Source organism: Schistocerca cancellata, chromosome 3, assembly GCF_023864275.1.
Source record: "Schistocerca cancellata isolate TAMUIC-IGC-003103 chromosome 3, iqSchCanc2.1, whole genome shotgun sequence".
Lineage (NCBI taxonomy): Eukaryota > Metazoa > Arthropoda > Insecta > Orthoptera > Acrididae > Schistocerca > Schistocerca cancellata.
In genome coordinates this window covers 731,685,066-731,829,244 of record NC_064628.1, presented here as the reverse complement: position 1 = coordinate 731,829,244, position 144,179 = coordinate 731,685,066, and the positions used below count along the sequence as shown (strand labels likewise).

General features: G+C 42.9%; 1 protein-coding gene across 1 annotated transcript; it reads left to right on the top strand.

Annotated features, from left to right (window-relative positions):
- The first annotated feature begins 41,735 nt into the window (after window positions 1-41,735).
- LOC126176543 (solute carrier family 22 member 7-like) lies at window positions 41,736-117,974 on the top strand. Its single transcript, XM_049923700.1, has 7 exons — window positions 41,736-41,809; window positions 63,481-63,740; window positions 79,292-79,531; window positions 86,919-87,076; window positions 103,951-104,119; window positions 113,054-113,275; window positions 117,740-117,974. Exons 1-7 carry the CDS (start codon window positions 41,750-41,752, stop codon window positions 117,972-117,974), a joined length of 1,344 nt encoding a protein of 447 aa, XP_049779657.1. The 5' UTR covers window positions 41,736-41,749.
- The last annotated feature ends 26,205 nt before the right edge of the window (window positions 117,975-144,179 follow it).

Below are 144,179 nucleotides of genomic sequence, written 5' to 3'. Positions count from 1 at the left end.
AAACTGAATGCAATTCAGTGACACTGCAAGTAACTGTGTATGAAATCTTATGGGACTTAACTGCTAAGGTCACCAGTCCCTAAGCTTACACACTACTTAACCTAAATTATCCAAGGTGAAACACACACACCCATGGCCTAGGGAGGACTCAAACCTCCGCCCGGATCAGCCACACAGTCCATGACTGCAGCACCCGAGACCGGTCGGTTAATCCCGCGCGGCCTGCAAGGAACTGGCAGATCCCATAGGGCTAGGCAATGTGACTGAAAAGGCTGTACGCCTTGACTCTTAGTGACATGACCAAGATACTTTAATTCAGGATTTTAAAAAATCACACTTGTTTGGTCTACACTTTACACCTGCATCAGATAACACACGAAACGTAGCACGCAAATTGGCACGTGTTCTTCCAGTGTACGACCAGGTACGACAGTATCGTCAAATAGTTTTAACAGTTTGGTACTGGAGCACACAGATGTTCCAAATACCATTTTAAAATGATGGGTGTGGAAGCACTACCAAAAGGCAAACCTAAATTTAAACATGCATAAATGAGTGTTCACTACACACACGTTGTGAGTTTCTTCATCTAGTGGTATTTGAAGGTATCCATCACAGAAATCAGTTTTTGAAAAGCAGCTGCCAGCGCCTGATCAGTCCATGAGATCCATTGTGCGTGGCAGTGGGTAACTATCAAATACGGTTTGTGGTTTGACTGTAGACTTAAAGCCAACACAGAAGCAAATGCGACCTGAATGCATGGGAAGCATAACCAATGGACTAGCTCATAGAATAGCTTCTATGGGCGCAATAGCTACGCTATCTTGCAATAATTTAGGTTCAGCAGTAATTCTGTACTGTAATGCAAGGGAAGAGTTCTGGCCTGTCAAAATTTCGGCTGAGTATTGTGTTTCAGAGTAATATCTGCAAGAAAGTTGTTAGCCTTGCCTCAACCTTCAAAAAAAGAGTTCAGGGAATTCTTTCAGCAAGCTCGTTACACAGTCTTTTGCATTGAATGCAGACACTCACAACACATTGTCCTGAATTTTAAAGCAAGACAAGAATCAAGTGCAAATATGTTCTCAAGTCGCATGATGGTAGCACAGTGGAAGTTACAGTTCACATACGCAAGCAACACATGGCAGACAAGGACATTTTCTGAGGACGGGAATGTCTTGTCCATTATAACCCATCAGGTGGATGCTAGTTTTAGAGAGGCGTGAAGAGCCTAACAGTTCATATGTGTTATGATTCAGCAATGAAACAGAGGCATCCATGTCCAACTGAAATTTCATGCGTTTTCCATAAAGAAGCAAATGAACAATAGCTTGTTGGAATGGTGTAGCACCGAAGATCTGTCTGGTTGCTAGTTTTGCTAATGCTTGTAGCAGGCTTTGAATACAACGCATTAATTACATGGGCCTTGTGACTAGATTTTTGTGAGTGGACAGAATTCGTACACTTGTTCCGAAGCAGAGTAAATTTTGTGTATATGCGAGTGATGGAGATACGTGTAAACGGCGTACAGCTGGTGAGTGGGCTATTTCGGAGTTTATTCGGCCACGTCTCGCAGGTCTCAATCAAGGCCTCATTGTGTGGTGGGGGATGACTTCATTTACAGTTCGCGAACACGTTTGATATTTCTGCAGGGTAAAGTTACCAGTACCAGCAACATTGGACTGGTTCTTATCCCCATTCTACTGCCTGTTCTTTGACGGGAAAGTGATGTGCTTCTTCAGTAGGACAAAGCGCATAAACATACGGATGCCCCACGCATCATATTCTGCGCGATATACAACTGCCCTGGCTAGAAAGAGCACCAGGCCTCGCCGAGAGAATACGTGTGGGCCGTGGTGAACTGGAGCCTGATAGAAAAATGGTTCAAATGGCTCTGAGCACTATGGGACTTAACTTCTGAGGTCATCAGTCGCCTAGAACTTAGAACTAATTAAACCTAACTAACCTAAGGACATTGCACACATCCATGCCCGAGGCAGGATTCGAACCTGCGACCGGAGCGGTCGCGCGGTTCCAGACTGTAGCGCCTAGAACCGCTCGGCAGAGCCGGATAGAACCACTGCCTAATAGCAACAAAGGATACAAGCTGCTTGGGTCAATCTAGTGCATCATTCTGCATCTTTATTACCTTTTGCATTCAAAAATACTCACCTGTGTTTCCACCAGAGGCACTGCTACTGGTGGAAATAATTGCGTTTCAATAGGTTTCAATTTGTTATCGTATATTCCTACAATAGTGACCTACCAGCCAAATCACTTTTCCTTAAACTGACTTTCTTCATGTGATTGCTTAGGAGAAGAAGCTCATGTAATAATAAAAGGACCTTTAATATAGACAATAGGTTCCGGTAAAACTAAGTCACCATCTTTAGATCTTTATAAATATGATAAACGTACCAGCTACGCACAAAATTCTTCCACTGAATCTCCAAGTACATTAAACATGAAATGAGCGATCCGTTGGCACGTCAGAATTACAATTACTATGTTCATCACAATTCGCCAAAACGTCGTTCCCATAACATCACACACAATGTCTACCAGGGCGCCATGTGGGTGTCTCATTTTCTCCAGCAGTGTATAAACGTCTCGAGGACTACCTTACCACTACACTTAACCACCTGATTACCTTTCAGCTGCTCCAAAAACAAACAAAAATGACAGGATAAAAGTCCTATTTGAAGAATTAGCTCCATTTAACTTACATCCTCACTAACTATACCAAAATTCGTGACACCTACGTGCTCAGCAAGAAACTTTTACTATCGTAGTCTATGACAAACGTCTTCAGTTTACTCACATAGTCACGAAAAAAGAAGGTGAAAGTGCTACACTTGTGACATTCTTATTTTACCGGTTGTATACGATATTAGGGTTGTGGGGCGCTTAACTGCGCGGTCATCAGCACCCATGGATTGTATGCGAGTGTTTCCCATCAATTCTAATAGTGATCTGAGACAAACTAATAGCACTGTTATACGCTGGTGTCCCAAATTAAAGCAAAAAACGTCAATTTTGCAAGGTTGTGTTTGTTTCGCTACAAAACTCTGTAAACAAGTGATACGAGGGTTTCCAAAATGGCTCTGAGCAGTATGGGACTTAACATCTGAGGTCATCAGTGCCCTAGAACTTAGAACTACTTAAGCCAATCTAACCTAAGGACATCTCACACATCCATGCCAGAGGCAGGATTCGAACCTGCGACCGTAGCGGTCGCGCAGTTCCAGACTGAAGCGCCTAGAACCGCTCGGCCACAACGGCCGGCTCGAACGTTTCCTACAAAGTAATGCACCGCACTTTTTTTCAGGCGAAAACAATGCTACGAATGCGAAACGATACGTAAGTATTGTTTGAAGTCTCCTGAGTGGGGGTACCATGTTTCTGTCTCGTCCGACAGGTAGCTTATCTGCAGAACAGTTTCAGAATGGCGACGGTAGTTGATGCACGTTCCGAGCAACGTGCCGTCATTGAATTTCCCACTGTGGAGAAACAAACTGTGGGGAATATTCACAAGCGCTTGTGCAAAGTCTGTGGAGCCTCTGCTGTCGACACAAGTACAGTTACTCGCTGGGCACGGAGGGTGAGGTCATCAGAAAGCGGTTCGGCGGAGCTCCACGATTTGCAGCGGTCAGGGAGACCATCACACGTGACATGGTTCAGGGAGGTGATGTTTGTCCCATTTAAGGATGCCATTCGTGGAAGTCATTTTGAGGACAATGAGGAGATGATTCACCTGGCTCCGGCACCAGGACAAAGATTACTATCGACAGGGCATATAAGCCCTACTTTCGCGCTGGAGCCATAGAATGGGATGGAGACTGGGTGGGAAAATAGGGTGTGTAGATAAGACACCATTCTTTCTTGCGTGTAATTCTCATTATGTTCAATAAAGAATCGTTGAAGAGAAAAAATGCGGTGCATTACTTTCTGCACAACCCCCGTAGTGAACTAAAAGCAATGTAAAAAATACAGAACGTAAACGACTGCAACATGCATAACGGAAGACAGATGTTCTTCGCTTTTTCCAACTTAACGGATTTGCACACGGTTAATGTGCTCAATTTGGGTCTGACCACCTCTGGCAGGAATATAGGCCTGACACTGATAGGGCATACTTTCAATGGTGCCATAACTCTCATGTTGAGGCAATAAGGCCTATTGTTCCCGTAGAGTTGGTCGCAAGTCTTAGAGAGTGGTTGGTGAACGGTGACGTGGTACAACCCATCTCGCAAATGAACCCCAGATGTCCTCTATGGGATTAAAATTGGGGAAGCGAGAACGTCATGCCATGCGTGCAATATCTTTCGTTTCCAAGAAAATGTCAACCACACGTGCTCTGTGAGGTCAAGCATTATTGTCCATTAATGCGAAGTCTGGGCCCACGGCACCTCTCAGTAACCGCACATGAGGTCCCAAGATCTCGTCACGACACCTGACGGCAATTAAACCTTTCCGATTCGCCCGTACAATTTCGTGACGATATGTTCGAGTAGTCAGCGTAATCCTTGCTTACACTATTAGCGATCTTCCTCAATATCTGTCTTTTTACACATTGTTTGTGTTCCGAAATCTTGTTCCATGTTCCCTCCAGACACCAATTCTTCGTGAATCACTCTCCAGACCATATAGGGACTCATCTGTTAAGAGAACATCGGCCCTATGTCCGACCATCCACGTGACAAGTGAACGACTCAACACTACAAGTTCCCTTCTCTGAGAACGTCTCAGAGTAACACATAGAGATCGTCTTTCACAATGAACGCCACTCTGACGAAGCCTTATGCACACCATTTACCTCCATACAATACGTCCACCGGATGCTGGGAGTTCAGATGCCAGCTCCCGTGGAGCACCGTCGTGCTCTCACTGCCAAATAATGGTACTTTCTTTCTGATGTCATACGTGGTCGGGCGTGCCCTGGTCTTTGGAATAAAGTTTCGGTCTCTATAACGTATAACCACATCCGAGAAAGGGCAGAACGATTCAAATAAAGCCATTGGCGAACTTTGCGACTGTCCTGCTTCTATTCTTCCTGTGGAAATCCATCGCAGTGAGCCTGGTAGGCATCCTCTTTGTACCATACTGCACCGTCTATGACTGTGTACGCAGAGACCGTTAATGTAGGGCTACAAGGCAAACACTACATCATTTGATAGGTGCCCTAACATCATCGTTGGAGGGGTTGTTCGTTGGCCGGAATGCCGTTTCCCTTGCAGAACGCGATGATACGGACATCTGTTGACAGTCTGTATGATTATATCGTGAATTAGACACAGGATGGGGAAGTAACTGTTTGTTGCTTTAATTATGGACACCAGTGTAGTTAATACGATGTTACGACATTGCAGTACCAGGTTATTCCGAATTACTATGCAAAGTTCTTAGGGAGATGCATGCATATTTGACGACATATGTAAATCTGTGTCCGATCCTGCTTCGTGAGCGGATGGCCAAATGGGAAGACTACCGCTCGCAATAAGCGGGAAAACCGGGTTCGTGTCAAAGTCTAGCAAAAACTTTCAATCATTCGATTATACAGCTGATGGTAGCCCATATTCACAACTGCGAATTCATTTCACGTGTTATAGTTAATAGTAAGAGGAGGTCTTGTCTGTGATTTCCTGACTATTCTTTGCACCACTGTGATGATTCTCTGGCAACAGATTTGATGGTCTAGGAATCGGACATCGCTCTCTCTGCACCAACCAAGAGTGCCTGGTTACAGGTCATGTATCTATGACACACATTAAAAATAAATTCATAACGCATGTGTCTCAAAATTGTTTCCTGTTGGTGCTGCTAAAGCCCACATCGTATACTCTACTGTGCGTATCATATTTTAATCGGACTCAGACAAGCACTCGATAATAAATCTTTATAGGGGACTCGGGGCAGAACGGGATAGCGGGGCACAATTGGAAATTGCTCTTTTCTAGACTTGGCAGTGTTGCAACCTGTTGTATGGGCATGAACCTATTTCTCCGAATGGAAGGGAAGTGATGGCAGCCATTCTGATTTAGTTTGAAGTGCGAGATCTAAGTGAACTGCTGTCCGTCACGTTACCGCTTGCGTTGTTCTAACGTTTGGTGAATTTCAGCGCTAGGTAAGCTGTTAATTGTTAATTATATACTCTAAAATGCCACATTTCCTTAAAGTGCATAGCATTTGTTATACTTTAGTTACTTAACGCGTTTAAATACGTCAGTTACAATTTCGTGTTCGTGAGCATACTAAATTTTGTGTTAGACCATACGTAATTCCGGCGCATTATAGGGATCGTGTTAGAACAGAAATACAATCCATGCTTGTCGAGGGCATTATTGAGCCTGCAGTAAGCTCATACAACAACCCATTACATGTTGTTGAGAAGAAGAATGGATCGATCAGGCTTGTTTTAGATTCGAGACAAATCAATACTATCATCATTCCTGAAACAGACAGGCCGCAGACGATGGAAGAACTTCTTCAAAATTTTAATGGTGTAAAAGTGTTGTCTTCCATTGATCTCAGATCCAGCTTTTATCAGATCGAACTTCATCCAGAATGCAGAAAATACACAGCTTTCCTTTGTTTCGGCGTTTGTTATCAGTTTCGGAAACTTCCTTTTGGTTTGAACATTTCTTCGGCAGCATTCATTCGTGGGTTAAATTCCATATTACCTGAGTTCTTAAAACGTCACATCACTTTATATGTGGACGATATTCTAATAGCAGAAGCTTCATGGGAACAACATAACCGCATTCTCAACAGTTTGTTACGTATTTTTGCAGAATCTGAAATTACAGTTAACTTGGAAAAGTCAGAATTCGGTAGGTCAAAGGTGAAGTTTTTGGGACATATTATTTCTTCTGAAGGCATTCAGCCGGATCCAGAAAAGTTAGAAGCAATCAGAGCCATTCCAGTTCCATCCACAAAAAGACAAGTCCGCAGTTTTCTAGGTCTTGTAAATTTTTACCGTCGTTTTCTGAATATGCAAATTCTAGTTACACCAAAACTTTGTTCTCTCACTGGAAAAAATAGTATTTGGAACTGGGACGAGCAAGCACAGTTGGAATTCAGTTCTTTGAAAGAAGCGTTACTTCACGCGCCAATACTAGCTCATCCAGATCTGTCACAAGATTTCTGCCTTAGCACGGATTCTTCTAAAGTCGGTCTTGGTGCCCACTTATTTCAAGAAGCCATAGAAGATGACATTACTGTTCAGAAAACCATTGCTTTTGCTAGCCGAGTGCTAACAAAATCTGAAAAAAATTATTCCGTTACTGAATTAGAAGCTTTAGCTATCGTTTGGGCATTTAACAAATTCCGTTTCTTTCTTTCTGGTAAGCACGTAAAAGTATACAGTGATCATCGTGCATTACAATTTCTTATGTCTTCAAAATTAAATCATGATAGGTTAAAACGTTGGGCATTGTTTCTGCAAGAATTCCGCTTCACAATAGTCTACATTCCCGGCAAGGAGAACATTGTTGCGGACGCGCTGTCACGCGCACCGGCTGGGCTTGAGAAAAGTAACACAGAAGGCAACCTCGAGAAAAATTTCAGTATTCTTTACATTCAGAAAGTCGCCTTTGAAAACTTCATCACCACATCTTTAAAGGACATTGCTCATGAACAAGATAAAGATCCGATTTGGAAAGATATCAAAAGTAAATGGCATGAAAAGACACAGACTCAGATTCGGCATTATTACCTGGTTAGAAACAACATACTCTTCAAACGCTGCACTGTTGATGACAAGCTATGGGTACTTTGCATTCCAGACGATTTTGTTAATAAGCTCATTTGGTACATTCATTTCAGCTACGCACATTTTGGCCCACGAAAATGTTATCATATTCTTCGAACGACTTGTTATTTTAACAATATGGAAAAGCGAATTCGAAGAGTCTTGTCTATTTGTAAACTTTGTCAAAAGGCGAAACCATCTACTATCTCACATCGTGCTCCGTTGTTTCCTATTATTCCTTCTAAATTAAAAGAATTTGCTGCTGTTGATCTCTTGGGACCCCTTGTCAGAACATCGAATGGATTTTCGTACGTTCTAGTCGCTGTTGAACTTACTTCAAAATTTGTTTCTTTCACTCCGTTACGTAAAGCCACTGGACGGTCAGTATCCAACGCCTTTGTTAAAAATTTCTTACGTGAAGTTGGACACGTTAGTAAAGTCATTTCAGATAACGGACCGCAATTCAGATCTGCTGTTTGGTCACGCATGCTTTGGAATCATAAAATCAAACCTGTTTTTATTTCATTGTATTCACCACACTGTAACCCGTCTGAACGGATTATGAAAGAAATCAATAAGCTTTGCAGACTTTATTGTCACAGAAAGCATCAGCATTGGGACAGATATTTACACTTATTTCAAAATGTGCTGAATGAAATGCCTCATGATTCCACTGCTTTACCACCTACTCTTGTACTGAAGAATGAAGAACCTCCGAACAGAATCAGAGAGCTTGTACCTTTCCCGAATACACGTAAACTTCGACACAAAGACATAATTGATTTGGCTCTAAAAAATATAAAATCTGCAGCAGACAAAAGGAGAAAACTACACGGTAAAGCAAATGCAAAGAAATTATATATTGGTCAGAAAGTTCTCATTAAAGCTCATTCATTGTCACATAAGAAGAAACACTTGAGTCACAAATTCTTTCTAGTTTACAATGGACCTTACAGAATCCGACGTATGCCACATGATAATTGCGTTGAAGTTGAAACTCTGCGTACTAGGAAGAGTAAAGGTTTACACCACATTTCTCATGTAAAACCATTTATTGACAGATAATCTGCTTTTTAACTTAGTCTTTGCAATTTTCACTTCACGCTACTTGTACAATTTGTCACACTGAGAAACTGTTAACACGCAACATTTTGGTTTGCTTACGAGTGGATTCTGGATTTGAGGTGCTTTATGTGAAATGCCAGATGACACAGTGGTTAGTTTATGTGACAGCTACACGATTATATCACGATGTTACTAATGAGTGACAATTTACAATGTCGCTTTTGCGGTGTATCTGTTTTATATCTGCACAGTTTTTTCTGAATTCTTCTATAAAGTGAGACATGTTTTAGTGGTGACTTTTGTGCTATTGCTACAAGGAGACAGCCTTTTCCGTAGGACAACAATACGTTACAGCACAGTACTTTCCTCATCACGGCAATAAGCGTAATAACTAAGAAATCTATACGCAAAGCATTTCACTTTTGTGCATCATGAGGTAAGTACATTGACTTCTGCAGAACTTAGCTTTCGGAGGACAATAACTACGACACTTCCCAGAGATTATCTTACAGCAAGACGCATATTTAGCGCTACAGGACACGTATTTGAGTGATTAATTTTGTACTTAAAACATTTATTTTTAAAGAGTTTTGAATTACAAAGAAAGTTTTTCGTGATACATTTCATTCCATTGCTGTAATCTGTAACACCTGAGGGTATAATTACAATAAACCTCAGGGGGGTACACGCCTACTTTGTGTACCATGTGTTTGGCAAGCACAAGGAGCCCTAGCTAATATGGTATTTGCTTATACAATTTAACACATCGGTACCATATTTCTCTAACACATAAATTACACAGCTATCTGATCATTTAACAGAGAAACAAACATCCTTTTACTACGTCAGTGACACATGTTTACGCAATTACAGAGTTGGATTACTTCACACTTAAGAAATTGTACTTTGTCTGTACTTTGTGAACTGTTCATATTTTTTTGGTACCATTGTGATACTATGAGAGCTTTGAATGATGTATTTGGTATGAGATCATGATTTTTAAAGTACGTTTGAGGTAGATGACACTACTGAAATGAGCATAGAATTTTCTTTAGGTTTTGAAATCATTGGAGGAAGCTACGACGTTTTTGACATTTGACTGAGGTGTTATGATGTTATTTTTACGACGACGATGTGTATTATGCTGTTGAGGTATGTTTATGTCAATAAAATTCTTGACCTGTGAAATGTTTTTACATGAGACTGTCACTGTAGCGGAAACTACTGTCGTAAATATTTCCGTAAGAAAGTTAAGTGACCACCTGCACATAATGTGACGTGGGCACCCAGGTGTGTCAGACACCTGGAGAACAAGCCTTTTCAGACGCTCAGGTAGAAAAGAAAGCCATTAGGGTGTGCCAGAGGCACAGGTGGAAGAGAAGGACAAAGAGAGGCCTATATATCTGTTAATGACATTCCTTTGTAGAGGGCATCGCTAATGCGACACCCTCGTCACTTAAAAACATATGATTTTTGTAATGCGTTGTGGGCACACAGCTGTGTCAAACACCTGGAGAATAAGCCATTAGGATGTGCCTTTCATCGCTAATGCGACACCCTCGTTACTTAAAAACATATGATTACTCGCACTTTGTGCTAATTATTGAAATGCTTATGAATTGGTGGGAAATATTCGTACATCTGCACACCTGATTATGACAAGTGTCTTTCTCCAAGAGTTGAGTGCTACTGACTTACGAAATGCCACATGACTATTGAATGATATTTTTATGCTTTGGTTTGCGTAATTGCTTATTTCATTTGATATCTGGTTTCCAGCTGTGTTGCAGCATTGCTTTTATAAAATGAGATGCGTTTGCTAATGTGAACTCTTTCTGTCAACAGATCTATTAAATGATAATTTTGTAATCCACATTCTTTAAAAAAGGAGCACTTGGAAAGGAAAGAACAATAAGAAGTAACTAATAACAGTAACACTTAATTTTCTTTTCAGGTACATGGTAATATTTTTTTACAATCAGTTGTTATGGTGCACCACTTTAATTACATAGACATTAAGATGTGAATATGCATTTCCCTTGTCTGCATTGTTGTTTTTCCTGTAATATTTTTTCTGCTTGAGCTATGTCATGTTTAGGTATAAGTTGCTGCTGTTTGTCAGGCATAGTGTTACTAAATTTGACTTTGTGTTACTCTTCTAAGCTAGTTTTTCTTGTTTCCTGCATTGCCTTATATTAGTTGTAATATTGCACTTGCTTTGCTAATTTATGCTGCTTGCTTTGCCATTTCTATTTTTTGTCATTGATGTTTGTGTTAATTTTTTTTTTTTGCTGCATTGCCACGTCCCTTGGTATATATATCTGAGCTCAGTAGATTTAAGTTAGCTTAAGAGGGGGTAGACTATATAAGAAACTGACTATGGAGAATAGGTAAAGAATGCATTGCGAAGAAAGATTTGGGCCCCAATGAGTATTGTACAATCAGAAATAATTATTTTGAAAGAAATATGAATAGAATACAGGAACGAGGTATAGGTAGGATTTTCTTGGAAATAAATGATGAGGTAAGCAATGTGTGAACATATAAATACAGAAAGCATGCTTAGATAGGATTTTTTTGGTGGAAGCAAAGGTTGAAATAAGACGAACGATCTATGGAATGAAGGGAGATCTCCAAGCAAAATACTGCAGTAAAACAAACCCTGTCCTTTCCTCTTTGCTGTTTTTTCCCAATATGTAATTGTGTGTTGTCCTTTCCTTTTGGTGTTATCCCACTATGTGTTTGGGTACCCGTGTGTATTTGTGTTTTTCCTGTCTTTATGTGTTTAGCTGATGAGAGCTATGTTGTAGAATTTTTCTAATACTCTGTTATTTTCTTTGTAAAGATGCTTAGACTTTATTTATTCTGCTTTGTTTTAATGCTCATGTGTGAAGTTGAATTTTTAAAAGTGATTCTGATCTTTTATTTTTGTACTCATGTCATAATTCTTGTAACACTGATGTATATGTTTATTTCTATTGTTTTGTAAAGCCTGTACTACAAATGTTATCTGTCTTGTTATGTTTTTAATGATCTATTTTGTACCATTGTAATTGTATTCTTACGTCATAAAATTGTAATTGACACCAGTTCATCATATTATTAACTTGTAAGCATTCATTTCACTGCACACATTCTGTTGGTCATAGTATATGGACAATATGTGAGAAGTAGGGACTGTTAGTGTTTGCACGTGTGTTACTAATTCAGCAAGGGACTGGATAACAGCATTGCTGGTTCTAAGGACAATTCCCAAAAACTTTGTGCGTGCACAAGTGGTGGTTTATGGACTTGCTATCTTCTCTGCAAGACTCTTCGATGGTGATTGTGCACCTGCACAGTCGCAGCAGATGGCTGCTGGCCATCTCTACAAGGACTACAGTGGGTCTACACCTTTGCTGACTCACCAGTACCACAGTTTCTACAAGGACTACAGTGGGTCTACACCTTTGCTGACTCACCAGTACCACAGTTTCTACAAGGACTACAGTGGGTCTACACCTTTGCTGACTCACCAGTACCACAGTTTCTACAAGGACTGCAGTGGGTCTGCACCTCTGGTGGCCCACCAATACCATACTCTCTACCAGGACTGCAGTTGGTCTGCTCTGTGATGACCTATCTACCAATATTCGTCAGAACTTCGAATGACTCTGCTGTGGGTTTGCTCCATTGTGGCCCATTACCTGTCAGCATTTCAAGAGTCAGCACTGTCTTTCCGTTGGAAGGACAACACTACTTCTTCAATACTACATGGAAATCCACTACTTCTGTGTGCAATTTCTTTTACTAATGAGAAACTGTAATTACTATTATGATGAACAATCTGGACTGTCTTTATGGACTGTGAGAAAATTTTAGCTGTTGACCAACATTGTATTAATAAGTGTGTGCATTTGATATCTTTGTGATTGTAATTATGAAAAATTTTTTCAAATCTGTATTGGCCAGTGCCCAACACCATTTGTAAAAATTTTTTGTGGGGAGCATGGGGGCTATGTAAGTTTGCTGTTTATGTTTTTATGTAAGTAGGCTGTTTATGTTTTCTTTATGTAAGTTTGCTGTTTATGTTTTTTTATTGGCAACGTTACGTAGCACTCTCTATATGAAAAGTTTGAATTGTTGTCTGCCATTGTTGTCATGAACTGCTATAGCTGGATGCGAACAGCGCGTAGCGCTGGGCAGTTGGAGGTGAGCCGCCAGCAGTGGTGGACGTGGGGAGAGAGATGGCCGAGTTTTGATAATCTGTAAGACTGGATGTCAATTATGAATATTAAGGTAAATACATTGTTTGTTCTCTAATAATATCTTTCATTTGCTAACTATCCCTATCAGTAGTTAGTGCCTCCAGTAGTTTGAATCTTTTATTTAGCTGGCAGTAGTGGCACTCGCTGTATTGCAGTAGTTCGAGCAGCGAAGATTTTTGTGAGGTAAGTGATTTGTAAAAGGTATAGGTTAAAGTTAGTCAGGGCCATTGTTTTGTAGGGGTTATTGAAAGTCAGATTGCGTTGCGCTAAAAATTATTGTGTGCCAGGTTAAGCACAGTCTTGTATAATTGTTCTAAGTGGACGTTTCACATGTACAATTGTTCTAAGGGGACGTTTCAACCTCAAAAGTGCTCTTGGAGCGGAACGGGACGGGGCAGAACGGGACAGTGTCCCGTTCTGGCCCGTTTATTTTGATGCAAGTAGAAAGCAAACCCAGCCTGGATGTTCATGGATGCCAAGGTCTCCCAACCAGCTATGTTCGCCGAACAACTCAGCTTTCCAGATATCGCCCGAGGCTGTCATTCCAATCCCTCTAATCTGTCAAAATACTCGGCGGACTACAAGACGAATAGGAAAAACCGTCATATTACCAGATTCTCCTTATAAGAAGGAACTGCAGAATGCTGTCGCACGTAATCTAGGCCTACAGAAAGGAGGAGGGTGCACAAATATAAACAATGTCAGGACAGAGACGTCAGGTGCAATGCCACTTAAGGCAAAAATATCAAACTGTACATCCAGAAAAACCAAAACAGAGGACATCAAAAATAAAAGGAAGAAGGAGAAGAGAGAATCAGAGAGAGAGGATGCTGAGTGTCTCTACTGTGGGGCCGTTTCTAATGAGGGCTGGGTCGCATGCCAGAGGTGTTTCAAGTGGGCACACAATTCTTGTGCTGGCATAGACAGTGAAGATGACGAGGGAATACTGATTTGTGACTATTGTCGAAAGGACTGGTAGTTAGTGGTTTGGTGGTTATTAAGCATTGTACATTTTTCAGAATGACATTAAAATATTTTCTTATTTTGAGGAATGACTTTTTAATTGTTTAAATTACACATTCCTTAGCCTGATTTGCCTGTTATACAACGTTTTGTCATAGTTTAATACGATAGTCGTAATTCAAATTCAACGTTTATGCAATAATTTAACAAAAAACACCATTATCCCATTCTGCCCCGTGGTTGGGGCTGAACGGGAAATATGCATCGGTTTCTTTGAAAAATTGTAATAAATGCAAAATGTATTATTTTAAGTGATTTTAAAATAAGGTACATTAGGTTACACTACAAGGTGTTTTTTTATCACTTTAAGAAGTGTTTCCTTGTGTTCCCTTATTTTATAGAAATTGTTAAACATTAAGTATCCCGTTGTGTCCCGAGTTCGCTACTCTTTCTTCACAGCCGGAATCACATTTCACCCTCTCTCTTCCCTTCGTCCTTAAGAATACCAACACAACGCTACATCTTACAAGAAATCTCTACTAGCATCTTCACGACATAGATGCACACTTGGCAATTCGTAGGAGTTTGAAGGAAGGCAGTGGCCTCACACATCCCCTATGTCTTTACTCAGGACAGCGATGCGAGTTGTCTGATATGCTCGTGACAATCATTTCATGAGTAGGTTACTGACTCATATTAGTTCCTTAACTTTCTGCATGTGGATAGTGAACTATCGCTACATCACAACAAAGTATTACATTGCGTGGAGAATATGAGAATACAAACGCCTTGTTTCGCACTTCTGGTGTTTAGTAACATCTATGCAAACATGAGATACAGATTCTTCCGATATCTAAATACGTAATAGTGCACAGTAGGAAAAATCTTATTTCTTTCCTGTTTCATTTAAGAATATAGTAAACGCTCTCATTTAATCAGTTGCTAAGGGCTCTTCCTTTTTTGTTGGCCGTCGATTGTAAAGAACGAGGGGCGATCAATAAGTAGCGCAACACACTTTTTACTAGGCCAATTACTGTTGTAAAAAAGGCGGAATTTGTTGTGGAATAACGTAGAATCTTCATTCAGCACCTACAATATAATGGAGTTCTGATCAGCGATATATGCAGACGCGTTCCCAGCAGAAAGTTGTCCTTGAGTTTCTTTTGGTGGAAATCCAGAACATCGGAGATCTTTATAGGCGCTTGAAGAAATTCTACGGAGACCTGAAAGTGAACGAAAGCACGGCGAGTCATTGAGCGAAATGTCTGTCATCATCACAGCAAGAACGTGCTAACCTGTCCAATCTTCCACATGACGGATGGCCGCACACAGCTTTTACTTATCCAATGCTGGAACGTGCGGATACTCTCATTCAAGGTGATCGACGCATCACAATCAAACACCTCGCCGCTCAACTACACGCCTCTGTTGATAATGCTGACACACTCTTCAACCAGTTTGGGAACTCAAAGGTTCGCTGGGTTTCTCGCCGACTAGCAGAAGACTATAAAGAGCAACGAAGGACCATCTCTACGGAACTGCCATGCGCTATGAGGCTGATCGTGACATTATTTGTCGAACATCGTCATAGGTGATGAAACACTGGGGAAAACTGTAGCGAAACGTCATTCTATAGAGTGGCCCTACAAGACCTCATCTACGATGACGAAGTCCAAAACCGCACCCTCAGCCAATGAAGTCATGGTGACGGCGTTTAGGGACTCTGAAGTTCTGTTTGATGCCCTCCCTCATATCATGGTGCAAGGATCAACTTTTTACCGTATTGTGCTACCCTCCGGTAGAAACGACTTAACAGGTTCGTTGAAACAAAAATGTAGACGAACCTCTGCTTTCACATAGTAAAGTAAGGCCTCACAAAACTTCACTGGAACGCTCTTCTCATCCACACTACAGCCCGAATCCCGCACCTTCTGGTACCCATCTATTTGGCCCAACGAAGCATGCACTCCGAGGGAAGCAGTATAGGGATGATGGTTACTGATACAGCACTATCTTAGGCACAACGTCGACCATTAGAGTGGTACTATGCGGGCGTACAGGGCATCCCAGTTAAGTGACGTAAGGCCGTCACGCTGAACGGAGACGGTAATGAAAAATAGGGTTTTGTAAAAAAAAGAAAAAAGAAAAGAATGTGGTATAGTATGGAGTACTGGACTCCTGAATGAAACCGACCCGCTTCAATCAAAATGATATGTTACATTCCCCATTTTACGTTGCCGCGATCTGTCGTAGCATTACATTGGATCCAGTACGTGCACGCTTGTATCCCATGGGTAAGGCCTCGAGCTACGCGCGTTTGAACTCGGATGGCGAGGAGAACAATTCAGAGCAGCCCACATGCTGGTCGTAATACGCAAGCTTTTACTGTCGAAATTTAAATCGCGCGGCACCGTATATTACGTATGGAAATAATATGAACGCGTTATTCTCTGATACAGCCACGGAAATGTTTCTCTTCACATAAAACTAACACCCAACGACCGCCGTTTATAGGAGACCCTTATAGCAACGGTATTACTCACGCTTGTTTAATAACTTACTTCGATGCCATGACTACTGGTTATGAATCGTACCGAATACCATGCTGAATACAGCGTCATTTTCCTGTCTTTGGTGCAATAATATCAATAACATTTTTGAAATACAGAAAAACAGACACAAGAATACAATCACAAGATCATTCCTTCTGTTTTCTGAAGTGGATCTGTTCCCGTATGTGCCTTTGTTCAACATTGGCCTGCATCTTTAGCGACTTGTCGTGATATTTTAATTCGGGTCCAAATTGGAAACTCCCGTGTCGCCGCGCTGGTATTATCTGGTCAATAGGTCAGAAATGTTAGCTGACTTGTCGGAATTTTAAAGTCTGTGTTAGTCCGGAATGGAAGACAGACAATTCAACATTGTAAAATTCATATCACACTTGTGGTGTCACCGCCAGACACCACACTTGATGGTGGTAGCCTTTAAATCTGCCGCAGTCCGTTAGTATACGTCGGACCCGCGTGTCGCCACTATCAGTGATTGCAGACTGAGCGCCGCCACACGGCAGGTCTAGAGAGACTTCCTAGCCCTCGCCCCAGTTGTACAGCCTACTTTGCTAGCGATGGTTCACTGACCAATTACGCTCATTTGCCGAGACGACAGTTAGCATAGCCTTTAGCTACGTCATTTGCTACGACCTAGAAAGACGCCATTATCAGTGACTACTGATGCTATAAAACATGTACCGTCAAGAGCGATGTTCACCAATTATGGATTAAATTTAAGTATTCCAGAAGCTACGAACGTTTTTTACTAGTCTCCTACCGTGTCCTGTTCCAGACCTCACGCCAGCCTGCGTGAGCTTAAACGCATGCCTTTCGGCTTCCTCCTAGTGGATTGGCTGTCTTGCCAGTCCACAGCAGTTGGCGACGAGGCTAATTCGCGTTCGTAACTATACTGCCCTTATTAACTTGTGTAATGGCTTCGCCACAATCTCCAGATGTACTGTCCGAATTTTATCGCTTACAGAATCAGCAGACGCAGGTCTTACTTGATGCCCTTGGACAGCTCGTCTAGGGTCAACGTACGATGCAAAACGATGCGGCGGCCGCCACCCCACCGCTCCCGCAGCCACAACACGCAGTTGCACCAACTTTTTGTCCTTTTGATGCTGCACTGGAAAGCTGGACGGTGTGGTCACGCTAATTTGGATTCCATCTCGCCGCCTACAAAATTCAAGCTAATGCGTCGGAGTGACCACGTACCGTGTGATAGTCAAATTATTTCCCCGACGCGACGTAGCAACTCTGTCCTACGACGAAATTTTGTCTGCATTAGATGCATATTTCTAAGAATCAGTCAATGTCGTTGCGAAAAGATATACCTACTTTCGTACAAAACGTACGGCACGTCAGACTAATCGGGAGTGGGTTGCAACCTTGCAAGGCCTCACTAGGGATTGTGCTTTTGAGTGTCAATGTGGACTCCCTTATTCAGATACTATGGTGCGTGATGCAATTGTACAGGACGTTTCTGATGTTCGTATAAGGGAACAGAGTTTGAAACTAGTCAATCCCTCCCTTCAACAATTGATGGACATATTGGATCGGCAGGACACATTTGAATTTGCTCAGGAATCATTTGAAACTTCGCCACCCGTGTGTCAGGTTAACCGGCCCGCCGGGCGAGCTGCACGGAACAGTAAACAGTCCTTGCGCCCGGCTGCGCCAAAGCCACCTGGCTCTCAGCCACGTGTACCGCGCCAGCAAGCAAATGCAGTGAAGTCATGCCCGTGGTGTGCTACTAGACATTCGAGTGAGAATGCCTGTCACGCCAGGCTATTTGCTTTTTCTGTAATAAAAAAGGACATGTTCAAAGTGTTTGCCAGAAAAAGCTCAGATCGGACGCTCAAAACCATTGCAGGCCCTTTGTTTCGCGCCGGAATCGGAATCGAACCAAGGATACTCAGACTCGTGACACTTCGCCCATGGAAATTCATATAGTTCATGCCACTCCTCCCAGCGCCACTCTCTCTAACAGTGACTGTGTTCGTCCCACAAATAGTGTGCGTCGACATCGCCGGAAATCCCGTCAAGTCGCAAGTGATTCTGTACCAGTGTCACTTCATGTTACACGAGACAGTCGCTCTTGTCGTCAGCAGGACAATAAACTTTTTGTGGACTTGGACATTAATGGCAAAGTGATACCATTCCAACTCGCTACCGGAGCTGCAGTTTCACTGATCAATCTCGACACGTACAAACAGCTGGGCACACCTCCGTTGCATGCCGCAAATGTTAAGTAGTTATTCAGGACAAGCGATCCCTGTGTTAGGACAGTGCAGCATTCTTGCAACATACAAGGGACAAACAAAACTTGTGTCATTTTACGTACTTCGTTCTGCTGCAGTGAACTTGTTTGGTTTCGATTTATTTCAGTTGTTTAACTTGTCTATCGTAAATCAGGTCCTATCAGTGAACCAGACTGTGCCTTCAGCCAGTGTTTCTAGTCTATGTGAAGAATTTGCAGACATTTTTGCTCCGGGCCTCGGTTGCGCTAAGAGCTATAAAGCACATTTGGAACTGAAAGTAAACGCGCAACCGAAATTTTTCAGAGCGCGCAATGTTCCCCACGCATTGCATGACGAGGTCGCAAAAACATTACACGATTTGGAATCACAAGGTGTAATTGAACGTGTGCAGGCTTCTCTCTGGGCATCACCCTTAGTAATTTTGCAAAAATCTTCCGGAAAATTGAGACTTGGTGTGGACTTCAAGGCAACAGTGAATCCACAACTAGTGACTGCAACTTTTCCTTTACCTCGCCCGGAAGATCTTTTGACAAACTGTGCCCGGGTAAATATTTTTCGAAGTTGGACCTAGCAGATGCGTACTTGCAAATACCGGTGGACGAAGAATCCCAGCGCGTTTTGGTGGTTAACACGCATCTTGGTTTGTATCGATTCAAACGACTGCCATTCGGGTGTATATCCGCCCCTGCATTGTTTCAGCAATATCTTCAAACTGTTTGTGCGTCGGTCCCTACTGCAGCAAACTATCTGGACGCTATTGTGATCTCCGGAAAGACGGAAGAAGAACATTTAGCCAATCTCAGAACATTATTTCAGGTCTTGCGACAAAATTGTCTTCGCTTGCGGAAGGACAAATGTGTGTTTTTTGCTCGTGATTTACCCTACCTGGGACATGTACTCAATGCCCAAGGCATACATCCCAGTCCAGAGCACCTCCGTGCAATAGAAGACTTGCCTTCGCCGCAGATTTTGAAGCAGCTACAGAGTGTGCTGGGAAAAATTAATTATTACCATCGCTATGTTCCCCACGCCTCTTCCATTTCAGCTCCGCTTCATCGCTTCCGTCGTAAAGGTGTTCCGTTCGTCTGGACGAGGGAATGCGAACGGGCCTTTTGCCAGTTGCAATCGGCTTTGCTTTCCAAAACTTGCCTTACGCCATTCGATTCCGAGAAACCCCTTTTGTTGATGGTGGATGCATCGGATTTCAGGATCGGTGCTGTGCTTGCGCACAAAGATGGTTCCCACGATCGCGCTATTGCCTTTGCGTCCAAATTGCTCTCGTCTGCGCAAAGACATTATTCACAGATCGAGAAAGAAGCATTGGCTCTCGTATTTGGTGTTACAAAGTTTCATGATTTCTTGTATGGTCGTCACTTTACCATCATCACAGACCACAAACCTTTGACATCGCTTTTTCATCCGACCAAGCCTGTACCTCCACGTACAGCGCAGAAATTCATTCACTGCTCTATTTTCCTCTCGCAGTACCGCTACGATATCTTGTATCGGTCCACTGCTAAGCACAGAAACGCCGAAGCGTTGTCCCGTTTGCCCGTTGCTGAGGATAGAGCATTTGATTCCTCCGAACTTGCTTCCATGTTCATTGATTCGGAAACCGATGACGTGGTCGAATCGTTTCCGATTGATTTTCGTCGGGTAGCTACGGCCACAGCTGCCGATCCTGTCCTTGCTACCGTTCTGCGTTTTGTTGCTACGAAATGGCCCTTGTCAAAATCACGGATCGGGGATCCTTTGGTTCGCCGATTTTGCTCATAAGGAGAGACTTTTTGTACGACGTGGTGTTTTGCTGTTGCGTTCTGATAATGATCAGTCCAGGGTCGTGGTCCCACGTTCGTTACAGTCCTCTGTCTTACGGCTTCTCCACCAAGGACATTGTGGTATAGTGCGAACGAAACAACTTGCTCGTCAGCACTGTACTTGGTTCGGAATCGATGCCGCAATTACGAATATGTGCTCTTCTTGCATGTTGTGTGCCGAACAACAATCAGCACCACCGCGGAAATTCTTTGCATGGCCTACAGCCACTTCCCTTTGGCAACGTTTACACATCGATTTTGCTGGTCCATTCTGGAATGCTCGATGGTTGGTTGTGGTCGATTCCTTCAGTAATTTTCCTTTTGTTGTCCGGATGTCTTCCACGACGTCCTCTGCCACCATCTAAGCGTTATCCGCTATCTTTTGCATTGAAGGTCTTCCACAGACTATTGTTTCCGACAATGGCCCACAATTCATGTCCGCAGAATTTCAGTCATTCTGCAAGGCCAATGGTATTCAACATCTGACGTCCGCGCCGTTTTCGCCACAGTCAAATGGTGCCGCTGAACGTTTGGTCAGGACTTTCAAGTCACATATGTTGAATTTGAAAGAGTCTCAGTCTCGGGAGAACGCTTTATTGCTCTTTTTGTCCTCGTATCGCTCTCAGCCCCGAGATGGTCGCTCGCCGGCTGAGTTGCTCCACGGTCGCCCTCATCGAACCTTGATGTCTTTGCTACATCCGCAGCATCAGGTTCCTGTGCAGCGGCTGCCACCTGCTTTTGCTTCGCCGCCGCCTGTTCTCCCGCCGGCGACGCCCGCAGTGGACGCGTCGCTGCAACCGCCGGGCTCCTCCCTGGGTCACGCGCCGCCAATCGCTTCCCGTGACCAGTTGTCCTCTGTCATGTAACTCTTGCCCGCTCAGGACCACATGTCGTCTTCGCCCGTCGGGTGCCCCGGCCCGATGGAGGTCGACCCTTCGGCCCCTCCTGTCTCTCTACGGGCGCATACACAGCATGTTGGCGTGCACCCTGAAGCAGGTTTTCCGGCGTTTCCTAGCTTCCCTCGGTCCGAATGGCAGGGTGCAGGTGGCACAGCCTCGCCTGTTGTTAGGCTCCCCACCTCGTCGCATACGCCAACATGGGGTCCACTTCACGGCGGGCGGAAGCCTTATGCCACAACCGTCCGCCGATTTGCGGGGGAGGAATGTGGTGTCACCGCCAGACACCACACTTGCTAGGTGGTAGCCTTTAAATCAGCCGCGGTCCGTTAGTATACGTCGGACCCGCGTGTCGCCACTATCAGTGATTGCAGACCGTATGCCGCCACACGGCGGGTCTAGAGTGACGTCCTAGCACTCGCCCCAGTTGTACAGCCGACTTTGCTAGCGATGGTTCACTGACAAATTACGCTCTCATTTGCCGAGACGAGAGTTAGCATAGCCTTTAGCTACGTCATTTGCTACGACCTAGCAAGGCGCCATTACCAGTTACTATTGATGCTGTAAAACATGTACCGTCAAGAGAGATGATGACCAATTATGGATTAAAGTTAAGTATTCCAGAAGCTACGTACGTTTTTTGCTAGTCTCTTTTCCTTGTCCTGTTCCAGACCTCTCGCCAGCCTGCGTGAGCTTAAACGCGTGCCCTTCGGCTTTCTCATAGTGGGTTGGCTGTCTTGCCAATCCACAACAACACTACATACACTTTTCTTTCCATAGTCGAAGAGGATGTGCTATGTGATGTGCCCGCAGTTCTCTACGTGAGGGACATCCGCTGTTTTTGGCTCGTGTGCAAGGCCTTATTTCCCATAACAACAAATTTTATTCTGGACACCGTAAGCAATACTTTCCTCTCGTGCAACTATGTTTCTCGCTTCCAACACAAAGAAAGAGGAACAACATATGAGCACTCACTAGAATCACCAAACGGCAGTTCCATTCGACAGTACAGATTTGGAGCATCCAGAGGCTAAGCACAGTCGTACATCCAATCTAGGGGGAGCTGGAGATTAGCGTCTAATGTACCGTCGACATCGAGGTCATTAGAGACGGAGCAGAAGCTCGGATTAGGGAGGTATGTAGAATGAAGCAGCCGACCCATTTCGAGGGAACCATCCCGGCATTTGCCTCAAGCGATTTAGGGAAATTACGGAAAGCCTAAACGTGGATGGCCGGACGCGGGTGCGAACCGTCTTCCTCCCGAAAACGAGAACATTGTGCCAACCACTGCGCGACCCCGCTCGGTCCACATTGCAAAGCCCATAATTCTTTGTCTCATGAAAGTGGCAGCGAGTATTAGTAGCGTTATTCAGACTGAATAATATTAATGCAGTCTGGCATCTAGCGATCGACAAACGATACCAATGACAACAATATCAGAAGAAAGGCTCATACCCCTCAGATTACATGCTGCTAGGTTTCATTCATTGAATTAGAGCTGTCACTATTGTAAATAGACAGACAGAAGGTGTGCTAAAGTGCCTGCGTAACCACGTGCATTTTTGACCGGAACGGGAATAAAATAGGACGCCAGAGAGTCACTTTCCTATTTGATTATCAGCTGGAGCGACTGTTGGGACACGTGCGAGGGAGCCTCCAACGCACCACACGTCCTGGAGAGATTTCAACGGTCATTCTTAAGAGTGGGAATTTAGCCCGCCCGAATAATCTCGAGTTCGCAAATACTCAAGTTGAATCCACAGCGAACGACCTGACAATAATTGACAGCACAGAAAGCTAAATACAAGTGACTAATTCAAATTAACAGAAAGTATGGTATAAGCGATAAAGGTTTGACATATGGAAGGGGAGTTGGTGGTCGCCTATTGGCTGACTTCAGAGTCTAGCGGTTAAAGGCAATAGGACTGCCAGCCTACTCGAAAACCGTTATATAGTATTTCACTGCGACCGGGGCCTTGAGGCAAAGAGACATATCTCAGGGAGGTGTAACTGCTATGAAGACAGGAGTATATCTTCCTTCGAAGTGCGGAGAAGCGTTGGCCACACTGATAGGCTTAACTTTGTGTATAATTACTACACATTGTGCTACCTGTTGGGCTATACAGCAGCTATAATTGAATTTACTGTCTTATTACTATAACATACATATACAAGCGAAGTCTTTCGATCTATCTTTCACCATTTTCTAGGTGACTGAGCTTAATGGCGATCCTTTGGTCCAATGCGCAATCTGCATGAAGAATTACCTTGATGAGTTTGGAAATTCCTGAAGAGGTTTTTCCGTGTTCGCTATTTATTTTGGGTTACTTAAAATCCGCCTTATGGAAAATTTAATTTATTCCTTTTCTTTTGAACCAAGCACGTTTCGAACGATGTGTGTAATCTTCTGTCTGTCAAAATAGTTCCCATGTAAAGTTAAACAAATCTCTTGAAGATGAGCGGCTCTGTACGAGGAAAATACCAGTAACCGCACACTGTGATTATACCCCTCTCACCCATTTCACAACTGCGTTTAAGTATGTTAGATGGTGTGACGGTTTTATACCTCTTTTTCTGAGATATTCTATTCCATTCATATTACCATTTTTTTATCGTTTACCTTTTTTCGATCTCTCCTATATTTTTAGTCCGTATCCAGTGTTGTAAGAATTACATGTTTTCCTATGTTTTAATACTCTCGTAAATTTTCACTTGTAGCACACCACCTTACTTCTGCCGGTAATCCGGCTGCGCGATCTTCTTGCAGCATCTCAGTATATATCTTAAAATTCTTTGAGAAATGAACACCGTGATCTAAAACTCTTCTTGCAGCATCTCAGTATATATCTTAAAATTCTTTCAGAAATGAACACCGTGATCTAAAACTCTTCTTGCAGCATCTCAGTATATATATTTTAAAATTCTTTCAGAAATGAACACCGTGATCTAAAACTCTGTTAACGTTCGAAAATTCACATCATCACGCATTAATGTACGTATAGAGGTAAAAATAAAGACACGTTCTTGAAACGACACAGGAATTAGTGAAAACAAAAGAAGTACACAAAAATAACAAATGGGGCTTCATATAAGGCAACGCACTGATTGGCTTTACAGTTGATTTTTAGCGCAGACGATGTTCTTTACAACGAATGCTCATTACGACGGTCGTCATTTGTAAATAAGACCTGTAGTCGGAGGACAATGTTGTGAACAGCACTGTACAGTGTATCAGGAGGTATGGTGAGAACTGCCATCGGATGTTGTCTTTTAATATCCCTAATGAGGTCGGACGATAATGGTAGACTTGCGATTTTAGGTAGCCCCACAATCAATAATCATACGGATAGAGGTCAGAGGACTCGGGAGGCCAAACATGACGGAAGTGTCGGTTCTGTACGCTTTTATGAGCAAACGATGTACACAAGAAATGTTTCACTCGTGTAGCAATATGAGCTGGAACACCGTCCTGCATAAAAGTTGTACCTACCAGCAGGTGTTTATCAGCTAGGCTAGGGACGATAAGAGTCTGTAACATATCAACGTACGTCACATCCGTGACGATAATAGTTAGAAAAGCAGCATCCCACATTTCCTCAAAGAAAAAAAGTTAGATCACTATTTGTGTGTTATATTCACACTTTACCGTGAGTTTGTTGTCATTCAATCGGTTTTCCACGTCAGTTCTAGGATTTTCGGTAGCCCAAATTTAGCAGTTGTGGGTGTTCACAGAGCCTGTTGTTCTTGTGGTCTTCAGTCAAGTGAGGGAGTGAGACTTAATATCTAATCTTTCCCCCAGAACTATTGGTATTAAAATATACTGCACATCCGATGTCAGCCATATTTTAATCTGTTATATTCTGTACTAATTCTGTCTGATAACTTCCAGTATCTCCAGGACTCTTCTTATGTATACAACTTTCTTTCATGATTCTTGGACCAACTGTTCTATGATGAAGTTGCGCTCTGTGCAAAATTATACCACGCGGCTTCCTCAGGCTTCCTCATTCTTTTCATACACCATTCCATATTCACCTTCTTTCCTTCTCTTCCTTTTCTTACTATCGAATCCCAGTCACCCATGACTATTAAATTTTGGTCTCCATTCACTGCCAGAATAATATTTTTTTTAGCTCATCATACATTTCACAATCTTTTTGTCATCTACGGAGCTAGCTGGCATATAAACTTGTACTACTGTAGTAGGCGTGGGCTTCGCGTCTATCTTGGCCACAATAATGCGTTCACTATGCTGTTTGTAGTAGCTTACCCGCACTTCTATTTTTTATTCATTATTAAACCTACTCATGCATTACCCCTATTTGATTTTGTATTTATAATCCTATATTCACCTGACCAGAAGTCTTGTTCCTCCTGCCACCCAACTTCACTAATTCCCACTATAACTAACTTTAACCTATCCATTTCCCTTTTTAAATTTTCTAACCTACCTGCCCGATTAAGGGATCTGACATTCCACGCTCCGATCCATAGAAGCCCTGTATTCTGCTGTAGTTTCCCCTTGCTTTCAGCCGTTCTCAGTACCAGCAAGGCCGTTTTGGTTAATGTTACAAGGCCAGATCAGTCAATCATCCAGACTGTTGCCCCTGCAACTACTGAAAAGGCTGCTGCCCCTCTTCAGGAACCACACGATTGTCTGTCCTCTCAACAGATACCCCTCCGTTGTGGTAGCACCTACGGTATGGCTATCTGTATCTCTGTGGCACGCAAGCCTCCACACCAACGGCAAAGTTCATGGTGAAACGTCCCCTTAAAGAAATTTGTGAATTTACTGTGTTGGTAAATCCCTTACGTTATTTGATTTTCGAACAGCTGAGCAGAACTGAACGCACTCAGACATTTCGCTCTTTACCTACTCCGATCAACACTAAACTGACAGCCAATATTTTTAGCGCAACGCAATCTGAGTTTCAAAAATCCCTCCGAAAGAATGGCCCTGTCTAACATTAACCTGTACCTTTCACAAATCACTTACCTCACAAAAATCTTCGTTACTCGAACTACTGCAATACAGCGAGCGCCACTACTGCCAGCTAAATAAAAGATTCAAACTAATGAAGGCACTAACTACTGATAAGCATAGTTAGCAAATGAAAGATTTTGATAGAGAACAAACAATGTATTTACCTCAATAGTGTTGAAAAATCATAATGTACATAGCAGTTCATGACATCCAGTCTTACAAATATCAAAACTCCGCCATTTCTCTCCCCTTATCCACCACTGCTGGCGGCTCACCTCCAACTGCGCAACGCTACGCGCAGTTCACATCCAGCTGCCCAACACTACAATGGCAGACAGCAATGCAAACTACCCACAGACTGCGCACAGCACAACCAGTGATTTCTCATACAGAGCACTACGTGGCGTTACCAATAAGAAAACCTAAAAGCCTACTTACACAGCCCCCTTGCTCCCCACAAAAAATTTTACAAACTCTTTTGGGCAGTGGCCAATAATAATTTGATAAAATTTTTCTTAATTACAATAACAAAGATATCAAATGCACACACTTATTGATACAATGTTGGTCAAAAGCTAAAATTTACTCACAGTCCCATAAAGACAGTTCTGATAATTCATCACTGTAACGTTACAGTGATTTTTTTCTCGAAGTCTGAGTAGTAAAAGAGAATGCACACGGAAGTAGTGGATTTCCATGCCATCTTGAAGAAGTAGTGTTGTCCTTCCAACGCAAAGACAGTGCTGACTCTTGACATGCATATAGGTAATGGGCCACAACAGAGCAAACCCACAGCGGAGGCAGTCAAAGTTTTGAAGAATATTGGTAGGTAGGTTATCACAGAGCCGACCCACTGTAGTCCTGGTAGAGATTACGGTATTGGTGGGCCACCAGAGGTGCAGACCCACTGGAGTCCTTGTAGAGATAATGGTATTGGTGGGCCATCAAACGTGCAGATCCACTGTACTCCTTGTAGAAATAATGGCTGGCAGGGTCGCCATATGAAACGTCCCCTTAGAAAAATTAGTGAATTACTGTGGTGATAAATCAATTACGTTGTTTGATTTTCAAACAGCTGAGCAGAACTGAACGCACTCAGACATTTCGCTCTTTACCTATTCTGATTAACACTAAACTGACAGCCAATATTTTTAGCGCAACGCAATCTGAGTTTCAAAAATCCCTACAAAAGAATGGCCCTCTCTAACATTAACCTATACCTTTCACAAATCACTTACCTCACAAAAATCTTCCTTACTCGAACTACTGCAATACAGCGAGCGCCACTACTGCCAGCTAAATAAAAGATTCAAACTAATGAAGGCACTAACTACTGATAGGCATAGTTAGCAAATGAAAGATTTTGGTAGAGAACAAACAATGTATTTACCTCAATAGTGTTGAAAAATCATAAAATAAATAGCAGTTCATGACATCCAGTCTTACAAATTTCAAAACTCCGCCATTTCTCTCCCCACATCCACCACTGCTGGTGGCTCACCTCCCACTGCGCAACGCTACGCACTGTTCACATCCAGCTGCCCAACACTACAATGGCAGACAACAATGCAAACTACCCACAGACTGCGCACAGCACAGCCAGTGATTTTTCATACAGAGCGCTACGTGGCGTTACCAATAAGAAAACCGAAAAGCCTACTTACCATGGTTCATGGAGGGAGGGATGTGGGGTCACAGAGACTATGAGAGCGAAATGGGCTCTGTCAATCCAACATAATCTGTTGGACGGATTTTTCACTAGTTTTTAGCTTCAGTGAAGTCCTGTGTCATATCTGACATATGTGTCAAGTTTTGCCTCTTTAGCTATATTATTCTGTGACACTGCAGTATCAAATGCAAACGGGATTTTGGACTATCCTGTCGATTCGTTCCGATGGCTTGTGTATGTGATGATAGAATCATTGTTTCCTATTTTTGGGACGAATATGTAAAGGTAAATTTGATTTTTGAAGTGTTCATTTTGCCACTGCTGTTGCAAAACATTCTCAATAATGTTCTACAGTTCCAGCTGTCCATTACATTTTTCACACCTGCTTTTTGGTATTGATTCTTCCTATGTTGCACATTCAGCAGCTTTAAAGATTCGACATCGATCTGAGGAGCTTCCTTTATCATGGGGAGTGCTAGTGCATGGTTTACTTCTTCCACTTGCCCAACATGCGGAAGCCTTCTGTGAACTTATTTTCTGGGTTAAGCACTACCTCTCCACATCACTGTGAGAATTTAATGTGACTTGAATGATTATAAGTTTCGTACTCCTCGTATCAAGATCATTCCGCTCTACCTGGGTCTAGTTCGCAATGCCACTAGCTTAAGATGACAGCAGTGGCCCAGGTATTTATTAACTTTACTAAACTACTCCCTCTAATAAAGTGAATTACATGATAAAATGATGTTGGAAATGTTCGACGCTTTGGAAGCACAAGAGGGGAAACACGTGGATCAAAACAGCCAACTCCGGAAGAGGAGATCTTATCTTTCTTTCAGAACACTTAGTATTAAAATATATTGCTCGTCCGATGTCAGCCCTGTTTTAATCTTTTATATTCTGTACTAATTCACACTCCAGTGTGCGTGTCAATACAGTATGAAGTAAACTTCTACGGGCATTCGACTTAGATTTTTTCTTGTGTAAGTTTTCTAGCACAGGCCCTAATGGTGCTTTCCATGTTTATCCCAGTACTGATTTCATCGTTGACCTATCTCGCAGCGAGTCATTCTCATGAGGATCGTCATTCAGTACATTTCGTGTTCCTTTGGTCCTGCTTCCGCACATTTCGCTCTTGTATAACTGCAATACATCCCTAATTGAACGCCTGGTAGGTGCTGCCGAGTAACCTCTTACGGCAGCCAAGGGCATTAATCTACACAACTGGCCATTAAAATTGCTACACCAAGAAGAAATGCAGATGATGAACGGGTATTCATTGGACAAGCCTATTACACTAGAACTGACATGTGATTACTTTTCCCGCATTTTCGGTGCAGAGGTCCTAAGAAATCAGTACCCAGAACAACCACCTCTGGCCGTAATAACGACCTTGATACGCCTGGGCATTGAGTCAAACAGAGCTTGGATGGCGTGTACAGGTACAGCTGCCCATGCAGCTTCAACACGATATCACAGATCATCAAGAGTAGTGACTGGCGTATTGTGACGAGCCAGTTGCTCGGCCACCATTGACCAGACGTTTTCAATTGGTGAGAGATCTGGAGAATTTGCTGGCGAGGACACCAGTCGAACATTTTCTCTATCCAGAAAGACCCGTACAGGACCTGGAACATGCGGTTCTGCATTATCCTGCTGAAATGTAGGTTCTCGCAGGGATCGAATGTAAGGTAGAGCTACGGGTCGTACTACATCTGAAATGTAACGGCTACCGTTAAAAGTGCCGTCAATGCGAACAAGAGGTGACCGAGACGTGTAACCAATGGCAAACCATACCATCACTCCGGGTATGGCGATGACGAATACACGCTTCCAACGTGCGTTCACCGCGATGTCGCCAAACTCGGATGCGACCATCTTGATGCTGTAAACAGAACGAACCTGGATTCATCCAAAAAAATGACTTTTTACCATTCGTGCAGCCAGGTTCGTCGTTGAGTACACCATCGCAGGCGCTCCTGTCTTTGATTCAGCGTCAAGGGTAACCGCAGCCATTGTCTCGAGCTGATAGTCCATGCTGCTGCAAACGTCGTCAAACTGTTTGTGTGGATGGTTGTTGTCTTGCAAACGTCCCATCTGTTGACTCAGGGATCGAGACGTGGCTGCACGATCCGTTACAGCCATGAGGATAAGATGCCTGTCATCTCGACTGCTGGTGATAAAGGACGTTGGGATCCAGCACGGCGTTCCGTGCTACCCTCCTGAATCCACCGATTCCATATTCTGCTAACAGTTATTGAATATCGACCACCGAGAGCAGCAATGTCGCGATACGATAATTCGCAATCGCGATAGGTTACAATCCGTCCTTTATTAAAGTTGGAAACGTGATGGTACGCATTTGTGCTCGTTACACGAGGCATCATAACCACGTTTCACCATGCAACGCCAGTCAACCGCTGTTAGTGTATGAGAAATCAATTGGAAACTTTTCTCATGTCAGCATGTTGTAGGTGTCGCCACCTGCACCAACCTTGTGTGAATGTTCTGAAAAGCTAATCATTTGCCTATCACAGCATCTTCTTCCTGACGGTTAAATTTCGCGTCATCTTCGTGGTGTAGCAATTTTAATGGCCATTATTGTCCTATAAGGACCCAACCGTTCATCCGCTGAACTCTGGCATTCTCCACTCCCCCGAACATTTACTCAGGTAGGCCAGAGACTGGAGCTCACCATCCACGCCACAGAACATCATAGCCCTTGAGATGTTCCAAATACCTTTCATTTTATAGAGGCCTTTAGGTTCTGTATGGGTTCGTTATTAGTTGTCAATAAAATAATTACCCCGTGTATACTTCTCTGAGCATACAACTATATACACAACACTGAGTGAGTCGAGCTCGTCCTTCACATCCAGTTTAAATGCTTCCCTAAAGTTTATTTTATGTCTTAGGGTTATGCTGCACCTAAGATGGTCGTATTACGGTATATACGAAGATTAATTTGTTGTGGCTGTGGGTGAAGCCATAAAAAAAACGTCAAAAACTGTTATCATCTACGTTATCAAAAATGGTTCAAATGGCTCTGAGCACTATGGGACTCAACTGCTGTGGTCATAAGTCCCCTAGAACTTAGAACTACTTAAACCTAACTAACCTAAGGACAGCACACAACACCCAGCCATCACGAGGCAGAGAAATCTACGTTATCAAATGATGGGCTCTTGCTTAGTGATGGTAACGAAACAAAATTATACAGGGTGATTCAAAAAGAATACCACAAATCTAAAAATGTGTATTTAATGAAAGAAACATAATATAACCTTCTGTTATACATCATTACAAAGAGTATTTAAAATGATTTTTTTTCACTCAAAAACAAGTTCAGAGTTGTTCAATATGGCCCCCTCCAGATACTCGAGCAATATCAACCCGATACTCCAACTGGTTCCACACTCTCCGTAGCATATCAGGCGTAACACTTTGGATAGCTGCTGTTATTTCTCGTTTCTAATCATCAATGGTGGCTGGGAGAGGTGGCCGAAACACCATATCCTTAACATACCCCCATAAGAAAAAATCGCAGGGGGTAAGATCAGGGCTTCTTGGAGGCCACTGATGAAGTGCTCTGTCACGGGCTGCCTGGCCGTCCAGAACTTTTCCCTTTGCACAAACACCCATTCTCTGTAAACTGTTTATACCAACGTTTAATACACCACCTATCAGGAGGTTTAACACCATACTTCGTTCGAAATGCACGCTGAACAACTGTCGTCGATTCACTTCTGCCGTACTCAATAACACAAAAAACTTTCTGTTGAGCGGTCGCCATCTTAGCATCAACTGACGCTGACGCCTAGTCAGCAGCGCCTCAAGCGAACAAATGTACAACTAAATGAAACTTTATAGCTCCCTTAATTCGCCAACAGATAGTGCTTAGCTCTGCCTTTTGTCGTTGCAGAGTTTTAAATTCCTAAAGTTGTGGTATTCTTTTTGAATCACCCTGTATATCTTATTTCTCTCTCTCTCTCTCTCTCTCTCTCTCTCTCTCTCTCTCTATCTTTCTCTCTGTGTCTCTCTGTATCTCCCTCTCTCTTTCTCTCTCTCTACATATGTTATTGGAGAGGAAGAGAGCGAATACTGGCTCGTTACATTAATTCAGTTAGGGTCGCTCTGAACAAGGTAGCGCACACATTTAAGTAACGTATTGCTTTGGATCACGTACCTTACCTCGAAACACTTTTTTCATCATTATTTCATCTGAACTCAGTAGGTTAAGGTTGTTCGACAAAACTAAGTAAATATATAATCAAACATTTCAATTAGTGACTGTTAAAATTACTTGTGGGAACCTATACTTAATGCTGTAGTTTCTTGGATTTCTTAGATGTAAAAAATCAAAGGGAGCTCTGTCAATAAAGAATGCTGTAATTCTTTTCAAATCAGTATGTAGCTCTTATTTTTATTTGTTTTCGGTAACAAAATTTAAGCCATAATGTATTACTGCTCATTGCCCTTCGTTTTTGAACAATTCTTTACCAACGTGCTCTAATATCCGGCTGTTCTCAATTACCGTTTACCTGCTAGAAAAAAATGAATTATACTGCATTGATTATCTGCATTCCCAGTAATTACCCAAAGAAAGGCTTATTATAACTAATACATTCGTTTCAATAGCCCTGTACCTTCCGAAGTAAAGAGTGTATAGATAATATTAATGTATCGTTAGGAACGTAAACTTACTGAGCTGTACCAACCAGTTGGTGTTGCGAGCCCAGTGCCTCGACATAATTGCAACAGTGCCAGATAAGACTTTTGGTGTGTTGGAATTTCCCATTTGCATACCTCTTACAACAACGGAGCGTGCATTCAGAAGGAATTATAAAAAAGAAAAGCCATGTAAGCAGAGCACTGTACGTTCGTATCGACAACTTCGGAAGACTGGTCGTATTTGTAAAGAGAAATGTATCGATTGACCAAGTGTGCCAGATGCAACCCCCGAGAGGTTGGCAAATTATCCCACGCAGTTCAAAACAACCCCGATCAAATAACAATATTAGGTCACCAAACCAAACTGTGTGGAATATTTTGCGACGGTGTTTACACTTCAGGCCGTACCTTCTACAGCTCATGGAACATTTACAAGCCGAAGATTGTGGCCGGCGCTTTCGATTTTGCATTACAATGCTCCCAAAAGCTGATGTTCGGCGACGAAGAAACCTTCCATTTATCTGGAAAGCTTCGGCACATCAGTGAGAGCGCTTGGAGCGTTGAACACCCTCACGAAATTGTGGCACATTAAAGATATTCGCCGAAGAGTAATGTTCCCTTTGCTATGTCACAGCCAATGCTGTATGACTGTTGCAGCTATGGCTGTTTCCACAACAGTCTTCTGATGCCGATAATTCCTTCTTCGAACAAGACGTGGCACCCCCTCATTGGGGCATCGATACTGGTGGCCACTGAAACGAATTTCTGAATCGCTTATTGCTCAACGTGGTGTACATTAGAGCAGATCAGAGAACTTCAGGGCTGCTTTGATGATCATTAACAGGGAGTGTTGCTTCACAAGGTATGGAACGAACCGGACTACCGTGTGTGGATGTGTGTAGTCCACGCGGACATGGTATATTACCGTTCAATTCACGCTACAGTCCTCTTTGTATATGAAATAGATCGAAAAAAGAGAGCATTAAAAACGAATAAATCATTTATAGAAAAACTGTAAATAACACTTCAGTGCTCAGCAAACGAAATTTCTGTTTTTAAACGACAGGAGCTCGTAATAAAGTGATCCTGAATTTTCTGATGCTTCAGGTATTACATATGTAACAGTGCAAACTGACACTAAAAGGGTGTCAGTATGTCAGTTAGCGTACCTTTTATCGGATTCTGATAAATTGTGTTTATAAGGGTATCGACCAGTTACGTATGCCCTGTTAAAGACGAGGATGTAACTCATGTCAGACGTGCCTCTTTGAAATTTTACACCGCTGTTCAACACGAGAACTTATAAACAGCCGAAATTTGAAGATCACCTTCTTACAATTTCTTGAGATTTTACGCAGAATGTCTTGCTACCAAAAATGCCTGTACAAGATGAATTTTTCCTAAGGCAAGTTACTGACAACATGATTTGCAAACCAAATATAAAGTCTAACACGAACACGAAATATCTCAACCATTATGTTGAAGGAAAGAAAACACCAGATGAACGATGCTAGTTTGTAAATATTTATTTGAATGATATAGCACACTTAAAACCGAACTTAGTTTGTTCTCAAGTAACTACTCAGCTCAGAGTATGAATAACACTCTCCCCAGATTTCTATTGCACCCAACAGATTCGGTAAGATTCAAACAAATTAAACATTAATGTACAGTGAGGGGAGACAGTTTGAGGCCCCGCAAAAGATATTTTGACATACTAAAGTCGGAAAAAGGAGCTATGGAAAGAGGATCGACTATCCACTGTGTGTGAGATCACAGGAACGATTCTTACGAGTTCGAAACCAGCTAAATGCCGGCTGGTGTGGCCAAGCGGTTCTAGCCACTACAGTCTGGAACCGCGAGACCGCTACGGTCGCAGGTTCGAATCCTGCCTCGGGCATGGATGTGTGTGATGTCCTTAGGTTAGTTAGGTTTAAGTAGTTCTAAATCCTAGGGGACTGGTGACCTCAGCAGTTAAGTCCCATAGTGCTCAGAGCCATTTGAACAATTTTGAGCCGGCCGGTGTGGCCGAGCGGTTATTGGCGCTTCAGTCTGGAACCGCGCTACCGCTACGGTCGCAGGTTCGAATCCTGCCTTGGGCATGGATGTGTGTGATGTCCTTAGGTTAGTTAGGTTTAAGTAGTTCTGAGTCCTAGGGGACTGATGACCTCAGCAGTTAAGTCCCATAGTGCTCAGAGCCATTTGAACAATTTTGAACCAGCTACATTTCTTGTTAAAATTGTTGCTGCTTCTGAAAGTCGAGACTTTAAATTGTAGTGGCAGACGTAATAAAAGAACAGAAAATTTTATGAAGAAGTTCGAAGTAATAGAACACAAAGGAAGGTAGGTTCTCCTTCAGCATGTTTTCACATTTTGTTTTTCGTAACACAAGAAATGTTGCATTAGTCTATAAGAATCAATGAGCTGTTGAGTCACACTTTTAATTTGTTCGTCCAGCACGATTCATAAATGCTCCAATAAAGCTAGCTTATCCACCAGGAAACATTACAATTACGTACATTACAATGAAGGAATTCGAAAAAATCGAACTTTTTCCATCTGATGAAGAAGAATTTAGGAGTGGGTGGTAAGGAATGACAGAAGACTAGAGTGAATGAAGTGGCAAACACTAATTTTTGTTATAAAAATTTGTATGAATGTTATGAAATGTAGAAGTTTATGTGTTGAATTGCATTCAATAAAGGTAGCGTAAATATGAACATAAAATGTGTATGATTGCATTATCTTTCATACGTATCCTTTTAAAACTACATTATCAGATTACTATAATTTCAGTCTGTTGCTTGACAGTCACACTTGTGTCGTCCAACGAAACACCTTCAATAAAAATGACATGTAAAGTTATTGTACTGTTTATTGACTTTCAGTGTTTCCTACAAACATGTGTCGGTTGATCGGTTTCCTTAAGCCCCCTTAAGAGTATGCTATTCAATTAGTGTCTTGATGTACAAAAAATTCTTTCACTGAACTCACACGAGAATTAGAGAGAAGGGTCAGAGCTATAAATTTACAAATGTACATTACCAGAGCATATTGTCAGCTCGGAATCAGCTCCAAGACGGAGCTGAGACAGCGTAATTGCACTTTTGAGACCACTGCAAATGTCAGTTGCTGTCGGCGAACTATGTCGGGGTGGCAGGATGCATATTCTTCGGAATTTTTCTGTTCTCTTTCATAGATTTCCTATCCATTTCTTCGTTCTAGCAGCTGGACGTAGCTGACGCTGTGCAGTGCCTCCAGGTTCAGACATCATGAATCCATCAACACATTTATTTGAACTTTAAAATATAATTATAATCGTGATTACCGGTTGGCGATGCACAAACACTACATCCAATTTTCCACTGTTCATGACATTCTGTCCTTGAGCTCGAAGATCTGCTCTCAGACTAAAATTTTATTCTTAAACCATACAGGTGCCACTCCCAATCACTCGCTGTCGACGAAGCATACAAGAGGAGGATGAGATGAAACACTCAAGCTACAGCAGCTCATGAAACAGCCTATAGATTGTGAAATCGCAACCACTTAGTCTGTCACCCCAGTCAAATCGCAGTAAGATAAGACACACATTCTATTTTTTTTCTTTTTTCCTGATGATAATAAGGAATTAACGTTCAATATTGCTATATCTTTCAAACTGTGTTATTAAAATATCTTACCTACATCCAGTATTTCTGTTGTGATTTCTGTGAAGTGGTGACTTTCGGCCTGATTAATGACGGTTGAACGTAGCGCCTAGGAAAAAGGAAAATTACTACTTCTTGTTTATGCTGCATATCTCAGTGCTGTTTCTATTCACCAGCTTTCTGACGGCATGGTAGGGCTGTAGTAACATGCCAAACCGCAAATTATTTTGTCAAATCATTTTTAAAAACGATTTTAAAATTATAAATCACATCATGCGAAAAATAATCCTTGCGTTCCTCCTTCCATCAGCTTCATCTCTGTAGATTAGTTTCTAGTTCTCAATATAGTCTCACATCCTCTCCATCAAAATTTAGTAATTGTGACTTATTCAAATATTGTGAAGAGGGCAGTCAAAAATTGTGCAGTAAATGCGATGACATAAAGGAGGTACATTGCCTTAAGCATTTCTTCCTCTTCGAGAAAAACTCCATCGAAATTTTCTCTTGGCAGTGTTTTACCAGTTGTAAGAGGAAGCTCTTCAGCTGTAGGGGACACGTCGCACAAAGACCCGGTCCGCTTCCCTAATGGAATAGCTCGCAGAGAAAAACGTTGTGTAACATAATCTGCTTTCCTCTCCACAACGTCTGCTTACAATAGCGTTTGGTTTCTGGCGATAAAAGATTATCGAGGAGGAACGAATTCAGATTACATTCCATTAGATATTCTCATTCACAGAAAACTGTTTCCGTTTAAGGGAGAGAATAAACCTTTTGCAGTACACAGTTGTTTAGTTTACAACGTATTATCATTACATGGAATAGAAACACCTATCGAAGCTACATTAAGCCTTAATATAACTGTGTCTTCTCTGCCTAGTATATAATTCAGTTGACCCAGTTGTAACATTTGAGTTACTCATATTCAAATTGTAAAATACTGAGATTATTCTAAACAGATAATTCAGTACGTACAACACGACAAATGTGTTTCGAAGCCGGTGCGTAGTGTCACATTACAGAAGATATGATCTATTTTAATCACTAAGGTTTAGATGACGTCAGTATTCTGAGTAAAGCGTTAATAGCAGAAGCATTAAATATATTTTACTCTGACTTCAGTTTTTTTTTTTTTTTTTTTTTTTTTTTTGAACTGTCATTAACCAACATTGAGCAGTGCGTGTCTCGTGTTCCCGCCATCATGTATTTACAACCTGTTTATAACGTACTTCCATCTTACTACGTTAATTTAAATTACTAATGTCAACGGCGCTAGCAGCGCGTATCGATACAACCCCTCTCGTTGTATCTTTGCTGGACTGCTGTTACATCCCGGTCGTTGTCTGTCGCGAGTGAGTTCGGGTGGCGAATTCGTGCCTGCCAGTCGGTCGGAACGTGCGAGGAGGAGAGTTCACGGCGGCAGTTCGGAACGTGAGTTGGGCCCTGGCAGTCAACTGCAACGGGTCTGGAGCGCAGCCCGGGACAACCAGTCGCCGGCTTGCAGCAGCAGTGAGCCCTGCGTGGACATCGCCCGCCCGACCGTTGCCGCCACGCAACACTTACGCCGGGCCTGAATTTTGGTGAATTGTTGGTCGGTCGGTTGGTCCGAGGACAATTCCTTACGGCATGTCGACTGAGCCGCTGGCGATCTCTGCGCAGTGTCTGTCTGGAGCTGTCCGATCGGTACGAGCATCTTCGCTTGCCGACCCAGGACGTGAAGGTTAAGTGGTTTTGAGCATTACGTTGTTGGTTCCGGCTTTCCTGTTATAGAGGTTTCCCTGTGAGCAACAACGACTGATGTGGTCGAGATAGCCGCCGTCAGGTGGAATTGATTAAATTATTTATCCATAGTTGAGTGAACCAGTGGAATTTTCTGCCTTGTGGCCGTTAGTATTCTGGTTACCTGATGTGGCCCCTAACGTAGTTTTTAGGCAGTGTATTTTCCTCACCGGTTGTTGCTGCCCAATATGGAGTGTAGTTTTGGAAGCTCAGTTCACACACGCGTTTGTTTGGCGATAGTGATACTTGTAACCTTTTAGGAGCCTTGAATTCTCGTTTACTCCGTCGTGGCAAGCAATCTGTTGGTCTCTCGGTCCGTGACTGTCCCTTGGTTAGGTTCGGACGAATCGAGTATATAGTTATGCTCCACGGCTGTCTTGCCTAAGTGAAGGAGGGCATGCTGATCCCCTGGAGACTACTGAGTGCCGTTCTGTTAATTATCCTTTTGGCAGTGTTAATGTTCCCAGAATGAGATTTTCACTCTGCAGCGGAGTGTGCGCTGATATGAAACTTCCTGGCAGATTAAAACTGTGTGCAGGACCGAGACTCGAACTCGGGACGTTTGCCTTTCGCGGGCAAGTGCTCTACTAACTGAGCTACCCAAGCACGACTCATGCTCCGTCCTCACAGCTTCACTTCTGCCAGTATCTCGTCTCCTACCTTGCAAACTTTACAGAAGCAGTTTTAATCTGCCAGGGAGTTTCAGTGTTAATGTTGTTATAATGTAAGTGTATTTTATATTTTTAATTTGACAAGGTTAGTTGTGGGCCTTCACCACTGAAAATTTCTTCTCAGAGTTTCCTTCAGTTACAAACATTATCGCCTTCTCCTCTTGAAAGGTTATTCTAATTTCCTCTGAAAGCTTTTACAAGTTATTGTCGGCTTTCCGCCTTAGCTGTTGCAAAAGGAAATTTTAAACTCAATGTATTGTTTTACCGATTGTTCCAATATATTTCCTTAATTTGCAGAATTTAACCTTGCGGCCTTCAGCCATCCTATTGCGTTTGTTTATCTATTTCTGTGTACTTTGTGGGCCATCAGTCCTGTTAGCATCTTAAAACATTGCGGCCTTCTGCCTACAGTGATCATGATAGTATATTTGCAATTTTGGAGATTTAATCCGGCGGTCTTCAGCCGCTCCTCATGCTGATATATATATATATATATATATATATATATATATATATATATATATATATATATATATATATATATATATAAACTGTGTGTCATGTCTTTTCAAAATTGAACTTATTCTAAAGCATCTGTTTGGAGGCCTTTAGCCGCGAAGGAAATTTAATTCTTTCAAAAGTGTATTTGTGAACTAAATGACAATAAATTACAATTGTGAAATGAATCCAACCGCAACTCCATTAGCCCTTTCCACAATCCTAATTACGTGAAAGCCCTACGTGATTTAGCGGTTGTTTCAAACATAGTAGCAGGTACCTTAAGTCGTATGATCGAGATTGAGCAGTCACTGACAATCCTGGAACCAGAGAATAATTTCATCGGATATTGCGATTCTAATAGAGATCCGCTCCTTGTTCTAAAATTTACAGGCAAAACAGGATTAAGATGATATCTTAGGCGCCTTTGGAGGCAGTTCAGCGAAGGCGGTGCATTGAGTGTATATTAGCTCATTAGAAGATTCTTGAGCAACTGTACTCGCTGTGATGGAAAGCTGAAATTCTTTTTTACCCAAGCAGCTTCTAATAGCTGTCTCTGGGTATCTCTGTCTGTCAGTGTGAGGAGGATGTTTCTAGAACCATTCAAAAAATTAAGTAGTATCTGTTGTGGCCCACATTGAACCCTGATGTGGTAAAATTAGTGGCTCAGTTCTTGGCAAGTGAGTAGGCAAAGAAGAATCCGGTTACCCCTAGAGGTTTCTTAACTCTTAAACGGGAACAGGAAGCAATGGAAAATTTGTTTTTCTTTTACTTGGGGCCATTTTCCCAGACCAGGAGAGGAAATCATGGTCGTGGTAGAAACTTTAGCAATTTTCGTATGTTGCCTAACAGGGGAATGACTACTGAATATGAATTATACGTTTCTGGAGGTAATTGATGCTGAAATATTAAAAAAAGAAGTCTCGGGCCGTCAGAAACATTCGGCTTCCATACTGAAGAGAGGCTGCACATTATAACCAGACGAGGCACCCTGACTTGGTGAAATTCGAAGATTTACTTTGGATCAAAATTCTTATGACCAATGTATGAGTGCCGACAACGTTTCATGAAAACCTTTTCCGTATATTGTGGTTTTTTGTTAAGTTTTCAGTGTCCTGGCACCAGTGTGTCTTTAGGTGTAGAGCACTGCCATGGGAAAGATAAAAATAGTTCATTTCAGACAACTTAAAGACGGAAGAACTCAGTCCTAGACGGCATCTGTACTGATGGCATCCCTCAGGCATCATACTCAAATGGAGAAGTTGAGTCATGCACTGGCTCCTATCGATACCTGGTGAGAGGAGACAAATATCGTGTTGCTGCAGAAGGCACGTTGGTGTCCACCGTGGCTTCATAGTAGGCGCGCCAAGAGGAAAAGCGAGGATTTAATGCTGCACATCAGAGATTACTTTCCAGAACACTATTGATGTAAAATACGAGGCAACTGGCCATTGACGTCACATAAACTGAAGATTTGTGCCTTCGGATTATCATTTACAGTGTACTAGTAGTTATTCTTGGCAAGTATTTCATGTTTTAGCACGAATTATACGTTTTTCACAGATTCAAGTGTGCACCTATTGTGTAACACCTCATCTCTTTATGCTGTAATTAACTGGCCCATTGGGGATGGTGAATTTCGTAACTTGCAAGGTATACTTAACGTCTGTTTAGTGCCGAAACGGGTGTTCTTACTACGGAGGCGCTGTTTACGAATTGGTGCTATCTTTGAAATCTGTAGTCAATCGATTTTACCAGTAGATACGTATTTTAGATACACGAGTGAAATACTTTATTTTTTGTTACAAAAATGGGTCGATAATTGTAGTAGATTTCTTAAATCTGCCGTCTTAATGATCGTGATTCTTCAAACAACTCTTTATTTGATTTCAGTGTGAATTTGGTTCAGAGTGCTTTGTCTAAACTGATTAAATGAACTGGAACAGGTTTTTCAAGAGACTGTACCAAATTTCCTCTGTGGTGTCCTCTGAAAATAAAAGCGTAATCGTGAAGAAAACTTTCACTGTTGTCACTCACTATCTACAGTACTCAACATCATACAGTTGCTACCACCGTAATTATCCTTCAGTAAATCACACACCTTACGCACAAGCGTAACATAAAAAATGTATCTTCTGCCTTTAAAGAACTTAGAAAACTGGTGACTATCTATCCCATTTCTTCCAGCGTTTCAGTTGTGTGAAGAGATAAAGTGGCCTCATGTTAGTTACCTACACCACTAGCTAACACTACCAGCCGTGCTGCAGTCTTACGTTTCTGGTATGTCTTCCTCTTCGACAATTGTGAGTGGTTCTCTCAGCGTCGGGCAGCAGGAGCTGGAGGTAGGAACAGATATTAATATCAGAAATGAAGTGTATTTTCCTAATTTATATGTGAAAAAGTACCACCACAGCTGTATCTTTAGAATGTCTTTATTCTATCGCACTGAGCATTACCGCAATCCTCAGGCCCCACCACCGTCAGAAGAGTATTTAATTTCCTTGGCGCATTTACTGTGGGATCCTTGGTACTAGCAAACGAGGCCTAGCTTTCAACAGGAGTTTGTCACTACTTGTGCAACAGAATAAAGACATTCTTAAGAGGCAGCTGTGGTGGTACTTCTACTCTTATATATCGTCAACTGAAGTGCTTCGTCCATGCAGTAAGATGGACAACCACAAATATCCTACTTTACATAAACTTCTGGTTTTTAAATTTGCAACTACACGGAAAATTTCCTATGATAAACTGTTACATATTGTCAGTATCCATATGAAAATTATAATGCAAAAACCACTCTGTCTGTTACGATTGCACGACTAAACTGCTGAACCGGTTTCTACGAAGTTTGGTGACGAGATGTCTTGAACCCAGAGTAAGGACATAGAAAGTGTATACTACAATTATTGGTTTGAAGAATAGTGCACCATGGGGAAAAATGAACGTTTTGAAAATGCTGTTTTATCTTTCACATTTGAACTTGTATCATGTTCGTCAAAGCCGGCCGTAGTGGCCGTGCGGTTCTAGGCGCTACAGTCTGGAGCCGAGCGACCGCTACCGTCGCAAGTTCGAATCCTGCCTTGGGCATGGATGTGTGTGATGTCCTTACGTTAGTTAGGTTCAATTAGTTCTAAGTTCTAGGCGACTGATGACCTCAGAAGTTAAGTCGCATAGTGCTCAGAGCCATTTGAACCATTTTGAACCATGTTCGTAAAACTTCTTTTATAGGTTGAAATGTTCTACGCAATATGTTTGACCGTAATGAACACAATGCTTATACAGTTCCCACCGTCTTTAACCCATAGTTCTATAGGAACAATAGTAAATTGGAAAACACCATTCTATGTTATGTTTCCACGAGTAAATCAGTGAATAGATTTCGATGAAAACTGGCATGTAGAGAGCTTGAAATATCAGGAAGGACATACGCTACATTAGAAACCAAAGAAAAAAAAATCGTCCCCTCAGAGGGTGAAGTTCGGAATGGAAGACATTTTTCTACAATAGTAAACATACCCCATGTTAGAAAGTTATTAAATTTCTTGCATATTTGCATATTATGTAATTTTCAGCTACTTCAGCGGCACGTTGAATAAATGAGCGCTGCTGCTGAATCGCCATCGCCTCCACCCCCCCCCCCCCCGACATACACAAACCACGAGCTATGCTTACCTCAACAGGCAGGCACCTAGGGAAGCTGAAGTTATTCCATGTACAATAACTTATTTACTCAGTATCGATGATCATAACAAAACTAGTGATAAATGAGCACAGCCGTAAGTAACAGATAGTAGTAGTAAAAGTAGTGGGACGGACATATTCCTGATTTGTTGGTGGTCTGAGGCTATACAGGGTGCAAAATTGATACAGCTACTACTGTATCTACTTGTCGACGTAAATAATACACTCGTCAATGTATAGGGCGTGGTGGAGGGTATATAGTACAGTTATTGTCAGTTTTATTTCTTGTTCTGACCGTACTGCGCGAGAGAATAGTAACTGTGTAATACCTCTGTAAGCGACCTAATCCCATGTATGTTTCTCTCAAGAGATATACGCAGCTGACATAATGATTGTAGCATTGTCATAATGAAATTAGGTTTCTGTAAATCTGTCAGGTTTTCTGTGGGAACAACATCCTTATTGTTACATGGATCCTCACTTGCGTATTAGAGCTTTTCCTTTATTTTCATACAAACGTTACCCACCTGTACCGATCATAGGAGGGTGCCTTCGTCTTATTTCAGTGTCTGTTGCTGTGGCTACTTGGTAAGGACTCCAGACGAGAGAGCAATATTCTAGGAGTGGTTTCATCAGCTCCAAGGACGAAATTTCCTTTACAGATGCATCTTACATTCCAAGAAAACTTTAGTACGAATCAAAATCATACACTCTTTGCCTTAATATTGATTTTCCTGTTCATAAATGAAACGCCCGCTAAACCCGCTGATCAAAACAGGTGATTAGGATAGTGGAAAGGGCCAAATAAGGTGTCGGTCAGGTTCACCCAAAATTGCTAAATTGTAATTTATTAACACGTTTAAGCCAAAACGGTACATCCTCTAAACAAGAAACCTTAAAGCAACAAGATAAATCTCATGTGGTAAAAATATGCAGTTAAATTGCAAATAATATATATATATATATATATATATATATATATATATATATATATATATATAGAGAGAGAGAGAGAGAGAGAGAGAGAGAGAGAGAGAGAGAGAGAAAGAGAGAGAGAGAGAGGGGGATTGAGAGCCTTAAGGCAAGGGTGAAGAAACAAACATCAACAAAATGCAATACAAACGGCTGATGGCCCACAATAAAATATTCAAGATTTTAAAATAAATTACCATAACCTTTCAAAGGGAGAGCCACAAGGTCGATCTGCCATCGTTCACTTAGGTGGGACAGGTGGTGACTCGAACTACACTTGATCCATCGGAACCCAACCAGGGGCCAGCCACGGAGCGACCGACAAAACGACTTGCTTGCCACCAATCGGTACATGAGAACTCAAATACAAAAAGTTACGAACGTGGTTATCCACAATGAAATACGTATTAAGCTGTCAAAACCACACAATATGTGGGAAAACGACAACAGGTGAGGAAAGGACGCTGCCTTAAATTGCGTTAGCGGCCAGGACAGGTAACCGGAACACTAACGGCCACAAGGCAGAAAATTCCGTTGGTGCACTTGAATTGTCGTCAACCAGTATAGTTAATTGCACAGCATATCGGCTAAACTTCAGCACTATGAGCAATTGTTGTTGCTCACAGGAATACCTGCCCAACAGCGAACCACCGAAACGAACCCCACAATATGAATTGACGTGGCTTGGGCAGTTGAAACCCCTACTCGACTTTAACGTCCTGGGTCGGTGAACCACGAAGGTCGTAGCGATCAGACAGTTCCACACGCGCTCCAACATTGTGGAGGGCCTGCCAGCGGACCCAGCCGACTGCACCGCGCCCAGTTAACTTCCCTGGTCCACAGCAACCGACCGACTCACTGCAGACCCCCTAGCCGAAAACTATATGCACAAACCAAAAATAGTACACGGTGTAAATATCGATACCAATCGCTGCTGACATACGTAGAAGGAAGAAGAATCATGACGTAACTGCGACAAGGGCGGGAAACAAAACACAGATAGACAGCGAAGTTCAAGAAAACGCATAGTTGGGAGTGAGCACGGCTCAGTGCACTGGCTCCTTTCGATACCTGGTGAGAGGAGACAATAATTGTGTTGCAGAACAAGACACTACTCCAATTTATTAATACAATGAGAGGACCAAAAAATGTTCACCACTAAACTATACTGTTCTTTCTGTTTGTCATAGGCATTGCGTTATATTTATCCTCCCTTATAGAGCGCTGCCATTAGTACAACGAAGTGGAGCGTCTGTCAAAGTGATTCCGCAATTTCTTACAATCGTTTAACGAAGACATTTTCCTGCAGACAACTCCTGTGTCAGCAGTACCTAAATTTGACCACGTATTACACAGTTATTCAAGAGTAGGAAATACTTTGCACTGTAGAAAGAAAAGGATGCGTAAACGAATGCACAAGTGAAATCTATATTCGCTGTCACTTCGAGTAATTTTACGGTCTAGTCACAAATTGTGTAATCGATCAAACCTTATGTATAACGTGTTATGAGCGTGGATGGTTCCATCTGAAAAACCGACGCTATTCCACATATATCCTGATGGTCAAAGTGAACATTACTAAAACCGACAAACTGTAGGGACTGAAATGGGGGAAAGAGGGTACTTTGAACATGTATCCGAAAATGCATCGTTGATAAAGTAGACGAATGACAGTTTCACTGACTATGTGCTGACGTGCTGTATGTTCCTTCTGCGTTACAGGCTATGTGAGTGACACAGCGTACTGGAGGTAGCCGAAATTGTCGGTATTCGTTTCGGCAACAAGCCCACATCGTGTTCATCTACGGCCAAGCCGATGGAAACGGTCCACAGGCAGTATGGCTACATCAGAGCAAGTACCCTCGTAGACACGAAACACATCACACAACATTTCAGGCCGTTTCTGAGTGTTTGTATGATCAGGAGTCCTTTCTGACAGACGGACCTGCAGGCACGTGGTTGACTGTGCGTACACCTGATTTGAAGGATCGGGATCTACAGGATGTTGACACGAACTCTTGTACAAAATCCAGGCAAGCGGCCCAGCAACATGGTGTAACCCGAAGTACGATTACGTATATCTTGCATTACAACCGCTACTACCTGTATCACCTGCAGTCCCATAGAGGCCACTCTGAAAATCTGTTGGGACGTGGATGCGATGCAGATACCTGCTGTGTTCCCCTAGAATATTTTGTCATTGCACACACTTGTCCACTTCCAGACACATCTTAGCAGAACCTTTTACCCTCCATTTCCAGTTAGAATCCGTCCGTGAAGCCTGTCGTATTTATTAATACTCACCCTCTACAAGGTGTACAATATTCATGTCAATCATAATGTGATAGGTAGCAGCTGTCTCGGAGCGTCCATACCACTTCTTACCTGGCTAGCAGTGAAGCATGTGTTCAATGATCTTGACGCAGTCCGAGGTGAAGACAGAACACTGCTTACAGTTAGTGGTTGAAACTACGTCCAGTTTAGAATCTGAACACAATGGTCCATGGGGAGATGGATGTTTGAATAGGAATTTCATAAATGACACGGGAATTGAAGTAATTCGTAGAAACTTCGGTGAAATTTATCGTTATTGTGACGCAACCGGTAACAACTCAGCACAGTCGTCCTTGTGTGGACCGTATGGTGTTCTAACCCTCCAAACTAGAAAGAATTGAACAATGAGAAAGTCCAGATACATCACTAATTCAGACCACTTGTAAATAACCGACAGTGTAGTGTCGTCAATATACTAATCGTACGGTTAAACTAATGAAAAATCGATTCTGTAGCACGTGCATCGGTACCTAACTACCTCACTGGACAATAGAAATTAAGTTTGGATATGAGCAAAGCATCATTTACAGTTCGGAAAATGCTGATTGTACACTCCTGGAAATTGAAATAAGAACACCGTGAATTCATTGTCCCAGGAAGGGGAAACTTTATTGACACATTCCTGGGGTCAGATACATCACATGATCACACTGACAGAACCACAGGCACATAGACACAGGCAACAGAGCATGCACAATGTCGGCACAAGTAAAGTGTATATCTACCTTTCGCAGCAATGCAGGCTGCTATTCTCCCATGGAGACGATCGTAGAGATGCTGGATGTAGTCCTGTGGAACGGCTTGCCATGCCATTTCCACCTGGCGTCTCAGTTGGACCAGCGTTCGTGCTGGACGTGCAGACCGCGTGAGACGACGCTTCATCCAGTCCCAAACATGCTCAATGGGGGACAGATCCGGAGATCTTGCTGGCCAGGGTAGTTGACTTACACCTTCTAGAGCACGTTGGGTGTCACGGGATACATGCGGACGTGCATTGTCCTGTTGGAACAGCAAGTTCCCTTGCCGGTCTAGGAATGGTAGAACGACGGGTTCGATGACGGTTTGGATGTACCGTGTACTACTCAGTGTCCCCTCGACGATCACCAGTGGTGTACGGCCAGTGTAGGAGATCGCTCCCCACACCATGATGCCGGATGTTGGCCCTGTGTGCCTCGGTCGTATGCAGTACTGATTGTGGCGCTCACCTGCACGGCGCCAAACACGCATACGACCATCATTGGCACCAAGGCAGAAGCGACTCTCATCGCTGAAGACGACACGTCTCCATTCGTCCCTCCATTCACGCCTGTCGCGACACCACTGGAGGCGGGCTGCACGATGTTGGGGCGTGAGCGGAAGACGGCCTAACGGTGTGCGGGACCGTAGCCCAGCTTCATGGAGACGGTTGCGAATGGTCCTCGCCGATACCCCAGGAGCAACAGTGTCCCTAATTTGCTGGGAAGTGGCGGTGCGGTCCCCTACGGCACTGCGTAGGATCCTACGGTCTTGGCGTGCATCCGTGCGTCGCTGCGGTCCGGTCCCAGGTCGACGGGCACGTGCACCTTCCGCCGACCACTGGCGACAACATCGATGTACTGTGGAGACCTCACGCCCCACGTGTTGAGCAATTCGGCGGTACGTCCACCCGGCCTCCCGCATGCCCACTATACGCCCTCGCTCAAAGTCCGTCAACTGCACATACGGTTCACGTCCACGCTGTCGCGGCATGCTACCAGTGTTAAAGACTGCGATGGAGCTCCGTATGCCACGGCAAACTGGCTGACATTGACGGCGGCGGTGCACAAATGCTGCGCAGCTAGCGCCATTCGACAGCCAACACCGCGGTTCCTGGTGTGTCCGCTGTGCCGTGCGTGTGATCATTGCTTGTACAGCCCTCCCGCAGTGTCCGGAGCAAGTATGGTGGATCTGACACACCGGTGTCAATGTGTATTTTTTTCCATTTCCAGGTGTGTATATATAATGCCTTGCTGCAAAATGCAACTCGTACCCTTACCACACGTTCTCTTAGCTCGTTACATAAATGGCCATAGGAAAGTAACTTCAAAGCAACTTACCGTAACAGTCCTAACATCTTGAAAGGAGAAATCAAGATCACCCATCAAACCAGAGCAACTCCCAGAAAGCTGACTGGAAATAGTTTGGAAGAGAGAGCTTAGTGCCTCGTTCGATGGGGCTCACACACATACCTTTGCGGCCCTGGCCGGTTCTTATTTCGCACGTACCAGTTTCCTCCAAAGTGCACTCAATGCCGTATTCGCGATGTCGTATCCCAATGAGACCGCAATACAATATTATTCGCGATCTCTCTGTAGGGATATAACGGAACTGAAAATTATGCCATATTCTGTCCGAGCGTACTTCACGTGATTCCATTGCAAAACTAAAGTCCGCTACTATCTTTCCAGGAATAGAGCCTAACTATACAGGGTGAGTCACCTAACATTACCGCTGGATATATTTCGTAAACCACATCAAATACTGACGAACCGATTCAACAGACCGAACGTGAGGCGAGGGGCTAGTGTAATTCTTTAATACAAACCATAAAAAAGTGCACGGAAGTATGTTTTTTAACACAAAACTACGTTTTTTTTAAATGGAACCCAGTTAGTTTTGTTAGTACATCTGAACATATAAACAAATACGTAACCAGTGCCGTTTGTTGCATTGTAAATTGTTAATTATATCCGTAGATATTGTAACCTAAAGCTGACGCTTGAGTACCACTCCTCCGCTGTTCGATCGTGTGTATCAGAGAGCACCGAATGACGCAGGGATCCAAAGGGAACGGTGATGGACCTTAGATACAAAGGAGACTGGAACAGCACATTACGTCCACATGCTAACACCTTTTTATTGGTCTTTTTCACTGACGCACATGTACATTACCATGAGGGGTGAGGTACACGTACACACGTGGTTTCCGTTTTCAGTTACGGAGTGGAATAGAGTGTGTCCCGACATGTGAGGGCAATAGATGTTCAATGAGGTGGCCATAATTTGCTGCACACAATTGCAATCTCTGGCGTAATGAATGTCGTACACGCCGCAGTACATCTGGTGTAATGTCGCCGCAGGCTACCACAATGCGTTGTTTCAAATCCTCTGGGGTTGTAGGCACATCACGGTACACATTCTCCTTTAACGTACCCCACAAAAAGAAGTCCAGAGGTGTAAGATCAGGAGAACGGGCTGACCAATTTATGTGTCCTCCACGTGCTATGAAACGCCCGTCGAACATCCTGTCAAGGGTCAGCCTAGTGTTAATTGCGGAATGTGCAGGTGCACCATCATGCTGATACCGCACACGTCGACGCGTTCCCAGTGGGACATTTTCGAGCAACGTTGGCAGATCATTCTGTAGAAACGCGATGTATGTTGCAGCTGTTCGGGCCCCTGCAATGAAGTGAAGACCAATGAGGTTGTCGCCAATGATTCCGCAACATACATTTACAGTCCACGGTCGCTGTCGCTCTACCTGTCTGAGCCAGCGAGGATTGTCCACGGATCAGTAACGCACGTTCCCTAGATTCACTGCCCTCTGGTTTGTGAAACCCGCTTCATCGGTAAACAGGTAGAACTGCAACGCATTCTCTGTTAATGCCCATTGACAGAATTGCACTCGGTGATTAAAGTCTTCATCATGTAATTGCTGATGTAGCGACACATGAAACGGGTGAAATCGGTGACGGTGCAGTATGCGTATGACACTACTTTGACTCATTCCACCGGCTCTCGCAATGTCCCGCGTACTCATGTGTGGGTTCATGGCGACAGCAGCTAACACACCAATCGCACCCGCTTCTCGTGTGACGGGCCTGTTACGGACCCGTTTGCGTGCTAAGACCATACCTGTTACATACAGTTGGCGGTAAATGTTTTGCAATGTGCGGCACGTTGGATGCTCTCTGTCCGGATACCGTTCTGCATACACCCTGCAGGCTTCAGCTGCATTTCGTCGACACTCGCCATAGATGAGTATCATCTCCGCCTTTTCAGAGTTCGAATACGCCATGGTCACAGTTCCTACAACACTACACTATCACAGACGTCTGGTAACACGGTGTACTACAGTTGGTCTGCGTGCAGAGACGAATGCAGAATAACAACAGCAGCAAGCGCTACATGCGAACACTGCGACAGCTAGACCAAACCACAACAGTGCACTACAGGCACACTCGTAAAAACGGCCGTCATCGTAAACATGTCCCTGCAGATGCTGCTCGCCGACCGTGGCCCGTATTTGTTACAACACGCAACTGAACGTCGGAGAGCCAGCCGCGGTGGTCTAGCGGTTCTGGCGCTGCAGTCCGGAACCGCCGGACTGCTACGGTCGCAGGTTCGACTCCTGCCTCGGGCATGGGTGTGTGTGATGTCCTTAGGTTAGTTAGGTTTAAGTAGTTCTAAGTTCTAGGGGACTTATGACCTAAGATGTTGAGTCCCATAGTGTTCAGAGCCATTTGAACCATTTTTTGAACGTCGGAGGTTTCAAGCGTCAACTTTAGGTTACAATATCTCCGGATGTAATTAACCTTTTACAATGCAACCAACGGCACTGATTACGTATTTGTTTATATGTTCAGATGTGCTAACAAAACCAACGTGGTTCCATTTAAAAAAACGTAGGTTTGTGTTAAAAAACATACTTCCGTGCATTTTTGTATGGTTTGTATTAAAGAATTACACTAGCCCCTCTCCTCACGTTCGGTCTGTGGAATCGGTTCGTCAGTATTTGATGTGGTTTACGAAATATATCCAGCGGTAACGCTAGGTGTCTCACTCTGTATAAGTGGTGCAAATGGTATAAGGCGCCAAAAAGTTTTCTTGGTACAACGAAAGTAATTGATTTAAACATGTAGTGAACGATTGTCCACTTCGTAACGTTTTTCCAGCACAAATATAGCTCATTTCGGGACGATGTATTTAACAAGTAGAGGCCGGACTGTGCTAACGGATTAGACGTGCTTTGTGTAAACATTCTAGACAGTGGACTGGAAGAAAGCATTAAACACCGTCAAGACACTACAGGGTACGTACTCCGCCCCACTCAGCCAACACAGTCGCTCATATCTAACCAACCAGGTCTTGTTACTTACCACTTCGTGTATTGAGATCGTAAGTTTGAGTAGCAAACACTTCCGCAAATACAGCCTCAGAGGTCCAGTCATTGTAATACGCCGATCGTCGACAGTCATCGAGTGACCTGTGCAGGCGATGCTGCAACTCAAATAAAAGTTAGGATGCAAAGGACTTTTACTATGGATGAACTATGCGACATTCATTTCATTTATAGAGAGGCAGAAGGTATTGCGAGAGCAGCTGTACAATTTTATAGAGAATACTTCCCATAACGAAGACTTCCTACACGATCGACCGTTATTTCAGTTCACCAAACGTATGTCTCATCAAAGTTTTCTGGTTCTTCTCGATTACTTTATAATTCCTTCCTAACGGGGTACAATAGCTTTTTAAATTTTATTCTCTATGCGAAATGTATTTTCTATTACGATAAAATGGAAGGTTATCAATATTTATGTGAGTTTGAACATGGTGTTATAGTCGACGCACGAGCGATGGGACACAGCATCTCCGAGATAGCGACGAAGTAGGGATTTTCTTCTACCACCACTTCTGGAGTGTAGCGTGAATATACGGAATCCGGTAAAACATCAAATCTCCGACATCGCTGCAGCCGGAAAAAGATCCTGCAAGAACGGAAGCAACAATGGTTGAAGAGAATCGTTCAATAAGACAGAAGTGCTACCCTTCCGCAAACTGCTGCAGATTTCAGTGCTGGGCCATCAACAAGTGTTAGCGTGCGAACCATTCAACAAAACATCACTGATATGGGCTTTCGGAGCCAAAGGCTCAATTGTGTACCCGTGATGACTGCACGACACAGAGGTTTACACCTCGCCTGGGCTCGTCAGCCCCTGCATTTGGCTGATGAGAGTGCAAACAAGTTGCCCGGTCGGACGAGTCTTTTTCAAACTGCATCGTGCGGATGGACGTGTAATGGTCTGAAGATAACCTCACGAATCCATGGAACCTGCATGTCAGCAGGGGACTGTTCAGGCTGTTGGAGGCTTCGCAATGGTGTGGGGCATGTGAAATTGGTGTGACATGGCACCCTTGATGCGTATGGATACTACTCTGACAGGTGACACATACGTAAGCCTCCTGTCTGATCACCTGCATCGGTTCATGTCCATTGTGTATTCCGATGGACTTTCAGCAGGACAATGCAACATCACACATGTGCAGAATTGCTACAGAGTACTTGCGGGAACACTATTATGACTTTAAATACTTTCGCTAGCCACCAAACTCTTGTAGATATGAACATTGCTGAGTATACCTTGGATGCCTTGGATTGTGCTGTTCTGAAGAGATCACCACCCCTTCGTACTCTTTCGATTTATGGACAGCCCTGCTGGATTCATGGTGTCAGCTCCTTTCAGACATTAGCGGAGTCCATGCTACATTGTGTTGCGGCACTTCTGCGTGCTCTCATTAGGCAGGTGTACCAGTTTCTCTGACCCTTCAGTACATTTTATTTAGATATATTCAAAAATACTGGATCTTTACCATCCCGCGCAGAAGACTGAGGCCCATAACACGAATGACGTGCTTTGAAAGCTGAGGAATGAATTCTGGACCACATCCACGAAGATCCTACTCAGAATAAAAAATGGTTCAAATGGCTCTGAGCACTATGGGACTTAACTACTGTGGTCGTCAGTCCTCTAGAAGTTAGAACAACGTAAACCTAACTAACCTAAGGACATCACACACATCCATGCCCTAGGCTGGATTCGAACCTGCGACCGTAGCGGTCTCGCGGTTCCAGATTGTAGCACCTAGAACCGCTCGGCCACTTCGGCCGGCTTACTCAGAATACTAGAACCATCAACCGCCGCAGTGGGTTCGTCGCACACCGCCGTTCATAGTACTTTTAAAGAAGACTGTCTGCTGCCTTACCGCTTTCAATGCGTATAACCGGTGGAAGAGCAAAGTTTCCACTCGCTACGAGATTTTTCCAGCAGCTTTTGTTGCAAAGTGCGATGGATGATTTTGTAAACAAAATACTCATAACAGATGAAGCGTCTTTCACTCGCGCTGAAATAACTAATTTCCATAACATGCACACGTGGAGTGCACGCAATCAGCGTCAAGCAGTAGCAACACATTTTTAGAACTGATTTTCCGTAAATGTATGGAGTGGTATAATCGATTATTACATTACTGGGCCTTTTGCTTTACATGCACGATGGATTGGTAACATTTACCGAATTTTGCAAGAGGATGCATTGCTACCAACTTTATCAGAAGATATTCATTTTCTGTGATTCCAACACGATGATCACAGAGTAGAGCGACTTTTGAATAGACTTTCCAGGATGACGGGTGGGACGTTTTGGTCCACATCAAAAGCCAGCACGCAATCTTTATTTAAATCCAATGAATTTTTCCTTTTGGGCCATATGATGGAATTTATTTACACTCAGCAAGTAAATAATGTGGACGAACGTACCCAGAGGATTTTAGATGTTGCCAGTATATTCAAGATCAATGTCAATATTTGTGAAAGAGGGCGATGAGACTGGATACGCCGTAGACTGGAATCCGATCGTGGCCATTTTGAACATTTGTAATAGTATTGGCGTAAAAAGAAACTAAGTAATATGGGTTTCATTTCGATTACCGCAGTGTTTTACAAAAGGAAAATAATTTCAGCTTTACTTCGTTGTTGTATTGGAAAAAGAGGAAAATGTTGATCGTAAATAATTCACAGTGCATTAAGTGGTATTTCGTTGATTTTGTGCTAAGAGAAACACATTTTATTTGTCATTTAGATTTGCAACTCCTTGTGTTTACCTTGTTTGCAGATAAAAGTATTTCTTTAATATGTTGCCTATTCTGTGAACAGAAAACACGAACAATGACCCCACACAAGACACAACACAGCAACAACATACAGACAAAACGATATCGCACATAATCACCTACAACAACAAAGTGGAATGGGTAACATATTAAGGAAACAGGGACTCCAAATAGGATACAGGACAGAGTACACAACTTGGATAAAGATCAGAACGCAATTAACACCCATGGATAAATTTAAAAGATCAGGAATATATGAACTCACATGCAACATTTTCCAGTCAGTATTCATAAGACAGACATGCAGAAACTTGAAAACCAAATATTCAGAATATCTCAGAGCTATAAAAAGCAACAGGTCCAATAGCACATTTGCTGACCACCTAATAACTCACAATCACTACCCAGCTATAGCAGAAAGAGACTTAAGAATACCAACGCCCAGCCACTGCCGAAGGGGCCAACTGACCATTGAGGAAAACTCCCACATACAGAAGGCAATAGCAGATGGAAAACAGGCCATAACTGTCAAACTACGCTCTTCAAAGACTCATCATTTTACATACTAAAGGAATACCACGTAAAAGACAACACAAAAAGCTAAGAAGCGTACACAAAGCAGACACACACGCACAATACACACACACAAACAAAGATAAAATGTAAACAAAATTCAAATGGTTCATCTGGCTCTGAGCACTATGGAGCTTAGCTACTGAGGTCATCAGTCCCCTAGAACTTAGAACTACTTAAACCTAACCTACGTAAGGACATCACAGACATTCATGCCCGAGGCAGGATTCGAATCTGCGACTGTAGCGGTCGCGCGGTTACAGACTGGAGCGCCTACGACCGTTCGGCCACCCCGGCCGGCAAACAAAATTCAAATTTGGCGCCAAAGTCACTGGTGAAGACTGACTAGGCTGGGACACAGAACAACCATAATTACAGTGTACTTTGGTGAAGTGCTTTTACGCCCATGTTTCTGAAAATATGTGTTATATTTACATAAGTAAAAACGAATATAGGGGCGAAATATTTCGACAGACTAAATTGCTTTTAAAGCGTAAAATCATAGGTTCATTCCCAATAAAATTTCTCATCAGCATCGTTTCGTGACAGATGACAAGCATTGTAATAAATAATACACAACTGGTCCTGAAAAAACATGCAAACCGAGTCTTGATTGTTTCGGCAGCACCTCCGGCAGAAACATAATAGTACGACATTTCGTTAGAATTTTTTGCCAAGTACACCGAGATGTACGGTCTGTATAATTTTGGCTGCGTATACATTTAATACGTATGCAGAACGGAATGTTGGTAATGATGTTATTTAGACAAGTTAGTTTCCGCTCCAGCAGTCCAGCTATGGGTACCGAATGGTATCTGTGCTTCAGACAGTTGTCTTCGCACTGGAATTCCGCAACTTCATTCGAAGATACTCACTACTAATTAAATGCTGCTCCTTATCTTCGTGCATCGTGATCACTTTAATCACTTACTGAATACGAAAACTATTAATTTTTCAGCGACGTACTCTATGTTGTCCATATATTTTCAAATATTTCAATCTTTAATGTTTATATCAATACCTTATGATATTTCGAAATCAGAGTTTAACCAGCACTTTCCATTGGCAATGTAGTAGACTTTTTACTTTTATTCAGAAAAAATTAACCACTTCCTACCGTGGCCGTTGAACATGTCTTTGGACATATATATTGGGCTCAGAATCATCTAAAATGGTTAAACACATAAACCCTTTTAACTTCTGTTCAGAAGACACAAACTGTCTTATTTCAGAACAATATGTGCACATTACTTCCACGTAGTGTAAGACTTTAATTAAATTAGTATACACGAGTGATAAAACGAGGCTGTCTCAGAACTGAACCTACGGAATTTAATTTAACCTTTTGACATTGTTTTTCATTGTTTTACTAACGTAAGTCACAGCATATATGGGAAGCTTCCAGGATTTATATCTTGGACGCGGCCATCGGTTCAGTGAAATCTATGTCCGGCAAAGTCAGCTTTTCGTAGAAGGATGAAGATGCCTTAAGCTTAACTGCTCTACCCCTTCATGAAACATAAAAAAACGAACAAATACAGTCATTCGCAGTTCCCCAAAATTTTGGATCATACATTTGAACATTGTTAAGTCGTACATAACATTAATAGGCGCTGTTGGATACTTACCATATGTCGTTGCTGAGGTAACTAACACTGTAATAGAATCTATTTCATCCCACGTAGCTGACACGTATTAACCTGAGTACTCAATGACTGTAACACCATAAAAACTCGATAATGAGTATGAAACACCTATGTAACACGTTTACGATTCAGAACTCGTGGACGAAAATCTATTTGAATGTTGACATTTTAACGGGTAACTTTCACAGTTTTAGGGTCATAACGCTCCTGCCTGATAAATCATATACTTAAAAAAACTATCGGCCTACTACGCTACATTTTCGTACACCATACGTAACTATAGTTTTAATTGAAAATTCTCCGTCAAGTGAAATGTAGTGTATTCTGTTAAGAAAATATTCTTGCAGCCAGTCACAAACATGCGAAAATACTTTGTATGATCGAATGTTTCTTAGTAGTCAACGATTTGGAAACAAATGGTTCAAATGGCTGTGAGCCCTATGGGACTTAACATCTGAGGCCATCAGTCCACTAGAACTTAGAACTACTTAGGCCCAAGTAACCTAAGGACCTCACAAACATCCGTGCCCGAGGCAGGATTCGAACCTGCGACCGTAGCGGTCCCGCGGTTCCAGACTGAAGCGCCTAGAATCGCTTGGCCACACCGTCCGACAGTAAACGATTTGATACGTTGTCGAAAACTTCACAAAATTCGGACAACGTAATAATATACGTGCTTACCTGAGTCAATTGATTGCTAGATGCGTACGAATAAACCTGTGTTTCACGCTGAGTGGTTTTATTTTTCTGAATCCGTACAGATTTCCTGAGAGAAACTATTTCTTCTGTACTAGCATAATATTTTTAGGGCTTAGAGTACGTTCTGCGATTCTGAAACACATGCACGTTATTGATATTGGTCTATAATTGTATGCATCTGGGCTACTACAGGATAATATTTCAGGAGTGTCATGTCCTTTCTCAACCATACAAACACGGATCAGCCAAAACATTATGGCCACTGCACACCGCGACGCTAGATGCTGCCTGATATAGATTCGGTTGCATGACACAGTAACAAAAGAATGTAAGCGGACCAGAAACGGACGGTCGATCACCCTAGGGAAGGTGTGAGATGCAAATGGGGAAATTCATTGAGATAAGCGACTTGGATAAAGAGCAGATCATTATTACTCAGAGTCTATGAACGAGTATCTCGAAAATGGCTTTGTGAGAGCAGTAGTATGCTATGTGAGAAATTCTGCTGCATTTAAATGGGACCTCTGGTTGTAATCGAAGACACGCAGACAGCTGTGAACCAGCTGATATCTTCCCTGGCGGCGATGTTATCTTAAGCAGTATGATTGTCCGTGTCTCTGAGCCTGAACCCTGCTACAGTGATTTGAGAAGTATTGTAGTGAACAAATTTTGATGTCTCGGTGACCAAATAAGCCTGACGCAAATCCTGTGGAACACTTCCGGGCTCACTATTTACGCGATTTATATGACCCGTGCGTAGCTATCTAAAATTACATACCTCCACAAAATTACAAAGGAACTATCAGATCCCTGGTACGCAGAATCAGTGATATATTTCGTTACAAAGACGGACGAACAAGCTATTAAGCAGGTCCTACTACGTTTTTGCTCATCGGTGTAACCGTTGCCTGTACAAGAGATTCCCGACAGTTATGAACTAGGAAAGAAGCTAGTTCTATGGCGTCCTCTGTCTAAGATATAACCAGAATTCCATTAGAGCGTTGTACCTTGTCCACTTTATTTGTTTTGGTTGTCTTTCATTGCCGTGGGAAGATATCGGTGTTGCTCACTTGTGAGTCTATGTGAGTCTATATTTTGATACTTTACTTTTGCCTTGTCAGCTGTATTTAGTTTCATCGATTCAAGTGAGATTAAAGAGACGGTTTAACCCAATTTACCAACTTCACATACAACCTGAAATTCTTAAGATTTCCTGTCTGTCAAAATTATTGTAGATTTTGTTCAAATGGTTCAAATGGCTCTGAGCACTATGGGATTTAACTTCAGAGGTCATCATTCCCCTAGAACGTAGAACTACTTAAACCTAATTAACCTAAGGACATCACACACATGCCCGAGGCAGGATTCGAACCTGCGATCGTAGCAGGCGCGCGGTTCCAGACTGTAGCGCCTAGAACCGCTCGGCCACTCTGGCTGGCGTAGATTTTGTGTCTGACCCATTTTACAGATGCATGAGGTGCTATAAACTTTTCTCTGTCAGCATCCATGCAATATTTGTTGTAGTAATAGTATAGAAGCCCCCGTTTTCAAAACATTGTACGAATCGTACCAGTGAATCAATGTGGTTTTTCTCGGTATTTCATTAGGTGGCATGTAACGCACTTATCCGCTGCGCGAGACAACGTCTTTCTAGTTTAAGCAAATCTGAAACTAATGATCCTTTTATGTAAAACAGATTGCTAATAAATTTTCATCAGCTTTCTGCTTTTTGTATTTTTTTTTCTGTGTAAGCATCATCGTCACTGATACCGCTGTCTTTAGCGATATTCTAAAAAAAGACGGCTCTGTTTATAACTGGTAAGTTTATGTAGAACATTTCTTGCACTGATGGGTTCTTGGAAACGTCGTTCAAGGCAGCTGATAGACACGAATCTATGCAGATGAGGTACGCGTAGTTCTTCCAGTTGACAGTGCACAAGTTAAAGTTATCACCAACTGCAGTCGTATGCACGGGGTAAGTCCTTGGTCATGTATCTGTAACTGGTTGTCGCAAGGAAGAAACGACCATCAAGCCAAGTCCACGATCGTTAGTTAGTCTTGTGTATATGTATTCTCAATAGGACATCACGAGAATTAATGCCTCTGCATGTAGCAATAAATAGGTTCCGCTTCATTAAATTCCTTCTCAGTGTACCACTGCCACATTCTATAAAATGCATGAAAAGTTAAAATACTAAAACAAATCATCCTTCTTGTAGTGGCCATCCACGTGGAAAAGACTAATTAGTTGATAAATGGGTGCTTCATCATATCACCAACGGGTCACCAGACTGCCAACATCACTTATATACTGAAAAGCCAAAGAAACTGGTACACCTGTGTAATATCGAGTAGAGCCTCCGCGAGCACGAGGAAGTGCAGCAGCACGACGTGGCAAGAACTCGACAAACGTCTCAAGTAGTGTCGGGCGGAACTGATACCATGATTCCTGCAGAACTGTCCATAAATCCGTAACAGTACCAGGGGGTGGAGAGATCTTTTGCGAGCAGCACGTTGGAAGGCATCCCACATATGCTCAATAATGTTCCTGTCTGGTACGTTTTGTGCCAAGCGGAAGTGTATAAAAGCATAATAGTGATCCAGCAGCTCGTCTGTACCAATTCTGGACGTGTGGAGTGTCGCACTGTATTGATGAAATTGCACAAGTCTGTTGGAATGCACAATGGATATGAAAAGAGGCAGGTGATCAGACAGAATGCTTACATATGGGTAACCTGTCAGAGTAGTACACTACTGGCCATTAAAATTGCTACACCAAGAAGAAATGCTGATAATAAACGGGTATTCATTGGACAAATATACTGTACTGGAACTGACAAATAATTATATTTCCAAGCAGTTTGGGTGCATAGAACCTGAGAAATCAGTACCCAGAACAACCACCTCTGGCCGTAATAACGGCTTTGCTACCCCTGGGCATTGAGTCTAAAAGAGCTTGGATGGCGTGTACAGGTACAGCTGCCCATGCAGCTTCAACACGATACCTCAGTTCACCAAGAGTAGTGACTGGCGTATTGTGACGAGCCAGTTGCTCGGCCACCATTGACCAGACATTTTCAATTGGTAAGAGATCTGGAGAATGTGCTGGCCAGGGCAGCAGTCGAACATTTTCTGTATTCAGAAAGGCCCGTGCAGGACCTGCAACATGCGGTCGTGCATTATCCTGCTGAAATGTAGGGTTCCGCATGGATAGAATTAAGGGTAGAGCCACGGGTCGTAAGACATCTGGAATGTAACGTCCACCGCGATGTTGCCAAACACCGATGCGACCATCATGATGTTGTAAACAGAACCTTGCTTCATCCTAAAAAATGACGTTTTGCCATTCGTGCACCCAGGTTGAGTACACCATCGCAGGCGCTCCTGTCTGTGATGCAGCGTCAAGGGTAACCGCAGCCATGATCTCCGAGCTGATAGTCCATGCTGCTGCAGACGTCGTCGAACTGTTCGTGCAAATGGTTGTTGTCTTGCAAACGTCCCCATCTGTTGCCTCAGGGATCGAGACATGCCTGCACGATCCGTTACATCCATGGGGGTAAGATGCTTGTCATCTCGACTGCTAGTGATACAAGGCCGTTGGGATCCAGCACGGCGTTCCGTATTACCCTTCTGAACGCACCAATTCCATATTCTGCTAACAGTCATTGGACTCGACTAGCGCGAGCATTGTCGCGATACGAAAAAACCGCAATCGCGATAGGCTACTATCCGATCTTTATCAAAGTCGGAAATGAAACGGTACGCATTTCTCCTCATAACAACGTTTCACCAGGCAACGCCGGTCAACTGCTGTTTGTGTATGAGAAATCGGTTGGAATCTTTCCTCATGTCAGAACGTTGTAGGTGTCGTAACCGGCGCCATCCTTGAGTGAGTGCTCTGAAAAGCTAATAATTTGCATATCACAGCATCTTCTTCCTGTCGGTTAATTTTTACGTCTGTATCACGTCATCTTCGTGGTGTAGCAATTTTAATGGCCAGTAGTATATCTAGACGTATCGTGCATTCCAATTTCACACGGCCCACACCATTATGCAATCTTCAACAACTTGAACGGTCTCCTGCTGACATGCAGAGTTAATGCATTCATAAGGGTGCCTCCAAACCCGTACACGTCCATCAGCTGGATACAGTTTGAAGCGAGACTCGTCGGACTGGGTACATGTTTTCACTCATCATCAGTCAAATGTTGGTGCTGACGGGCCTAGGCGAGGTGTAAACTATTGTATCGTGCAGTCATGAATGGTACACAATTGAGCCTTTGGTTCCGAAAGCCAAAATGAATGATGTTTCGTTGAATGGTTCGCACGCTGACACTTTTTGATGGCCAGCATTGAAATCTGCAGCAATTTACGGAAGGATACCACTTCTGTCTTGTTGAACGATTCTCTTCACTCGTCGTTGGTTCCGTTCTGGCTGGATCTTTTTCCGGCTGCAGCGATGTCGGAGATTTGATGTTTAACCCTGATTCCAGTTATTCTCGTTACACTTCATTGCTACCTCGGAAATGCTGTATCCCTTCGCTCGTACACCGACTATAACACCACATTCAAACCCATTTAAAACTTGATAACCTGCCATTGTAGCAACAGTAAGCGATCTAAAAAAACTGCGCCAGACACTTTTTATCTTAGATACGTATGCTTTTTTCAGATCGCAGCGCCGTATTCTGCCTGGTTACATACCTCAGTATTTGAATACGCATCCCTATACCAGTTTGTTTGGTGCTACAGTGTACAACACTTTTTACTTTAGAATTGGTGGGTGTTAGGAGAGAGGAAGGAGGTATGTGGGAAACTACTTGGGAGTTGACGGATTGCTGTAAATTTTTAGCTTCTGGAAGCCCCGTTTTTACAATGTCAGCTGGGCAGGAACAGTGCCAGTTTTTCATACACTACGTCCTTGCTGTCAAAAATCAAAGTCTCTTACGATGCGGCGTGCAGTGATCCGTAGGGTAAGGGTCTCTCAAGGCCACTGAATCCTCTTCTCATCTACGCTGGCCCCCAGTTATTGTAACTTGTATCTGATATCACGTCGACTGACCCTCGGACGGGTACCACGATTGTACGGACGCTATTCAGACCCCTAAGTAGCCAGGTAACAGCACTAATGATACTAATTCTTTGTGGTGGGCGTTTCATTGGCAAAAAATATTGCAGCCCTAATAAGTCACATATGGGTAGATGGCGTGTTACATTGACATCTTGCAATATCTTGTGAGTGCTTCACTTTTTTGACAATCATTTTATGAACAGTAAATTACGAGACGACAGTTGCTACGTAGAATGAATTTAATAGATAAGCATATCAGGAAATACATGTTCCGGGATACAATATCTTTGGATTACTTTCTACATTTAGCTATGTGTGTTACATGTAGAATATAATGCATGATGAGCGAAATCATTGCGTGCCTGTTTGCGTTCCTTAACATTGAGAATTAGTGGGATCGTCAATGCTTAACTGCTGTTCAAAATAAGATGAAAACTGGTCTCCGTGTGTCGTTATTTGAATACTGACATGTTGAATACTGTGGAAGCACAAATAGGGCCTCCACTGAAAGTAAAGTACATGGAGATTAAAGTTTGACTCAAAAGTCTGGAGTTCCAATGCTAAAAGATAATTTCTAAGACGAGACGATTAAATCGGAAGACTGAGTTGCGATTCTTGATAAATACATTGATTCCGAATTTATTTACGTATTATACGTAATAGGTCAGCATTGCACCTGAACCAACAGAAAAATAAAGTGAATCGGAACATTGTCAACCGCAATAAAATACATGCCACTGCAGATATTGAAATAGATCTTAGATTTATGTGACTTCATGTAACAATTTGCACAGTACTGGCCGATCTGCGAGACAAATGATGAAGGTTAGTTTTAGCATATTTATTATAACGAGTATGAGATTGGAACGTAGGAGGAAAGTTATTTTGTATTCGTAACACAAGTCAGTTTCATTGTTGGGACTGGAATAACGGTTCCTTTTTAAAACAATCGCTACGAACTTGCGCCTTTCTACGGCTAGGAAAAGAGAGAGAGGTAAACTTCTGTGTCATAAGCCATTTGTAATATATGAGAAGATATGTTTACACAGTATTAGGCTGACAAATATTTAAGTAATAAACACATACAAATACATTATCGTTAGTCTATAGATGTGCTGTTTGCTTTCAGGAAAACGAGGAAATTTCAAGGAACAGAAGAAACCCAAAAGTCGCGCTAGCGTTTGAGGAAGTGCTGGACTCCATCGGGTCCAGAGGAAAATTTCAGACGAGGCTCAACATAGTCTTCAATTGCTTCGGCCCATGTTTCAATATGATGAGTGTAAATGTTTTCTTTCTCGCAATGCAGACGCCTGATCACTGGTGCCATGTTCCTGGCATAGAACATGCCAACATGTCGCTGGAGGAATGGAAGAATTTTACCATTCCGAGGTGAGTCTCACTTCAAAATCTATTTGATAACTTTATAAATACCGCATACATCACACTGTTCTCTGTTTGTTCTTTCTGGTAACTCCATCTATATTTCCAAGTCGACACTCACTCACATCAGGTTCTCCACACTCATACATTCCGTATCCCTATGACCCCGGATTAAAGAACAGAAACTGATTACCATTCTGACCATGACCACCGTCACGTCAACTCTCATAACGTAACTCCTGTAATAAGCTTTGGATCTCTTCGAGTTAATTTTTACGCCGTCTGGAAGAAATGGTGTGATGCAGCTACATGAGGGAAATTTCATACACAAATGAGGATCAGTTCAGCAGTACTTTAGGAATTGTAGCAGAAGCGCTTTGCCGCCCAGAGTGGCCGTGCGGTTTGAGGCGCCATGTCATGGACTGCGCGGCCCCTCCGTCCGGAAGTTCGAGCCCTTCCTCGCGCATGGATGTGTGTGTGTTGTTCTTAGCATATGTTAGTTTAAGTAGTGTGTAAGTTTATGGACTGATGACCTAAGCAGTTTTGTTCCTTATGAATTCATACACATTTGAGCATCTGAACATTTAGAACCGTTTTCTCAATATCATACACCCCAAAAGGTGAGCAGGATTTGTAGAACCAGATTTGATGAAATTTTTCATGATTATTCAACTGTGCTTTTCTTCGTCTTATTCTACTTCAAACCAGTATGGTGGCATAAGCAGACGACGAAGTTCTTCACATGTTTCACAAGTATGAACTCAGGCACACATCTGCATTGCATTTCACCATCTAACTAACAACACACAAATTCAGGTTTATATCTACAAAGCCTCGTTGTGAGAAGATCAAAGTTCAGATTTATCCAATCAAGTCTGAGGACGGATACCTTTTGTTGAATTTCTAAATACTTGAATCTTTTTGAGAGATAGGAAATGATCGTAATCAAAACACGTTAATTACTCACGATTGTAACGACCACCGCCATTATCCTTACATTTTCGCTTAACTTCTGCCTTAATGTCTGACCATCCTTTTCAATACTGTCCATAATCTCTGAGAAATGCTTTTGTATAACCAGTAGCAAAACAGCCTGACTTGAAACTGGTGCCTGGATTTATGTAAACTCCTCCTCGAGTTTTTCTGACCAATCTGTTTCATTCCCCTTACACTCTTCCCTTAAAGTTTAAAAATCATTTGTCACTTGCCTAGTTCATCAATCAAGAACTTAAAGCGATTGCGACATCCCCCGATAAAAGCAAGTTTCCCTGCAATGTTAGACAGTCCATTTATCCTATTACCGGATTAACTTACCGCTTAATTGAGTATAATTCAGTAAGGTTCGCTCTTCACCTCTTTGCTAGTAGACTTTAACTTTTGTTTTATGCTCTGCATTTCCACTTATCTTGCACTGACCCTGGATTAGTACTTTCCAAAATACTTTGACTCGGTTCCTTCAAATTAAACGTCCACTTTTTCTTTTCCATACCTCATCCATCAGCCTGTGGTCCAGTAGCCTATCCATTCTGATAGAGCCTAAGTCTAAAATTCAGTTAATATTTCGGTTCTGTGATGTCAGACGATATGGCATTCAGGCGAAGAAATAGAAAGTTAAGCACCTTATGTGTCCAAAACGAAACTCGTGGCTACGGAATGACCATATTATAGGGCAAAAGACCGTCGAACCAAAGAATAAACTATCGATACTTCAACGTTTTGGATAGTTAACGGATTCTTTTACTACGAGGGGTGTTCGATAAGTAATCCAACATATCCTTTTTCTGAAAACATAACGGTTTTTTGCAGGATTCGAATACACCATATTATTACCCGCGTTTCTGGCTACCAAACGATATTTTCCAACATAATCTCTGTTCCATGTGACGGCCTTATGCCAACTTACTGCATGATACCACACTTGCTGCATTAATAACAACCCCATCATCAACGTACTGCTTCCCGCGTAGTTCATCCCTCATTGGGCCAACCACACGCAAGTCGGAAGCCGCGAGATTCGAGCTGGAGGGTCGATGAGGAAGAACAGCGAAGCATTATTAGCTCCACTTATATGAGGCCTGGCGTTGTCACGGAGAAAGAGAAGTTCGTTTGCATTCATGTGGCGACGAACACGCTCAGGTCGGTTCTTCAGTTTGCTGCGGGTATCGCTGTACCCATCCGATTTGAGCGTTGCATCGTGAGGGAAGACTTCAAACAAAAATAATAACCCCTTTCAGAGTCCCAGAACCTCGTCGTCAAGACTTAACCGCGGAGAGAATGGCTGAAAAAGTTTTCTTCTTAAAAGATGCTAGCCGGCACGCCGGAGACCAGACAAGTTTGTGCTGCCTTGCTGAGATGATGACAAACAATTCGCTTAACGATTAATCGTGCTTTTCATCACTGCCAGATCTTCGTAGATTTTCTGGAAGGGCCTATGAATACATGCAATGCTCTAGTTTTCTCCAAAAGAAGCTTAATTACAGTTGTCGCCTTGGAATACACCTCAGTTACATACCCCAATTTGAAAGCCGCCACAAATTGGATCTTAGTGTAACTTTGAGGGCTGAAGCGGGAACATTCCATGGTGCTCCGAAAAAAAATTTGCGTTTATTCAACAGGGACTGGCCGAGAAAAAATAGTGTTGCCGCACTTATTGAAAGATCCATGTACCAAAAGATGTGTCGAGGAGTTGTGTTCCTAATCTAAAAATTATTTAGTACTACATGGAACCAGAAACTCTTTCCCATGCATACATGTCGAATATCTGCATGTATAATATTACATACCACATGCTACACGTAACATGTCATACAAGCAGCAGTTATACACTGAAGAGGCAAAGAAACTGGTAGGCCTGCCTAATATTGTGTAGTTCCCCCGCGAACACGCAGAAGTGTAGCAACACGACGTGGCATTGACACGACTATGTCTGGAGTACTGCTGGAGGGAACTGACACCGAGAATGGGACAGAGATGTCTATAAATCCTTAAGAGTTCGAGGCGGTGGAGATCTCTTTTCAACAGCATGGCGCGTAACATCCCATATATGCTGAATAATGCTCAAGTCTGTGAAGTATGGTAACCAGCGTCAATGTTTAAACGCAAAAGTGTGTTCCTGCAGCTACTCTGTAGCTATTGTGTATGTGTTCAGGACGTGTGGGGTGTCGTATTGTCCCGCTGGAATTGCCCTAGTCTTCCGGAATGCACGTCGGATATGATTGGATGCACGTAATCAGATAGGTTGCTTAGGAACTTGTCTATGTAGACCTATTAGGAGTCACACATCATTCCACCTGCAGACGCCCCATACTATTACAGAGCCTCCACCAGCCTGAACAGTCCCCTGCTGACATGCAAAGTTCATTGTTTCATCAAGTTGTCTCCAGGCCCGTACACGTCCATCCGCTCGATGCGATTTGAAATGACTCTCGTCCGATCAGGAAGGATGTTTCCAGTCATCTACAGTCCAATGTCGGTGTTGATGGGCCGAGGTGATGTGTAAAGTTTTGTTTCTTGCAGTCATCAAGGGTACACGAATGGGCCTTCAGCTCCGAAAGCCCATATGATGATGTTTCGTTGAATGGTTCGCACATTGACTCTTGCTGATGGCCCAACACTCAATTCTGCAGCAATTTGCTGAAGGGTTGCGCTTCTGTCACGTTGAGCGATTCTCTTCAGTCGTCGTTGGTCCCGTTCTTGCATGAACTTTTTCCGGTCGCAGCTATGTCGGAGATTTGATATTTTACCAGATACTTGATATTCACGGTACAATCGCGAGATGGTCATACAGGAAATTCTCATTTCATCGCTACGTCGGAGATGCTTTGTCCCTTTCCTCGTGCGCGGACCATAACATAACGTTCAAGCCCACTTAAATCTTTATAACCTGTCATTTTAGTAGCAGTAACTGATCAAACTACTGTTTTTGCCGACCGCAGCGCCGTACTGTTCAAGTTTACATGTCCCTGTATTTGAGTACGCATCCCTATATCAGTTTCTACGGCGCTGCCGTGTATAATACGTAACAAAATTCAATCTTGACTACAGTCTGTGATGTGTGAGACTCTGTACAGAAATATTGTGTACAATGTACCGAGACCGGTGTGTGTGTGTGTGTGTGTGTGTTGTGTGTGTGTGTGTGTGTGTGTGTGTGTGTGTGTGTGTGAACTACGTGCCCACGTGGCACTAAAAACCTTCTAAATACGACAAACATATACCAAAATAAAACCAAAATGTGTAACAGTAATTACAATACGCAAAGTTTTAACGATGTCAAAGAAGTTATTCAACTTTTAACTCGGTTTATATTGGTACCGCAAGCATTTGATAATTTCTCCTGTGTTAACTGACCCACTAGTGTAATGTAACACATGATTCAATAAAGGCCGTCTTACATCAAGAATTCGACAGTCTACGGTAGAGATGTAAAACGGTTCTGGCACTCAGAAATTTCTAGGAGGGTCAGACCCCACACGTGACGAAATGTATAGCGGTCGTTTTTACATTGAGCCCAGGTCACTTTTCGCTACGTACTTGGGAACGGGAAGCACCGTTGCATTCTCTGATTTATTCTGTGTTCAATTATTCAACAGACCAAACAGTTTCACGTTACCACTTGGACGTCTGGCGCTCTACGCACGCACGCTATCAGTGACAATTAACTTTATCAAGCTCTGCGTCAACAGTGCTCCTCAATGCACCTTTGAACACCCATTAATCAGTGTAGATAACATGGGACATGAGACCATAAATACGCCTGGGGATATACTGGCATGGTACGAAACCGGTTGTACCAGTCTCTAAACGGCTACAATAACAATGCTAATGCGGCAAAGGGCAGTCTCAGTGAGTTTACCAGCATTTGAAGACTTCAGTACATTTCAATTTCTTTGAGTATGCCTTCAAGTATGTTTGGTTGTGAACAATTTTGATATGTAGCTGGTACACTTCAGTTTCACTCTATGGAATTGTGTTGAATAGGAATATGCAATCGTTACTATTGTATCACGAGGCTTGGCTTAAAGCCATATGCTTCTGAACCTTCTGTAATGTGCACGAAAGCTAAGACGTAGACGGTTGTTAATATGGCAGTGTAAGGCTTTCTTAAATGTTCGTATCTTGTAAATATAAATATTATAACTAGTATACGTCCCTGTTACATTCTGATGCAGATCACCTGGATAAATTTAACGAACGTAACAAATAATGTGAACTAAAGCATTCGTTTCCTGTGGCTGTAGTGTGTTTCACAAATACCTAGAAAAGACGTACAGACATTGTGCTGTATAAAACAAAATTAAAACTTGTACTTGAGGAATGTGGTCGAAGGAAAATTAATGTTGGCTAGAAGTTCCCTCCGCGTTACACAGACATATATCTACATCTACATCTATGTCTACAATCCGTAAGCCACTCGACGGTGTGTGGCGGAGTGTATCTTGAGTACCTCTATCGGTTCTCCCTTCTATTCCAGTCTCATATTGTTCGTGGAAAGAAAGAATGTCGGTATGCATCTGTCTACTCTAATCTCTCTGATTTTATCCTCATGGTCTCTTCGCGAGATATACGTAGCAGGGAGCAATATGCTGCTTGACATCTCGGTGGAGGTACGTTCTCGAATCTTCAACAAAAGCGTCTCTCTTGCAGAGTCTTCCACCTGAGTTTACCATCTCCGTAAAGCTTTCGCGATTGCTAAATGATGCTGCAACGAAGCGCGCTGCTCTACGTTGGATCTTCTCTATCTTTTCTATCAACACTATCTGGTACGGATCCCACACCGGTGAACAGTATTCAAGCAGTCGGCGAACATGTGTACAGCATGTCCTGACACACGTGTCCTGTAACGTTTTTTCCGCAGAAGAAAAAGGGGCCGTAAACTTTAAACCGTGAGATTGCACAAAACACGTTAACTTTTGGTGAATTGCGAATTTGCTGCACGAATGCGTGAGGATTCTCTACCTCCCAGATTCGCACATTGTGTCTGTTCACTTCGCCATTAAGAAAAAATGTTGCTTCATCACTGAAACCAAGTTTCGCACTGAACGCATCCTCCTCCATGAGCTGTTGCAACGGCGCCGAAAATTCAAAGCGTTTGACTTTGTCATCGGGTGTCAGGGCTTGTAGCAATTGTAAACGGTAAGGCTTCTGCTTTAGCCTTTTCCGTAAGATTTTCTAACCCGTCGGCTGTGGTACGTTTAGCTCCCTGCTTGCTTTATTCGTCGACTTCCGCGGGCTACGCGTGAAACTTGCCCGCACGCGTTCAACCCTTTCTTCACTCACTGCAGGCCGACCCAATGATTTCCCTTTACAGAGGCATCCAGAAGCTTTAAACAGCGCATACCATCGCCGAATGGAGTTGGCAGTTGGTGGATCTTTGTAGAACTTCGTCCTGAAGTGTCGTTGCACTGTTATGACTGACTGATGTGAGTGCATTTCAAGCACGACATACGCTTTCTCGGCTCCTGTCGCCATTTTGTCTCACTGCGCTCTCGAGCGCTCTGGCGGCAGAAACCTGAAGTGAGGCTTCAGCCGAACAAAGCTTTATGAGTTTTTCTACGTATCTGTAGTGTGTCGTGACCATATGTCAATGATTGGAGCTACAGAGAATTTATGAAATCGCTTCAATCATTTGTAATAGCCCTGTACTGTAACCTACTCTATTTGTTTTCGGACTGCATTTCCTTAGGATTCTTCCAATTCATCTCAGTGTGGCATCTCCTTTACCGACGATTAATTTTATATGGTCATTCCATTTTAGATCACTGCTAGTACCTACTCCCTGATAATTTATGGAATTAACTGCTTCCAGTTGCTGACCTGTTACATTGCAGCTAAATGATAAAGGATCTTTCCTTCTATGTATCCGCACTATATTACACTTGTCTACATAGAGATTCAGTTGCCATTCCCTGCACCACACGTCAATTCGTTGCAGATCCTCCTGCAATTTCCATTGTTACAACCTCTATGTACACTGCTGCATCATCCTCAAAAAGTCTCATTGAACTTCTGATGTTATCCACGAGGTCATTAGTATATATTGTGAATAGCAACGGTCCTACGACACTCCCCTGCGGCACACCTGAAATCACTCTTTCTTCGGAAGGAGAACGACATGCTGAGTTCTGTTATCTAGGAACTCTTCAATCCAATGACTCAATTGGTCTGATAGTCCATATGCTACTACTTTTTTCATTAAACGACTGTGGGGAACTGTATCGAACGCCTTGCGGAAGTCGAGAAACATGTCATTTACCTAGGAACCCGTGTGTATGGCCCTCTGAGTCTCGTGGACGAATAGTGCAAGCTGGGTTTCACACGATCGTCTTTTTCAAAACCCATGCTGATTCCTACAGAGTAGATTTCTAGTCTCTAGAAAAGTCATTATACTCGAACATAATACATGTTCCAAAATTCTACAACTGATCGACGTTAGAAATGTAGGTCTATAGTTCTGCACATCTGTTTGACGTCCCTTCTTGTAAACGGAGATGACCTGTGATGTTTTCCAATCTTTTGGAACGCTACGCTCTTCTGCAAGAAGGGGAGCAAGTTCCTTCGCGTACTCTGTGTAAAATCGAACTGGTATCCCATCAGGTCCAGCGGCCTTTCCTTTTTTGAGCGATTTTAATTGTTTCTCTATCCCTCTGTCGTATATTTCGATATCTACCATTTTGTCATCTGTGCGACACTCTAGAGAAGGAACTACAGTGCAGTATTCGTCTGTGAAACCTTTGGAAAAAAACATTTAGTATTTCGGCCTTTAGTCTGTCATCCCCTGTTTCAGTACCATTATGGTCACAGAGTGTCTGGACATTTTGTTTGATCCACCTACTGCTCTGACATAAGACCAACATTTCTTAGGATTTTCTGTCAAGTCAGTACACAGAGATTTACTTTCGAATTCATTTAATGCCTCTCGTATAGCCTTTCTCACACTACATTTCGCTTCGCGTAATTTTTGTTTTTCTTCAAGGCTCTGGCTATGTTTTTGTTTCCTGTGAAGTTCCCTTTGCTTGCGTAGCAGTTTTCTAACTCGGTTGTTGTACCACGGTGGCTCTTTTCCGTCTCTTACGATATACATGTAGAGGTAGATGAAGTGATAATAGTGATTTGCGATACAAAGCTTATAATTTCAATATACCTATTAGCTTGTTTTTGCTGCTCCGATGTCTATAGATATCTATGATATCTGCATCGTACTTATTTATCCGTCAACGCTGGGTAAGTGACTGTCAACTAAAATGTCTCCCCTTTACGGAAATACATGTAAGAAATGTATGAGCGCAAGTTATAGACACATGGTTGATGACATATGGAAGTGTTTATCTGGCCGTGAGTCACACGCGGATAGCCTAACAGTAACGCAGTAAGCGGGAATCGGAGTTCGAGTACTGGGTCGTCACAGATTTTCAATGCTGTCATTCCATTACAGAGCTGATGGCCGTCCATATTCGAAACTACGAATACCTTTGATATACCTATAGATACCTGCTTGTAGTTTCAAGCTCACTTCTGCTCGTTGTAGAACCCTCGGATGCCACTTGTTATTGGGCTTACAAAATTTCAGGATGTATGAAACATACCGGTATCAGCTAAAAACGACAACTAGCAATTAATGCTTGAAACAAATTCTTATAAGAGATAGAGAAATAATTTGGTCGAATATTTAATCACAGATAATAAGCAACGTAATGCCGAAATATGTAGAATTTTCTCCCATAGCAAAAAAAAAAAAGTTTTTTCGTTGGAATGATAGTTTAGAAGCATAATATGCAACAACTCTGACCACAGTCGCTATAAGTACTCGTTCAGGCCAATATCTGGTTGTGTTATGTAATACGGAAATGAGTAAATTAATTTCTCAATATAAGTGGGCAGCTCAATAATTTCAGTATAGATCGCCACAAGATTTGGACTTCACATGCATTTTTGTCCGCCCCTCGTGGTCTCGCGTTAGCGCTTTCGCTTCCCAAGCACGGGGTCCCGGGTTCGATTCCCGGCGGGGTCAGAAATTTTTCCTGCCTCGAGATGACTGGGTGTTGTTGTGTCGTCTTCATCATCATCATTGCGGTCGGAGGAAGGCAACGGCAAACCACCTCCTTTAGGACCTTGCCTAGTAAGGCGGTGCGGGTCTCCCGCATCGTTCCCCTACGCTCTGTAAAGAAGCATGGGACTTCATTTCCATTTTTCCATGCATTTTTTAAGAAATGTTTTCGATCTGTTATAGCCACAAGCAGAAATCAGCTGGGTAGTACCATTGGTCTAGGGGTAGCGTCTTTGATTCATAATCAAAACGTCTTCGGTCCCGGGTTCGATCCCCGCCACTCCCTAAATTTTGATAAATAATCAGCATTGGCGGCCGAAGACTCCCGGCATAAGAAGTCAGCCTCATTCTGCCAACGGCCTTGTCAAAGAGGGCGGAGGAGCAGATAGAGGTTCGGGGCACTCTCTTGTCCTAGGGGTGGGAAATTGCCCCTAAAGGCGGAAGAATCAGTAATGATCAACGACATGAGGATGCAGAACGCAATGGAAACCACTGCATTAAAGACACATAACGTGTATCCACAGGACATGTGGCCTGTATTTGAAGAAGTGTCATGATGATCTCTCCATTGGCAAAAGATTCCGGAATAGTCCCCCATTCGGATCTCTGGGAGGGGACTGCCAAGGGGGAGGTTACCATGAGAAAAAGATTGAATAATCAACGAAAGGATAACGTTCTACGAGTCGGGGCGTGGAATGTCAGAAGCTTGAACGTGGTAGGGAATCTAGAAAATCTGAAAAGGGAAATGCAAAGGCTCAATCTAGATATAGTAGGGGTCAGTGAAGTGAAGTGGCAGGAAGACAAGGATTTCTGGTCAGATGTGTATCGGATAATATCAACAGCAGCAGAAAATGGCATAACAGGTGTAGGATTCGTTATGAATAGGGAGGTAGGGCAGAGGGTGTGTTACTGTGAACAGTTCAGTGACCGGGTTGTTCTAATCAGAATCGACAGCAGACCAACACCGACAACGATAGTTCAGGTATACATGCCGACGTCGCAAGCTGAAGATGAACAGATAGAGAAAGTGTATGAGGATATTGAAAGGGTAATGCAGTATTTAAAGGGGGACGAAAATCTAATGGTCATGGGCGACTGGAATGCAGTTGTACGGGAAGGAGTAGAAGAAAAGGTTACAGGAGAATATGGGCCTGGGACAAGGAATGAAAGAGGAGAAAGACTAACTGAGTTCTGTAACAAGTTTCAGCTAGTAATAGCGAATACCCTGTTCAAGAATCACAAGAGGAGGAGGTATACTTGGAAAAGGCAGGGAGATACGGGAAGATTTCAATTAGATTACATCGTGATCAGACAGAGATTCCGAAATCAGATACTGGATTGTAAGGCGTACCCAGGAGCAGATATAGACTCAGATCACAATATAGTAGTGATGTAGAGTAGTAGGCTGAAGTTCAAGACATTAGTCCGGAAGAATCAATACGCAAAGAAGTGGGATACGGAAGTACTAAGGAATGACGAGATACGTTTGAAGTTCTCTAACGCTATAGATACAGTAATAAGGAATAGCGCAGTAGGCAGTACCGTTGAAGAGGAATGGACAACCCTACAAAGGGCCATCACAGAAGTTGGGAAGGAAAACATAGGTACAAAGAAAGTAGCGGCGAAGAAACCATGGGTAACAGAAGAAATACTTCAGTTGATTGATGAAAGGAGGAAGTACAAACATGTTCCGGGAAAATCAGGAATACGGAAATACAAGTCGCTGAGGAATGAAATAAATAGGAAGTACAGGGAAGCTAAGACGAAATGGCTGCGGGAAAAATGTGAAGACATCGAAAAAGATATGATTGTCGGAAGGACAGACTAAGCATACAGGAAAGTCAAAACAACATTTGGTGACATTAAAAGCAACGGTGGTAACATTAAGAGTGCAACGGAAATTCCACTGTTAAATGCAGAGGAGAGAGCAGATAGGTGGAAAGAATATATAGAAAGCCTCTATGAGGGTGAAGATTTGTCTGATGTGATAGAAGAAGAAACAGGAGTCGATTTAGAAGAGATAGGGGAACCAGTATTAGAATCGGAATTTAAAAGAGCTTTGGAGGACTAACGGTCAAATAAGGCAGAAGGAATAGATAACATTTCATCAGAATTTCTAAAATCATTGGGGGAAGTGGCAACAAAACGACTATTCACGTTGGTGTGTAGAATATATGAGCCTGGCGGTATACCATCTGACTTTCGGAAAAGCATCATCCACACAATTCCGAAGACGGCAAGAGCTGAGAAGTGCGAGAATTATCGCACAATCAGCTTAACAGCTCATGCATTGAAGCTGCTTACATGAATAATATACAGAAGAATGGAAAAGAAAATTGAGAATGCGCTAGGTGACGATCAGTTTGGCTTTAGGAAAGGTAAAGGGACGAGAGAGGCAATTCTGACGTTACGGCTAATAATGGAAGCAAGGCTAAAGAAAAATCAAGACACTTTCATAGGATTGACGACCTGGAAAAAGCGTTCGACAATATAAAATGGTGTAAGCTGTTAGAGATTCTGAAAAAGGTAGGGATAAGGGTGTAAGACAAGGCTGTAGCCTTTCGCCCCTACTCTTCAATCTGTACATCGAGGAAGCGATGATGGAAATAAAAGACAGGTTCAGTAGTGGAATTAAAATACGAGGCGAAAGGACATCAATGATACGATTGGCTGATGACATTGCTATCCTGAAGAAGAATTAAATGATCTGCTGAACAGAAAGAACAGTCTAATGAGTACACAGTATGGTTTGAGAGTCAATCGGAGAAAGACGAAGGTAGTGACAAGTAGTAGAAATGAGAACAGCGAGAAAATTAACATCAGGATTGATGGTCACGAAGTCAATGAAGTTAAGAAATTCTGCTACCTAGGCAGTAAAATAACCAATTACGGACGGAGCAAGGAGGACATCAAAAGCAGACTCGCTACGGCAAAAAAGGCATCTCTGGCCAAGAGAAGTCTACTAATATCAAATCCCGTCCTTAATTTGAGGAAGAAATTTCTGAGGATGTACGTCTTGAGTACAGCATTGTATGATAGTGAAACATGGACTGTGAGAAAACCGGAACAGAAGAGAATCGAAGCATTTGAGATGTGGTGCTAAAGACGAATGTTGAAAATTAGGTGGACTGATAAGGTGAGGAATGAGGAGGTTCTACGCAGAATCGGAGAGGAAAGGAATATGTGGAAAACACTGATAAGGAGAAGGGACAGGATGACAGGACATCTGCTAAGACATGAGGGAATGACTTCCATGGTACTAGAGGGAGCTGTACTGTAGAGGAAGACAGAGATTGGAATACGTCAAGCAAATAACTGAGGACGTAGGTTGCAAGTGCTACTCTGAGATGAAGAGGTTAGCACAGGAAAGGAGTTCGTGGCGGGCTGCATTAAACCAGTCAGTAGACTGATGACCAAAAAACAAAAAAAAATTTCATTTCATCAACTTGTTCTTCTATACGGATGTTTGATAAATACTTGTTATGAGGTTTGGGCTTCACATCGACCAGGCACTGCCACTCCTTACTGACCTCAGCGGACCAAGCTGAAATTTTGGTTGTCCATGTAAGGTCTATTCTACTCCTACTGTTACTATTATTATTATTATTATTTGAAAAAGTATACTTATTCGATCAACAATACAGTTGTATGGCTATTCTCTGACAGTTTCATTTATTGCAACTATCTGTATAGGAGAAAACAGTGTACATCGATTGATCAAAAACATATTTTCCTCAAATATGGCCCAACCAGCTGTAGAATATAAACGATTGTCACAGTACAGCAATGGTCGTTAGGCACAAAATGTTTACATCGACTGTGTTTAGAGAGACCCTTCTGGCAGTTCAGTAATATCTACACTAGATTGGGTCATATTTTACAAAAATGTAGTTTTGATCCATAATCATAAACTGTTCCTCTCTTTCAAGATACTTATAGTAACTGCAACAGGTGCAGAATGACTAGACGGTTGTACACCTGATGACACAAATATACTTTTTAAAATATGAGAGCCGTAGACAGTCACCTAACAAAAGTTTTATGTCACACTTTTATTGCTCGGCTACCAAGTGTGATCCTTCTGGGATCAGATGACAGTGACTCACCAGCAACTGGCACCGCAAAGTGACTGTGTTCTGGAGGAATACCTGCGGAACTATTGTTTAATTGCATGGGTTCCAGTGGATCTGAGAACTATGGGACTTAACATCTGAGGTCATCAGTCCCTTATAACTTAGAACTACTTAAACCTAACTAACCTAAGGACATCACGCACATCCATGCCCGAGGCGGGATTCGAACCTGCGACCATAGCGGTCACGCGATTCCAGACTGAAGCGCCTAGAACCACTCGGTCACACCGGCTGGCATTTGCATGGGGGGTACACTTTAACTAGAGTACTCTTATCATTTATTAATTGATGAAAGTCGCTTTGAGGTACTTCTTTGTTAAGGTGACACAACAGCATCCGTTTTTGTCGCTTGTTATTATAGATGTTTTGCGCTATTATAAGGGAACTGTCTTGACATACTACTTCGAGCAGGAACGCTACATCGAAATTATGAGCATTTAAGAATTTCTCCCATAACTTGCACTTGAGTTTGTTATATCCGAGATAAGACAGGAATAACTGTATCGACGTTTATTTATGAATTTATTTGTTAAGAAGAGTATAAAGTTCCATTTCCAAAGGATGCAATGTTTTTCTCGGCAGCCGCTTGTGGCAACTCACATTTATTGACATTCAGTACAAAAAAAAAAAAAAGAAAAAGAAAAGAGTACGATATCATCGTCCTCTCCCGTTAATGCTTTTTGATTTTCGAACAAATGTTTGCATTTCGTTTCTCACTTTTCTCTATTCCTCGCTTGCCTGTTTTTAACGAGGTACTGTTGTTTCGCACGTTTGAAACAAAGAGTGTGACGACTGTGGCAGTGTTGAAGATATTTTCTTATTGCATCTATCATCCATGCCATTTTACAGCATGTTGATTACATCTGTCGTCGTCATATTTGTTTTCTGCATTTTGAGAGTAACCAGTTTGAGGCTTTCTGAATTTTTCTTTGCTTCCGTGAACGCTTGGTGCAATTTCTTCATGTTCTTCCACTTTCGCATTCTGGTATACCTCTTTGTCATCAGTGGTAGCATGCTCTCCAATTGATTAATTTACTGGAATATCAACTCCCGTTCTGCTCCCTGGTTCTACGGTGATAGTTATTGTAACATCTTCAATCACATTTCTCCCTCGACCATGCTCTGATTTATCAAATGTGGACTGAGTCAATATAACACAAGAGTTGCATATCCCGCTGCTCCTGATTAATTATTTTCAATAGGCAATCGCACAAGGTGTCGATAGCCTCTATTTTCCCTCAGGTGCTACGCCGATTTGCATACGGAACGCCCTATGCCCGCAAACAATCACATTAAGAGTGAACATGCTCTTGGAATTCGGCTTTAGCTATTCGATTGCCATTGAAATTTCCACAACGGACATTTTGAATCCATCCTTTTCTCTGACATCGTAAACTGACGCTTTTAAGCTATGCATTTGCCTTGTCTTTGCAAGCGGCACTTCGAACAATTAAAAGCTGACAAAACAGCTGGCATCATATAACACCCATATCAGAACAGCGAGGAGAGTAACCTTTGCTTTCAAAAGCAAATTTAAAAGTTTCTCTCCTCGAGGAAGATATGTTACTTACAGTTCAGGTGACATTTTACATTAACCCAAACAACGTTCTGCAGTAAATAAGTGCTCGAATTCACAAAGCAAAAGCGGACTTCCGCTCGTCATAGTGCCCAAGCAAGAAGTGCACAGTGCCACATTGCTCTATCAGTCGTAGAGAAACTTCGCTCTCCGTAAAATGAAAACGACAAGTAGCTTTACATCACTGTTTGAAGCAACATCGGACCTTACAGAAAGTCAATAAACATGAGGTCATTTAATATATAACTATACTGATGCATTATATACCACTCCTGACTGACGGATACTCAGATAATCTTAGGAAAAACAACATGTATCACAAAATGAAAAAAGAGTTTACAGTTCATTATAGCTGATCCCCAGTCACGTCTTTCAACTCTGACATTGTACACTAATCGAAAAAATGATGAGTACTTTTGTGGTTCATTACACAAGTTTAACTATCGGTCCCCTGTACATGGCTGGGTTAAGTCATCTCCTCGGTCGGATGAAGGAAACGGCACATCAACTCCAATACAGCAATGCCTAGTAAATCAATACGCAATCGAACCTGACGCACGAAATGATGATTGTTATACGTTTTCTATGGCTGTTAATTCAGCGATTCACTTTTTATGTGGAATTTGTCAGCTAGCCGATAGTTCGTATTAGGAATTTGCCTGATTCAGAGAAAAATATTTATTTAGAAATTTTATGCCTCAGTTCTCATTCACTAGCATTTAATTTCAGCTATTTTCGCTGTGATTGTAGTGTTGTCATTCAAGAGCCTTTCACGTTACTTGATTCACACATATCTGATTTCACGCAGGGAAGGCAATTCATTCAGCAAGTGCCTGATGTACAACCAGAGCGATGCCGTGAACTGGAGCAGTGCTGAACCAATCAAGTGTCAGCACGGCTGGGACTATGACGAAACGTGGTTCTCGCTGACGGTTCCTTCGCAGATGAACTGGGTCTGCGACAACCAGCAGCCAGCAAAGGACGTCTTGTTCTACGCACAAAATATCGGAGTGGCTATGAGCCTGCTGTTCGGGTACATAGGAGACATGTAAGCAATCAGTCTATGAGATTGTAGTCGACTTATTCTTTTTACCTTCATAATGTAATATGCCATTAACAGAAAAATAGTTTAAGATCATCACTTGGTGGGTATTGGGTTATTAATGATTTTACGCTGTATTATGTATACCTCAGGAGTTAATGCCGAAAGAATTTAATTTTAACTTGATATTTGTCTATAAAGTAACAACTAGATGTAAGTAAAATATATCTTAGTGTGTTTCTCGGCCTCAGATTAAACGGATACTCGAGTAACCGGCTGAAACTTCTTGGTAAGTCATTTTACTTATTTTTGTATCATACGTCGAGGTCCATAGGACCAAACGGAGGGGAATATCTCCATCATCGAGGAACCAGTCAGCAGCTGAAATTAACATAAACAAAATAAAATGCAGGTGATCCCTGTGCAGCCGGCCGAAGTGGCCGTGCAGTTCTGGGCGCTACAGTCTGGAGCCGGGCGACCGCTACGGTCGCAGGTTCGAATCCTGCTTCGGACATGGATGTGTGTGTTGTCCTTAGGTTAGTTAGGTTTAATTAGTTCTAAGTTCTAGGCGACTGATGACCTCAGAAGTTAAGTCGCATAGTGCTCAGAGCCATCTGTCCCTGTGCAGACAAGTTGCGAGTGTCCAGTGTGTAAAGGTATATTTGCGAAATCTCTTGGGAATGGATAGAGGATGCAAAAATAATCAGAAACATAAATATATACATACGGTCAATTATTTGTATTTCATTACTAGGGACCCATTCCCTATTGTTTCATGTTTGCTTTTTTTGGCTATTTAGTATTCCAGCTTGGTTATAAAAGTTTGATTTTTTTTCAAACTTGTCTTCTGTTGGGTAAATCTTTGAATAGACCCAACTTATTATGTAACTAATCTTGAGCACATATCCCCAGTAACCAAGTACGATAACCTTTTCTGGACTGAATACCTATTTCAATACGACCTTCGACTTTCTTACAATGGTATGGATTAGGGAGGCTTTCCATACTAGTCACACGACTGCTGTTCTCATTTTCTGCTATTTCTTTGGTACTGCTTCCATTATTGTCCCCAATACGATGAAGTACCCCATCCTCTGAATCAGGTGTTCTAACACACTTTGGTCTCCTACAGTGAAATGAAATTTTCTCAAAAGACCCTGGCTCTTCAAGATGTTCACGTATTCTTTAAAAAATCCTATTGTTCGGTAAATACCTATTAGTAAATGTTTCAAAAAACAGATGTATGGCTTTAGACTCATTGCCAGTCCATACATCAGGTGCATGTCCACCATGTGCTCATTAGAACAAATTTTAGCTAGAAATGTACTGTACACGAAAGTCCGGTAAGGAAGTGGCCGATCAGGCGTCACGCCAGGAACTGGAAGTCAGACTCAACACGTCGCTCTCCATGTGAGTTCGCTAACGCACGCTTATTCGGTGTTGCGCTTTCGGCATTAGCTTATTCGATTCCTGATTGGGGAAAATTATTCAGAACACGCCTAAAACAATCCAATAATTACTGCAGAGCAATCTACCACGACTGATAGTGTTCTGAATACTAAAAGGATTTGCTTAATTACTAGTACCACGGCAACTAAGATAAAGGGGAAAACATGACTTGGAAATCTGAAAACAAGCAACACTTGTAACACGAAGCTAAAAATTTGAAGGATATAAACGAGGGAAATATGGAACGAAAAATGTGTGTGTAACTGAGAAATATAAAAATAAGATATTATTAGTAAATTTGAAATTTTCTGCTTGTCGTGTAAATCATCTATCCAGTCCCCAGAGGTTTCCCACATAATAGTCAACAACGAGTATATTGCCATGAACAATTTTGTACCACAGGTAGTACAGGTAGCTCCCTGGCTCAATAGAAGAAATGATCCGTGAGAAAATTCTTCATTTACCATTTATTGAGCGAGAATTGTTGCTAATATTTTTAATTCTTGTGTTAGGCTATTGAAAATGGTTGCTGCAGAATATTGCTTAACTGTCTGTACAAGAATGAAGGAGGTGTGATCCAAATGCAGATTTGATTTCTGCCTAATGTTAAGTAATTGAAAGCAGCTAAATCGTCGGAGAAAGTGACATCGTCAATAGCAAACCTTCTAAAATAATGTACATATTTATCGACCACTGTCAGAGTTGCCAGACTCCTGACTAGAAGTAGAAAAGAGGTACACGAATTTTGCTCTAGCTGCGCGTTTTCGGGCGAAAAAATAGGAACAGATACACCTATTATTATACCGTTTGACATAATCGAATGAAAATAAACTAATTTTCATGTTGCGCGATCTCTTACCGCTGATGTTGTTCTAACGGTAAATATACAAGCATTCACTTTTTGAACTTGACCCACAACATGGGCTTCCATGACAGTTACTATGTATTTATAAACCTAGACATTTTAATTGTCTGGACTTAACAGTCATCCGGGTGATTAAAATGTCAATTTTAGTTGAAATATGTATCATAAACTGTATAAGCTGAATCCTGTTGTGATTAGAAGTCATAACATTTCAATGTACAAAAAACGCAGCAGTCCCAGCACAGTTACTTCAGGCGACATCCACTGAACTATTTTCCAATCAGACGCCACCTGATAGCTGTTCTCATAACTCCGGAGATGGACCTTTTGTCATCTGTTGAGCATGAATAAGAGGAAACAATTGTGAGGTACTCCTCTTACGATTATTCCATAACGCTCCAACTCTGCGGTAACATTTTGTGATCCACACAATCAAATCGCTTAGTTAAATCAAAAAGAAGATGCCTAACGTACGCAACGTCTTGTCGAATTCGTTCAACTTCTCACTGATAAAGGAGAATGTAGCGTTTTGAGCTGTTGAGCCTCTTCTGAAACCAAATTGTCCGTTTGACAGACAACTGTAATGATAAATTGTGCTTATTTAGCCAGCCTTTTCAAAAACGTTAGCAATCGCCGGTGGCGTAGAAATATGTTTAAAATTGTTTATATTATCAGTTTCTCCTTTTTTATAAAGTGTTTTAACTATTAGGTACTTTAGGAAAGTGACAATTCCTAAAGAAAAAAATTAAAATATAGCTAACATATGCAGTACAATACTTCAGTATTCTGCTAGATAGCACATCCTATGCATGAGCCTTCTTAGTCTTCAGCGATGTAATTATTGATTTATTCTCCCATAGTAAGAATCAGAGAGTGAGACCTGAGTTTCTCCTGGCGTATACAACTTTCAAATAACTTCCGGGAATTCAGCCAGGTAACACTTTCAGCGACCGCCGATATTTCGGCGGGAGAACACCCCGCCATTTTCAAGGCAAACTGCAACGGACAGGCGGCGTACACGTAAATTTAATACCTCGGTTCTCGGACCGAAGCAGGAAAGATAACACACACACACACACACACTGAACATTCGTGCCACCAAAGATGACCAAAGTCAGAGCTATCGATAGTGAGACTATGAATTCGCAGGTGAGGCAGCATTGACTCTGTTCCTCTGTTTTTTGACAAGGGAGAGAGCCGGATTCCAAACAGAGTTTAAACAGAAACCTCCATCCCTGTTAACGAGGTTGCTCGCTAATTTAATCTCAACTGCCTCCCTAATGACACTGTCCCAATAGCTGGACGTGCATGCCAATATCTCGGTGTTATTATATAACATTTGGTGACCAGTATCCAAGCAATGTTCGGCAATAGCAGATCTATTTGGCTGCTGTAATCGTGTGTGCCGTTTATGCTCAGTACATCTGTCCTCCAGGGTCCTGATAGTTTGACCAATATATGCCATGCCGCAGCTACAAGGAATACGATATACACCCGCCTTACGCGTAAGGCTACCTGGGAACTTGTTCAGTAGAAGAGATGTACTTCGCCGTTGCACCGATGCACAATAGTTCATAGCTCTGAAGTTATACACTTTAGAACCATTATTTACGTAATTTTTTTTGTCCATACTACCCTCTTTAACTAAGTGGAAAGGACATATCTTGAAAAAGAAGAAGAATACTGCGAGCGGTATCAAATAAGTTTTCTGTATTATTGGAGGTGGAAAGGAAAGAAAAGGGAAGAACTTAATAATATCAGCTACAGCGGGATTTTATGCGGTATCAGCGGTGGCGAGTGAAAATATGTGTCTGACTTGGACTCGTTCCCCGCATCTCCTGCTTACTAGGCGCTAAGTTAACCAGAGCCCCGCCCGAATACAGTGTTTATTTTAAATAAGCTGACCATCTTGGCACGCTCCCTGGCTGACTCACATTCCCATCTATCCGCAGCCCCAGTACATGTTCTCCATACCCACTAATTTTAGAGATCTATCGGAGGTCGAGCGAAAACGTGCATCTGAACTGAAGGTTTAGAATTCGTTGGCCAAGGGGCCAAACAGTTACATGAACGCAGCTGATACAGTTAGTTCCTTCCCGTTCATGGGCTTTGTACCCCATCCACCATCAATTTACGTATATGTACAACGGCTGTGTATCCGTGTGGGCCGGCCGGAGTGGCCGAGCGGTTCTAGGCACTACAGTCCGGAACCGCGCGACCGCTACGGTCACAGGTTCGTATCCTGCCTCGGGCATGGGCATGTGTGATGTCCTTAGTTAGGTTTAAGTAGTTCTAAGTTCTAAGGGACTGATGAACTCAGCTGTTAAGTCTCATAGTGCTCAGAGCCATTTGAACCATTTGAACTCTATCCGTGTGGTGTCTGTTCTTCAGGCATCTCATAAAATACAAACATCACTCGTTCATACGATTTTCACTTATAACTTTCCAGCCGTTCATTATAGCACGGATGTCTCTTAACTGAAACACCGATCAGCCAGAACAATTACGACCAGCGACCTACCATAGATATAAACCAATCCAGACGATAGCAACGTCACCAGGCGAAGAATGACTGCCAGTCAGACACACGTGTGGTGCATGTGAGCTAACTGTCCGTGTGTAGAAAGGGGAAGGCACGCGATCTATCTGAATTTGACCGAGGGCAAATTTTGATGGCCCAGAGACTCGCCATGAGCATTTCGGAAATTACGCACTTGTCGTGTGATCGAGGTGTGCTGTGGTGAGCGTCTTCATCACGTGGCGACACAAAGGTGGTGATTGTCTTCAACATGTGGCGAAAGAAAGGTGAAAACGTGTCCAGACGTTTTGAAGTTTGACTGCCTACTCTCATTACGGATGTTCGACGTCCTAAGCTGGGCGGACTTGTAAAATAGGACAGGTGGAGAACTGTGGCTATACTAACATCAGAATTAAAGGCTGGGCATATAATAATGTCTGAACACACAGTGCAGAGAACACACTTAATGAGGGACATCCACAACAAACGAGCCATGCATATGCCAATGTTAATACCACGCCATCGGCAACTAATACAGAAACAGAGATGTGGCCAGTGGTACAGGACGTTGGCGTAGTGGAAGAGCGTCGCATGGTCTGATGAATTCCGGTACCTTCTTCATCATGCCGATGGGAGGACGCGAATCCGGCGTCTTCCAGGAGAACACCTCCTTGGCACCTGTACTGCGGGTCCGAGACATGCTGGCGGCGGCTCAGGGGCACATTCACGTTTGCATCCATAGGTCCAGTGGAGCTCGTGCAAGGCATAATGACGGCCAAGGAATATCGTCCACTGATTGCAGACCTTCATGACTGTCGTGTTTCCTACTGGCAGTTGCATTTTTTAACAAGATAATTCGCCATGTCACAAGGCTAGTTCCTATTGACGTGTTCTCACCCTAACGTGATCGAACACATCTGAGATGTGAATAAACGTGGCGTCAGTGCTGTTGTCTCCCTTCCTGGAGTTTAAGGGAATTAGGTGACTTGTGGTGCCAACTCCCTCCAGAGACCTACCAACGTCTCTTTGCTCCCTTGCCACGAAGCGCCGCCGCTGTTATCCGTACCAGTGGTGTACAACCGGCTATTACGTAGTTGTTCATAATGTTCTGGTTAACCAAAGTATACCTTCCTCCGCAATCCCTGAAAGATTGTAACATCATCACGGAATCACAAAACATATTCCTTGAATGCAGAAATAATCATTCTAAAACTGTTTACTTTTCAAATAATGAAACATTTAAAAACATCTGTATATAAGCATTTCTCTGATCAGAGAAATGCATGGGAAATGTGGGTTCGTCATTGTTGCAAACATCATACACGAGAATCACACATAACTGAATTACGGTTTATTAATACCAGTGTTAAATAAATCGTCTCCTCACTTAGTGAAGAAACTGTTTTTCCACTTTGTGGTTCTACATTAAATTCAAAAATGATATCAGGCCTTGAGTTATTTACATGTTGCATACTTGCACGGCCTTGAGCAGTCTCCTGTAGCACTTCTACTCGCAACGAAGTAGCATGTTACCATCTTAGTATATTCGCTTATCATCGCTGTTACCACGTGAAAGATCGGAATAGTCAGGCCAATATCGTTTTATTAATAGCAGTTAATTAATTATCTTGTTGTTATTCATCTTGTGGTGGCTTCCAGCAGTCGTGATTACCAGTTAACTGTTATTACAAGACAGTAGAAGTATATGATCAAATGCTAAGCTGGAACCCGACCATAGCTTTTACGTAATTCGTTCTTCTTCTTAACAAGAAGCTGTCTTTCATTTTTATTGACGAATATAGTGAGAGAGTACTATCATGACATTCTTGGCACTCCATATAGCGTTTTCAGCACCTGATGCGATGTTTGAATGTCTGCTGAGGAAGTCTATCCGACGCACGCCACCCGAGGAACACATCAAATAAATCATATAACATAAAATAAATATTTAGACATTTACAGGGTATCCCCTACCTCAAGCAATATCTTTCTCTACTATTGGATTATCATGAATGTTATAATTAGTTGTACAATTGATTGCTCATTTAAAGATTAGGAGGATACAGAAAGTTTCGCTCCTGTAACGCTTATTGGAATATTTCTGAATTTAACTGAGCCAAATACTGTAACCTCGCAGTGACTGCTCACCTTAATCTTGATTCGGTTACGCTGCTATTACGTATTAATTCATATTAATTCATGACTTGCAATAGCTCATCAAATATCAGAGCGCATTCAGCCATCAGCGACTTGGAAACTCTTGTCAAGGGGATTCTGACACGAAGCGTTAGCGTGTCGAAGATATTTGCGGACTGAAGCAACTTGCGGAAATTACTAAGCATCTGTAACCACCAACACTGGCCCCACGTCTGTAGCTCGAGTCTTTAATCGAGAAGGGAGCTGCCCCCTGTGCAATACAATATGATACAACAGGAGAATAATGTGTTACATTCCCTGAATATCGTGAAGGGATTAGTAGTCACAATATGAGAGTCGTAATAAGTACGAAAATCACCCACATGACGCTGACCGACGCAGCTCAGTTTCGGTTACGATTGTAGGTACGGACGGCGGCCACTGCAGCTCTTCTGCTTGGCTGCCCACGTGATCAGCAGACTGCTGCTGGTCCTCACGCCAGACATCCTGGTGCTCTTCATCCTGGCAGAGTCCCTCGTGTCAGCAGCGGCCGGACCTATGCTTGAATCCGCCCTCTCTGTAGGTAAGTGCATCAACACACCGAGTTGGTGTAATAAGATTAACGTTTTAGCACTAGGGTGTTTCATTCTTAATGTACGCCGAACTTCAGGTGGTAGAAATTACGCCAAGAAATCACCCTAATGACATCTGCAAATTTATGGGTGATGTATGAAAATAAGTCTTACCAATAATGTCGGTTATATGTCACCAAATCAGCACATTGTAAGGCAGCAAAATGGAGAGATACTATTTCCTGTCTGTCAAGAAATCAAACAGCCTCTGATGTGGTCTTCACATTGACTTTCGTGGACTCTCCCACTTAATTCAGCGCTTTTTCGTATATGTTTCCTAGGGACCTTGATTGTCTTTCAAATGGGGTAGGATATCAGGATAGGAAACAGCTGTGATAAACCAATAGACAGCCGACATAAAAAGTTCCTATTACAGAAAGGACATATTGACGACTAGAACAGCGAACTAGTGAGTTTATGGCGGAAAGATCGCAATATACTTCTGAAAAATTAGTAAATCATTCGTGTACCAAATAGTAACCAATGTTTTAAAATGCCAAATCTTTAGAGGCATACCAAATTCCCCGTTTACAACTACAGAATTCCGTATCTGTGAATATTCAAAATCTTCGAAAACACTCAATCATTCCCATTTAGAATAAAAATTTACGTGGTACTATTACTAAAAACTTTCTGTCCTCTTAAACGACACTCTTTGAAATGTAGGAAATTCGGTAGTAAGTACTAATCTAAAACAACCAAACACCACGATGTAATGCAGAATTGGCGACGTGATGTCACGAAAGGTGGACCTGACAGTGTAAAAGGAAGCGGGAGTACTGTATTGGCACTAGGAAAGCCGTAACAGCAAATGGAATCGGTCAGTATAACTCAGTGACTTCGGACTTGGCCTGACTATTGGACGTCTCCTACTAACCAATCCTTCAGTGGCATTATAACCACTTCAAAACTGGCCATGTCGACTGTTTGCGATCTGTAAAAAGCAGACGATCGCGTCTGTACTGTTACTTTGTGCCAGGATGGGAAGTGTCCAGGCGTCGCGGAGTGAACCAAAGCGATGTAGTTAGGACATGGAGAAGACACAGACAGGAACTTTCGATACGCCTCCCTCAGGCCTACCAAGGGATACTACTACTTGGATGCGCGCTACCTACTGAAGAACCCTGACAGCAAGGCCACCAAGTTAAATAATGCTTTGCATGCAGCCACAGGACGTCGTGGTACGACTCAAACTGTGCGCAATGGGCGGCATGATGTGCAACTTCGCTCCTGACGTCCATGACGAGGTCCATCTTTGAAACCACGACACCAGGCAGCGTGGTATAGATGGGCCCAACAACATGCTGAATGGACCACACAGAATTTGCATCACGTTCTTTTCATAGATGAGTGTCGCATATATCTTCAACCAGACAATCTTCGGAGACTTGTTTGGAGGCAATCCGGTGAGGCTGAACACCTTAGGCACAATGTCCAATGAGTTCATCAAGGTGGAGGTTCCCTGGTGTTTTGGGGTGGTATTTTGTGGGCCCGACGTACGTCGCTGGTGGTCATGGAAGGCGCCGTAATAGCTGTACGATACGTGAATGCCGTCCTCTGACCGATAGTGCAACACTATCGGCAGCATATTGGCGAGGCATTCGTCTTCATGGACGAAAATTCGCGCCGCCATCATTCACATCTTGTGAATGACTTCCTTCAGGATAACGACATCGTTCGACTAGAATGGCCAGCATGTTCTCCAGACATGAACGCTATCGAACATGCCTGGGACAGATCAAAAAGGGCTGTTTATGGACGACGTAAGTCACCAACCACTCTGAGGGATCGCATTTGAGGAGTGGTGCAATCTGGACCAACAGTGCCTTGGTGAAATAGTGGACAGTATGCCACGATGAATATAGGCATGCATCGATGCAAGAGGACGTGCGACGGGGTATTAGATACACCAGTGTGTACAGCACTCTGGATCACCATCTCTGAAGATCTCGCTGTGTTGTGGTATGAGCAATAAAAAGGGTGGAAATGTTGTTATGTTGATCTCCATTCCTATTTTCTCTACAGTTTCTGGAACTCTCGGAACCGAGCTGTTGCAAAGCTTTTTTGATATATGTGTTATAAATGGTACCGGCTTCTAGATGCGCCAGATCAACTATTTTACCATTCGGAAATGTAAATACGGACTTTACCGTGAGGGAATGCGGTCTGTTATTGATACGCAGTCCACAGTACATATTAGCCTATCGAATGTTGACGTCTAGCCAGTGGGCTTTAGCACGGGGACAGTAGTGACAGGTCCCAAACCTTGTCATGCCTATGAACCTGTCAGTCGTTATATTCATTTGTGCACTGCTAACAAAGCCCGACGGTTGTTGAGGAGTGGCCTTATTTTTAGTAAAGCATGTCAGTTAATAACGTTCAAAGATCGCGCGTCACAGCCTTTAACTGCGGTAAGCTAGTCCACAAGCCCCGATAGAGTCGCGAATAGAAACAGTGATCGAGAACGATAAGAATTTCTTATATTTCAGTTTCCGATCTCATATCATCTAATCAGACTATCAGATCTAGTTGGTGGTGATCATCGTCAGAACATCCGGTGACAAATTTTGTGATCATTTACTGGAAATAAAGAAGGATATTTTAAAATTCCTGGATCAGTTTAGTTTTTCGCTACTTTGTCGCAGGCTGCGAAACTAGTGCCATGTCTGGCTTAAGACAGAGTCAGAAGGTTCTGTAGACTGTAGAAGAAAATAACTGCCGATATATGTAGATAGTCGTCGTACACATAAATCGATAGTCCGATGACAACCGTTTTAATGACAGACTGAAATAAAAGAAACAAAAGAAGGCAATTCCTCCGACTAGCGAACTTACACAATATCTATATCAGTGAAATCGTCAATTTCCAAATTATTGGTGCGTTTGTTGGCCGTTGATCATCATGAAACAAATGAATGTTTGACCAAAAATACTCATTGGTTGGTGGACCTATTACTTTATGGTTGCATGATTGACGAAAAGTCTTCGCTAGCTGCCAAACTTATCAAATAACTCGGTGTATGTAAACGGAGTACGTGAAAGTGAATCGAGTAGGAAGAGTAGACGAGTGATTGACGTATACTAACTCGGGTCGTAAGTTTACCTGAAATTTGAAGCTGCTCTTATGGAGTTAGGCTCTTCTTATGTTAGAAATTTCGTGGGAGAAGTGCCCAGCATCACATTAACAATCCATTTTGGGTATATACAGGGTGTTCAAAAAAAGTGTCGATTACTTCGAGAGGTGGTAGTTCTCATAGAAACAAGAAAAATACGTCAAAGAAATGTGGGTCTGGAAATGCATGCTTTCTGAGATAAGTCCAAAAAACATGGTCCCGGAAATGCATACTTTCTGCAATAAACACGTGTTTACGGGAGGTGTTCAACGTGGCGTCCATTCATAATAATGCACCTCTCTGCCCTCCGGCGTAACGAATGACGTACTCTCTGAAGTATACCTAGTTGTTGTCATATCTGCTGGCACGTAGTGAAGACGCGGCCCTATAGTGTCCACATAGTGACGTGCGTAGACCAATTCCTGCAAGTGCCCCCATAACCAAAGACCTCGGGGATTGAGGTCTTTGAAACATGCAGGTGATGATCTGCGCTCCCGTCCTTCCTCCTCGCCCGACAAATCCAGCAGTCCTGAAATGTCTGCGTTGGACGATCCCACACATGACGAAAGTTACAAAAGTGTGCTGCTCCGCCACCATGCATAAACCACATTTGTATTCGTTGTAGCAATGGCGCAGCTTCCAGAGAGGTAGGTTGTACGTACTGAGAAAGTACAGACAATGCACGTACGGCCCTATTAATCTATCACCAAGTAGTCCTGCCCATACGTCGACTGAGAATCGGTGTTGTTGCCCTCTTTCCTGAATTGCTTGGGGAGTTTACATCTGCCCATATATGCAGGTTATGGAAATTCACAATACTATCACTTACGAACCCTGCCTCTTGGGCAAACAAAATCCACGTAAACGGTGGATATGCACCACACTTTTGCGACAGCCACTGACTGTCCACCGTCTGCCAGGTTGATCCTGTGGCCTTAGCGCCTGAACGCCGTGTAGATGACATGGGTACAGCAATTGTTATAGAAGTACTTACAAGATTAAAGAGTGAGACACGCCTTCTGCTGCTGCTAATTGCCACGTACTGGTCCCAGGGGCTTCTTCCACTGAACGTAGCACACTATCATCCATGTTAGGCGAGCAGACTGAGCGGGGCCTCCCACTGCCAGTCTTCCGAGGTGCAAGGGTATCTGCGTCCCTCAGACGCTGGAAAAGTCTGCCGAGCAGCTCATAATACGGCACTCATTGTAGAGGGCACGGGCTCGCAAGCTACATTCATATGATAAACCATAGAATCATACCGTATCCACCATTTCACTCTACTAGAAGCAATCCATTGCTAGTAAATGGTGGAAGAGAGAAAAGTAAATGTACTACACAATTCGTACGGACAAACAGCGCAATAACAGTAACCACATAAGTGAATCCACGTTTGGAAGCAGGTAAAACACCATGATACGTACCCAGGGATGACAGTACTGCACAATAAGGCACACAAGCACAACGGAAACTAACGTAGCCTACAATACGACTGTAACCACGCAACTGACTGTCGAACACCTAATGGTAGTTAGAGTACTCTAAGTAAGACATCATAATACACTGCCGACCAATTTGACGCACCATCAACGCAACGGCCGGCCGCTGTGACCTCTCAAAATATTCTACACTTTTTTAGCACCCTGTATTACTTGAATCAGCTCTTATAATGGAAAATCATCGAATAACAATCGAGTAATGTGCAGCATCGCCAATGGCTCAGACACCTAGAATGCTGGGGTCGAGCTGACACCGTGATTCGCTGTCGTTTCGGCCAGCATCTAGTGACGTTGCCGCACTCGTCAGGCCTGAGACAAGCGCCGCTGTACAAGCACAAGGCACTCTTGGGTTTGTTTTTCATACCATCACTGATGCTGTCGCTACAGCAGAGAAAGACAAAAGACAGAAACCTTGTGCCGGATGGTATTATGGTCCATGTTCAGAACAAATAATAAAAATGAGAATAAGACACGATAGCTCAAAAAGAAGTGATGGAGAAGTCTGACGAACTTGAACAGTATCACAGACGAAATAGTCTCAGACCACTCAAGACTTCACAGATTAGCAGTGATAATACATGCGAATTAATGACGAACTATATCCCTGAGAAGCTAGGCCTGTAGATGACCCTGAATGACATTGGTGGAAATTATAGGATCGAATGCAGGACGCCTGGACCTGCCAAGTGTAGACGAATAATAGTGAAGTTCATCACGTACAGGAAAAGATATGAAATCTTCAAAGTGAAGATGAAATCCGTGGTTTCACGTCTGACAATACAGCAGGACGTCAACTCGGAAACATTAAACATTATGAATAACGCGATTGCGAGATTTGGGCTCCAAAACAGGTGGGAAAATCATGGCAGAATAATGATGAAAACGGAAAATGGAGAAAAATCTGTTTGCAATGTTAATGAACTCGAAAGGATACGTTCTAGGGACTAACATCATGTCATCTCTTGCTGCCACTTCTTTGTGTGTTTCTATTGTTGTTGCAGATCACAGTTAACCCTAACGTGACTATAGTGATAACTGATTTGTTGTCCTTCATTACTAATTCCTGTTTTTTATTACTCATTTAATTTGGATATTACTTAACACCCTAGTCTTACCTCCATTGTTTAGCAATTTCTTGTTACTTATCATTAGTAGCATTGATAGAACACACATTTTTATCCGTTTATCTTGCTTTCAGTACTGTTATGCAGTCAGTTTCATTTCATGTCACCAACTGACTGTTTAATAATTGCTGAAAAGTCCACTATCCTTGTCCACAAAACCTCCCTACTCCCTCAAGACACCTGTAGCTTTCACCTATTTGAACTTCTCCTCCCTCACCATAGCACGTTATTATTTATTTTATTCCATCATCAGCGTTGTCTAGCAGCAGCATCTTCGCACAAACATCACGTGAACACACCAAGCTCCATGTTGCACGTCATCTAAATCCGCCTTATATTTCAAGACAGACATCCATGTAGTAGTTCTGTCGGTATATCTGGATGACTACATCTTTCTAAGACAAAATGGATGTATGAACAGATGTAACAGACGACAGGACGGATAACAGGTGTACATATGCTGTGATTTATCGGCTACTGTGCTATGAACATCCAATAATAAAGATAAACAAGTGGAATGTACGTTCATCGAGAACGAGTCCCTTAAAACGAAGTACCTGATATATATCATCTACAAAACTCCTACGGGAAACCTGAATGCTGGCTTTGAAACAGCTTTTTCCAGTCTGAAATCGAGGTAGAGAGCCACTAATTATAACTGGTGAAACTTTCATAACTTTTCTATACTTTAGTCCTTGTTATTTACATTGGAATGGGTGTTTCCTAGTTGAAATGTGTCACTACTTCGCTTACTCCTACCTAATACACGAACAGTAATCGCTGTCTCATAGATACAAACAGAGAAAGTCATACCTCTCGAATATCTGCACCTAAATATCTGCCCACGACGTTACTTTAATGATGTACTCGCTAAAATGTCCGAGAAAGAAACCACTTCTGACTACATGCCAATACGTCACACGCAATAAATCATCTAAACTTCCAACTAAGGCTTAAGAAATAGTTTTGGGGATGACTTACATTCCCATGCAGGGCATAAATGAGAAACTCATGGTTTTACTAACAAACGTACTCAATTGTATGACAAATATGGTCTACTACGAAACAAAAAGTAAGAAGAGCTCCTGCACATTGGATAACTAAAGATTTATTATCTCAAACTCAAGGAGGCTGCATTCATCATACTAGTCGTACACCTCACGTGCGACTTCAAGTAGCAATTGCAGTACCTTTTTTTGCTCTAATGCCTGGCAACAGGTGCTAGTTAAGCCACTACCTAAAGAGGCACTTGGCACTCCACCCTCTGGTTACCGACCTGTTTGCATTCATCGTACACTGTCCGAGGGCTTAGACTACGCAGTCTGCGACCAACTAACTAACTACCTAGACACAAACAACCTACTAGACAAGTACCAATAAAGTTTCAATAAATATTACTGAGATCGGTATTACCTCGACGTGTCATAAATCACCCAAGGGAATAAGCGGAAGGACTGGATATAGGGTGGGGGAAGCATTCACATTTTATTGTTCATGATATTTATTATAGTCAATCAACAGATAACAATTGTCATAAACTTCAAGTGAGATAATAGTTGTACATGAAACCCGTCATTTAGCTTTCGACAGCAAAGCAAGTATATCGACTTTTCAGATGAGAATGATAATACTTTTAATATTAAAAACATAGAATACACTCAACGCTTAAAGGGCTACAGTAAGTTCGCTTACAGTTTTAAAACCTTGCATAAATATACTCATTTAAAACAAAGAGTAATCTTACACATGAGCCGTCCGTTGTGACCGAGCAGTTCTAGGCGCTTCAGTCTGGAAACGAGCGAGCGCTGCGGTCGCAGTTTCGAATCCTGCCTCGGGCATGGATGTGTGTGGTGTCCTAAGGTTAGTTACGTTTAAGTAGTTTTAAGTTCTAGGGGACTGATGACTTCAGATGTTTTGTCCCACAGTGCTCAGAGCCTTACACATGGAATGTGAGTAACTGTATTTTGCATTAACAATTAGTGAAGAAATGACATTTACAATACTGAACTCCCAGTCAGAGAACATTTATACATGAAGACTTTTAGTTGGCTCTGTTGCTGTTGTTGAGGTCTTCAGTGCGGAGACTAGTTTCATGCTGCTCTCCATGCTACTCTATCCTGTGCAAGCTTCTTAATTTCCCAGTACGTATTGCAGCCTACATCCTTCTGAATGTGATTAGTGTATTCATCTCTTGGTCTCCCTCTACGATTTTTACCCTCCACGCTGCCCTTCACTACTAAATTGGCGATTCCTTGGTGCCTCAGAACATGTCCTACCAACCGATCCCTTCTTCTAGTCAAGTTGTGCCACAAACTCCTCTTCTCTCCAATCCTATTCCTCATTAGTTATGTGATCTACCCATCTAATCTTCAGCATTCTTCTGTAGCACCACATTTCGAAAGCTTCTATTCTCTTCTTGTCAAAACTATTTATCGTCAATGTTTCACCTCCATACATGGCTACACTCCATACAAATACTTTCATAAACGACATCCTGACACGTATATCTATACTCGATGTTAACAAATTTCTCTTCTTACGAAACGCTTTCCTTGCCATTGCCAGTCTACATTTTATATCCTCTCTACTTCGACCATCATCAGTTACTTTGCTCCCCAAATAGCAAAACTCCTTTACTACTTTAAGTGTCTCATTTCCTAATGTAATTCCCTCAGCATCACCCGACTTAATTCGATTACACTCAATTATCCTCGTTTTGATTATGTTGATGCATCATCGTTTAATCATACAGTAAAGCTGTACGCCCTCGGGAGAAATTACGGCCTTAGTTTCCCCTTGCTTTCAGCCGTTCGCAATACCAGCACAGAAAGGTCGTTTTGGTTAGTGTTACATGGCCAGATCAGTCAATCATCCAGACTGTCGCCCGTGCAACTACTGAAAAGGCTGCTGCCCCTCATCAGGGCCGGCCGAAGTGGCCGTGCGGTTAAAGGCGCTGCAGTCCAGAACCGCAAGACCGCTGCGGTCGCAGGTTCGAATCCTGCCTCGGACATGGATGTTTGTGATGTCCTTAGGTTAGTTAGGTTTAACTAGTTCTAAGTTCTAGGGGACTAATGACCTCAGCAGTTGATTCCCATAGTGCTCAGAGCCATTTGAACCATTTGAACCTCATCAGGAACCATACGTTTGTCTGGCCTCTCAACAGATACCCCTCCATTGTGGTTGTAACTACGGCACGGCTATCTGTATCGCTGAGGGATGCAAGCCTCACCACCAACGGCAAGGTCTATGGTTCATGGGGGGAGGTGTTGTTTCTAGTTACTAACACAACCTTGCCCAAATATATCTATTTAAAAGAATCACCTTGCATACGGACTCCCAACTAGGCAGGCAATAATCTGCATCAGACACTTTTCTTATCAATAGTTCCCAGCTCACGGCATCTGCCAAGTGCGCACATGAACGTCCTGTGGAGCGGCCAACAGGGGCCACACCTGGTTGTGCCGTTGGGGCCCGATTTATCGGTTCGACCGAGGGCACGGAGTACAGCAGGTGCGTCCGACTTCACCGCCCGGCTTCTCCTCCCTCACAAACGGTTAATTCAGAGGGCTGTTAATGGGTGCACCTGAGTCTTAACGGAACGTTCAGTTCAGTTAGATTCATGAACAAACGAGAACTCGAAGGTGTAGCCCAGACCCACCACGTAGGCAGAGATGTAGAACAAATTGTCAACAATTATAGTCCAACAAATAGCGTGTACTGATGCAGCAACAACAGTCTCAAACAGTGCTATGGTAATAAAAGCAAAATGGACCACTTAAAACAACTTTAAGTAAAAAGGCATAGCAGCAGTATCGCAAGACTTAAAACCAATTGCGACTGCTAAACTGAGCTTACAAGTAACAACTAAACACACTCTGAGTTCAAATATTTTAAGTAACCGATTGAGCTCACTTCTACCCGTGATGCTCCCCAAAAAACACCATATGGTATTGTATCCTTACGATAATCTAGCTCTTGGTGGATGCCGACATTCAAACCTCCAGACAAGCGTCCCACGGAGTTAGGGTATTTCGGTATACCATACAGTTCAAAATCCACCCGATTGTCTGGAACAAACTAAACACTCACTTAGATAATAAGCCCCGCGGCTTGGATGCTAAGGCAGAATGCCGACGCTACTAGACACCAAGCAACTAGAATTCCATCAAAATGGTGCAACAAACTGCGTAAGGTCCGACCAAAACATGGATTACTAACAGATTTCCATAACTCAGCACTCGCTAATTGTTTGTCTCAGGTGAGGTACTCTTGCAATACGGAAGGCAGAAAGCGCATGGCCGGTAAAAGACATAACTAGAGTCATGTCACCTTAGCAGGTCGGGGAAATAATCTCCTAACAAGATGTAATCGGTTAACAGCCACCAACTGCTTGGCTGCGCAGACCATTTCAAGGCACAACCGCTACAACTGTCGCCTGTACAATACCTTTTTAAAACACATCTTCACCGTCTGGATAACCTCCCCTCCTTGGACAATCACACCGTCTACTCTCCGCCTCCCAACTAAAGTCACTCGCGCTCGCCTGTCAATCCGCTCCCTGCCGCGCCACCTCGCGACCGATTCACAAGCGCCGAAATGTTAGAGTCTCTGAACAAATACCGATAGCTACAATGCCGACATGGATCAATTGCAGTACAACGTCTGCTTAGTGCAGGTAACCGATGACTTGAAACTTGTAATGGATGTTTCTTAGACTTCAGCAAAGCCTTTGACATTGTCTACTTCGACATATTGATTTTCTTTTATCAGTCTTCTAATTTGACTGATGCGGCCCGCTACGAATTCCTCTCCTGTGCTAATATCTTCATCTCAGTGTAGCACCTGCTACCTACATGTTCAGTTCTGCTAGATGTATTGCAGTATCTGTCTTCATCTGCAGATTTTACCACCCACAGCTCCCTCTAGTATGAATGTAAAGTAATCCCTGTTGCCTTAACAGATGCCCTAGTACAACGTCTGCTTAGTGCAGGTAACCGATGACTTGAAACTTGTCGTGGATGTTTCTTAGACTTCAGCAAAGCCTTTGAAATTGTCTACTTCGACATATTTATTTTCTTTTATCAGTCTTCTAATTTGACTGATGCGGCCCGCTACGAATTCCTCTCATGTGCTAACCTCTTGCCGGCCGCGGTGGTCTAGCGGTTCTGGCGCTGCAGTCCGGACCCGCGGGACTGCTACGGTCGCAGGTTCGAATCCTGCCTCGGGCATGGGTGTGTGTGATGTCCTTAGGTTAGTTAGGTTTAAGTAGTTCTAAGTTCTAGGGGACTTATGACCTAAGATGTTGAGTCCCATAGTGCTCAGAGCCATTTGAACCATTTGCTAACCTCTTCATCTCAGTGTAGCACATGCAACCTACATGTTCAGTTCTGCTAGATGTATTGCAGTATCTGTCTTCATCTGCAGATTTTACCGCCCACAGCTCCCTCTAGTATGAATGTAAGGTAATCCCTGTTGCCTTAACAGATGCCCTAGTACAACGTCTGCTTAGTGCAGGTAACCGATGACTTGAAACTTGTCATGGATGTTTCTTAGACTTCAGCAAAGCCTTTGACATTGTCTACTTCGACATATTGATTTTCTTTTATCAGTCTTCTAATTTGTTTGATGCGGCCCGCTACGAATTCCTCTCCTGTGCTAACCTCTTCATCTCAGTGTAGCACCTGTAACCTACATGTTCAGTTCTGCTAGATGTATTGCAGTATCTGTCTTCATCTGCAGATTTTACCGCCCACAGCTCCCTCTAGTATGAATGTAAAATAATCCCTGCTGCCTTAACAGATGCCCTATTATTCTGTCCTTTCTTCTAGTCAGTATTTTCAAGCTATTTCTCTCCGATTCTACGCAGAACCTCCATATTCCTTACCTTATCAGTGCACATAATTATCAATACTCGTCTGTAGCATCAAATCTCAAATACTTCAGTTCTTTTCTGTTCCGGTTATCCCACATTCTATTTTCACTACCATACAACGCCGTGTTCTAAACATACTTTCTCAGAAACGGCATCCTTAATTTAAGGCCTATGTTTGATCCTAGTAGATTTCTCTTGGCCAAGAATTTCCTATGCTAGTCTGTATCTCAAGACCTCCTTGCGCCGTCAGCTAGTCGTTATTTTGTTGCCTAGGAAGTAGATTTCCTTAACTTCATCTATTTCGTAACCATCAATCCTGATGTTTAGTATCTCGCACTTCTCATTTCTACTGCTTCTCATTACTTTTGTCTCTTTTCAATTTACTTTCAATCCATATTCTGTACTCATTAGTCTGTTCATTCCATTCAGCAGATCATGCAGTTCATCTTCACTTTCACTCAGAATAGCAATGTCATCAGCGAATGTTGTCATTGATGTCTTTTTCACTTCGAATTTTAATCCCACTCCAAAATCTTAATTTTATTTCCATCACTACTACTTCGATGTATAGGTTGAACAGTAGGTACGAAAGACTACGCCCTTGTCTTACACCCTTTTTAATCCGAGCACTTCGTTCATAGTCTTCCACTCTTTTTATCCTCTCTTGGCTCTGCAGTTTACCCGCCTCTCCTTACAGCTTACACCTTTTTTCCACAAAATTTAGAACATCTTGCTCCATTTGTCATTGTAAGACGCTTTCTCCAGCCCGACAAATCCTATGTACATGTCTTGATTTTTCTTTAGACTTTCTTCCATTATCAACCACAAAGTCAGAATTGCCTCTCTGGTGCCTTTACCTTTCCTAAAGCCAAACTTATCGTCATCTAACACGTCCTCAGTTTCCTCTTCAATTCTTCTGTGTATTAATCTATCATTTTCGATGCAAGAGCTATTAAGCTGATTTTATGATAATTATCGCACTTGTCGGCTCTTACAGTCTTGTGAACTATGTGAATGACATTTTCCGAACATCAGGCGCTATATCACCAGACTCATATATTCTACACCAACGTGAACAGTCGTTTCGTTGTCACTTCCCCCAGTGAGTTTAAAAATTATGATGGAACGTTATTTATCCTTTCTCTCTTAAGTGACGTGAAGTTTTCAATAGCTCTGATTGTAACACTGGATCCCCTACCTCCTATGCATCTCCTCCTGTTTCTTCTTCTATCGCATCATACGCTTCTTTCTCCTCACAAAGGCCTACTCTTTCTACCTATCTGCTCTCTCGCTCTGCATCTAATAGAAAAATTCCTGTCGCACTCTGAATGCTACCAACTTTGCATTTAATTTTACGGAAGACTGTTTTGACTCTTCTATAAGCTGAGTCATCAGCTCCTTTTCGATTCCTTCACATTTCTCATAGAGTCATTTCGTCTTAGTTTCCCTCAACTTATTTCACTCCTCAGCGACTTGTCTATCAATATTCCTGAATTTACCCTAAGAACGTCGTACATCCTTCTAACATGGGCCAACTCAAGTTCCCTTACAACTCCTGTGACTCACAATCCAGTATCTGATGTCGGAATATCTCTCTGATCATCATGTAATTCACCTAAAATGTTACCTCGTCTCCCAGCCTGATCCAAGTAAGCCTCTATCTCTTGTGATACATGAACATAGTATTAGCTATTATTAGCTGAAATAATTACAGAAATGAATTAGCCTTTCTCCTCTCTCGTTCCTAATACGAAGTCCATATTCTTCCGCAACCCCTCCTCCCATTTCTTCCTCTACAACGGCATTCCAATCCCGTGTGACTATTAAATTTTCATCTCCCTTTAGATACTGTATTAAGCATTTTTATATACTTTCTCTATCTCTTTACTTCCAGCTTGCGAAGTCGAGATACATATCTGGACTATCGTTGGCTTTGTTGGTTTTCTGTCGATTTTGATAACAACTCCATTACTGAATTCTTCACAGGATAAAACTCTATGCCCTACTTTTCCATTCATAACGAAACCTACTACAGTTACTCCATTGTCTGGTACTGCTGATTTTAAGCTGTACTCATCTGACCAGAGATCCTCTTGTCTTCTTTCTATTTCACTACACTTAACCCCTCTATACAGCATATATATTGAGCTTTTTGATTTCCCATTCCAGATTTTCTAGCTGCCCTAACACGCCGAGGCCTTTGACATTCCACGCCCCGACTCGTAAAACTTTATCTTTTCGTTGGTTCTCCATTCTTTTTCTCGTCCTCACATCGCCTTTGGTGGTCCCTTCCTAGATATCCGAATGGGGGCGATTCGGAATCTTTTTCCAATTGAGAGATCATAATTACACTTTTTTGAAATTCAGGGTACATGCTCTTGAATACATATTATATGTCTTTAATCCAGTGGTTTTCATTGCCCTCTGCATCCTCATGACATTGGTCATTGTTAATTCCTCCGCCTTTAGGGGCAGTTCCCCACGCCACAGGCAGGAGAATGCCCAGAAACTCTGCCTGCTCCTACGACCCCTTTGACATGGCAGTTGGGAGAATGAGGGTGACTTATTATGCCAAGGTCTCCGACTGCAAATGCTAATTTTTATCCAAAGGTTAGGCGGTAGAGGTTTTCGCAACCGGGAAGAGGAAGCTTTGGTTACTGATGAAAGACGCTATCTCAGGACCAATGGTGAAGTCAGCAGCTAACACTTTTCGAAAATTGCAATGTAATGGATTCGCTTATACCTGAAATCTCTCCAGATATTCCTCATGATGGGCATCATTAAGTCAGAATGGAGACCAACTGTCTCAGTCGCCCGCAGATGCGGTGTAAGGTAGTATACACTTTCAATGTATGTCAATGATAAGTCATCGCCTTTGTCCTACTGCAAATACCACATGTAGGCTGGTGACCTCTAGGTATATCTACTAGCAAAACTAATAAACTTGAGGAGAGCTATCGGGAATCTCAGTACCGGCACGTGTGTACTATCGCAATCGGTGCAGGATATAGGACTAAAGCTCCACCAATCAAAAACCCACTCATTGCGGTCGGTCATTCTAGGACCATTCGCACGAATTATCGGGATTCCCTACTATTTGAACCTTAAATGCTACAAATATCAACTTGTATCTCTCATAAGATCGGAATTGGACTAGCACGGAACTGCAGTGTGAAAAAGGCATCAGGAAGCCACCATGCCCTACAAGAATATAAAACGCATTTCCCTTTTGACTAGAAACAGAAAATTGTGCAAACACTTGTACTCGAAGTTAATTATTACAGCAATTATATCCTTCAATGCCTATCATATGAATGCATGGGGCACGTGGAACTGGTTACGGGCGTCTAGGTTCGTAATAAACTCGAGTGTTATATTAGAAAACCGAATAACATCTCCACCTACAGAAGACAGCTAATGGCATACCTACTAAAACAACAATAATGATTACTGTTGTCCCCTGTACACCCTTCTTTGCAACCATACCTTCTTCGTTTAACAGTATTCTTAGCAGGTGCACTCTCCTTAAATTTTCATTCCCCTGAACATCTACAGATGCTTTTTATACCTGCCATTATAATTATTGTTACTATTATCATTATTATTGTTATTATTACTACTACTATCATGACTATGGTTTATAATATTATTATTATTGTTAGTAGCAGCAGCAGCCGCAGTAGACGTACTACCAGTATTAAGTATATTATTCCTTATTCAGCATTATTTCTTCATAATGACTCTATAGACATTCGAATCATATTAATATCATTTATCATATCAGAACTGTTATTTCTCGTATAACTATGACATCCAAAGGTAATGTGTACGTCATGTCCTGGGCCGATGTAAGGGAGGGTGCGCAGGCCCTAATCAGATCAGGTTAAATAAATAAGTAAAATAAATAGATAAGATGAAACTAATCATAGGACAGGCAGATACCAAAGTAAATTTTGCTTAAGGGGGATAGGACGTCAAACGGGCCGACTTGGAGCAGGAGAGGCACCACAGGACATTTTATTTTCTACTGTCTATACTTTTACAAATGAATTCATAAAACTTTGTCAGCATGACCAGCAAGGATTCAGATTTCACACTGATATTAGTGGAAGTGCAAAAAAAAACAAAATAAAATATTTTTTTTTAGATATGAAATTTCGTAATTTCTTCACCTACTGATGGCTGTATTTCTTGCTATAGGTACATTTTTCTTCACGAGTAAGAGAGATTCTTTGATGAATTTTGCACAGCATACAAACCATACTTACAGGTGTATGAAACTCTTGAATTTGCCAAATCTATTAAAAACTGTGGTAAAAATTGAGATAATTAACAACAAAATTTGATTTTTTTCTAAACATAAAGTTTAAAACGTAACAGCTCATTCATTTTTTCATAAATAAAGTAGATTCTATAGTTTCAGACACCTGTAAGTATGGTTTGTATGCTGTGAAAATTCATCGATCAGTCTCTCTTACTTATGAAGAAAAGTGTACCTGTAGCAACAAATGCAGCCCATTGTAAGTGAAAAAGTGATGAAATTCCACATGTAAAAAAATATTTGGTTATGTTTTTGAACTTCCGCTGCTACGAGGGTGAATCCTGAATCCTTCCTGGTCATGCTGACAAAGTTTTATGAATTTACTTGTAAAAGTATAGACAGTGGAATTTAAAATGTCCTGTGATGCCACTCCTGCTCCAAGTCGGCCCGTTTGACATCCTACGCCCTTTAATAGTCAAATATGAGAGACTGGTTATAAAATCACGGTTCGACCAATACCTGAAAGTTTCTCGTCCGTCTAATATCGTTACCAGGCAGCCTGGATCGGGAAGTAAAGTCGATATAAATAAGAACGGCGCTTTTCGTCATATGTCCGTTTAGTACTCGCGAACGCACCACGTAGATGCTCATCGAACTCCGGTTTTAGACAATAGATGAAAGTCTATATGGATGACCTGATAGTTCGGAATGTGTATGTTCTTAGAAGGGTCGACAGGTATATTGGGTCTTACGTACTAGTAACGAGAAGCCGTTGTCCTCCGTCGTCCCCCCGCCCCCCTCCCCCCCCCCCTGCACACTGTAAAATGGCTTGTGGAGAATGGATGTGGACGTAGATATAAATTTATGAGTTGTGAGAACCGTTTAGTTTTCGGATTATAATACTTTATTAGATGAAAACAAATACAATAAAAATTTTATGTGCTTTGTTGGTGCTTCAGGTTTGGAATTGGCAGACATCAGACATCGTACGACCCTGAACTATTTCTCAAGCTGTTGCTTGGGAGTGGGCGTTATGGCTGCTGGTTTCCTAAGTTGGCTCCTGCGCAACTGGAATTACTCTATGTGTTGTACTGCAGCGCTTTTCTTTGCGCTGATTTTATTTTCCAGGTAATATGAATCATGGTAATTTAAGGAAACTGTAATGTATTCCCAATACGCATTATCGCGACGACCTTATCCTTGCAGTGCCCTGTTTAACATCACATTCCATCATGAATCTTCTAGGTTTCGCCGTGTACGGGGTGATTACAATAAAAGTTAAACTTTCAAACTGCTGTAGAAATAACACCTCTGGGCAGAATGACGTCTAAATCAACAGAATTAGGAAGCGTTGAAAGGATAGCCACCTGGAATGTGCGATGTCTCTTACAGCCAGAAAAGAGAGAAATGGATCTCCATTAGCTACACATACTTGGATTCAGTGAGACACACTGGAGAGGATGTGGCCACTTCATGACTCAAGCAAAGGATATAGTACTTTTTTACGGATGTGAGGATGTGAGTAGAAATGGCGTTGCTATATTGATTCCTAAGAACGTCTGTAATACTGTCATGGGCTATGAGCCGGTTTGCGACAGAATAATCTCCATGAAACTAAAAGCTCCTCCGTGCAGTATCAACAACATTCGGGTTCATGCTCAGACATAAATTTTATCAGACATCCAAATAGATGAAATCTATGAGCTGCTGGAAAATACTTTCAGAAAGATACCCAAAAAGGTAATATTAGTCATACAAGGTGGCCTTAATGCAAAGATAAGTGAGATTGTAGATGACGGACACATGAGCTCTGTGGTTGGACTTCACGGCTTGGGAGTGAGAATGAACGTGAGGAGCAGCTTATCTGTCTGTAATGCCCTCTTTCAACATTATCCACGGCGTCGATACACATAAGTGTTTCCAGGGGTTAGGGTTAGAAATCTGATTTCATTCTGGTGAGACAACGCTGGCGTACTTCGGTGCTAGATTGCAAGACCGATCCTGGAGCAGACTGTGGCAGTGACCATATCATGCTGTATATGAAAATGAAAACTGGAAGTGACCAGCCGGCTAGTGTGGCCGAGCGGTTTAGGCGCTTCAGTCTGGAACCGCGCGACCGCTACGGTTGCAGGTTCGAATCCTGCCTCGGACATGGATGTGTGTGATGTCCTTAGGCTAGTTAGGCTTAAGTAGTTCTAAGTTATAGGGGCCTGATGACCTCCGATGTTAAGTCCCATAGTGCTCAGAGCCATTGAACCACTGAAAGTGATCAAAATGAAAAGAGTAAGGCAAATTCAGCTGACAGATAAAACTAGTCTCAAAGAATCTGATGAAAGAATAAGACAAAGATCCCAAAAATTAACAGAGGACGGAGTAGCTCCCAAAATATGGGACAAAATGAAAGAAATGATCAGTTCATCTCTCCCTGAACAGGTTACTAAGACCCCTCAATCGAAGAATCCTTGGATTTCGAAGAACACTCTACTACTCATCGAAGAACGGAGCGCATTAAAGAAACGTGGCACACAAACCGCTAAAGATGAAGAAGTGTGCAAAGAACTTCGCCGCAAAATACAGCGCGTCTGCCGAATTGACAAGACACAGTATCTCACCAGTATTTGTGATGACAAAGAACAATATCAAAAACTAAATGAAACGCATGACCTATTCAAGAATATAAGCAGCATCACCCCAGAGTTCAAACAGCACACGTGGATGATAGAAGATATAGATGGCATTATTTTTAGATACAAGCATTTAGCAATAGCGAGGAGGAAACGACACTGTGAAACACTGTCCTGCAAAGGAAACAACATCGAAGAACAGAACATTCGTATGGAATCAAATGAGGAACGTGATATTCTGTACAGTGAAATCGAAAATGCCACCAAGTATCTCAAAAAGAACAAATTCTCAGGTATACATGGTATTCGCAGAGACATGCTGACTGCGATGGGAGAAAAAGGCATGCATTCCCTACATTTAATATTTAATAAGATGTGGGAAACGGGTGAATGGCCTAAAAGACTGGACTACATATGTTCTAATACCTCAGCACAAGAAAGGATCAGTTAGGGACTGCTCCAACTAGAGGACCATAGCATTAATATCACATGCTAGTAAAGTCCTCCTGCATATAATAAATCAACGCCTAAAATTGTTCTGCAGACGCAGATTTCCACTGAACAAGCGGGTTTCGTGTCAGGTAAAGGTACTCGAGAGGCAGTCTTGAACTTAAGGCAGATAACTAAAAATGTTACGAATTCTGTGCCCCTGCCTACATCTGCTTCCTAGATTATAAGAAGGTCTCCTTGATTGTGTCATGTGGGACAAGTTGTGGCATATGCTCTAGGAGTCTGGCGTTCCAAAACACCTGGTATCCTTACTAAATGGTCTCTATAATAGCCATACCGCAACCATAAAAGTAGATGGTGAATACTCAGAATTTTTCGACGTACCAAATGACGTCAGACAAGGTTGCATACCGTCACCTCAGCTCTACAATGTTTATGCGGAGTGTGTAATCAAGAAAGCGCTGGATGGCTGGGGTGGTGGGATTTCAATTGGCAGCAGGCTAATCAACAATTTATGCTTCGCAGATGATACTATACTCATAGCAGGAAGTGTGGATGAAATTGGTAATCTGATCTCAAGAGTGAAAGATATTAGTCTAAACTTTGGCCTAGAGATAAACATGAAAAAACGAAACTAATGGTTATAAATCGCCAAGGCATTGATCAAAACCAACTTACAGGATGATTAGGGAATCGGGTGGTAGTTCGTGATTATGTATATTTAGGCTCTGTGATCAATTGCGCAGAAAAGTGTGATAAAGAGATACGACGACAAATCATTCTTGGCCGAGCCGCGATGGTCAAACTCAATAAGATATGACAGAATCGAGCAATATCCAAGACAACGAAGATGTGCTTGGTAGAAGCATTGGTGTTTCCTGTATTCGTATACGGATGCGAGACCTGGACCGTGAAAGGTGGTGATAAGAGCCGCATTGATGCCTTCGAGACCTGGTGTTGGCGGAAGATGCAACATGTACCGTGACACAAAGAAACACCATTGTTTCAATAAGAGAAGCAAGTAAAATCACAAGAAGGTTATCTTCTGGTATCAGCCAAAGATACCTTCAGTGCCTTGTACACATCTTGATAAAGAAAGAGGATAATTTAGAGAAGACTATCGTGTAGGGAATAACTGAGGGCAGAATACCACGTGGGAGGGCAGCAAACAGATGGTTTGATCAAACGAAGAAGATTATCAGTCTGACTCTGCACATATTAAGAAACGCCGAAGATCGCTATGGGTGGAGACATCTGTCTGAAGTTCCAACTACGTAGAGATGAAAGAGGAAATGAGGTCAGAACACTCATCTATGAGTAAAACGACTAATGAGAGAGAGATCATCGGAGAAGGGGGAAAATGTGTGGCAGAAGATAATAAATTGTTTAAAAAAATGTAGCAGTACATGGCGCTGAAAGCAACATAATTTAATAGTGGTCGACTACAAATGATAAATGAATCATACAACCATGCCTAAGGTGTACGTTTGAAGTTAAACAAACTGTTCTACTCAGTGTGCATGGGTGTACAGGTGCGATACTGTTAGTGACACAAGCCCATCCACCAGGTCAAGGTCATATCACATTGAATGGGAAAACTCGGTTTTTAATTGTCCTGAGGCCAAACAGCGCACTAAACATCAATCTCATCGGTTTTTAATTGTCCTGAGATCAGAAACCGCATAAAAATAATGAATCAAAATCAAATCGGATTATTAATTTCCATGTGACTGGCGCAAAACAGGTTCAATATGCTGTCCACCGTTTTCTGCAACAAGTTGAAATCGAGAACAGCATTTTCCACAACTGATCGAAGTGTTTCCGTGGTCACGTTCTGAATGTTGCGAAATGCGTGCCTTCAATGCAGCTAAGTTAGCAATCGGAACACTGAACACAAGATTTTTCAGGTAGCCCCATAGCCAGAAGTCACACAGATTAAGATTAGGTGATCGGGACGGCCTGGCTGCAGGGAAATGGCGGCAAAATGGCGGCTGATAGTTCCAGCATATCAGAAATGGCGCTTCAGCAGCTGCTTAACTGGATTTTCAATGTGCGGAGGTGCGCCACCTTCCACAAAAATGATCCCACCCATAGAACCCTGCTGTTGGAGAGCTGAAATGATATGCTTGCGCTAAAGGCATTCATAGCGCTTACCAGTGACGGTACAGGTAACAGGACCGGAAGCAACTGTCTCTTCGAAAAAATGCCCTATGACAAATGACAGCGTAAACCCACACCACACAGTAACCTTTTTAGGATGAATTGGTAGTGTTTGATTTGCATGTACATTTTCCGTTGCCTATGTTCGACAATTCTGTTATTGACATATCATGTCAGATAGAAAAAGGCTTCGTCGGTCCACAGAATATTCCACGGCAAATCATTGTCCACTTCCACGCGAGCAAGAAATTCTAAAGCAAAGGTCCCTCTTGCTTGCAGGTCAACAGGAAGCAACTCGTGCACATGGGTAATTTTGAATGAACAGCAACGAAGGATGTTTCGTAGGATTTTACGCACAGTGTTCACGGGTATGTCCAATGTTCGGGCAATTCTCCGTGCACTGCACGATTCCACATCAGCACTCGTCTCCTCCTGCACTGCTGTAGCCATTGTTTCTACTGACGTCGAATCAATTCGTTTCCTCCCTCTACACACCAAAAACCTGTCATTCCAAGATTCCAAATCATTTTCTCCAGAACCACCAGAACCATGGCATTCATCGGACCAACGCCCTTTTTCAAACCCTTCAGTGTCCGGAACTTCTGCAGAGCGACGTGTGCACAGTCATCATCCTTGTAATGTAGCTTTACAAGCAGAGCCCTATCCTGCATTGAGACAGTGAAGGCAAACGTCGCAGACGCGAAATGAAGAAAAGCCGTGTACCCGGCGTGTTTATACCAACTTCAGTGGGTCTCGTGTACGACAGGTGTTTTCATTTACGTACACTGTTGATCAATTTTCACAGGTTTTATTCTTATGCCATACGTTTTCCCTCTTCCCCGATAATATTCTGCTGCAGTTTGACGTCATTCTGAGCAGTGGTGTTATTTCTAGAGTGTTTGAAAGTTTAACTGTAATTATAATCACACTGTATATCAGTTGTGCCCTGGTAATTATTGTTAGTATTTTTACAGTGTAATTTTGTAACTGTTTATGTCCTGCAGGAAATATGTATTGATCTTGAAATCCTTATAATGACAAAACTAAATGAAAAACTACTGTTTTGAGAACATTGAGGCATATACAGTTGTATCGGATACAGGGATAGTTGTTACTGTAGGAAACATTTGATTTCGTATTTTCCGCTATTGTCCGCTTATCGTTTTGACAATGGCAACATAGAAACTATTTAGGAACATTTTCGTCTAAAAGAATCCGTCGTGCTGTGTGTTTTCTTCCATTTGTTTTCTTTGTCGGGAAAAATCGTGAAATTAATCTCAATCCTGTAGCATGTACTTGTCCATTGTGTGCTCTTATTGTCGAGACTTCGTGTTGTCCTTTCGGGAGCACAGATGAATAATTTTTGTGCTTGTTGAACACATAAACACGCTTCGAGTAGTTTGCCATGCCAGAACACAATCATTTTAAATTCACTTCATAGTAATGGAAAAGTTTTATCTTGATATTTATTGATACCATTGAAATACACTCCTGGAAATTGAAATAAGAACACCGTGAATTCATTGTCCCAGGAAGGGGAAACTTTATTGACACATTCCTGGGGTCAGATACATCACATGATCACACTGACAGAACCACAGGCACATAGACACAGGCAACAGAACATGCACAATGTCGGCACTAGTACAGTGTATATCCACCTTTCGCAGCAATGCAGGCTGCTATTCTCCCATGGAGACGATCGTAGAGATGCTGGATGTAGTCCTGTGGAACGGCTTGCCATGCCATTTCCACCTGGCGCCTCAGTTGGACCAGCGTTCGTGCTGGACGTGCAGACCGCGTGAGACGACGCTTCATCCAGTCCCAAACATGCTCAATGGGGGACAGATCCGGAGATCTTGCTGGCCAGGGTAGTTGACTTACACCTTCTAGAGCACGTTGGGTGGCACGGGATACATGCGGACGTGCATTGTCCTGTTGGAACAGCAAGTTCCCTTGCCGGTCTAGGAATGGTAGAACGATGGGTTCGATGACGGTTTGGATGTACCGTGCACTATTCAGTGTCCCCTCGACGATCACCAGTGGTGTACGGCCAGTGTAGGAGATCGCTCCCCACACCATGATGCCGGGTGTTGGCCCTGTGTGCCTCGGTCGTATGCAGTCCTGATTGTGGCGCTCACCTGCACGGCGCCAAACACGCATACGACCATCATTGGCACCAAGGCAGAAGCGACTCTCATCGCTGAAGACGACACGTCTCCATTCGTCCTCCATCCTACGGTCTTGGCGTGCATCCGTGCGTCGCTGCGGTCCGGTCCCAGGTCGACGGGCACGTGCACCTTCCGCCGACCACTGGCGACAACATCGATGTACTGTGGAGACCTCACGCCCCACGTGTTGAGCAATTCGGCGGTACGTCCACCCGGCCTCCCGCATGCCCACTATACGCCCTCGCTCAAAGTCCGTCAACTGCACATACGGTTCACGTCCACGCTGTCGCGGCATGCTACCAGTGTTAAAGACTACGATGGAGCTCCGTATGCCACGGCAAACTGGCTGACACCGACGGCGGCGGTGCACAAATGCTGCGCAGCTAGCGCCATTCGACGGCCAACACCGCGGTTCCTGGTGTGTCCGCTGTGCCGTGCGTGTGATCATTGCTTGTACAGCCCTCTCGCAGTGTCCGGAGCAAGTATGGTGGGTCTGACACACCGGTGTCAATGTGTTCTTTTTTCCATTTCCAGGAGTGTATAATACTATTTCATGCACGGTAGTTGAATGGAGTTGTATTCATGTTGTGACTACAGCCAAGACTTTTACTTTTCCGGTTACAATTTTCGCTTGTGTGTGGTTTTTCAGAAACTTTTTGGGGAGGGCGTGCCTGAAATATTGAGAAAATTTAGATGGTCTGTTCGGTAGTTTACTTTTTTGTCTTCATTCAAATTGTATCAATGGAATTGAAATGCATTTCTTTCAGTGCATTGTATTTTGAATTCGCTACTGTACTGGTGGAGCTGTGCCATTTTTTATTGTTAAGATTGTTCTCTGACACACCCTTTCTCCGCCTACATCTAGATATATAATATGCTAGCCACCACACGGTGCACTGATTTGAATTGTAGTATCTCACGTACATATTTAATTAATTATATGTAGTAACTCAGCACTTTATGTCTTTGAATCCAAACGGAGGTCTATGCGGCTAATCTAAGTTACGATGACGGGTAAAATAAAATACCAAGAAGTAAAAAGGTAGAGCAATTAAATTTCTCTAATACATTTGTCAAGGTAACATATTTGAGAGATTGACAGTTCACAGGGTAATGGAAGCACGAGATCATCCATTGCAAAAATAAAATACTGGTACGATAAAAATCGGTTCAACTGCCAAAATGTTAAAGCAAGAATGGAAACGCGCGTTAATTGTGTTCTACAGATGTCAGTTTGTGGGATGGAGTTCCATGTCTGTTGCATTGGTGCATTTGGTCGGTCAATACAGGGACAGTTAATGTCGTCCGTGGATGAAGCAGAATTGTTCTTAAATGACGACCCATACTTTCTAGACTGGAGAAAGAGCTGCTGATAGGGCAGGCGAAGGCAACGTGCCAACACATGTTGGGTTAAAACAGTGGTATTTGAGGAGCGTTATCCTGTTGAGGAACACCCCTTGGAATGCTTTTAATGAATGGCAGCACAATAAATCGAATTACCAAACTTACACAAAAATTAGCAGTCAAAGTGCGTTGGATACCCATGAGAGTGCTTCTCTTGTCGTATTAAAACGCACCTAATGAAGATCATAGCTCCAAGTGCAGGTACAGTGTGCCTAGTACGCAGTTAGATTGGTAGCATGTCCTCAACTGACGTCCAACTAAGCAATACACGGCCATCTCTGGGACAGATGCGAAACCAGTTACCATCAGGAAATACATCAGTTCTCCACCTAACCCTCAAATGAGCTCTCGCTTGAAACCAGTGAAGTCGAAAATGACGGTGGTTTGTCGTCAGTTGAATACACGCTAGAGGGCGCTAGTCTTCGTTCTGTCGTTGAAGTAGCCAGTACGTAACAGTTCGTTGTGTCACTGTGGGGCCCGCTGCTTCTCAGATTGCTGCTACAGATGCAATACCATGTGAAAGAACGCCGTACCGAAGTGGATAGTCATCCCTCTAGGCAGTGCCGCGTGACAGTCTGGAACCTCGTCTCCTTGTGACCTTACGATCTCGTGACCTCCGCTACAAAAGTCATGTACATTGGCTACATTCCTGCCAAGTCATAAGCAACATTGCAGAAGGGACATCTAGCTCCTTATAACCCTGTTACATGACATCGTTAGAACTCAGTGTAACGTCGATGATGTCGACTTTGTCCCCTCAAAGGTAGTCTTGGCTACCTGAACTCACCATGTCCAAACTTAAAGATAACTACCACTCACTACCGTTACAGCGTGTGTTTAAAACAATCCAGAATTGCATCCTCATAGTGGGGCTACAAACGCCATTCTTATGCGACTGCTGCGAAATTGGAATAGACATCTTTAGGATGTAGAAACATCCCAGCCAAGTTTTATTTCTGCCGCAGAACCCCTTCTTGGTGTTGTGTTTTGTTTCCTTCAGTAAATCTTACGTCCTTGGCGTAGCAACGTGTGTACCATCGGCTTGAGTCTAAAAAAAAATTATGTTCTGCAGAGAAATACGATAGTAAGGTGACTGAGCTCTATCTCCCCCCACCGCGAAACTACTTAAGGATATGAAGATTCATCGATAAGTATAACTCATACTCCATATCACAGACGGTACTGACAATATTTTTCGCAAACGTAAGACCAAGACAACGATCTATTTGAGGGAGTGACTGTGGTGCTCGCAGGTGGTTCCCGGAGTCACCTCGGTGGCTGGCGTGCAGAGGTCGCGAGCAGGACGCCCTGAGGCAGTTGCGCCGTATCGCCGCCACCAACGGCGGGCTGCTGCCTCCGTTCGCTCCGCGGGTGATGCGGAACGTGGCCAAGGCCCAGAGGGACAGGAAGGGCTTCCTCAGCCTCTTCTCCAGCTGGAACGTCTTCAAGAATACCGTGCTGCTCATCACTGCAAGGTATGTGAGGACTGGAAGGAGGTGTCCAAAGAACTTTGACGCATCACATCTAATGCAGTATCGCGCAGCAATACTGTTGACAGTTCTCTTCTCTTGCTGTTGCAACAGAAGTTGAGCTGGTAACTCAATTTCATTGTAATGGAAAACAGGGCAAGATGGACGAAGTATGACATCGAGCTGTATATGTTAATGCCGGCAATGAAACCAAACAATTCTACTAGTCACATTTTGCATAATGTGCAATACAAAGCTGTATTGCAGTGTTCCGCACATGAATCCAGCAATCAGTTTTAATGTAATGTGGAGATCGTTTGTAGAGGGATGTTTCACCAACTTGCAGAAATGGCGAATAATATTTCTTCACTGCTGGTAGGAAACGCTTTGTTTAATATCATCGTGAACAGAAGAGTTCGTTTCCAATGCAAAGAAAACATGGGAGGTAATGACTTGCCAACTGTAAACACAGAAACGAAGTACATCGACATGAGTGGGAAGCTACGGCAACTATTAAGAACCAGATTTCATTCCTCTCGCACCACAGTCGTTGTTAAATTTCTCCATTAGAACACATCCGGCATTTGAGTGTAATTAAATTTTAATGTCCAATGATCTAATTTCGGCTTTGGGACCGGTGTCAAATGCAATACATAATCCCTTACCACAGAGTAAAGATGATACACAATGAGGTGCAAAAACATGTCATCAGATATGATCTGTATGAAACGTCTCCCTCGTCTGACGCAGTAGTGTAAACAGATAAGACTGTCATAAGTGAAAGAACATGCCCATACAAGATATGACAAACACCTACATCTGTACTGCGGCAGCACATTACGGTGTGTGGTCTAGGATACTTAGTTGACCACTGTCAAATAATGGTTCAAATGGCTCTGAGCACTATGGGTCTTCACTTCTGAGGTCATCAGTCAACTAGAACTTAGAACTACTTAAACCTAGTGGTTAAAAACAGTCTTGGTTGCAATTTTAGTTTTTTATTTCTCAACAACGCGTTTCACCTTATTTAGGCATCTTCAGGTTATTCTTTCTAGATGGACGCGAGAGGCACCAAGATCTGTATAACGCGTTCCCGTTGACAGGAGCGAGTTCTCTTGTTGTGTACTGGCAGAAAATTGGAGAAAACGAAGCGGTTAGCCTTTGTTGAAGTTCTGTCTACCGGAGGTAACACCAAAGCGATGGTGGTTGGTTGGCCTTGTGCCTCATGTCCTAGTGTAGACGTCACGTTGAATGTTTGCTGGTTGAGTAGCAATTTGCTGTGTCTCTGGAAGGGTTGTGTTTATGTTTTTGAGGACAGCCATCAGAAACACTTCGTATGATACATTTACAGGTTTCGATTTTTGACAAGAGCAAAGCCAGAAACTCTGCAACGCACATTTTAAACTATAGTAGTTGGCCTTTAGATTAAAAGAGTGAAACTGGTCAATAAAACATATGCAGTGGGACTTGCGGCTGTCATGAGAAACTTAATATCAACGGTCTCTGTTTCCCCTGTAGGCAATACCTGCTCTCGCTACCATTGTGTATGTATTGTGAATATAAATACTGTAGTATGGAGTGAATTAAATACAACACACATTCATCGTAAAAAGCATGTTTATGGGCGCCTAAGAATGGTTTTTATGGGAACGAAAAGGTTAAGGGTGTACGACGTCAAACGCGACGACTTGTTGCAGGAGAGGGCCTACAGGACATTTGAATTTCCACTGTATATACGTGTCCAAATAAATTCATAAAACTTTGTCAGCATAATCAGGAAGGATTCAGGATTCACACTCATAGCAGTGGAAGTTCAAAAAAATAAGAAAAAAAATTTACATGTGAATTTCATCATTTTTACACTTACTGTTGGCTACATTTGTTGCTACAAGTACACTTTTCTCCATAAGAAAGAGAGATTCTTCGATGAATTTTGCACACCATACAAAGCGTACTTATAGGTATTTCATTTACAAAAAAAGAATGAGCCGTTACTTTTTAGACCTCATATTTAGATAAAACTTAAATTTTATAGTTAATTATCTCAATTTTTACCACAGTTTTTAATGGATCTGGAAAATTGTAGAGTTTCATGCACCTGTAAGTACGGTTTATATGGTCTGCAAAAGTCACAGAAGAATCTCTCTTTGTTATGGAGAAAACTGTATCTATAGCAACAAATGCTGCCAAAAGTAAGTGAAAAAATGATGAAATTTCACATGGAAGAAAAATTTATTTTGCTATGTTTTTGAATTTCCACTGCTATGAGTGTCAGCCCTGAATGCTTCCTGGTCATGCTAACAATGCTTCATGAATTTATTTTTAAAAGTATAGACAATGGAAATTAAAATGTCTCCTGTTTCAAGTCGGTCTGTTTGACGTCCTACACCCCTTAAACGCTTAGAGGGGAGCAAGTGAGCAATGAGACGGAATTTTGTCTGATGTGAAGAAGAAGATGATGTCTTTATTGACACCTTTTCTCCGTGAATGACAAAGAGAAACAAAGAATATTGGGAGTGACTATTAATCTTCGTGTTGACGTTGCAACTCTCCTAAAACAATAGTTACCTCTGAAAATTTTAGGGCCTACACAATTGAATCACAATTCGAAATCTTTGGCTTCCTTTTGAAAAAAATGTTATAAAGGAGCCCACATTCCAGTTCGGTGTTAAGACACAAATTTATTTTGACCCATCACATGGCCCCATCACATTGCCCCATCACATTGCTTCTTACATTTTAAAAGAGAGATCTTCCACCGGTGTTGTTTCTTCTTCTGCTTTTCCTGTGACGGTCAGCTTCTTGGGGTAAAGTAAATGCAGAAATTTCAGCGACTGCTATATCCTCTTTTCCCTCATAACATCGGCCAATAAAATTATAATTCAATCGCTGCTTTACAACAACAACAAAACGGCAAGAATGTCGTCAGGTTATCAGAACTAATTGCGATTCCACTTGGCTCAATCCCTTGGCTCCAAGACCTGGACTTGGTGAGGATGAAAAGCCGAACGCCAATGCACCTGCGACCAACGTTTGACCGAATCAAATGTCTGTTGTTTGTTAGCCTTCGTTGGCGCTTTAAGAACACGTTAAAGGTTTTTTGGAAAATTCGTGATTTGATGGTAGCAGATTATGCTCGTAGGGGCACAGCATCACAAGTACAAACTACGGAAATCTCGTGACGGTGTTATTGCGGGTTCTAGGCGCTACAGTCTGGAACCGCGCGACCGCTACGGTCGCAGGTTCGAGTCCTGCCACGGGCATGGATGTGTATGATGTCTTTCGGTTAGTTAGGTTTAAGTAGTTCTAAGTTCTAGGGGACTGATGACCTCAGAAGTTAAGTAACATAGTGCTCAGAGCCATTCACTTCACGAATGAGAGCAGCGGCGTTTTCGTAGGGTTATCAGTGGTATTACACAAGCAACACTGTGTGCAAAAAGAACATTGAAATCTATGTGTGATGTACGACGACCGTATCCCTTAGAACAGTGCGGCGAAATATGCCGTTAATGGGGTGTGTCAGCACACGTTACGTACGCGTTTTCTAAAAGAACGCCACCGACTGCACCGCCTCTCCTGGGCTCTAGACCAAGTCGGTTGGACTTTGAACGACTTGAAAATCTTTGCCTCGTCAGAATGCACCTGATCTCGATAGGTAACTGCTGATGGTGCTGTTCTAGTGGGGCGAAAACGCCACGTCTCCATGGACCCAGGTTGTCAACAAACCACCCTGCAAGCTGGTGGTAGCTCCATAATGGTGTTGGCTGTGTTTGCATGGAATCGACTGAGTCCGCTGATGCAGGTGAACCGGTCATTGGGTGTAAATGGTTATGTTCGGCTACTTGGACATTTGCTGCGTTCATGGATTTCGTTTCCCAACAACGATGGAGTTCTTTTGCATGGCATTGTGCAATGTCACCAGGCCGCAGTTGCTCGCGATTTGTTTGGAGAACATTGTGGGCAGCTCACAGGAATAATCTGGCCACCCGGATCGCCCGACATGAATCCCATGGAACGTTTGTGGCACATAATCGTGATGTCAGTTTGTGCACAATAACCCTTTACCGGCATCACTTTCGCAATAATGGATGGTTATAGATGCAGCATGGCTCAACGATTCTGCAGGTGACTTTCAACGACTTGTTGAGTCCATCCCAAGTTGGGCTGCTGCTCAACGACGGGTAAAAGGAGTTTCAAAACATTGCTAGGAATTATCCCATGACTTGTCACCTCATTGTAAAATAATAATGATTTATTTTGAGGTGAGAATTCTGTCTTTATCAGTGACCCCGGTACTGGAAAGTTAACTTTATTATCTATGATGTAATGGACAGTCAAGTAAATGGGTTACATATGGCTCAGAAAAAATGTAATACAATTGAAACAAACTTTCCACATAATAGCTAGAGATAAGAGTTATGACCCGGAGAGCATGCTATCCACTTTGAGACGCCACACTGCTTCGAGCAGGTCTGCGCACCTACTGACGCAGTTCTCGCTGGTGTTGCTGGCTGGCGGTGTGGGCGTGAATCCCTTCCTGACGGTGGCGGCGCAGGGTGCGGTCCAGCTACCCTCGGGCTGCGTCGTCCACGTGTGCGCTGCGCGCTTGGGCCGCCGTTGGACCGCTGTGGGCTGCGCTCTGCTGGCAAGTGTCACCTGCGCAGCAACCTTCTGCATGCTGAGGGGTAAGCTGCGTAGATTGTAAACTTTTCTCTGGATGCTCTGTTCTGCAGTGCAGTATTTCTCCCACAGAGTGCGACGTTCTGCGTTCGCTTCCTGGCACTTGGCTCCTGTTGGACAATCGGGGAGGCAAGGGTCTATCTCTCATACTTCACCGAAACCATAGTGCACTCAATTTTTCCATAGTTTTAACTCATTTAATACGCTACGTTCAGAACGGCCAATCTGTTAGTCCTGGCTCTGGGGTCGTAAATCACATTACTGTCTCAGAAGAGTACAAGGTGTGCTTGAACATGTAACAATGCAACGGATTTTTCAGCAAGGGAAATACAAGGAAAAGAATTCACTTTAGTGCAGCCTCTGATGCGTCGTACCCGGCCCTCAGTTCAGACATGAATCAAGCACTGAATTCTTTCAGGGATTAATGAGAGTGATACTGGTGAAGTTGATGGATTGTACCACAATCAGACTATTACTAAAATCTGGAATATCGGTAGATAATGGAAATACATTGTGCACTAAATGTTAACATGCACGTCAACATTTTGGTGCCTGAAATTAAATGAAATCGTACTTATAATCAGATTTCACAAACGGTAAAAGACATTGGTGTAGAAAGAGACAAAATGGATATCCTCAGATGTTTAAACATTCACTGATCGATCTCAACATAAGAGAGAATAGTAAGCAATTAGTAGCTTAGCATTTCTTGAGTACTACTTTACTTGATAACAAATATCAAACTTCAATAATCAGTTCCAAATGTATTGAAGTTTCATAGGATTTGGTGACACTCTGAAAGTGGTACGTCCTATGTAAAAACAATGATGTACTATAGTGGTGCTTAGTGTTGTAAGTGTGATGTAGGAAATGGTAGTTTTGGAAGAGAATATGGGTTGTGTGGGTACAGTTAATTAATAAGTTTTGAATACATTTAGCAATAACAAAATTCAGCACCTTAGAGAGGATGAGCAAAATTAATAAACAAGGAAGGTGACCAATGCCCAGTTCGAGTAATACACATTACGAAAATCATGGGTGTACGCAGTTCCACAGGCTCGATGTCTTATTTAAAAGGAAAAATATCCATTGTTCGAATCGTACAGCTTACAACGGACAATGCTTTCCTTTGACAAAAAAATTACACATTGAATTAACAAATAACATTACATTCAAACCCAGTAAAACTCTTGCCTCTCGACAATCGTAGTTTTACTGTAAGACAGAGAGCAATATGCAACCCCTCTTCTAAAAAATTTACAAGCTAAAAACAATGACAAGAAAAACAGTATAACTGCGTAAGGCACCATATCCAAGGTTGCAAACGCCCAAACTAAAACAGATTCCACTGCCCAACAAGAGACAATAGTCATGAGACAATTAGAACACAGGAGACAGCCTATTCAAATGCTGACTAAAGGACGAAATAATTCGGACCATTAGATCTAACTATTGGTGCAATTTATGTATTCGAAAGTAAATCAGTTAAGCAAATTTAACAGAAGTAAGATATGGTCTGGGTGGGTAAAGTTTGTCATGATTCTTCTTTTGAAACTTACTTTTGATAGCACTTTGTAGTGGTGCCATTTTCATTACAACACTGACACACGAACGCTGAAACATAGCCACACATAGTCTTCTGCGCATCTGTGTTTTTACCAAGCACAACCAAAACACCAGTCTGCTTGCGCATCACTGACGAAGATTTCATGCAACATTACCGCTTCTTCTTTGTCTCGTCAGAACCGCCTTCTATGGTGCCAAGACGCCAAGCAAAATCCAACTCACCAGAACAGGAGTTGATGCCTCGTGTTTTAACACGTCTCAGATGACTCTGGCGTACACTTTCTTTTAATTTTTTGTTTTAGAATGTTATCTACTTGAACTAATATACCGAATGTTGCACATGAAGTGGTATAAATGTAGCATATACAGTAATAGTTCAACATATTTTCAAATATATTAGTAATTGTTGTGGCTGTGTAATGTTTTTTGGTTCCTAGCTGGATGAGGAAAGGATAGTATGATGGGTGGGTGGCCGGTTTCTTCTCACTGCAACGTAAAATGCATGCGTGGTTTAAATACAGTTTATTGCAGGAACCAATTGAGAACTTAACTTCAGTGATGTCCAGTTTGAAGTTCTGTGGTTAACAGCAATCAAATAACATCCACGAAATTCTTCAATCTTGTCCTGTCCATATAACAACTATATACAATGGTTAACGTTCTCTCGCAGCTAGCTTAGGTTCGAAGTGATGATTATCACTGTGGAGGACTAGAGCACAGTGTGACATGACTTACTGACCGAGAGAATGAGGCAGCACGGTCGGCGGTGGCCTATATGGATGCTGCGTTACCTGCGCGTAGCCTGGGCTCTTGTTTTGCTTCTCTCTTGTTATAGGCGTGCCTAGTTCATCGCGTGCTATTCAATGTTCCCTAGTGCATACCGGTGTGCTGGCGAGGTCTTGCGCACATCCTTCCTCCTTTCCACGAAACGCTGCTCCGTTGTCGTGTACTGGAATGGTGATGCGAACGACAATGTGCGGGAAGGGGGCAGAGGCAGGAAGCTAGACATAGAGAATGAGCTGGGAACTGTAGCTGTAGAGGACGGTGTACCCCGTGCTGTAACTCGCCATCTCGCTCTGCGAGAGCAGAGGAACATCTTCCCGAAGACACTGCTCAGGACATACGTCCATTCCTGAGGGCGTCTCCTGGGGTGATGTCGGCGACGGCGACGACTATGGCGGGTCGAGATACATCGGGTCTGTGAGCGGCGACGGGGAAGGTGAGGGCGCGACGTCGGTTGGCTCGTCCTAGGTGCCTTGGTGGCACCAGTGGACGGCTGCAAAGGTCACGTGGACGCGTTAGGCCGTGAATCTGGGAGGAGAAAAGCAGCAGATTCACGGGGCAAAGGACAACACTGTGGGAATGAGCACACGCGATTGTCCACTGTCAGATCGTACTAAAATCACACTTTGTTGTGCTGAACGGATATGCCGACGAGCAAAATATCGGCGCACTACTGCCGAATACTGTTTAGTGACCGAGGTCAAGACGTGCCATTGGCCGGCCGGGGTGGCCGAGTGGTTCCAGGCACTACAGTCTGGAACCGCGCGACCGCTCCGGTCGTAGGTTTGAATCCTGCCTCCGGCATGGATGTGTGTGATTTCCTTAGGTTAGTTAGGTTTAAGTAGTTCTAAGTTCTAGGGGACTGATGACCTCAGGAGTTAAGTCCCATAGTGCTCGGACACATTTGAACCATTTGAACGTGCCATTGTAATGCAACAAAATCTTCAGATCAGCGTCCGCTTCCGTGGCCTATGTACTTTTTCTGCAATGGAAAGGAAGAGATGGCAGCAATTCAGAGTCCTGCTCATCGATCTGGCAACAAGATGCGTCAGAGGAATTAAAATCAGAGGAAGGTGACAAAGGGCTTCAGCACTGCCATGCTCTGCCGTAGTTCTGATACACAAATTCGTATTCACACTGAGATAGAATCAAAGCTCAACGTCGAAATTTTTGAGCAGTACATGCAGGACCGACTCTGACGGAATGCAAAGCCTTGTGATCTGTCACTAACCAGAACTTGCGACCAAACAGATAGTGATAGAATTTTGTCACATCATACACAATTGGTATCATGGTGTGGGTTCCTGTAGTCATGTCCTAGTTCATGAACCACGGGCAACGTATGGGTGGCCAAGTAAGTGGGCCCGACAGTCGGGATACCAGTTACTTGGAATAAGGCTGGGCATCTCGGACATATTCTGAGTCGTGGTCACCTTTGTGCTCATACGGCAAAGACTAACAAATCTACCGGTTAGTCCCTCAGCCGTTAGGGGTAAAACCCAATGGGACTCGGGGCAAGTAAGGCTAGCAACCTGCTTCCCAGCTACTCTAAATATGATGCTGCCAATAATCAGAGCAAAATGCCTCGGACCTTTGGAGGTGACAGAGTCCCATCTCTAACTGACAAACCAGGGACTCCTAAGATACGACTTGGCAAACAAATGGTAATGGGATGGGGAGCTATTAATATCAATGGTGGCTACTCTGGGAAGAAGGTAGAGCTGGCAGAGGCTGCAAGTAAGATGGGGCGGGACGTTTTAGCTGTTAGTGACATTCGGGTAAGGGGTGAGAAAGAAGAGGAAGTGGGAGAATACAAGGTCTACCTATCAGGCGTCAAAGCAGAAATAGCACAATGGGATGTAGGGCTTTACATCAGGAAAGAAATGGAACCCAGCGTAGTTGAAATAAGGTATGTAAACGAACGACTGATGTGGATAGATTTGACAGTGTCTAGCAAGAAAATTAGGATTGTGTCAGTATATTCGCATTGTGAAGGGACAGATCAAGATAAATGAATAGTTTTTATGAGGCACTCAGTGATGTAGTTGTTAGAGTAAAGGACAAGGACAGTGTTCTGCTCATGGGTGATTTTAACGCCAGGATTGGAAATCGAACAGAAGGGTATGAAAAGGTTATGGGTAAATTTGGAGAGGATATGGAGGCCAACAGGAACGGGAAACAACTCTTGGATTTCTGTGCCAGTATGGGCTTAGTAGTCACAAACTCCTTTTTTAAACATAAGAACATTCACCGGTATATTTGGGAAGGCAGGGGAACCAGATCTGTCATTGACTATATAATAACAGATCAGGAATTCAGGAAGACTGTGTGGGACACACGTGTATTCAGGGGATTCTTTGATGACACTGATCATTATATAATCTGCAGTGAAATTGGGATTGTGAGGCCGAAAGTGCAGGAGGTCAGGTCCATATGTAGGAGGATAAGAGTGGAGAAACTTCAGCATAAGGAAATCAGGCACAAGTACATAACAGCGATCTCAGAAATGTACCAGTTAGTTGAATGTAGTCAATTACAGTCATTGGAAAAGGAATGGACAAGGTACAGGGACACAGTACTAGAAGTGGCTAAAGAATGTCTTGGAACAGTAGTGTGTAAAAGTAGGATGAAGCAAACAGCTTGGTGGAATGATACAGTCAAGGCAGCTTGTAAAAGGAAAAAGGAGGCGTATCAAAAATGGATACATACCAGAACCCAGGTAGACAGAGAAAGTTATGTTGAAGAAAGAAACAAAGCCAAACAGATAATTGCAGCATCCAAGAAGAAATCGTGGGAAGACTTTGGAAACAGGTTGGAGACTATGGGTCAAGCTGCTGAAAACCATACTGGAGTGTAATTAGCAGTCTTCGAAAGGGAGGTAAGAAGGAAATGACAAGTATTTTGGACAGGTCAGGAAAACTGCTGGTGAATCCTGTGGATGCCTTGGGCAGATGGAGGGAATATTTTGAAGAGTTGCTCAATGTAGGTGAAAATGCGACCCGTAATGTTTCAGATTTCGAGGTAGAATGGGCTACGAATGATGATGGAAATAGGATCACATTTTAGGAAGTGGAAAAAATGGTCAATAGATTGCAGTGCAATAAAGCGGCTGGGATGGATGAAATTAAGTCGGAACTCATCAAATACAGTGGAATGTCAGGTCTTGAATGGCTACACAGGATAACTGAAATGCCCTGGGAGTCGGGACAGGTTCCATCAGACTGGACAAAAGCAGTAATCACACCAATCTTTAAACATGGAAACAGAAAAGATTGTAACAGCTACAGAGGTATCTCTTTAATCAGCGTTGTGGGTAAAATCTTCGCAGGTATTGTTGAAAGGAAAGTGCGAGTATCAGTTGAGGACCAATTGGATGAAAATCGGTGTGGGTTTAGGCCTCTTAGAGGTTGTCAGGACCAGATCTTTAGCTTACGGCAAATAATGGAGAAGTGTTATAAGTGGAACAGGGAATTGTAACTATGCTTTATAGATCTTGAAAAGGCATATGACCGGGTTCCTAGGAGGAAGTTATTGTCTGTTCTTGTAGAACAGGAGGCAAACTTTTGCAAGCAATTAAAGGTCTTTACATGGATAGTCAGGAAGCAGTTGGAGTTGACGGTAAATTGAGTTCATGGTTCAAAGTAGTTTCAGGGGTAAGACAAGGCTGCAACATGTCTCCACTGTTGTTCATATTATTTATGGATCATATGTTGAAAACAGTAGACTGGCTGGGAGAGATTAAGATATGTGAACACAAAATAAGCAGTCTTGCAAATGCGGATGACTTAGTTGTGATGGCAGATTCGATTGAAAGTTTGCAAAGTAATATTTCAGAACTAGATCAGAAATGTAAGGACTATGGTATGAAGATTAGCATTTCCAAAACTAAAGAAATGTCAGTGGGAAAGAAATATAAACGGATTGAGTGCCAAATAGGAGGAACAAAGTTAGAACAGGTGGACGGTTTCAAGTACTTAGGATGAATATTCTCACAGGATGGCAACATAGTGAAAGAACTGGAAGCGAGGTGTAGCAAAGCTAATGCAGTGAGCGCTCAGCAGCGATCTACTCTCTTCTGCAAGAAGGAAGACAGTACCAAGACTAAGTTATCTGTGCACCGTTCAATCTTTCGACCAACTTTGTTGTATGGGAGCGAAAGCTGGGTGGATTCAGGTTACCTTACCAACAAGGTTGAGGTTACGGATATGAAAGTAGCTAGGATGATTGCAGGTACTAGTAGATGGGAATAATGGCAGGAGGGTGTCCACAATGAGGAAATCAAAGAAAAACTGGGAATGAACTCTATAGATGTAGCAATCAGGCTTAGATGGTGGGGTCATGTTACACGCATGGGAGAAGCAAGTTTACCCAAGAGACTCATGGATTCAGCAGTAGAGGGTAGGAGGAGTCGGGACAGACCGAGGAGAAGGTACCTGGATTCGGTTAAGAATGATTTTGAAGTAATAGGTTTAACATCAGAAGAGGCACCAATGTTAGCACTGAATAGGGGATCATGGAGGAACTGTATAAGGGGGGCTATGCTCCAGACTGAACGCTGAAAGGCATAATCAGTCTTAAATGATGATGGTGATGATGATGATGATACACAATAGCGAGAAATTCTTCCTCAATTCGTGCGTAATTGCACTGAGTTTGAGTTAATAACTTTGAGGCCAAAACAATAGATCTGTTTTATGCACCAATTCTGTACGGAAGCACAGCGGCGATACCGTAAACGGAAGCGTCTACTTGCAAAATCATTGGTTTGACAGGATCAAAATGAACTAAACATCTGTCAGTGAGCAAGGCATTTTTCGGTTTCTGAAGTGCGTTGTGAGACTCTCTGGTCCACACAAAAAGCACATTCTTCTGACACAAGCGATGAAGTGGAGCCACGATCTGTGAAGCGTTCGGAATGAATCGAATGTAGTATGTGAACTTGCCCAGCACTGACTACAGTTCAGATACATTGCGAGGGACACGCAGGTCATGGATTGCAAGCAAATTAGACTAGAGCAGATGCACACCGTGACTGTTTATCACATGACGTAAGTACTGTTGTTCTGTCTGAAAAAAGTCACATCTTTCGAGACGGCACTTGAGTCCTGCATCTGACGACACTCAAAAAAGAGCACGCAAATTGTCTGTGTGTGTCTCTGGCGTACGACCTGAGACTACAATATTGTCGAGGTAGTTCAAACAGAACGACACTTGAGCAGTTATCTGTTTCAAGTAACGTAGAAAAATGGAGGGGTAGAAGAACTGCCAAGAGCAACCGCAGATACTTGAACAGGCGCGTGTATTAACAACAGAGACTTTTTCTGTGATTTTTCAGCCAATGGAATTTGCAAGTACGCCTCACGCAAATCCATCTTAGAAAAGTAAAAGCCTAAACAAAGTGTAAATTAAAGCGTAGTTATGGAAAGTATTATAGCGACATGATGATCCGTGATGCGATCACATACAGTGTCACTGATAGCAGAATTAGTAACAGACTCTCAAGTACTCAGATCCTTCGCTACATCAAGTGTTGCCAAAATTAGAACAATTTGATGCCGCCAATAAGTTTGATCAGGTCCCGATTTGATCCCGATTTGACGGGTGGAGTCACCTTTTGCCCGCGACCGCCCACTAAGCCGCTACAAAGAGCGCGCACAAAAACGCCTAGTAAACAAGTAGCCAGACCTGTGTATCTAGTGAAGTCTTGTCCTCACTGTTTTACACGCTGTAAGCGGCAAGACTTCCCGTCGCGCAAAGGGATATGTTACTCGTGTGGAAAGAAAGGCCATGTCCAGGCAGTTTCTGCCCACTCTCTTAAGAACGGGTCCGTTACCCATGCTGTGAATACAGTGTTTTGAATACCGACTAAGGGTTTTGGCAGTAATTCAAGTAAGGTTTTGCCCTCATCTCGCCACAGTGCAGGGCGACAGCATTATAAAAAACAATTTGTAACACAAAAAATTGCTGGCCGTCGTGTTGACTTTCAATTGGACACAGGTGCTTCTGTAACTTAGCTTAATCGTGGCACGTACGAAGATTTAGGCCTACCACGCATGTCAATCTCTGGCACGCACGTTACTGTACAAACGGACAGTTAGTTTGTTTGCCACTTACAAATCTCACTCTGGAACAGTGAAATTTACGGTGTTTCAATCAAGAGACAGTGAGAATATTTTTGTCTTAGATTCGTTTGACTTGTTTGGCCTTAGCACCAAAGACAATGAACTTTGAGAGACCACTTTTAATCCGAAAGACAGGGTAGGTTGTTTGCTTATGGAATTTCCTAAACTCTTTTCTGATGGACTTGGAAAAGCTAATAATTTTGTAGCGCACTTTACCCTGAAAGACAATGCGCAGCCTAAGTTTTTCCGGGCTCAGCACGTTCCCATGCTCTACGAGACAAAATAGCCAGTAAATTAAGAGAATTGCAAGACAATGGTGCGATTTCTCCAGTACAAGCTATTTTGTGGGAAAGTCCATTGGGTTTGATGCCAAAACCTTCTGGTTTCATTCGTATTGATTTCAAAACTACAGTCAATCCACAGACAGTAATTGACACGTATCCATTGCTTCGCACTAAGGACCTTAAGGACAGGTGTTGTTTAGGCCTTTACTTTTCTAAGATGGATTTGCGTGAGGCGTACTTGCAAATTCCATTGGCTGAAAAATCACAGAAAAAGTCTCTGTTGTTAATACACGCGCCTGTTCAAGTATCTGCGGTTGCTCTTGGCAGTTCTTCTACCCCTCCATTTTTCTACGTTACTTGAAACAGATAACTGCTCAAGTGTCGTTCTGTTTGAACTACCTTGACAATATTGTAGTCTCAGGTCGTACGCCAGAGACACACACAGGCAATTTGCGTGCTCTTTTTTGAGTGTCGTCATATGCAGGACTCTAAGCTTGCTGGCCAGCGGACGAAAATTACAGAGGCAGAGGTAGCATTAGTTGTGCTCACAAAAATTGATGGCTTCTGCAAATGAGATTCCGGCAAAACTAACGCCGTAGTATCAGTACGGGAATCTGGGTCTGAGGAGAGCAAGTCAACAACTGTCGATACGCAACAGACCCAACTTTTAAGACAGACCGAGCAACCGACATCAGTCGTGGCCAGGAGGATTACCAAATAGGAACCCTAGCACTACCTTAAATAAAAATAAATATAGCACTTAAATTCCACGGCGACCAAACTCCTTATCACAAGAATATGTTCACAATAACAGTGACTAAAGTCAAATATGCCTACGTACTAAAACACAACAGATATTAGCGAGCATTAACATGATCTCGCATTTCAGAAATCGATACAATTAATTGGCTACAGTTCACTCTATCTCTCCGCCAGACAGTACGAAGTTAATTAAATATCTTACAACGTGTTTATCCAAACAGTGACCTACGCCGTCCATGGGGAAACAACGGCTTGCAGTATGGTGTTCAAATGAACGATCATGCAAGGGAGCCATAACACACACGAAAGGCTATTTCCGATCACAAACTGAAAGCAGAGAAACGTTGCCACACAGTTGTTAATAGCTCCCTCAACAGCGGGAGACTGACCCCGCCAGACAACGACCGCTGCACTGACTAGATGAAAAATCTCACTTTCAGTGACGACACCACCTTCTGGAGGTTATTGACCGCCGCAGACGGACGTCATAGCTTCCACAGCCCATGAACGGAAACCAAACGTTGTCCAAAGATTTACGGCCTCTTGTGTCCTCACGTCCAGGGTTTTTGGGCCCATCCAGGCTTAGCACAGATGGACCGAGCGTTCCTCTGCAGAACGGTCGTCCAGGACCAAACACCTGTCTCAACTGCCTCGTCCGCCCTGGGCAAGGTACACAGCGCCTCCCCACACCGGGCGCACTAGCAGCGCGCTCGCGTAGGTTCCTCAACGCCCTGTAGGAAAGCGCGGGAACTCCAAACAGGAGTAAACCAAGTGAAATACACGAACCGTGGCAAACGACACTGTTCATTAACAATACAAAACATTTTACACAGGAATCCCGACACTGTTCATTAACAATACAAAACATTTAACACAGGAATCAAAGTAATAGGTATACTTGATAATTTTCACGGATGATAATTACAGAAGCGAATAAAGTAACTAAAGATTTGATTCTCAACTCGAAATTAGTGGGAGCTGCTTCACATTTCGCTCATACTCGTACATGACCTGGCCGGTGCACTACAGTCGGCTCGCAAACCACCAGTTTAGCGTTGGAGTGTCCTCAACACTGGAATAGACTAAAACCTTCGATTATCTGCCGGTGGTGACAATTAAAAACAATGATAACAGAAATGAGAACCTAAACTGAATTATGCTGGCCGCACGTTAATAACTTGGCGCCACAAGGAAACATTTTGTTACTGAATACAAGTTCGCGGCCCCAACCGTCAATTAAACAAACACACATGAGATACCAACACGCCAGACAAATGAAATACAGCAAACACTCTCTGCGTGACGTTGTTACAAAAACAGAGAATAAAATATCTTCATATAGGTAGGGGCAGATTGAGCCGACACAGGGATCAGAACAATAGATACGGTCAGGCAATTCAAATTGGTAACGACTAACTACAGTGGCTGGCGACAGCGGAAGAATCTTGAGAAAGTGGCACACATTTTCGTAGTAGTCTGTAGAAGCAAATAAAAATTATGCTCACGGTAGCAGCATGTTGCTGATTTCAGTGCTGTTCTAGCAAAACCAGACTGGATGGCCTCCAGTGAATCCCGCCCCTGCGTCTCGCACAAACACCGAGACCGTCATTTCTTAATTTCTTACGGGTTGCAACTCGCACGTTGCACCGTGCCAGTGGACCGTACTGGAACATCCACAAGCAGCGGCGTACGGCGTTGTCATTCCTCTCCCGCAAGGCCGGGCGCTTTTACTTCCTCATACAGGCCACTACATCACGCTAAAAGCACACACCGTGCAACACACACGCTATCACGTAACAAGAGGATCCAGAACTCACTGCATGACCGTTCGCATTGTCAGCGAAGGTGCGACTCTCTACTGCAGACCCTTCCAAAGACTCTCGCCTTGCGCTCACTAACCTCTCTCACATTGATCAATTCCCGTAAATAGGAAAGGTCAGTAATACTGACTTGATGTAGCTACTGCTTCGTCATAGGAGAGTGCATCGGGAGACGACACACAGAGTTCCCTCGAGGGACAAGCAGTAATGAGATTTCACAGTACCTTGAATTCGATGGACTTGACAGTGGGCCTGGAACTGTCTCAGCTATTCGAGATATTCATCTTCTTTTTCATCGAAATGCCGAAACGGTGGAAGTCTGTTTCTTAGCGTTAGCTGGATCGGTTGGTTGGTCGGTTGGGCACCCGACGCAGCTTGTGCGGCAAGCAATTGCTGTGGAGTAAACGGCAATGTGTCGATTTTCTGGATCTGAAACTGAAAAATCTGATTTAGTTACAGAGGAGCAGTCTGGGGCTCAGACGAAGGGACAGTGGGTGGAGGGGGCGGGGTAGCTACTCTAACGCTAACATATTACAGCAAAATACGAAGAGACAAATAGAAAATCAATGTGCATAGCCTCCTAAAAGAGAAATATATTAGCCCTGCAGCTCCTCTTCTATAATACGAGGTGCATTAAAGTTCTAATGCCTCCGATTTTTTTTCTCCGGACTGGAATCAGGTAGAAACATGCGCATTTTAAAATGAGGCCGCGTTCATTGCCAATACGTCCCAGAGATGGCAGCACCGTATGGCAGATGGAATTTTACCGCCAGCAGCGAGAATGAGAACTGTTTTAAATACTTAAAATGGCGACGTTTTCATTACTTGTACAGCGTGCAATCATTCGTTTTCTGAATTTGCGTGGTGTGAAACCAATTGAAATTCATCGACAGTTGAAGGAGAGATGTGGTGATGGAGTTACAGATGTGTCGAAAGTGCGTTCGTGGGTGCGACAGTTTAATGAAGGCAGAACATCGTGTGACAACAAACCGAAACAACCTCGGGCTCACACAAGCCGGTCTGACGACATGATCGAGAAAGTGGAGAGTATTGTTTTGGGGGATCGCCGAATGACTGTTGAAAACATTGCCTCCAGAGTTGGCATTTCTGTGGGTTCCATGTACACAATCCTGCATGACGACCTGAAAATGCGAAAAGTGTCATCCTGGTAGGTGCCACGAATGCTGACAGACAACCACATGGCTGCCTGTGTGGCATGTTGCCGAGCAATGTTGACGTGCAACTACAGCATGAATGGGACTTTCCTTTCGTCGGTTGTGACAATGGATGCAACGTGGATACCATTTTTCAATCCAGAAACAAGGCGCCAGTCAGTTCAATGGAAGCACACAGATTCCCCGCCACCAAAAAAATGTCAGGTAACCGCCAGTGCTGAAAAAATGATGGTGTCCACGTTCTGCGACAGCGAGGCGTAATCCTTACCCATTGCGTTCCAAAGCGCACTACGGTAACAGGTGCATCCTACGAAAATGTTTTGAAGAACAAATTCTTTCCTGCACTGCAACAAAAATGTCTGGGAACGGCTGCACGTGTGCTGTTTCACCAAGACAACGCACCCGCACATCGAGCTAACGTTACGCAACAGTTTCTTCGTGAAAACAACTTTGAAGTGATTCCTCATGCGCCCTACTCACCTGACCTGGCTCCTAGTGACTTTTGGCTTTTTGCAACAATGAAAGACACTCTCCGTGGCCGCACATTCACCAGCCGTGCTGCTATTGCCTCAGCGATTTTCCAAACTCCTAACGAAACCTTCGCCGCTGCCATGGAAACATGGCGTCAGCGTTGTGAAAAATGTGTACGTCAGCAGGGCGATTACGTCGAGAAGTAACGCCAGTTTCATCGATTTCGGGTGAGTAGTTGATTAGAAAAAAAAATCGGAGGCCTCAGAACTTGAATGCACCTCGTACATGCAACAACAAGAACAAATGAACAATTAGAATCACTGTAACGACAGCTCCCTTGCATCAACCTAGAACACATGAAAAGCTGACAAAACTTGCTGATCAGACTGGTCGCCGCTTGTTGGGGCTGTGCCCTCTTTTAATGCTTTGTGTTTCCTGGCTGGATGAGGAGACACTACAACACAAAATGTACACGTGGTTAAAATGCACTTTATTTCAGGAACCAATATAGCACTTAACTTCAATGATTTCTGTGGCTGACAGCAACCAAATAACATGTACTAATTCTTCAATGTTCTCCATCTCCATATCACAGCTATAAACAATATCGTTCCCTCACAGCTAGCTAAGGTGCGAGGCGACGACTAACACTGTGGAAGACTGGAACACAGAGCGACGTACTGAGGCACAAAGCGAACTGAGGCCTGTTGCGACGTACTGAGGTAATCACTGAGACGGCTCGGTCGGAGGCGGCCTTCATGCATGCTGCCCATGTATCGTTACCGGCGTCTAGCCTGGGCACGTGTCTTGGTCTGCTCTTGTCATACGAGCCCATAGTTCAGGGCCTGCTGCACAATGTTTCCTAATGCCGACTGGTGTGCTGGCGAAGGCGTACGACAACACATTAATAACCAAACGATAAGCTATTTAAAAGAGAAGCAACCTACATAGACTATGTTGTTTGTTGTAGCCTTCAGTCCTAAGACTGGTTTGTTGCAGCTCTCCATGCTACTCTATCCTGTGCAAGCTGCTTCATCTCCCAGTAACTACTGCAACCTACATGCTTCTCAATCTGCTTATTCATCTCTTGGACCCCCTCTACGATTTTTACCCTCCACGCTGCCCTCCAATACTAAATTGGTGATCCCTTGATGCCTCAGAACATGTCCTACCAACCGATCCCTTCTTCTAGTCAAGTTGTGCCACAAATTTCTTATCTCCCCAATCCTATTCAATACCTCCTCATTAGTTATGTGATATACCCATCTAATCTTCTGCATTCTTCTGCAGAACCACATTTCAAAAGCTTCTATTTTCTTCTTGTCCAAACTATTTATTGTCCAAGTTTCACTTCCATACATGGCTACACTCCATACAAATACTTTCAGAAACGACTTCCTGACACTTAAATCTATACTCGATGTTAACAAATTTCTCTTTTTCAGAAACGCATTCCTTGCCATTGGCAGTCTACATTTTATATCCTCTCTACTTTGGTCATCATCAGTTATTTTGCTAACCCAAATAGCGAAACTCCTTTACTACTTTAAGTGTCTCATTTCCTAATCTAATTACCTCAGCATCACCCGACTTAACTCGACTACATTCCATTATCCTCGTTTTGCTTTTGTTGATGTTCATCTTATATACTCCTTTCAGGACACTATCCATTCCATTCAACTGCTCTTCCAAGTCCTTTGCTGTCTCTGACAGAATTACAATGTCATCGGCAAACCTCAAAGTTTTTATTTCTTCTCCGTGGATTTTAATACCTACTCCGAATTTTTCTTTTGTTTCCTTCACTGCTCAATATACAGATTGAATAACATCGGAGAGGCTACAAACCTGTCTCACTCCCGTCCCCATCACTGCCTCCCTTTCGTGTCCCTCGACTCTTATAACTGCCATCTGGTTTCTGTACAAATTGTAAATAGCCATTCGCTCCCTTTATTTTACCCCTGCCATCTTCAGAATTTGAAAGAGAGTATTCCAGTCAACATTGTCAAAAGCTTTCTCTAAGACTACAAATGCTAGAAATGTAGGTTTGCCTTTCCTTAATCTAGCTTCTAAGATAAGTCGTAGGGTCAGTATTGCCTCACGTGATCCAATATTTCTACGAAACATAGACTATATACATAAACAAAAGTCACAACAAAAGAAGAAGAAAAAGAAACGTCTACATGCTGCCATTTGTCCATCTGGCACACAGATATCTGTTAATCCGGAATCCAACATGCATCGGCTATTGGTCCATTACACTGTTCTGCAATACACTGGCATTCAACACTAAATTGCATTACGCTACTCTACTTGGTATCAGAAACCAACTGCATTTCCGATTTATCTCGATGGTTAGCCCCAGCGAGCAGAGATACGACTCAGGATTTACAGGGGCTGCACTTTTATGCCACTCACTGGAGGTGCGAAGCTTGGGAGATGGCTGTCAGGGTCTTAGCAGATGTTTCCTGTTCCTCTATGAGACTCATTTCCTGCTTCCAGAAGACTGTTGTAGGTAGATGTTCTGCCGTGGCGCGTCTCAGTAACATGACGTTAGGTCCCTTCTTGGCTGTCTCTCAGCCACGTAGGCTTCACAAGGTGATAGTTTGTCACCGAGTTCAGGTTTTGCCACAGTTCCTCATTCCTTATATTACAGACTGTTGTATTACCATAGGCGTTCCTGTTCGGATTTGCTACATTTTGTGTTGTGACACATCACAGACCATGTGATCCGAGGTGCCGATAAATCGACATTCACAAGTGTCTGTCGTATTCATAGTAAAAAAATGGAAATGTCGTTTGGCTAGAGCCTCCCGTCGGGTAGACCTTTCGCCTGGTGCAGGTCTTTCGATATGACGCCACTTCGGCGACCTGCGCGTCGATGGGGATGAAATGATGATGATTAGGACAACACAACACCCAGTCCCTGAGCGGAGAAAATCTCCGACCCAGCCGGGAATCGAACCCGGGCCTTTAGGATTGACAGTCTGTCACGCTGACCACTCAGCTACCGGGGCGGACGTATTCATAGTAAGTAACTGCGATACGGATCATGTCCCGACTGGTAGTGTATAGATCCCTTGGTCGGAAGGAAGTATGGCATTCTTGTCCCTTTTTATGTTAAGAAGAAATTAGTATCGTCTCCACCGTCCTTCTGCCCTGTCCCAGATTTCGTGCCATTCTCTGTCAATCCATCTTCTTATTTCCTTATTCGATACGGGTCTTGTGCACATTATCTCCTTAACCTTACCATTTTCGTAGTTTTTGAGCCAATGTTGTGCACGTCTCTTCCTTACTGCTAGATCTAAAGAAAATATAAAATCACCAGCAGCGACTCATTCGGTATTGTTCTACACGCACCAATCATGTGTAGGAATACACTTCTCTGTGCTCACGGTTGAGCCTCTGCTGTCCTCATCTTCCAGGCTCTTTGAGCCCAAATACTCGATTCGTAGCACACAATAGCAGGTAAGATTTCGTTGTGGTACGTTCTGATTGCACTTAGTGGCAGCTGAAATCTTCTTTGGCCAATTATATTAATGATTTTAATGCCTCTGGTAGACGATTTCTACATGTGCATGTAAGTCTTGCTTGTCGTCGATATTAATTCCAAAAGCCACTTATAAACCGCATTTCAATTCATAGGATGGTTATTTATTCTATTTGTGGGATTTCTCGTTCGTGTCATTGTTCCATTCAATAATATGCACTGAAGAGCAACTGGTGAACCTGCCTAATATCGTGTACGACCCACGCAAGCACGCAGAAGTGCCGCAACACGACGTTACATAGCCTCGACTAATGTCTGAATTAGTGTTGGAGGAAACTGACTCCATGAATCCTGCATGACTATCAATAAATCCGTAAGAGTACGTGGGGGTGGAGATCTCTTCTGAAAATCACGTTGCAAGGCATCCCTGATATGCCCAATAACGGTATAACGGTCATGTCTTGGCGTTTGTGGACAGCGGAAGTGGGTAAACTGAGAAGACTGTTCCTGGAGCCATTCTGTAGCAATTCTGGACGACAGGGGTGTCGCATTGTCCAGATGGAGTTGCCCGAGTTAGCCGGAATGGACAATGGACACGAATGGATGCAGGTGACCAGGATACTTACGTACGTTTCACCTGTCAGAGTCGTGCCTAGACGTATAAGGGGTCCTATATTACTTTTAACTGCAAACGTCTCTCAGCATTACAGAGCCTCCTCCAGCTTGAACAGTCCCCTGGTGACATGTACAGTCCGTGGATTGACGGTGGTGTCTTCATACCTGTACGCGTCCATCAGCTCGACACAATTTGAAACGAGATTCGTTCGCCCAGGCAACATCTTTCCAGTCATCCACAGTCCAATGTTTGTATTGACGAGCCCAGGCGAGGCAGCAAAGCTTTGTGTCGTGCAGTCATCAAGGGTAGACAAGTGGGTTCTCCGCTGCGAAAGGGCATATCGATGATGTTTCATCGAATGGATCGCATGCTGACACTTGCTGATGGCCGAACATTGAAATATGCAGCAATTTGCGGAAGGGTTGCACTACTATCACGTTGAACGATTCCCATCAGTCGTCGTTGGTCTCGTTCTTGTAGGATCTTTTTCGGCCGCAGCGATGTCGGAGATCTGATGTTTTACCAGTTTCCTGATAGTCACGGTACACTCGTGAAATGGCCGTACGGTAGAATCCCCACTCCATCGCTATCTCGAAGATGCTCTGCCAAGTCGCTCGTGTGCCGACTGTAACACCACTTTCAAACTAGCTAAATTCTTGACAAGCTGGCATTGTTGCAGCAGCAACTGATGTAACAACTGCACCAGACGCTTGTTGTCTTATATAGGCGTCACGACCGCAGCGCAGTATTCTGGCTGTTTACATATCTCTGTATTTGAATACGTATGCCTATACCAGTTTCTTCGGCTCTTCATTGTACAAACTGATTTGTGCGTTGCTATCTCTTGTTTGTTTTCCATGCACCAGTTACTCAGTATTTTAAGAACTACTCTACTTATGTCCTCTAATTTAGCCCTAGAATAGCGTATACTATAATAAGCAGATCGTCAGAATAAGTGATGCAGCTTCTTGTTTGTTATACCATGAAACTGGTCCAGTAACGGCCCTACGCCAACATCACAGGACTCTGGTCCACGGACAGAAGCCTGTGGTCACCATTTTGTAATTTCTCTCCTGTACCTTCTCAATCCACCGGGCTGTATGTGCAGTGATCTCGTATAAAGACACCTAGGACTGTCAGTCTGTTTCAGTCTCTTGAAAAGATCAGACCACTATATATTATCAAATGTCCCAGCTATATCAACCATTATGAGTATAACATTCCTGTCATCCGACGTGTGCATCATGTTCGTTGCGTGATTTATCGTATCCTCTGTGGATTTCCCTTTCCGGAAACCGTACTGCAGGAGCTCCAGCCTATTGCCTGTGATCCCTCAGGAGGCAGCACACAAGCATTTCCTGTTCCTTGGCTAGAGCATTTACCAATCAAATGGAGCTGTAAGTTTTCGGTTCTTTTTGGTCTTTGTCTTCCCTTTTCTTGTAGAATTATATTCAAGATTCAAAGATTCTAGGCACCCGACCCTGCAAAAGACATTCGTTTCAAACATTGTTAAATATGGCACAATTTGGTCCACTAGCTGACGCAACAGTTCTGCCAGTATGGTATGTGGTCCTGGTGCTTTCTTCCTTTGTAACTTCATTATTGCCAGTCTCTCTCCCACTGGGAAAATGGAAACAGATCACTGTAATTCAGAAGCGGCTCTAGTGTTTCAGAGCGAATACGTTAAAGGTACTCTGAGTCTTCCATCGTTGTACTGTGCTGCAGCAAATTTCAGTGTTGGAAATGGGCATATATCTCCCAGTCTTTCGTCTTCGTGGCGTCGGAACGTCTCAGGGTTGCCCCAGACTCTACAACGCAGACACCACTTGTTGCTACATGAACTTTCCCTCTTTTTATATAGCTGACTCTTTCTCAATAGCTCGAGTGTTGTGATTCCTCTACGGCTCTCTACAGACTCTTTGTACCAATTAGGTTCCACACCCCATGACAGCAGTGACAGCACCCTCCTCCAGACTCGGGGAGCCACTATCACTGGCTACCAGGAGCCAACCTCCATCTGTGTACCCAGGAGCTACAGCTCGCAGGTGACTCCCTGCGTGCCGTGACAAGACGGAATTGCACACCATTCACTGCCCATTGTTGTACGAAGTCTCGTCACGCTACTCCTGCCCCCGGCGCTGCCTCTTAAGTTGTTAATGGTTTCGTGCCGCACACCTGCCTGCTCAGACTCCTCACCTCTATCACTCACAATGAAATGAATAGGTCTTGGATGCTTTGGTTAAAATATTCGATGAGCATCACATCCTCCACTGACCAGTCCTAGTCGATGCTCCAACCACGAAATTACAAGAGGACTGACATCTCTGCCCACTACTTGAAAGAATGGCATCGAAAAAGTGAGCCAGTTGATCAAAACTCGGGGACATTTCTCTATAAGTTGCTTAATAAATTTGGAAATATTCAACTCTTGTTATGTCCCTCTGTCGACCCACTCCTATAATAGCGCAGGAAGCGGCACAAAACTTAAATAAAAAAAAAAAAAGAATACACGATGAAACCTGTGAGGAACGAAAACAGTATGTGTTGTCCCTTTCAATTAAGTGGTAATGTTTTGATCCAAGCTTCGTCACGTCGGTGGACACTAATTAAATTAAAAATAACAAGTTTACACCAGCTACCCCTTATAGTAATTCATGGTTTCACTATTGCTGAGTCTAAGCCTCTTCAGCTTGGCGTCATCTCTTTCATTCCTGGGCGTCGCGCATCCACACTTCAAAAGAGGTACTGAAGTAACAATTACTTTAACTAGCGTAACATTGCTAAAGAATAGAGTTACATATTTATTGTATGTCACATAGTTACGTAATTACGTACGAACAAATTTCATGCCTTAATTTGTCTTTCGATACATATGTCTTGCATTGGTTCGATGAAAGCGTGTTAGCTGAAGCTTCAATAAACCACGAGCGCGAGTCGCGAGATGCAAGGTACGCGGCGAGCGCGTCGTAACCAAGTGAAGGTACCTGTCCGGGCTGTCGCGTGAGGGCTGGCGTTATTGACGGTTGTGTCTCTATTGTCAATTTTTCGGAGCAAATTTAGTAAGACTTAGACTCAACGATCTGATATTGTTGTTTTGATATTTACCTACGTTGACTAGATAGCTTACATGTATTCAACTTTCATGCGTTATCATTTTCGATGTATTTCGTTTTTAATTTATTTACTTAGCCGTCCCCCGACTCGACGACGATTTGATCAGACTGTTATCTCTTGTATTCAACTTAAAGGGGAAATATGTATTGTGTTTCGCTTTTTAAAGCTTTTTCCATTAAAGCAAAATCATTTGATTTATTAGTAAGTTTCAAGGAGCCACAAAACTTAGTGCGAACGTAAATGTGAGATGCTTTTAATAGTTTCCGCAATGAAATATTGTCTCAAAATATGATACAAAATCCAAAGAGATTCTGGTCGTATGTAAAGTACACCAGTGGCAAAAAACAGCCAAATCGTCACTGCGCGATAGCGATTGAAATGTTACCGATGATGGTGCCACTAAAGAGGAGTTACTAAATACAGTTTTCCGTAATTCCTTCACGAAAGAAGATTAAGTAGATAATCCTGAATTCTAAACCAGAGCAGCTGTTAGCATGAGGGAGGCAAGTCTTCCGGTCGCGATGGTATACCAATCAAGTTCCTTTCAGAGTACGCAGACACAATAACGCCTTTCTTAGCAATCATATACAACCGCCCACTTGACGAAAGGTATGTTCCTAAAGACTGGAAAGTAGCACGGGTTACACCAATATTCAAGAAACGAAATAGGAGTAACCCATTGAATTACGGATCCATATCAGTGACCTCATTTTGCAGTAGGATTTTGGAGCATATAGTGTACTCGAACATTATGAATCACCTTGACGAAAATGACTTATTGATACATAACCAACACGGATTCAGAAAATATCATTCTTGTGCAACACAGGTAGCTCTTTGTTCCCATGAATTAATGAGTGCTCTCGACAAGGAATCTCAGATCGATTCCATATTCCTAGATTTCCAGAAGGCTTTTGATACCGATCCTCACAAGCAACTATTAATCAAATTGTGTGCATATGGAGTGTCGTCTCAGTTGTGTGACTGGATTCGTAATTTCCTCTCAGACAGGTCACAGTTCGTACTGATAGACAGTAAGTCATGGAATAGAACAGAAGTGATATCTGTCGTTCCGAAAGGCAGTGTCATAGGCCATCTGCTGTTCCTGATTTATATAGATGATCTAGGTGATAATCTGAGCAGCCCCCTTACATTGTTTGCAGATGACGCTGTAATTTACCGTTTAGTAAAATCATGAGACGATCAATTCCAATTACAAAATGATCTAGAGAGAATTTCTGCATGGTGCGAAAACTGGCAATTAGCACTAGACAAAGAAAAGTGCGAGGTCATCCACATGGGTACTAAAAGAAATCCGATAAATTTTGTGTATACGATAAATCGCACAATTCTAAGGGCTGCCGATTTGACTAAATACCAAGGAATTACAGTTACGAGCAACTTAAATTGGAAAGACCACATAGATAATATTGTAGGGAAGGCGAAACAAAGACTGCGCTTTGTTGGCAGAACACTTTGAAGATGCGACAAACCGACTGGAGAGACAGCCTACATTACACTTGTCTGTCATCTGCCGGAATATTGCTGCACGGTATGGGATCCTTACCAGGTAGGATTGACGGAGGACATCGAAAACGTGGAAAGAAGGGTAGCTAGTTTCGCGTTATCGCACAGTAGGGGTCAGAGTGTCACTGATATGATACCCGAGTTAGGGTGGCAGTCACAGATACAAATGCGGTTTTCTTTGCGGCGAGATCTATTTATGAACTTTCAATTACCAACTTTCTCTTCCGAATGTAAAAATATTTAGTACACACCCATCTACGTAGGGAGAAATGATCATCATAATAAAATAAGAGAAATCAGAGCTCGAATGGAAAGACTTAGGTGTTCCTTTTTCCCACGCGCCATTCGAGAGTGGAATGGTAGAGAAGTAGTACGAAAATGGTTCGATGAACCCTCTGCCAGGCACTTAATTGTGAATTGCAGAGTGACCATGTAGACGTAGATGTGAATTGTAGACGTCAAAACGAAATACAAGGAAACGCTTTGTGGGTGCTGAAACTGGCGACTTCAAAAGATCTAAATCATTATTGTTGGCTAAGCGACAAAAGATAAACAGATGTTCTCACGTTCTGTGATGGTGATCTTTCTGGTGCTCTGCAATCCTATACTACGTAACTTGATTTAGCTCTTGCGTGTTACGCAGTTTATATCAAGAGAGCGCGCTCGCAGAAAACATGTTTACTCATTTTAACAAATGAAATGTAGACGGCTGACTAGATCTCCGTGCAATATTGCTAAGTGTCATCCCTTTTAAACCACGTAAGAAATGAAAAAAAGTACTAATCCTTTGGGAGCTACGATGTCCACAGAGAAAAACACAGATATACAAGTTAAACTTGTAGCGCACCTCTGTTTGCGTCTGGGGTAGAGACAGGGTTTATAATAGGCGCGATAACGTTTCAGATTACCACACATTGTCACAGACGTCTCCGTCTCACTTGATACTGCGATTACGTCTTTTTAATCGGCTGAAATGATATAAGACTAGACGCGTCTTCCGTCAACGTCCCATTCCTGGTCAGCGTTGAGTTCACTGGGTTGCAGTGGGCAAGCACGTCCTTAACCAGGGGTTGTTCTGGGCTATAGCAAACGCTTCGCGTTTGGGTCTGACAGCTTTTTAGCGGCGGGTTTCCTCGCTACAGTTATGTCTTAGAGTGCTGGCATCTGTCACAGACTCAGGTTTCGTGATACATTTCTTAGTATGTTGAGACCATCCGTTGTGAAATCGACTGCACCACCATTTTTTCTATTCCCCTTCTTCTCTCCTTCTGCAACCGAGAATTTTTGTTGCAGCTGTCAGCTTTAGCGCCTCTATACAATGTTATGTCCTATTTCTATGTCGATGAAGTTCTTCGGAATGTGCTGCTATCTCTGTAGGACTCTCAATTTAAGCAGGATCGCTTTGACATTAGTGACTTTCCATGTTCAGGAATACGTCCAGGGTTCGATGAAGATCGTTTCAATGCATCAGTCCAAAATGATCCGAGTCTGTGTGCTCCCGAACTGTCAAATGTGAAGAAATGTGATCTTTCCATCATTGTGTGACGCTTGCACACAGCGGGGCAGGTTCATAATGGGATGCGTGCTCTAAACCTAAGTCACTGAAATCTCCAGTGTTTTTTGCTACACAGGAGAAAAATAATCTGCAGATTGAAACCAGTGTCCCAAATCATCTACGGCAGAGGCAATATACCACCGCATTCATAAAAGACAAGACCTTTCTACGCAGCAGCTTGCTCCAACGTTTCCACTGCCAATCGTGGCAATTAGTCGCAATCACGGAACAACAAAGTTCACAGTTATACGTTCCGCCAACAAATTAACGTTTCCTGTGAAAAGGTGGCCTAGTGGCAGGCGCTGGAGTCTAGGTTTGAAGCTGTCCAGCGTCGCTGGATGACGTTTCCGGACCTGGAATATTGTACTCAGTTTGTTCCTCATAAAAAACTCGGCAAGCTCTTCAAGTTTATAGGTATCGTTTTTCAAACAGTCTGTATGAAAACGTCCATTAATTTCAACTTGAACAGTTTTTAAATTCGATGTTAAATATTTCACCTTTTAATTACTTTTACTTTTCGCCTTAATAAATTTCTACTTGTTGTTTGGCTAAAGAACAGATTTGATCTACCGCCTATGTGGGGAAGGTGTTGAAATAAGAACAAAACAAAAAAAGAAGTATACATTGTATTAGACACTGTATCACCAAAGCAACAAATCAAATTAACTGCAAAGCTCACAAATCGACTGATGGTGCAGGACAAGAAAAAAGGAAGTCTAACAAATTAAGATAAAAATTTATGATGAGATACTTCCCACTCCCAAAGTAAAGACATTGCTCTTCAGCTATCATCTAATTTCTGAAATGTAATATAAATGTTAAAGAAACGTGTGTAAGCGTAGTCCCACAATTCCACGGTGCTTCTACTATTAGAAAATTTATTTGATTTCCACATGGGAAAGGTTATTGTGGGCTTTTAGGATAAATTACAGCAGGTAGAAAAATTACTTTAAAAACATAAAAATAAAAGGAAAAGGAAAAATCTGTGTGACTGGATATGATTGCCAGTCGTTATCATAAAAAACAGTACAACACAACATAAAACGTCAGAAGCGTTACACACATCACAAAATCTGACTATACGCATTTTTTGTACTGATAACTCAGTAGACCCTATTAATACAGGACAAAATGTGCATTCTTATGCATACAATTTATTAAATTAGCTCCTGAAGCAGTGTTAACGTGTCAGGATTGGCGAGGAAGGGAAAGCAGTGGGCACACGTTGAGGTGAAAAAAATCAAACGTATTTTAGGTGAATGGCTGCTTAATAGCGTAAAATGGGAAGTCAGGACTAGATAAGCCGCCGAAACTGAATGGGCTGCTGCCCAAGAGAGCAGGAGGGGAGAGCATCTGGTCGGGTCGGAAGCTGCCAGCAGAAGAGAGCGGACGGCGTGTCCGCTCCTGGCGGCCGGGCCCGGTGCCACCCCCACACAACCAACTCCAACCTCCCTATTGGTCGGCCAAATCGTAGACGCGTAGTTCGGTAGCGTTACGTTAGCTTGTCAGCAACAAATGAGTGTAGCTGCTGATGGTTCAACATGTGAGTTTCAAAGTGGTTCTGTCCGGTTTTGCAACGTGACCGATCTGCTGCAACTAGCCGCCAGATAGAAGGCACTGACAGTCATCAAGTGAAACACAAAAAAATAAAGTTTTATACTATTAATTTCCTTCACTATCGGCCCCCACTGTACATTAGTATAAAATTCATCTAAAAATCTTCTGTTTTTTGTGTTCGCTTTAGACACGTCATCGCGACGTTTCTTGACCTAGTTGTAAATTTCTGTTTTTTTTTTTTTTTCAAAAAGATTGATAATTCTACTTTTATTAAATCCAAGCAGAATGTTAAGGACTAAATCTACATTCCAGAATCACATTTTTGCTCTGCAGCGGAGTGTGCGCTGATTTGAAGCTTCCTGGCAGATTAAAACTGTGTGCCGGACTGAGTCTCAAACTCAGGACCTTTGTCTTTCGCGGGCAAGTGCTTTACCAACGGAGCCACCCAAGCACGACTTACGCTCCGTCCACACAGCCTTACTTCTGCCAGTACCTCGTCTCCTACCTTCCAAACTTTACACAAGCTATCCTGCGAATCTTGCAGAACTAGCACTCGTGAAAGAAAGGATATTGCGGAGACATGGCTTAGCCACAGCCTGGGGGATGCATCCAGACTGAGATTTTCACTCTGCAGCGGAGTGTGAGCTGATATGAAACTTTCTGGCAAATTAAAAAAGTGAGCCGGACCGAGAGTTTAACTCGGGACTTTAGCCTTTCTCGGGCAAGCGCTCTACCAATTGAGCTACCCAAGCACGACTCACACCCCGTATTCACAGCTTTACTTCTGCCAGTACCTCGTCTCCTACCTTCCAAACGTGGCGTGAGTTGTGCTAGGGTAGCTCAGTTGGTAGTGCACTTGCCCGTGAACGGCAAAGGTCCCCAGTTCGAGTCTCGGTCTAGCACACAGTTTTAATCTGCCAGAAAGTTTCACATCAGCGCACACTCCACAGCAGAGTGAAAATCTTATTCTGGAAACATCCCCCAGGCTGTGGCTAAGCCATGTCTCCGCAATATCCTTTGTCCGCAGCTCGTGGTCGTGCGGTAGCGTTCTCGCTTCCCGCGCCCAGGTTCCCGGGTTCGATTCCCGGCGGGGTCAGGGGTTTTCTCTGTCTCGTGATGACTGGGTGTTGTGTGATGTCCTTAGGTTTAAGTAGTTCTAAGTTCTAGGGGACTGATGACCATAGATGTTAAGTCCCATAGTGCTCAGAGCCATTTTTCGCAACATCCTTTCTTTCAGGAGTGCTAGTTCTGCAAGGTTCGCAGGAGAGCTTCTGTAAAGTTTGGAAGGTAGGAGACGAAGTATTGGCAGAAGTAAAGCTGTGTGGACGGGGCGTGAGTCGTGCTTGGGTAGCTCATATGGTAGAGCACTTGCCCGCGAAAGGCTAAGTTCC

Excerpts from the sequence above, each read along its gene's own strand:
- LOC126176543 (XM_049923700.1), top strand. The coding sequence starts at position 41,750 with ATGTCTTCCTCTTCGACAATTGTGAGTGGTTCTCTCAGCGTCGGGCAG. Across the intron at positions 79,532-86,918 it reads TTCGGGTACATAGGAGACAT|GTACGGACGGCGGCCACTGC; the intron begins GTAAGCAATCAG and ends TTACGATTGTAG. Across the intron at positions 104,120-113,053 it reads GCGCTGATTTTATTTTCCAG|GTGGTTCCCGGAGTCACCTC; the intron begins GTAATATGAATC and ends TGGTGCTCGCAG.